The 129,345-nt window shown below is 53.8% G+C and overlaps 3 protein-coding genes and 1 long non-coding RNA gene across 5 annotated transcripts; 3 read left to right on the top strand and 1 right to left on the bottom strand.

The window, feature by feature from the left end:
* Nucleotides 1-14,952: 14,952 nt before the first annotated feature.
* LOC310682032 (uncharacterized protein) lies at nucleotides 14,953-27,706 on the top strand (the record flags this gene model as incomplete). The annotated part of the gene is made up of 8 exons (XM_083450278.1): nucleotides 14,953-15,151; nucleotides 17,089-17,688; nucleotides 18,748-18,819; nucleotides 19,042-19,203; nucleotides 22,609-22,775; nucleotides 26,061-26,220; nucleotides 27,345-27,593; nucleotides 27,701-27,706. Exons 2-8 carry the CDS (start codon nucleotides 17,125-17,127, stop codon nucleotides 27,704-27,706), a joined length of 1,380 nt encoding a protein of 459 aa, XP_083306404.1. The 5' UTR covers nucleotides 14,953-15,151; nucleotides 17,089-17,124.
* A 98-nt stretch (nucleotides 27,707-27,804) lies between these two features.
* On the top strand, nucleotides 27,805-52,243 carry LOC310681833 (microtubule-actin cross-linking factor 1, isoforms 6/7-like). Of its 2 annotated transcripts, XM_083449798.1 has the most exons (33): nucleotides 27,805-28,052; nucleotides 28,448-28,567; nucleotides 29,401-29,508; nucleotides 29,903-30,121; nucleotides 30,223-30,426; nucleotides 31,814-32,033; nucleotides 32,313-32,539; nucleotides 33,174-33,296; nucleotides 34,621-34,722; nucleotides 35,175-35,276; nucleotides 35,973-36,128; nucleotides 36,452-36,607; nucleotides 36,704-36,901; nucleotides 37,274-37,402; nucleotides 38,063-38,233; nucleotides 39,347-39,502; nucleotides 39,637-39,843; nucleotides 40,027-40,146; nucleotides 41,754-41,923; nucleotides 42,595-42,754; nucleotides 42,891-43,094; nucleotides 43,996-44,121; nucleotides 44,773-44,916; nucleotides 45,468-45,656; nucleotides 46,441-46,561; nucleotides 46,862-47,031; nucleotides 47,448-47,610; nucleotides 48,464-48,618; nucleotides 48,958-49,032; nucleotides 49,392-49,509; nucleotides 50,448-50,632; nucleotides 50,894-51,068; nucleotides 51,463-52,243. In XM_083449798.1, exons 1-33 carry the CDS (start codon nucleotides 27,831-27,833, stop codon nucleotides 51,486-51,488), a joined length of 5,121 nt encoding a protein of 1,706 aa, XP_083305924.1. In that variant the 5' UTR covers nucleotides 27,805-27,830; the 3' UTR covers nucleotides 51,489-52,243. The 2 variants fall into 2 exon arrangements, with proteins under 2 accessions (XP_083305924.1, XP_083305925.1); XM_083449799.1 differs by lacking the exons at nucleotides 27,805-28,052; nucleotides 28,448-28,567; nucleotides 29,401-29,508; nucleotides 29,903-30,121; nucleotides 30,223-30,426 and adding an exon at nucleotides 31,228-31,323.
* An 11,711-nt stretch (nucleotides 52,244-63,954) lies between these two features.
* On the top strand, nucleotides 63,955-120,877 carry EPPK1 (epiplakin 1). The gene is made up of 7 exons (XM_083449781.1): nucleotides 63,955-64,060; nucleotides 83,371-99,723; nucleotides 103,792-103,803; nucleotides 104,457-104,651; nucleotides 106,735-107,075; nucleotides 113,131-113,353; nucleotides 118,077-120,877. Exons 2-7 carry the CDS (start codon nucleotides 83,456-83,458, stop codon nucleotides 120,826-120,828), a joined length of 19,791 nt encoding a protein of 6,596 aa, XP_083305907.1. The 5' UTR covers nucleotides 63,955-64,060; nucleotides 83,371-83,455; the 3' UTR covers nucleotides 120,829-120,877.
* Nucleotides 120,878-126,815: 5,938 nt separating this feature from the next.
* On the bottom strand, nucleotides 126,816-128,227 carry LOC310681305. Its single transcript, XR_014513219.1, has 2 exons — nucleotides 127,949-128,227; nucleotides 126,816-127,808 (listed from the first exon to the last, which is right to left on the bottom strand). It is a non-coding gene; the product is annotated as an uncharacterized lncRNA (long non-coding RNA).
* Between the last annotated feature and the right edge of the window lie 1,118 nt (nucleotides 128,228-129,345).

Here is a 129,345-nt window from a genome sequence, read left to right as displayed (position 1 = left end):
CACCCCCCTCCACGGCCACATTTAATGGTTCCCTCAGAGCCCGGCTGCCATTTCTGGAGGTTTGGGAGTGCCAGAGGAGCATGGATGGGCTGCCCCCGCCCTTTTCTCCAGCAGCCATGAGGTCCAGGCGGATGGACCACAAAGAGCCACGTTCTGCCTCAGTTCAGCTGGGGGGGGGGAGGCCCTCAGGGCAGCAGCACCCTGGGGTGGCACCCTCTGAATCACCCACTGCACTGCGAGGACAGGAGAGCGAGAGAAAGGCCAGCCTCTGCCCACTTGTTGACTGTCCTCTGAAGCAAAAGGATGAGCGCCAGGCCTTGTGAGCAGTGGCATGAGGGGCAGACACCCCTTTCTGTGGGGCTGGACTGAGACCCACAGCTGCCTTCCCCCCCCGACCCCTTGCAATGGCGCCTGGGAGTTTGGCTCAGGGAGGGCAGCTCTTGTGCCCAGCAGCTTTGCAAGGAAGCTGCCCCTTTCCTGCAGCCACACAACTGCAGCGTCGTGCCAGCCCCCTTCCCACAATTTCTCCAGGTTTGTGGAAATGGACTTGGCAGGCCTTGGGCACGAATCTGGAGTGGAATGGAAGCCGGGTGGAATGGCAGCTGAGGAGGGAGGCAGCCAGGCACACTTGCTCCGGGCCCTGGAGGATGAAGCTGCCCAGGGGCCCTGCCAGACGTGCCCTGTCCTTTGCAGTGACGCACCGGGACCGCAGGGCCTTGGAGGCAGCCCTTCTTGGGCAGCAGAGTTACCCCACGTGGCCCTGCCCATTTTGCTGAAAGGAGGGGAGAGGCTGGCATGAAGGGCAGTTCAGAGTTGCTCATGTTTTGGGTGGTGGTGGCTTGGGGCTTTTAAAGGGAGCAGCCGTGCAATTATTTAAGGGCTGGGGGAGGAGGGGGAAATGCAAGGTTTCAGCTGTGAATGGATGCCAGTCCCCCCACCCCTGCCCACAAATCTAGACAGGCAGCCGGTCTATCCACTGAGAACCAACCAAAGGGCAGGCCTGGAATGCCAGCTTCTCGGAGGCCAGTCGCCAGATCTGCTAGAAACGGGCAGCCTGCTCTCTGCTGTGAGATCTGTATCTTTATTCCTTGGGAAGGTTTACTTCCAATTCCACTGCCCAAAAAATCCTGCAGGTGCCCATAGCTTAGTCCACCTGCCTTCTGGCCCTCCAAGCCCAGCTGGGATCAAAGTTTCATGCATCCCTCAATCTGAGCTATTAAAAATGCAACTGGAGGCTCCCATGGACTCCCCTGTCCCAACCCCCGCCCCCCAGCCCAGGGCCTTGGATCTCTCCCCATCTCTCTGGCCAGCCTTCCTGCAGGAGAAGGAGAAGGACGCTCCCCCTTTCCCTCAACTGAAACAAATGCCATACTTGGAGGCAGAGCCTCATCCCCAGCCCAGGATGGGTGCAGAGAGCAGCAGCAGCAGCAGATGTGATCTGAGTTGCTTTTGGTGGGACCAGATCACATCCAAAGGACAGGCTTGTGTGAAGCCATTTTGACATTCTGCGGCCCAGGGGACGATGAACCAGCCCTGCTGGGGAGATCAGCCTGCCTTGCCCTGGGCTCCGTCAGGAGGCTGCACCAAGTGGCTCCCAACACCCTCAGCACAGGATCTGCTGTGCTTCTTTCCAGATGCCTCTGAGGGACTTGGTCCATTTCCAGGCACTCCCCATATGTTCATAGAACCCCACTCTTCAGCCAGTAATCCGCAGGTGTTGTAAGATATGCTACCTGACTTCACTGATGACCCTGTACCATTTGGACAGGGCGGCAAGCATTTCCCAGGTGGCCAAACCTGCAGCTTTGGTTAATAGCCTAATCCTCACCCAGAAAAAAGATGGCTCTCTTCACCTTTGTTTTGACTCCAACTCCAAGGACCTAAATAAGGCCATCAAAAGACAACACTTCTCTGCCCTTTCCATGGAATATGTGCGGCACAGATGAGCTGGCCACAAATTATTCCCCATTCTGGACTAGAAAGAGGGCTACTGGCAGGTCAAGGCTGATCAGGAATCAGCTGAACTCCCCTTATGGTTGCCTGCCCCTTGGGCATCAAATCAGGATACGAAGACTTTCAGCCCAAGAGCGTGTGGATGACATGGGCGCAGGCATTGTAGCAGATGACATGATTCCAGCCACAGGTACAAAGGAAAAACCCTAAACAGATTCTAGACAGAGCACATCAGAAGGGTGCTCAGTTCAGCCCAGGGGAAGTCCAGTTGCTGGTTGGCAAGGTCAGGTACTTGGCTCAAAAGACAGCCTTGAACCTGATGCAGACAAAGTCCAAGTTGTGCCTCAGATGCCTCTGCTGGTGGACAAGGACATACAGTATCTTTCTTGGCGTGTCCCGATGTGCCGGCCCTGAGGGTGCTGCAAGAGTCCGCCTATGGAAAGATGCACAAGGGCAAAAGGACTCCAATCCCCAGCAAGCCCTGGTCAGCCTGAAGACAGCTGTCACAACGGCCCCCCTCTTAAGGTTCTTTGATCTCCAAGAGCAACTACAATTTCAAGCAGGTGCATCTACAGGTCATGTCTCTTGTTGAAGAAGCAGCTAATTGCCTTTGCCTCTCGAGCCCTAAGACAGGCTGGAAAAACCTATGCACACACTGACAAAGAACATCTCGCTTTCATTTGCTGTGAAGAAGTTTCACCAATAGTTGTTTGTCATGGCAGTGTTGGTCCAATCAGATCACAAACCCTTGGAAGTGGTTTTTTACCAGGCCCATTGGACAGGCCCCAGCAAGGCTGCAAAGGCTCACAGAATCATAGAACAGTAGAGTTGGTAAGAATCCTGAGGGTCATCTATATAGTCCAACCCCTGCAATGCAGGAATCTTAACTAAAGCACCCATGATGCATGGCTATCCAAAGAAGGAGAGTCCACTACCTTCTGAGGGAACCTGTTGCAATGTCAACTGTTCCTCATAAGACTTGATTCCCAGAACCTTTATCATCTTGGTCACCCTCCTCTGCACACATTCCAGCTTGTCAACATCCTTCTTAAATTGTAGTGCCCAAATACTCCAGGTGTGGTCTGACCAGGGCGGAATAGAGTGACTTCTAGACACTAGACTTCTGCTGATGCAGCCTAGAATACGTTGTCTATTTTTCTGAGTCATGCAGAGTGGTGTAGCAGTTTCACCCTCAAAGCTCTAGTGATGAAGTAAAGGTAAAGGACCCTGGTTCAGTCAAACTTGACTATGGGGTGTGGCACTCAGCTCGCTTTCTGGCCGAGGGAGCCGGCATTTGTCCACCAACGTTTTTTCCCAGGTCATGTGGCCAGCAATGGTGCAATGGGACACCGTGACGGAAGCTGCTTACCTTCCCACCACAGCAGTACCTATTTATCTACTCGACTGGTAGACTCTACACACAAGACTTTGAAGATGAATCTTTACTTGCAGGAAAGCAAGTATTACTATTAATAAGTCGTGTTATTTAGGCATTTCAAGTCCAATACAATGCATTCCTCTCCCTTGAGCCCAAGAGAGGGTCTTCTTGCTTCCCAAAAACTTCTTGCTTCCAAAACTCCTTCATTGCAGTGCATAAGTTATCAGTCCATAGCTTTGTCTGTCCTCACAAACTCCTGGACATAGCGTCTGCTTGAAGTTTCCACACTCAGCAAAACAACAACGAGATGGTGAAACAACCGGCCAACCTCCATCTGCCTCCTCTCCTGTCAGTACCCAAGACACCCACAAGCTCACTCTGAAAGAGAGCTAACAAACCAACAAGGCAATGATTCAGTGTTTCTGTGACCTTAATTGGAGTCACAAGATTTTGCAGCTGTTACATTATTACATTATGTTGGTTTCCTTTTCCCCAGTACAATTTTTTCTTTAGAAAATAAATTTTCTAACAAATACAGCACAGTGGTACCTCTGTTTACAAACATAATTCATTCCGCAGACCCCTGGATCCTTTTCACATGTTCCTGCAACTCCCATGATACGGCCTGCATATTGTCTATCTACACCAAGGCAAGGGGATGTTTATAGCCAGCACATTCTCAAATCAAATGCCATGCTGAAAACTTGGCGAAAGAGTCATTTTTGGCCGTACAGAAAAAGACTCCACGAGTGACCACGCGCTTCACCAGTTGTAGCAGACATTTTTAAACTCAAGACACTGTTGATAATCATAGAATCATAGAATCATAGAATCATAGAATCATAGAGTTGGAAGAGACCACAAGGGCCATCGAGTCCAACCCCCTGCCAAGCAGGAAACACCATCAGAGCACTCCTGACATATGGTTGTCAAGCCTCTGCTTAAAGACCTCCAAAGAAGGAGACTCCACCACACTCCTTGGCAGCAAATTCCACTGTCGAACAGCTCTTACTGTCAGGAAGTTCTTCCTAATGTTTAGGTGGAATCTTCTTTCTTGTAGTTTGGATCCATTGCTCCGTGTCCGCTTCTCTGGAGCAGCAGAAAACAGCCTTTCTCCCTCCTCTAGGTGACATCCTTTTATATATTTGAACATGGCTATCATATCCCCCCTTAACCTCCTCTTCTCCAGGCTAAACATGCCCGGCTCCCTTAGCCGTTCCTCATAAGGCATCGTTTCCAGGCCTTTGACCATTTTGGTTGCCCTCCTCTGGACACGTTCCAGTTTGTCAGTGTCCTTCTTGAACTGTGGTGCCCAGAACTGGACACAGTACTCCCGGTGAGGTCTGACCAGAGCAGAATACAGTGGCACTATTACTTTCCCTGATCTAGGTGCTATACTCCTATTGATGCAGCCCAGAATTGCATTGGCTTTTTTAGCCAATAGATTACTACTCAAAAGTTCTCCATTTTGCTGACAATTTATCTGCCACAATAGTGGCAAATTAGTTTTTGCCCGCCATGGGATTCCCAGAGTGATGGTGTCTGCCTATGTTCCATTTGCCAGAGAATGGGGCATCATTGTGGCACCACTCAAGCCCTGCCTACTCTCAGTCCAACAGTCTAGCTGAACGCGCAGTCCAGACCACACACAAAATACTGGAAGGGGCACAAGAAGATGGTACAGGTCCAAGTGCAAACGAGAGGGATGGGCCCTGCCTCCGTCACTGATTATATGAAGGGGAAAGGACTTACAAGAGACGTCTGAGAGACTCCCAGGCACATCCTGAAATCAGAGGAGCCATCTCAAGATGCATCTAATGGACAGTCCTCTGAAGTGGATGGAGAACTATTTCCCCAGGACTGTTCACCATGACCTGAGCCTCTAGAAGCATCCAGAGACCCTCAGGAGACAGTCACCAACTTGGGGAAGCGTTAAAGACTTCTGTAACTAAGTCATGTGTCAGAACCTCTGACTCCCAACTTCACAAGTGTGTTTCAATCCTAAAGTTTGACTCTTTGTGGCTTTTAGCCAAAGAAGGGGAGATGTAGTGTGTGTGACACACACCTCTTAACATACATTCCTGATGGTTAAAAATACCCTCTTGGGGTGCAGTTCCCTCCATAGTTATGGGGGAACAAGCCAGAGACTTAGTCTGGGCTGTGGAGCAAGTCCTGGATGCTCTGCTGTTCATCCATCATTCAAAAATAAACCCACCCTTTGTGCTCTCCTGACTCCCCCTGCTTCCAGGCATCAGGGCAGACCCCCTGCAAGGTGTCCTCACCTGCTGAGCCCCCTTCCCAAGCCCATAGCATCTGTCCTTCCACCCATGCACCCCAGCCAGATCACAAGCCTTTGCATTGCCTTCATGCAGACTATCTCCCCAGCATATTTTGCAGCCCCACCTGGAGATGCTGCGAGGGGTTGAGGGGGGCTGAGAACATCATGGGGCCCCCTGCAATTCCGTAAATGAGGGGAGCGTGCTCAGGAGCCTCCATTGTCCTCCCTGCTTCAAGGCTCAGGGAGAAACTAGTCTTTCCATTCCGTGGGAAGGAGAAGACTTTGTGCCTTCTCAGCTGAGGTTAGCGTGCCAACCTGCTGCCACACATGTGGACTGATGTGTTTGCCTGTGATGCAGATACGAGCAGGAGATGCTCTGAGGCAGGAAACAAATGCCGGAGCGTGTGGCGAGGTTGCCTTGTCTCTCTGGGAGGCCAGATCCTCCTGTCTCATCATGTGCCGTTTCCCATTATCAAATTCAGAGCGCTTGCAAGGCAAATACAGTCAAGGAAACGGGAAACATACAAGGGCCAATCTAGGAATATAGTAAAGCGAAGAAGCATTTGAAACTCTCATGTTTGCCTCAGACCACTTCCAGACAGTTTTGCAGGTGGGATTCAACCACATACTGGCAATGGCAGGTTGTAGCATGGAGATGGATTAGGTGCTGTTTTGCAACAAACTCGTTCTTTTAAAATGGAAAGCGATGTGTCCTGCAAGCTCCCTGCAAACAGTTCAGAATGAATACTCCACAACAAGGACCGCCTGGAAAACCTCCCAAGGCCCGCCAGAGGAGGAGGGGGCTCAGGCCAAGAAGGGTGCCTGAATCTACATACATAAGTGAAATCAGGAGGGGCAGCTTGGCTGGGGCTGGACAGAGGAGGTTCCCCAAGGGATCCCATAGGCTCCATGGCCTCAGACTGAAGATCTGGGGGAAGAGATTGAGGAACTACGCACTTCCAGAGAGAACAAAATAATCCCAGCAGTTGCTAACCTAGCTGAGAAGATGTTCCTCACCATGTCCACCCCAATGGCTGAGGTGCCAGGGAGGTACCCAAAGTTGCAACCAGAGGCTGCATCTCCCAAAGGACGCCCACTCTGTTCCCTGCTTGACCTCGACCCACACATGTTCACATAATGACCTGTAGAAAACTACTGGGATACTCCAATGAGAGCAAGAAACACCAGCCACAGCAGTCAAAGCTTTCATGAATGGTGCATTAATGGTGAATTTCTTCTGCTTTGCTAGTTGCTCTGTGGTGCAACAGCATCATTGCTGTCCAGAGGAACTATAGAGCAACAAATCAGGTGCATGAAGCAGCAGTGCCATGGAAAGTATGGAAAGTTACTGCTTTTCACCAGGAAGTCCCAAGAGAGAGGCACTGACTGGCAATGAAGAAGACTGGTGCCCCAAAACTTTGGCAGATGCAAACAGCATTCACAGTGGGGTGGCACACAACTGCCCTGGCAGCCTCTTGAGCACAACTTGATGGCTCTGCTCTTCCTTCCTAGTCAGAAGCAGCCAGGCTCCCCAAGACCAGCTGCTGGAAGCCACAGGAGGGGCGAGATTCCCCTTGCTGGTTGGCCCCTGTGAGGACAGGATGCTGGACGGACTAGGTGGCCATTGGCCTGATCCAGCAGACTCTTCTCAAGTTCTCATTGAGAACTACATTGCTGGCTTCCCGTTCTCTCACAGAATTACAGGTCTGTAAGCTGGAAGGGACCCAAAGGGTCATCCAGTCCAACCCTTTGCAATGCAGAAAGCACAGCTAAGTGCAGCTTTGGGATCTTCCACACTTCCTACTCCTAGAAAGCTCAGGCCCAAGTGGTTTTCTCCTTACCCTGCTCCTTTCCCAGGGAAAACCTGCTCTTTAGCTCTAAACCGGAGCAAACGTCAATCCAGAGAAAACCCGAATTGCCATTTGCTCTGAATGAGCACGAAAGAGCGGTTTTCTCCAGGGGAAAGAGGAAATGTGAATGAGCCCTTAATCCCATCACAACTTCGGAGACATTCTCCATGAAGTATCTGGAAGGGAAGTCTGAGGCAGAAATCTGCAGGAGAGCAGGCAAGCCCAGGAACAGGCCCTTGAAGCCCTGGGCTATGCTGTCTCTCTTCCACCATCAAGCAGGATGAGTCCTTCTCTGTAGCTCCAGGTGTCTGCTTGGATTGAGCTGCCCCCAAAGCCTCCTTCCTTCAGATTTGACCACCTGACCATATCCATGTCCATCTCCCTATGGTGTTTTCTCCTCTGCAGACGTTTTTCATGGTGGATCCTGCTGGCCTCCCAGGAAGGAACTCGGACCCCCCAACTCCAGACGCAGAACAGGGACCAGAGAGGTATGAAGGGGTCCATTAGCAGCTCACTGAGATTTGGGGAACTGGAAGTCTTTGGGCCAGGCTTGGGTGTATCTGTGGAGGGTCCCTTCCCTCTAAAATGTGGCCCTGTAGGGCATGGCAGAGGCCGCAGGAGCCAACAGGTGGTGCTTCCATTGTACCTGCTCAAGCTGAGGCCCAGGTGAAGCAAGAGCTTTATGAGTAAGGTGGCTTTCCAGGAAGGGACTCAGGTCAGAGGTGGCATCACACAGGCGTTTTGGGAGCATTGGAGATGGTAGCTGCACAGAAGAACCAGCAGGAAAGGACTTGGACCCGTGCTTTGTAGGCATGGGGCAAGTGCAGGTGTGGCTGAGCCCTGAGTCTGGTCTCTGTAATCCAGCATCATCTGCCCCGATTGGGAGCCGCTCTGCAGGGCTACAAGTGGGGCATTCCCAGCCCTGCCTGGAGATGCCATTGGTGGTGGAGCCTGGAGTCTTCTGCATGCAGAGAGATGCTCCGTCCCTGAGCTGTGGCCCTTCCCCATCAGAAGAGCCAAAGGGGCCCAGACACTCCATCACCCTGCTCTCACAGGGGGCAACCAGGTGCCTAGGGGAGGCAGGCATGTCCAAATCCAGGGCTCCATGGCAGACGTAACCAGGAATCTGGGAGAGACCCCGTGCTGGGCAGGTGGGGCCGTCTTGGGGCTTGTGAGTGTGAAGCTGGTGCTGCTCCAGCGAGCGCTAGGGCTGTGCCATGAGCTGCCTGCTGTGGCATCTGGCGAGGGCACTCCCAGCCTGCTCTGAGAATGCCTTCAATGAAGTGGAAGCTGCCCTTTACATCAGATTAAAGCCCTGCCAGCTTGCCCTTGGCATCCTTCCATGCCAAACAGCCGAGGGGGAAGGAAGGGGCTCCTGGCCGCCTGGTCGGTTTCCAGCCTCAAAGCCAAAGCAGAGCCTTTTCCCCAAAGGGGACAAAGCCACCCTCTGGGCTGAGGCGCTGGGAGCGCTCTGGAAAAAAGGTGCTTTTTAGTCCAGAGAGAAGTCGAGTGAGAGGCAACACCTCAGAAGGGTATAGAATTAGTCCTGGTCTGGAGAAAGTGGAGAGAGGAAAACTGCCCCCCCTCTTTCATCACACTTGTGTGGTCGTCCAAGAAAAGTGGGTGCTGGAGATACAGGACAGAGGGAAAAAGAGCTTCTTTAAGCAGGGCAGAGTTTAACCGCGGAACTCGCTGCCACAGTGATGGCCACCAAGTTGGATAGTTTCTTATGTTCTTCTGCAACTCGTCCTCCTTGTTAACCTGCCTTTCCCACCCACTGCAAAGGCTTTTTCCGGCTGGCCTCTGTGCCGAGTCCACCTCAAAACCCCTTTGCCGGCTGTTAAATGTTTTCCTTTAATCTTCCCTTACGAGCAGAGCTTACAGGTTGACCCTGATTGCTCCAACCTTCAAGCAGCCATTTCATGGAAAGCCACTGAGCCGATTGAGCCAGGTGTCACGTGATGGGAGGGGCGTCCTAACGTGTCCCCAGGACGTCAGAGAGCAAAGCCTGTTCATGTTTCCACTGTCTTGAGCAGGAGGCCGGCTGGGCTCCAGTCCCCGCTCCTCTTTCCCAGGGATAGAACCTGCGGCCCTCCGGGTGTCTTGGATTACAATCCCTATCATCCCTGACCACTGGTCCTGTTAGCTAGGGATCATGGGAGTTGTAGGCCAAAACATCTGGAGGGCCAAAGGTTGGGGGTGCCTGGGATAGAACTTCAGAAGAGCCCGTATGCAGGATCCGGCCAATGGCCCAACTAGGCCAGCCTCCTCTTCTCCCAGTGGCCATGCAGTTGCCCCCAAGGGAAGCTTGCAAGCCCAAGAGCCCCTTCCACCTGCTGGGATTCAGCATTGCTGGCCCCAACTGTGGAAGCCGAGCAGAGCCATCAGGGCTGGGAGGCTAGGAGCCATGACTGCCACCGCCTCCTCCTTCATGAATTTGCTCCTCCTCTTTTAAAGCCATCCAGGTTGGTGGCCCTCCCAGCCTCCTGTGGAAAGGAGTTCCACAGGTTAACTCTGCACTGTGTGAAAAAGTACTTCCTTTTCTCTGTCCTGAATCATCCAGCATTGGATCCCCAGATGCACCACGACCCAGCAAGCAGCACGGCTCCTCCCATCCCTGCAAGATCCACTTGCTTTCCCCGGGATCCCCCTGAGGCTTAGGGGAGGACACAGTCCCTGAGACAGCCACAAACACTTTTATTAAGGGAGACACTCCTGGGTGAGCAGGCTGGCACTTTAGTAGGAGAATAAATGGAAGTGGCGTCATTCTCGCTGCTCGCCTGTGTGGAGGGAGGCTTCAGGGACATGGACTCAGCCAGTGGCCTCCTTGAGGAGGCATGTCAAAGGTGGGGCACATAGGGATAGAAGCACCATATCTATATATATATAATATTTTCAGCCAGGGGCTGCTTGGCACAGCTGGAGTACTGGGTGGCATGTGGGGCACTGCCCGGCCTTTTCCTGCCAGCCAGAATATCCCAAAGCTGAGCTCGGCCCCCTGCTCAGAGGTGGGGGCTATGTGCCTTGCCCGCTATGTCCCATGGAGCATTGAGGAAGAGGTGAAGAGGAAGCCATGGTTGGCCCAGCTGCAAGTGCCCTCTGTGGCCACTGGGCAGAAGGCGAGGCGGCCTCCTTGCCATGGTGGGGTCTGACTCTGCTTCTGCTCCCAGGGCCTGGCTGAGGGGCGACTGGAAAGAGCGCAGCCCAGACATGCGGGAGCAGCTGCTCTCCCTGTGCCACTGGCTGGACGCCCTGGAGAAGAGGCTGCCGGGCCTCCCTGAGCGGGACTCTGCCACAGAGGTAATGGGGATGGGGGGGGGCACGACTAGGCTTCTCAGCCCCACCAGAACGGGCTCCTCCTCATCTTGAGGCAACAGCTTCCAGGTTGCCCCGGTCAGCACCAGGTCCGGCTTTATTGAGGCTTTCTGGTTTGGGTGAGCTGAGTTTCCCAGGAGCTGAGCTTGCTCGATCATATTATTATTATTAGAATTTGTATGCCTCCCTATACCCGGAGGTCTCAGGGCGGTTCACAGAATAAAAATCAAAATATAAAACCGCAAACTATATAATCAAAATAAAAACAACAACCCAATAACCGCCCCCGCAGCCCCCCCCCCATTTTAAAAGTGCATAGGACATCCAATCACAGCTATGTACCTTAAAAGATTCCTTCTCTTCTGCATTCTTGGCAAGATACCAACTTGCATGGAAAGAAGGAAATTTGGAAAACCTAAACCACCAGCACTTAAGTTTCACATACCTAAGAAGTGCCTGCAGGATCCGGCCAGGGGTCCCCCTAGTCCAGCCTCCTGTTCTCACAGGGACCAACCAGATGCTGAATCTCCTTGATGAGCTCTCCCCCCACTGGGTGCCCCCCTGCCTTCGCTTAGGGGCATTTTGCAGCCAGCAATGAGCTGGATCCTGGCTGACTCGCCTCGTCCTGCCCAACATGGTGAAAGTGCCAGCCCTGGAGGGCACAGCCCTGGTGGCCCACATCCCTGTGCAACTCAAGGTGTCTGAGGACGGCAAGCGTAGGATTTTTTGGGCGGGGGGAGAACCTGCCCCTGTGTCACTTTGTGCCCCCAGTGCTTTACTGAGTGGCGGTCATGTTGTTCTGGGGTTTGTGCTGTGACCTGGCCTGTGTTCCCAGTTGGCGTGTGGCACATGATGCCCTCTGGCGCTTGTAGGCCCTTCCTTACACAGCCTGGCTCACCTCAGCCTTGCAAAGAGGCCTCAGCAACACACAGGCAGCTTGGGGGGCGGGCGGGAGGTGCCTCCCTCCTTCCTTTGGCCTCCCCCTTGGTATCCCCGTGTGGGCAGCAGCGCAGCGTACAAGGGGTTAATGGGTGTGTGTGGCGGTTCACTCCTGGCCGCACATGCATGCGCACACCCCCCCCCGCCTAGGCAGGCCCAGGCCCTCCGTCTTGAGCCGCTGCCAGGCTGCTGAAAGGGTTTCCCCCCAGCTGCCTTTTGTTCTGCTCCTGCTGGGCACATGGGCTCCCTCCGCACCCCTGACGGCACAAACTGAAAGGCTCATTCATGCCGGACAAAGGGGGGCTCGGAGAGAGCCCACCGCCCGGCTCCCAGGATCTGAGGCTGCGCCAGGCTGCGGCCAGAGGGGCTGGACTGGGGGCTCCTCTCTGCCAAAGAGGAGGGGTCCGGCTGGCGGGGTGTGTGTGTGTGTGTGTGTGTGTGTGAGACACCAAGCGGGGAGAGCAGGGCCACCCTCAGCTCATCCCACAACACCCCCAGACCCCTCAGCAAGGGAAAAAGAGAATCATAGAACCACATAGAGCTGAGGCTCATCTAGTCCAACACCTGCGGTGCAGGAATATGCAGCTGTCCCTTCCGGGGATCGAACCGGCAACCCTGGCATTCTCAGCACCAGGCTCTCACCAGCTGAACCATGCATGGACACAGAGGCAGGGCCTTGATGATAATAATATCATAGAATTGTAGAGTTGGAAGGTCACTGAGGGTCACCCAGCCCCCCCCCCCCGCAATGCAGGAATCTCAACTGAAGCATCCAGGACAGGTGGCCAGACAACACCTGCTTTAAAACCCCCAATGACGGAGTCTGTGGTTACTCCTCCTCCTACTACTCTATTACTTGTACTCCACCCATCTGACTGGGTTGCCCCAGCCACGACTAGACTGACTCCTCTCTGCTGCTCTGTGGGCACTTTGAGCACCGTTGGGGGTTTTTTTTTGGGGGGGGGGGAGGCTGCTCCTGTCTTGTGGTTTTATCTGAAGGGCTAGCAAGAGGCCCTTTCTTCCCTGGCCAGGTGGGGGGGGGGGAGGTGTCCTTGGAAGATGTTACCTTGATCAGAATCAGTCCTCTGAGCTGCACAGAGTTCCAGCACATCATCATCATCGTCACCATCATCTATAATTTATACCCCTCCCACCTGGCTGGGTTCCCCCAGCACTGAGCTCCTTTGCAGTTGCTGCTGTGGCCCCTCCTGGCGGGTGTCTTTTTGCAAGGGCATTTTGCAGCATTTCATGGAAGCAGCGGCTTAAACGGACCTTCCGCGCTGTGAGTCGCGCTGTGCTGCTTCTCCTCCTTGCCGCCTGGAGGGGGCGCTCTTGCCCTGCCGCGCAGCAGAAGCCAAACCATCCCAGGACACAGAGCTTGGCCTCCTGAGCACAAATCATCCCAGATGCGCCACAAGGTGGCGCCAGGTCAGCTGGGGGGGGGTTGAGCTGGGGGGGGGGCTCTGGGTCACCTTTTAAAAGGTCTGGCGGCCTCTTGAATGAGGCTCCTGTTTGGGGCATTTTACTGGCGTATCTTTCAATATATAGATTGCAGTGGGAGGGGGGATTCCAGACCAAGCATGTGGAGAAGGGGCAGTGTGCAGAGAGACAGAACCAGGCCCCTCAGCCTGGTCGTTGCTTTGCAGGGTGACCCGTTTCCTTGAAAGTGTGCGCTCGTTCTTTACCCTCTGGGCATGATGGGACTTGTGCCATGTGCGCCTGAGAGGCTGTGCAGAGAGACCCCCAAGACCCAACGATGCTCCTTTGGAGCAGCATCCCTGCTCCTCAGCTTCGCCTGGCTCTGGGCACCACACACAACCCCTTCCATGGGTGGCCAAGGGGCATCGTGCCCGCTGCTGGGCCTCCCTGCTGCAATGGCCCTGGCAGACTCTGGTGGAGGTGGGCAGCAGCAGCAGCAGCCATGGCACAGCCCTTGGAGAAGCTGGCCGAGTGGGCAGCGGTCCTGCCATCTCAATTTCCCCCACAGAAGTAGTGGCACTCAAGAGCCTTGTGGGGAATGAGAAGGGCAGTGAGAGCCAGCTGCCCCTGTGCCACAGAGAACACTGAAAGCTGGCCCAGGGCAGGTGCCAGCTGTGGGCACCATGAGAGCGCTAGGAGCCTGGCAGGTGCCCACCCATGCATGACAGTTTATGATGCCAGCCCCGGTTGCACCCGCCCTCCCTCCCTGTGGCTCTGGGGGGGCAACGAGGAAGGGGAAAGTGGAGCTTCCCTCCACCCCAAAGTGAGTTCCAGGCTGGGGGGGGGGAGGGCATTGGCATCCAGGGCAGAAGCCGAGCTTTGTGCCACCTGCACTGTGGGGGAGGTCAGAACCACACCCCCCCAGCTCAGAAGCAACCTCTCCCTTTCCTCCTGCTCTCCAGAGGGTTTGCCCCCCCCCCAAGAGTTTCTCTTTCACTTGTGGGCTCCAGAGTCAGCCCAGTGATGGCCTCTGAGGTGAAGGGGGTTCCTTCTTTCTCTTCCCCCAACTTTGCCCAACTTGCCCTTGAGTTAAGCATCAAGCCTCAGGCCCACAACCCTGGAGGGGTCCCAGGCTGGCCCCCCGGAGGACCAGCTGTCCAAATCCTTGAGCACCCCCCCCAGGCTCTTGGGGCTGCGGTTGCAGCAGTGGCTGGACCCGAGTGAGGGGGGAGGGGGTCCTGCTGGTGGGGGGGCTGTTCCTCTGGGAAAAGCTCCTCTCCTCCTCCTCCTCGGTGGCAAAGGCGCCTGCCCCCTCCCCCACCAGCTCCCGGGATGGTTGGGAGCCCTGTTGCGTTTCCCCAGTAACGGCGGCGATTGTCTTGCAGCGAGCAAAGAGTTAATGCGAGAGGGCTTATTGTATTAGCCTGAGTGTGCTGAGGGGGTCAGCGGGGCAGAGGGTGGGGGGCAGCGAGGGAGGGTCTCTGCGGCAGCCAGGCAGCCAGAGGGGCTCGCCTCCATTTCCCCAGGGCAGTCTGCCTCTGCTGGTGGGGCTCTTCTGGGCCCAGATCCACGGGGCTTCCTGGGAGGTGCCGCCTTCTCCCTCCCCGTGTGCCAGTTCTTCTTGGGAGGGCCTCCCCCCACATCCATCCCGCAACCCCTCCATCCATCCTTCTTCTCCGGCCTGGACTGACAGCTACCAGGAGAGCCCTGGGAGAGGGGGCAAAGGGGGCTCCACGCCGGGCGCCCGCCACCAAGCTGGCCTCCAGCAGCTGCTCCAGAGAAGGCCTCCTCCCTGCACGACACGCCGGACCCTGGGCTCTCCTCTCCCGATGGAACTTCAGCCAAAGTCCCCCCACCGCCGGGGGCTTCCGACGGCTCCTCTCCGTCCGTCCTGGGGGCAGCGGCCAAGGAGCCCCTGAAGGCAGAAGCGGAGGCAGCCGCCGTGCCCTTGGCCCACCACCGACCGCGTGGCAGACCTGCCGCCAGCCTTGTGGGGAGCTTCCGTGCCACGCCATGAAGGTAACCACGCCAGCCCTGCGGGGCAGCCTGAGGGCCTGTCACTCATCCCTTCTTGCCCCTCCCCACGACGAAAGTTGGGGCCCAGACCAGAAAGAGGCTAAATGGAAGCAGGGTTTTTGAGGTGGGGGGCAGAGGACATGAGGAGCCAGTGGCACCTGGCAGGTGGGCTCAGCAGAAGAGCAGCTTGGGGGTGCGGAGCTGTGGGCTCCCCCTGCTGCCTCCTGTCCCTCCCAGCACCCACAACTCTGCTCCCCTTTACTCCAGTGGAGCAAGCAGGTGGAGGGGGTCCCGTCAGTGGCATGGCCGGGGGGGGGGGCTGCTCTGCCATCATTCTGAGACTCCTCAAGCGGCAGGTGGCTGGGTTGTGTGTGTGCGCCTCTGCCAAGGACGCTGTCTCCCAGGTGGCCCCAGGTGGCGCCTCTGCCAAGGACGCTGTCTCCTCCTGGCCCAGCATGGCCTTGTCAGGCGGGGGCTGATGGGTGGGCTGTGGGCAGCCACCTGTCTGGGGCCGCTTGATGGATGGCTCCCTGGACGCCCTGCTTGGCCCTGGACCACCCCCCTCCAGAGGCTTTTGTCAGGGGGCTCTGCGGACAGATGGCTTCTCCTTCCGCTGGGCTCCAGCTTGCCCAGGTTTAAGCGCAGGGACCCGGCAAGGAGGCATCCGTTAGCAGCAGCTGCTGGTCCATCTGGCTTCCCCCTCATTTGCATTGGGACGCTGGGATGGAGCCCTGGCTCTGGTGAGGTCTGTGCCACAGAGGAGATGCTGAGTGGCCCCCCAAGGGCTCGGCTGCCTGGAGCAGCTCCCCCATCGCCAGCTTCCTTCCCTGCCCCCCAGGCCATATTAGGGACTGAGTTTCAGCCCCAGTCACCCTTGGGTGCTTTGGGCAAACACCCTTTGGGCTCTGCCTCCCGGCCTGTGGCTTTATTCTCTTTGGCACCCCGGAGGCCAAGCCTCCCCTGAGCCAGAGGGCAGGGGGCAGGCAGGATGGGTGCAGCCCCCCTGGGTGGGAGCCTGCTTCCGTGAGACCCCCACCAGGGTGCAGGAGGGCTCCCTGCCAGCAAGGACCCCGTTCCTGTTCCCCAGCAAGCCCAGGAGTGGCTGACGCCTTCTGGGCTCCTCCTAAACGCTGGGCTTCATTTCTGGCTGGGCTCATCCAAACACATAAGCGCTTAATCCCCTCAAGTGTTTCCTGGTTCCCAGAGATTAGGGAGGCGATTTCTGCTTGTGGTATTGCAGCATTTGCACGTTTGACGCCCTGGGCTTCTTTGGAGGAAAGCCCAGGTGTAAATGTAGTGGAATCACAGAACTGAAGAGGGTCCTCTAGTCCAACCCCGGCAATGTTTTTCCAAAATCCTCTGGTGGGATTTGATCCTACGGGAGAGGTCTGGCTATGGTCCCCACTTCCGTTCGGTTTCAGAGGTCCTGCTGGGCTTGGATTTCTGGCCTGGGTTTTGAGGGGGTCCGAAAATAGACTTGAAATGATGCTTGCCTACCTTTGCCCATAGCAACAACTTTCCCCCCTAGCAACAGAGTTTCCTTAGCAACGGACTACTTTATTAGACAGGCTGTGAAAGAGATAATGTGTGTGGCCATTACTCTGCCCAGATGGGTGGAGAACAGAGAGGAGGAATGAGCCTCATAGTTTTTCTTTAATTTCCTTAGACCTGTAGTTGCATAAGTTGCAATGTTAATTCTTGAATAAATACTTGGAGGAGAACTGGAATGGGTGAGGGGCTTATTGCCACATGGGAATTCACCAACAGATTGAGCAGAACTGAGAAAGAAGATTCTGGAAGACTTTCTGGGTGGCTTTGTGGACTGAAAGAGGAACCCCCAATGATGGGCACGGTGCCTGCTCTGGGTGCCCACTTGCTCGCGGGCAGGCAAGGTGGCTTCTCCTGCTCCTCCTGCTCCTCCTCCTCCTCCTCTGTTTCAGGCAAGGCTCTGAGAACTGTCTCCTCAGCCACCAGCTATGGGCAACGCGGGGGGCAGACCCAGCTGCCTGGGGGAGAAAAGCCAGAAGCCGGACGACTTCCTGAAGGACTCCTACCTCAAGGACCTGGGCCTGGCGTCCGGGCGCCCCTCCAGGAGGAACAACGCAGGGGGCCACGGGGGCCCCCCGGAGAAGCCTCCACTCAGCCCCCGGGTGATCGAGAATGGCTGGAGCGTGGTGACGCTGGGGGGCCCCAGCAAGAGCCAGCAGGGCAGCCCCCTCCCCAAGCAGAACAACATGGACGTCAAGGTGCAGAACGGGGGGGCCCTCAGCTGCAGCAACCCCCTCAAGGCCCAGCTGGAGGCGGCAGCGGCGGTGGCGGGGGCTGCCTGGAGTCCCCCCCGGGGGCTGGCGCACGGGAGCGGCTGGGTCTGGAAGCCCCTCACCACCACCGAGGTGACGGAGGTGACGGAGGTGACCGAGACCGTTGTGACTGAGATCGTGGAGGTGACCGAGTACCCCGGGGGCGACCGGAGCAAAGAGCCCACCGTCACCAGGAGGGTCAAGGTGCTCACGGAGTGCGCAGGAGCCGCCCTGCCAGAGGTTAATAGACGGGGCGGGGGGAGCCCAGGACGCCCCCATTCCTCCCCACGGACACATGCATTGCTTCCACTCCCTTGCTGCACTGCGGGGGGGGGGGGCTGGGAAAGCGGGCTGGAAACTGGGAGGCCCCTAGTCTGGATCCCACTTTGGCCCTGGGAGGAATTGGGGGGGGGAGCATCTGTGACACACAGAGAGGCACCAGTGCTACCGAATCCCTGTTGCTGGAGACTGCCGGAGGGGCAAGGTCTCTCGCACTCAGATCCCACTTGCTGGCTTCCCATCAGGGCATCTGGTTGGCCACTGCAAGAACAGGATGCTGGGCTAGATGGGGCCTGATCCTGCAGACTCCACTTAGGTTCTTATGTTCATAGAATGAGGCTGGTCCGCCTTACAAGGTGGTTGTGTGGATAACGGAGAGAAGATCATCTATGTACAGCTTTTTTTTTTACCAGTGTGGAAAATGAGCAGCTCCACGTGGGGTGAGTCACTCTGGAGCCGGTCGCTCTGCTGCCCACAATGTTGGTGCCTGCAGTGAGGCCAGCTGATGGCGGCATGGGTGCTGCCACTCTGTTCTTCTGCTCCACACCCCTCCCAGGCGCATGCAATTTGGGGCCATTTCCCAATCTCTTGGTGAGGAGGCTCAGGTTGTCAGCAGCTGCCTGGGGTGCCTGGCCTGGGGGCAGCATTGGGTGGGTGGGGGCTCTGGGATACAACAATCAGCAGGAAGGTGGCTGGATCCATCTCTGCAGGCAGGGCCCCAGCAGAGCCACCCAGGCGCCACGCACTTCTCCTTCCCTGCGCATCCAGAAGGCCACCCTCTGAGCCAGGCAACCAAGGTAGTTCCTGTGGAGGGAGACCCCCCTCCCCATGCAAGGCTGGTGGTGCTGGTTCCCCTGAAGCTGGGCTCTCCTGGAAGTGCTGGCCTGAGCCCCCTGCTCCCGTGTGTGTGTGTGTGTGTGTGTGTGTGTGTGTGTGTGGGCAGGCTGCTGCAGGCCCCCTCCCTCCATCCTGAGTCTGAGGGTGCAAAGCCTCTGCCCTGTGCCTGCTTTTCTCCCACAGCTCCAGAACAGCCAGAGCTGGCCTGCTGGCCAGGGGGACCCTCTGGAGCCGTGGAGCAGCCCCAGCAGCAAGGTAAGGGCCGGGCAGGGAGGCAGAGCCTGCTCAGTCACGCTCTAGGGCAGGGTAGGGGGCTGGAGGAGGAGGAGGAGGTGGGGCTGGGGTCATGCAAGTCTGCCTCGCCACCTCCATGCTCCCACCAGGTGCCAGGAGGCTTTTGCTGTGGGACTGGGGCTCCCCCAAACAGAGCTGCTGCTGCTGGCCTCACTCTGATCTCACCCTCCTTCCCTCCCCCAGGCAGCTGCTGCCTTCCTAGGCGAGGTGTGGGGCGCAGAGCAGGCCCAGGTGACTCTGAGGAAGCTTCTCTCTTGGGTCGGCGACATGGAGGAGCTCGTGGCCAACCAGAAGCCCCCTTCCTCCGAAGCCAAAGTGGTGAAGGCGCAGCTGCAGGAGCAGAAGGTGAGCTCTGGCGCAGGCGGCGTGCGGGTGTCGTCACACCTTGGGGTGCCAGGCCTTGGGGAGCAGAGGAGGGTTCCCAAGATGAGAAAGGGCCTGGAAACTAATAAACGGAAATCTGCCCTTATTCCCTTATGGGGGACACAAGACCCCTTATAGAGTCCTTTGTAGGTTCCCCATCCGCCAGAGAAAATATCAGAGGCCAACCAGAGAATATTGAGAGGCAAAGCAGCTTGTAAGCCTGATCTTTATTGAACTGTTGCAACAGGGTCCTCACCACACGCAGGAGGGAGAAGAACCCTGAGCAATGGTGAGCAAGCCCTTATGGAGACATTTTAAATTCTCTGCCCTGGAGCTCCAGACCACCCCTCCATAACATCATACCTACATCACAGAAAGGGGCGGTCTACAACAGAAATCTGAGTGCGTTGTTTATCTCCTGTCTGGCAGGTTACCTGTTTAATGGTCACTTGGTTGGATACCCTGGGGAGCCTGGCCAGTCTTTTGTAATGATAAATACTTAGTTCCTGAGCCAGGTCACAGGCTCACCCTATTCATACACAGACATACCCCTAAGACAGGATTTGTGAAGGAAAAGACAATTGGGGAGGCTTTTCCATTTGACTTTGCAGAGAAAACACCTGGTCAGTTTGGGAGTCAAAATGGCTTCATGGCTGCTCCTCTGCACTGACCCAGACATGTGGTTTATATATTTATGTACGTTTTTGCTTGGTACATTTATGAACCTTTATTATATACGTAAGACCTTAATTTTTTAATTTCAAAATGAAGAATCATGAGGGAGGAGGGAGGGAGGGAGGGAGGAAGTTGGGCACAATTCAGCCTGAAGGGGAGAAGACAGAAGGCTCATCCACACTTGCCTCGATTCCACACTGTCTAGGCTTAGATCTGAGCTTTCCACTTCCGGGTCTAAGGGTTGTTGGGGTTTTGTTGTTGTTGTTGTTTGGTCCTGCCGTTTCCCCCAGGAAAATTCACGTTTAACCCCTAAATCGGAGCAAACAGCAACATGCAGAAAACCTGCTTGCCACTTGCTCTGATTCTGTTGTGAAACCCCAGGGAAACCCAGGGCTTTGCTGGCTGCTCGGTTCCCCTGTCAGTGCACGAAAAGGAGAGAGAAGAGAAGCAGGCAAAAAGCAAAAGCAAAGCAGGTCTTGTGCCTTTGATAGGTTATTTGTCGGGACAGAGAGTCAACACACAGGAAAGGAGGAACCCCCCCCCCCAGGGTGTTCTGTAATTTCCCACCCTGCAGTGAGAAACCCACCCCTAAGATGCCAGTGGATCATGGACAAAACATCAAAGGTGCATCACAAAATTAGGAGGAGTTACAACTGGTCAAACAGGTCAAAATTACACCGTGTCCACTGAGGCGTTTTGTGAATTGCTGGTCTCACACATTCTGCATGAGAATTTACATTTGGCCTTGATATTTCAGTTTCGGCAAGTTCCAATCCGGTGGCAGTTTGGGAGACTGGCAGAAGGGGCACCTTCTATTCACCAGGCAGCCTGGCAAACATCACAAGGGAGCTTATCAGTTTCTGTGACTGAGACAGTTATTGTCTTGGAGAAACCCCATTTGACACTTCCTGGGTGGAGTCCCTGCCTAAATCATCTCACTCTCCGGGGATTATGGCAGCAGCGTGCGATTTAGCAAGTTTATTTAACAGAATGAATCACTTACAAATCTTTTTACAATGCATTTCATTTTCTTAGCGAAACAGGGTCCGTTGATGCTGCTGCGCAAGTTGTTACATCTGCCAGCCGACAGTCCCACTCACAAAACAATTGATATTGCCTGCTCTTTCCCAATCCTGGCCAGGAGGGGGCGCTGTGGTGCACCGATTTTGACATTGGGGGCTATGGCAGTTTGACCCCTTAAATCTGACATTTCTGCAAGGTGTGATGTTTATTAGGGGGTTCCCTGCATTGTTTTTGGGGTGGTGTATGTGATGTGGTGCTTTGTGGATTAGATGCCTCTAGATGTCTTTATGGATGTGAATCTGTGGCAAGCGAAGGTGGGGATCGTGGCTATGATGGCCTTGGTGTAACCACTTTAGCCAAGATCCCGGCATTGCTGGGGGTTGGCATACAGGACCTTTGTGGGGGTGGGGCTTCCTACATCACATTTCTTCTATGACTCTGTGAAAAGCAGGACACTTTTGTAAGTTGGCCTCAGAGTTTCCTCTGGGTCTGTGGAAGGAGAATAGAAAGTCAACCCCACCCCGGAGGAGCCTTTGGCTCTCTGTTTTAAATGAACAGTGCAAGTAGAAGCTCGTTCTCCTGCGTTTGGGGAGGAGGGGGGCGTGGCTGGCTTGGCCTGGCCTGGGAGTCTCTCTCCACCCCCTGGGCACTTCCAGAGAAATAGGCATCATCTTCCCACATCTGACTTGGCCCTCTTGGGAGCAGCCACACTTGGCAGCATGGGATTACCAGCCTCTGAGCTGCCCAGTCCCTGTGCCCATTTGGGGTCTGCAGCTGCCTGCTTGTAAGGAGGAGGAGGGGGTCCCACGGTCAAAGTCTTCTGGGGGGCTCTGCACCCCTCTTGCCCTCTGCATTCTCACTGCAAGAAGCAATGCTCAGAGAGAGGGGTCTACTTTTCTTATGTGATAAAACTGGAGAGGTTAGAATGTACAATTTAATAATTAGTTATTACTTTAAAGTGTTGGAAGAGCTAACTGTAAAGCACAAGGGCTGTACCACAAAATAATTGACAGAATTAAATAAGTGTTAGGGGGAAACCTGCTCTCTGAAGAGGGATGCCAGAAGGGACACAGGGTCAGCCGCTGAGGCCCCCTCATGCCCTCCGGAGCTGCTGGCCATCACTGGACCTTGAAGGAACAGATTCGGTCATTTGACTGTGCGGAGGGTGAAGGAGGACTTTCTTTTGTCTGTCCTGAATTCCCCGCTATTCAGCTTCACTGGGTGACCCCCTTGAGGTCAAGTATTACACAAGAGGGAGAGAAACGTCTCTCCGTCCACTTCCCGCTTGCTGCCTTTTATCCCTCGCTGCTCCTGACGCCAAGAACCTCTTCCCCAAATAGACCACCCTGGTGCCTCCGAATCGCTTCTCAAAACAGCCTTTCCCATGGAAGCCGGGTGGAAACTTCCTGTTCAGAGGAAGTCTGCCCCTAAATACCAGGCCATGGAGAAGGGCTGGTGGAAACAAAGCGAAATTGGCTTGATGGGTCTTCTTTGGACTGATCCGGGTTCTTATTAAATGGAAAAGTTCCTCCCAACCCTTGGGGTGGAGCAGGCCAGCTTCTTTTGCCAGGGAACTGCGCTGGGTGTTGTTGCACCCAAGGCGGTGCCAGACTCGGTTGTCCTCCCCCCTTGGAGCGTGTCCATGAAGGGAGCTTGGCATCACCCTCTACCTTCTCTGACCCCAAACAGCTTCTAAGGCGCCTTCTGGACGAGCGCAGGTCCCATGTGGAGGGCCTTCTGCAGGAGAGACGGGCACCCTCTGAGCCCCCTGGCACCACAGACGGGCACGGAAAGGACGGAGGCATTGCCAACCTCCAGGAGAAGTGGCAGACGCTAATCCAGGGGGCAGAAGCCAGGTGAGTCCCTAGAGGAGGAGAGGCCCTTGGTGGGGCTCAGGGGTTGTGCCAAAGGCACCATAGAAAATGTGGGTTTGGAGAAGAGATTTGAAGGCAGGGAGAGAGGCGTTCAGGAAAGCAGATCTGGGTCTGATGGGGAGGGCAGTGTGAAAGGGCAAAGCAGGCAATCCAAGGGCATTGGTGCAATTCTCCCCTCACTCACAACATCACCTTGTCAGTCAGAGAAATGAACAAAAACAGAGGCAAGACCACATAGTAGAAATCAAGGCTGGCTTTTCTTTTTTGCATTAAGGTTTTTATTAAAGCTTTTCATAATACAGAAAGATATAGAAAACTAATGCAAATTTTTAAAACCAGGAAAAAAACCAGCTATGGGGGGGGGGGGGAGAGAAAGAGAAGGAAGCAGGAAGAAGGAAAGGGAAAGGGGAAAAGAGAAAGCAAGAGAGAAAGATAAAAAGGAGTTCCAATTTTCCATCTGCTGGTTACATAAAATTAAATAACATTACAACATTCTGTTAAACAATATTTCTTTGAGGACCACGTTTTTTAAAAATGATTCATTTCCTTTTCCCAAAAAAAGAGGGAATCCCAAATTATTATTGTTAGTACTAGTAAATATCCACTTATGTTTTTTCTTTAAATATCAACTTTACCTCCAATAATTCCCACCAACATGCCTCCATATTAATAGTCAATTATTCTATCCTTGCCCATGATAAATCCTTTCCACTGGCAACACATATTGAAATAATATTCCATAATTCTTTTCTTGTTACATATCCTTAAATTCATGCCCGGTTCAATAAACTCAATTTCCATTTCCTGTTGTGTTTACCATAGCATTCTCCTCCTCTAGGATTTTCCATTTACCTTTCTTCCTATCCTTTTTCCAGAGAGAGAACTATTAATTTAGTAGCATCATTCTCTGAATTCGCTCCAAGTTGTATTCAGAATGCTTTCTCTCTGCTAGAACTGAGGAAGAGCTAGGACTGAAGGCTTTTCCCCTTCTGAACTCCATCAATGCCAAATTCAGATCATTTTACCTTCCCCTTCTCCCCCCAAGTCCTTGTATCAAAGGCATTTCCATTTCACCATCTGCTTTCTCCAATTTTGTTTCAACATCATCCAGTCCTGCCAGCTTTTCATAGGTATTCTCCGTTTTTCACTTCATATCTCTCGGATTCATTTCTTTCCCCCCCCAGATCAAATGCTGATCTGATCATTTTTAGTTGTTTGGCCATCAACTATTGAACAATACCAACAGTCACTGGGATATCCAAAGGTATCTTTGCCACACTGGATGTGTTTGATGTTATTAACAACTCAGCCTCTTTATAAGTCCCGACTCTACCTTAAAATTTTTGCCTTAAGATCACAATCACAACAATAATATTTTCCCACAGAGGAAATAATGGCTGAATTACTTTCAGTTTCCCAGCAAAATTCATTTTCGAAAGAAGAAGAAAAAGACTTGTTCGTTTAATCTTTATTGCCAACCATAAATCATGCTTTTCACTCTGCTTTAGACACTTTAATGACCCATTTTCTTTCCCTTCTTAAAGACAGAAAGCAGCTCTTGCAAATTTTAGAATCAGCAGACAGAGAAATTTCTCTAAATTAACAGATGATCCCAAATTTTTTTTACAAAGAGAGGCTGCAGGTCTTATACCCATAAAGGGTTCTTACATGGCGTTTGGACACAATGTCGGTTCCTCAACTCACCTTGACTCATTGTAGCCCCCATCTCAGTCCCCAAACACCAACATCAGAGAACAGCCTTGACCAGAGCATTTGCGGTTACTCCCTCAATCCCTCTTTATCCCAGAGTGATCTGATAGCCAGAACTTCAATCTGATTACCATCCATCACCACGTAATTATCTTCTGTCAGCAGAGAGCCAACAGAAAGACGGCCAACCTGCCATTTCCCCTCCTGGAAATCCACAAGGCTGGCTTTTCTTTATTGGTCCATTTGCAAACAGAGTCTGTCCCCCCAACCAAATGTAAGGGAGTTGAGAAGCAAAGGTGTGTAGCATCTTTTAAAACCTCATAAAGTATTCGTCTCCCCTTTAAAGAAAGACCACCCCAAAAAACACCACAGAATCATAGAATCATAGAATCCTAGAGTTGGAAGAGACCACAAGGGCCATCGAGTCCAACCCCCTGCCAAGCAGGAAACACCATCAGAGCACTCCTGACATATGGTTGTCAAGCCTCTGCTTAAAGACCTCCAAAGAAGGAGACTCCACCACACTCCTTGGCAGCAAATTCCACTGTCGAACAGCTCTTACTGTCAGGAAGTTCTTCCTAATGTTTAGGTGGAATCTTCTTTCTTGTAGTTTGGATCCATTGCTCCGTGTCCGCTTCTCTGGAGCAGCAGAAAACAACCTTTCTCCCTCCTCCATGTGACATCCTTTTATATATACACAAAATGGGTTGCAGATGTAAATCAGATCCTGCTCAGAGTTCATGTTTTCCAACATTGACTCCAGAATCCGTTGACACAGACCTGCTTCACTCATGCAAAGATATCTGCTCCTCTGCTTGGAAACTTATCAATACTTGTTAAACCAGTTTCACAGAGGGGAGGCTCAGAAAGGATGTCCTACTTTGGGAGAGGAGGGGTTTCTGAGGGGTTTCTTGTGAGAGTCTTGTGAGCCTGGTGTGGGGCACATGCACCCCATATGGGTGATGGTGGGTGTGAAATTGCACGACAAAGGGATAAGGCAGCTCTGGGGACCATTTGCTGCAAGTCAAAGCCTAGTGCCCCTTCCTTGTGCAAAGAGGTGGATGTGAGGGAGGGAGGGCTCTCCCCTGGTGCTCAGCCCCCCCCCCCCCCGCTTTGTCTGGGAAGCGGACTGGAGTTAAACTTCTTATCCAAAGCAGCTTCACCTCTGAGCTCTTCCTTCCTGTCCTCAGCCAAGTCTCAGAAGTCCTTGGCACCTTCTGCCTCCCCACCTGGAGCCTTCCTGGAACACCACTGTTCCATCCTGCCCTGGCATTTGGCTCCCTTCTTGGGGGGGGGGCGCTTTGTGTGCCAGAAGCACAAGGAAGAGGCAGCTCAACCCGTCAGACCAGCCAGGCCACAAGGGCAGGGGGAGGCCTGCTTGCCACGTGCCCTGGACCTGCCTTTGCATGGCGCTGGTCCTCATGGCTCCTTGCTGCCTGCTGTGGCCCAAAGGCAGCCTTTGCGCAGGGCTGTGTGTCTTCCTGGGTCCGGTGAGCCTGGTGCTGGAGGTTGTTCCCATCAACATCTTCCCACCCTGCCTCTTCTCTCTTCCAACAGGCACAGCTCCCTGGAGCGGATCCTTCCTGCAGCCCACACCTTCCAGGAGTCTGCCGACCTTTTCCAGGACTGGCTGGCCTCCACAGAGAGGAAGCTGGCTGAGCTGTGGAGAGCCAATGGGAGCCTCAGCCAGGCGCAGGGAGCCCTTCAGCAAGTCCAGGTAGGGTGGCCTGGGAGGGGGAAGTGGCCTTGGGAGCCTCAAGAGGGAAGGAGACCCAAGTCAGGGTCTTTTCTTGATTGGTTTTTTGTTGATTTTCCATAGAGCTATGGACAGACAAACCCACAATAAATAAAAATAATAAAAATAAAAATAAAAATAAAAATAATTTATTTATACCCTGCCCATCTGGCTGGGTTTCCCCAGCCACTCTCGGCAGCTCACAACAGAATAATAATAATAATAATGATAATAATAATAATAATGTGATAAAACATCAATCCTTAAAAACTTCCCTAAACAGGGCTGCCTTCAGGTGTCTTCTAAAAGTCAGTTGTTTATTTCCTTGACATCTGATGGGAGGGCGTTCCACAGGGCGGGCACCACCACCAAGAAGGCCCTCTGCCTGGTTACCTGTAACCTCACTTCTCGCAATGAGGGAACCGCCAGAAGGCCCTCGGAGGTGGACCTCAGTGTCCGGGCTGGATGATGGGGGTGGAGACGCTCCTTCAGGTATACTGGGCCGAGGCTGTTTACACAAACCATACACAGAGCATATTCAATATAAAAAACAAATTACAGAGAAGCCATTGCATGTGACCAAGGTTTTAAGGTGAGTCTCTACAGCCCAGCCACAATGAGGAGTCTGGAGAGGAGATTTATATCATCCCAAAAGGAGGCCAGTCTGCGTCAGAGCAGTGGGGTTTGGCTTTCCCCCAGGCTGCACGTCTGTGACCAGGTCCCAAGGAGACCCACAGACTCCCCTTTTGCAAACAGGCACAGAAGCATTTCTGCAAGGATCCGGCAGCAGCAAGATGTAAACTGGAGGTGGGTGGGGGAAGGCGTGGTGAGGACAGAAGCCCCCCACCCCTTGGCCCCTGGAAGAGTGGCTTCCTCACCCCCTTCATGCCCACCCTGTTCCTGAGCCCTCTCCTTCCAAGTGCCCCCCTGCAGTGGGCATGGGGCAGGCAGGAGGGCCTTGTGCTCCAGGAAGCTGAGGCTCTCCAGACCTCACAGGACCAGCAGAGCCGCTTCAGTCGCCTCTTGGCCTCAGCTGGAGGGGGGAGTTTCCATGTGAAGGAGGGGGTCTCTTTGCACCAATTCTGCCTGCTCCTGTCTCCCTCCAGGACCTCTGTGAGGAAATCCGGTCCAAGACGGCTGACCTGGAACGAGCTCTGGAGCACGGGCAGCGGCTTCTGGAGATGGTGGCAGGCAAGTGGGGGGCGGCAGTGACTTTGGGGCTTCCCAGAAACACCCACTCTCAAGAGATGACCCTGTGGGGGAGCAGGGCTGGCAGGGCAGCTGGGGGGGGGGGCTGGCAGCATCAGAAGGAAAGCCCCCCAGAAACAGTGCTCCTTCCAGCATGGGTCACACCAGTCTGGCTGCACCGAACGGCAGATATCAGATTAGACCAGCGGAGCTTCTTGGGCCGCTCTGCTGTGGGGCAGGAAACGCTTTTCCTCTGGCGTCTCGGCTCCTCCAGGATTAGGTTCCTGGAAATGGGCCCTGGGTTCTCCGGGGGGTCTTGGGGCTGGGGGGGGGTGCAGCTCCTGGGAATGAGCTTGTGCTGCTGTCCTCCCCCAGGAGAGGAAGCACATCTGGCCCAGGAGAAGATGGACTCCCTGCGGATGAGGTTCCTCCTCGTGGGCCAGAGCAGCGCTGCCATCCTGCACCGCCTGGAGCAGACCCTGGAGGCCTCCTGTCGGCTGGGCCCCACCGAGGAGGATCTGGCCCTGTGGCTGGAGCGCTTGGAGAAGGAGCTGGCGCCGCAGGGGGGCCAGCCAGGGGGTGACGATGACGGGGCCCGCCAGCTCAGTGCTGCAGACAGAGAGAAGGTAATGGGCACTTCAGGGAAGGAGTCATAGAACTGCAGAGTTGACCCCAAGGCTCATCCTGTCCAGCTCCCTGCAATGCCATGTGAGGAGGTCATGGACACAGAGGGCCTGTTGCCCTAAGGCAAGATATTTGGGTTGGGCCAGGAGCGCTTCCCCAGGGGACACCTGACTTGCCTCCTCACTCTCTGCTGCTGAGCTGCCAGATCTTCCTTGGAGGAGGAGGAGAACTTCTGGAAGAGGAGAAGGACATGTCTCACCGGGCGACTTCTAGGCTGTAACACCCCCCCCCCCACTGCGGGCAGAGAAGGGAACCACCTTGAGTCTTCTTGCCCTCTGTCCCTGCCCAGAGTGGTCTGTCTGCGCCCTCATCCCGAGGGCCCTCTCTTCTGTCTCAGTTTGAGCAGGTGCTGGGCTCCGAGATGGACAAGGTGTCCCACCTGAGCACACACCTGGAGGAGCTGGGCCAGGTGCACCTGGAAGCGGAGGCCATCCAGCAGCAGCTGGCTGATCTGAAGGTGGGTGTTTGGGAAGAGGGAGGGAGGGTTGGCTGGGAGCAGCAGGTGGATCCCTGCCCGGGGGCAGCCCAGTCCTGCAGGGGCACCCTTAGGTGCCTCTCCACGAGGCCAGCACCTAGGGTGTTGCCACAATGCCTCTGGTCTTGGGAGCTGAGCAGGCCAGTGGGGCACTGGAGGGACTGGGCTCCTCCTCCTTCTCCCCATTGACTCTCCCTTCCTCCCTGTGGCCCCCAGCTGACTAGAGGGGGTGGGGAGGGGTCTGACAGCTAAGCCCTCCGCCCCCGTGCGGCAGCCACTCAGGGCTTGGTGTCTCAACAAAAGAGGTTTAAAGACTCTCTCAAGGCAAATATAAAAAAATGTAGTACAAACACCGACAACTGGGAAACACTGGCCTGCGAGGGCTCCAGTTGGAGAACAGCCTTTACCAAAGGTTTCATGGACTTTGAAGGCACTCGAACTCAGGACGCAAGGGAGAAACGTGCTAAGAGGAAGGCACACTTGGCAAATCCACACCGTGATCAGCTCCCACTGTGGAAGGATGTGTGGATCCAGAATTGCCTCCACAGTCTCTTGCAGACTCACTGTTAAAACCATGTTAATGGAAGACAATCTTACTCAGTTACGAGGGATCACCAAAGAAGAAGACGGTGTCTCACCAGCAGTGGCCAGGGAGGGCACCTCCGATGGGGATGGCGTCCAGGGGGAGGGAGAGGCCTGCCCTGCACACAGGAGCTCCGCCAGGGGCCAAGGACTCCCCAGGGCTACTCTGGGGGCAACCCTGCCCTGGCAAAACGCGAGGCCCAGTCTTGATGATGACTCTCCCCACCTCCCAGCTCCTGTCGGCAGAGATCTTGCACCACCATGGCCTCGTGGAACGGCTGGTGGCCATCGCTGACCCCCTGCTCAGCCTCTGCCCCCCAGAAGTGCAACAGCAGCTCCAGGTGAGGCCGGTGGGGTGGGGAGGGGGAGGCTCTCTTGACTTGCCATACGCCTTTCAGCCACTGGGTGTCAGTGGAGGGGCTCTAACCCTTTTGCTTGCCTTCCAATGCCACTCCATTAAGGGAGGCAAGTGGGGAGCCGGTTCCAGTTTGTCTGCAGAGCACCTTTTTAGAGCGCCTAAAATCCAAAGATTTTTGATACTTGCCCTTTGGCTTAAAAACAGAGGGCTGGCTAAGAGGCCTGGGTCAGGGGTGGTTGGAGACAATGGGGGGGGGGCTTTTTTCCTTCCCCCTCCCATCAACAGAACTGCAGAGCCTGATCTGAGAAAGACTGGCCATGCCTCAGGTGGGGGTGCCCTCCCTGTCCTCCAATCTGACCCCCCTTGATGCCCCACAGCCCTCAGTCCGGCCCCTGCAGGAGCGCTCGGAGCACCTCCTGCGCCAGAGCCTGGCCTGCACCCTGCGCCTGGAGCGTGCCCAGTCTCTGCTGGCACAGTTTGCTGAAGCCCGTGAGGAGCTGTGCCCGTGGCTGGAGGAGACGCAGCGGGCAGTGGGGCAGTTCTCCCCCCACGGCATCAGCTGCGAGGCCTTCCGGGAGCACCAGGAGCTGCTGCAGGTGAGGGGGGGGGTCGAGGGAGACTGGAAGGGGGGCTGAGGGTGCCAGGGGAGGCTGAGGGTCCTCTGTCCTCACCGCTTCTCTCTCCCGGCCTGGCACAGGGTCTCCGAGAGGCCATTGCAGAGCACAAGCCCCTGATGTCCAAGCTGCAACGGCTGTTGGGGCAGCTGGCTGAGCTCAGTCCACAGGAGGCTGCCCCCTTCCAGCAGGCCTGGCAGGCAGCCGAGGAGCAGTACGGAAGCATCCGGGAAAGGGTTCGCCAGGCGGCGGCTGTGCTGGAGGAGGCTATCCCGCGATACAGCCAGGTGAGCAGCCGGATGGTCTCTGGGGCAGCAGGCTGTTAGGATGTGTCCTGGGAGACGGGGGCAATTGGCAGGCCCCCAGCTGGCTCCAGTTCGCCGGCTGGCAGCCGGGCAAACTCTGGTTCTTGGAACAGCATCAAAACTGCGACTCAAGCCTCAGAGACCTTTAGATACTGAGCATACAAGCCAGCAGAGATAAGAACTCTTTGCAACAGAAGTAGCGGACAGAGGCATATCTAAGCATATTTACAAGCGCTTATTCAGCATTAGAACAAAGGGAAAACATGTCTGCTTCCCTTCGTGTCCAAGCAAACAGCGGAGGGAAAAGCATATATAGATACAACGGAAGTGCCCGGCAAACTATGCTGGAAGTAAACAGACATGTGACATACAACAACTCCACATGCCTGTTCTAAAGGTGGAACGGAGCTGTATCCTAACACAGGCATGGCAGCGGTGGGGGGTGGGAACAGACCTGGGCCAGCCACTTCCCTGCTGCCCCGACAGGCGGGCACCTCTGGCCTCACACAGCAGCAACGTCCGGCTTCGGCCAAGTGAGCACCCAAACCCAGGAAGCTGAGTTGTGAAAGCTTTTCGTTTGCTTGTTGCCTTTCCATCCCAAGGGGTCCACCGTGGGGCACATGGTTCTCCTCTTCATTTTAACCCCACAAGCTGAAACCAAACTAGACTCAACCAAGGCCACCCAGTCAGCTTCGTGGCCAGGTGGGAGATTCGAACCCTGCTCTGTCCCAGTCTGACACCCTCCCCTCTCCTCCCCCTGGCTGGCTTAGGTCACATTATACTTCTGAAGCAATGCAGATACAAATGTTTCCCCCTAAGCTAACAAATCCACGGGGCGAGATGTACTAGGCACAATCTCAGTCCAGTGTAAATGGACAGGTGTGTTATTTGGGCAGCAAACCGTGAGATGACTTGGATGGCTTCACCTGCTTCCTCTGCCTGCATGGTGTGCTTGGAGGGGGATCCAGGCCTGGCATCTCTTCATGGCAAGGAGATGCCATCAACCAGCGTCTGGGCTGGATGAGACCCGGAGAGGCTGGCTGGGTCTGCTGCAGCCAGGCCAATGCTATGGCTCCCGTTGGGACATTAGGGCGGACCCATTTTCAGCCATAAGGGCCACAGGCCTTCTCTTGACCCCCATGGAGACCCACAGGCGCTCTGGGGCTGAAGGTGCTGCCAGGCTCCAACTCCTGCAGGGCTCTTCCACTCATGTGCCTCGGTTTCCCCAGAGCCTCGGATGCTGTCGGCTCCCTTCCAGCTGTGCGCGGCCCAGACTTGGGGGCCCAGCACCCACTCTGGGTGGGTCAGTGGGAGGCCAGCCGGCTGCCTGTGGGGCTGGCCCAACCCTCTGCTGTGCCCCCGCTTGCAGCTGTCGGAGCGCATGGAGCTGATGGTGGAGAGCTTGGAGAGGCTGCAGAGCCGCGCGAGGGACCCCCCTGCGGTGCGGGGAGACTCCGCCTGGCTCCGGGAGCAGATCCGGGAGAACGGCCTCCGGCTGGCGGAGCTGGAGAAGCTGGGAGTGGCTCTGGAGACCCTCCGCGGGCAGGGGGCTGAGCTGCTGGCCACCATGCAGGCGAGCGGAGACAGAGGTAGGCAGGGCCTCTTCCCCAGTGCCAGACACAGAACCCCTCTTCCAAGCAGCTGGCCCTGCTGTGGGGCTGGCCAGAGCCTCGGGGTCTCCTCCTTCCTGCTCCCCAGAAACCCACTGCTCCGATTTAGAGGCCATTGCCCTGAGCACAGCAGGATCCCTGTGGGTCACAAACCTGGGTGGTCTAGAGGGCATGAGTCCCTCTCCTGTTTGGGGTGGGGGAGGCCGGTTTCCTGCTGAGGACCCATCTCTTTTGGCCTTCCCCCCTTCCTGCGGACAGGGATCCAGGAGCGTGTGGAGCAGCTGCTGAGCCAGTGGAAGGCGCTTTGGGAGCAGAGCGAAGAGCGGGAGAACTGGCTGCAGGGCCTGCTGGTGCTGGCCGACCGCTTCTGGCAGGGCCTCTCGGACCTGGCCGCCACCCTGGGAGACATCCAGCAGGTGGTGCTGGAGCCGGAGGAGGCTGCCTCGGACCCCAAGGCCATCCAGGCCAGGCTTGGGGCCATGCAGGTACTGTTGGCTTTTCGCAGTATAGTAGCGCAGAGAGCTTGCTGGGGAGAGCTTGCATTAAAAAGAAAAGGGACTCAAAAATAACTTAAACAAGGTTTTAATAAGAAAAACAAAAACTCCTTAAACACTAAATACATCTACAAACAAACACGACCGAACCACCAACCCATCCCCAGGGTGAATGGCAGAGCTAGGTGCTGCTCCTTATATACTACAGCTTAATCAATGCAACTCAGCAGCACCTGCTATGCCTCACAGCTGCAAGGCTGGATCTCGTTAGTTTACTCTGGCCCTTGCTCTGGCCCCTTAAAGGTATACACATTGGGTGAAACAATGATGAACCTTTAGATTTAAAGAAACAGTTCAACAGGTACCAGGACATTGCTCAGCAACCATCTCCTGCCTCAGCCCCCACCAGGCTCCTTCTCCCAGAGGGATCCTGGGAACTGCAGGCAGGGGAGGTGTTCCCATGGCCCCCGCCCACCTGCCCCGTTGGCTTTGCCCTGTGTCCGGCTCCCAGCTCCCGCCGGCAGTGATTCAGCGTTTGCCGTGCTGCAGCTTCTGTGTGTGAGGAGGCCTCCTGGGGCTGGTTTCAGAGGCGGGACCTTGACCCCATCACCCCTTCTCCCTCCAGGCCCTGCGAGAAGAAATTGACTCCCTGCAGAGCGAGCTGGACTCCCTGGGCGTCCTGGGCATGGAGCTGATGTCGTCCTGTGGAGATCTGGACAAACCGGACGTCACCAAGAGCCTAGATGATGTGAGCTGGGGAGGGACCCATCTAAGGCAGGGAAACCCCACAGGGTACGGGCAGTGTGGGCCATTTGCCAAGGCGGCAGCTCCATTGCCCCATTGTTGGCCTAGGCACATAGGAAGCTTCCTCCTCCTGAGCCTGCCCACCCTCTGTGTGGCGTGCACTGACTGGCAGCTTCCCCCCAGCAAGAACTGACTCTGTGCACCCTAGAAGGGCTGCCAAGAGCAGCCTGGATGGATGAGAGAAGAAAGCTGAGCTGGACATGTGGTGGCCACTGTAAGAGATGGATTGAGGATTAAATCTGTAGATTAGAATTTAAATCTCCTATCCCACATGTGTGGGAGAAATACGAAAGGTTAGTGGGCTATGAAGCTTTTTTAGCAAAGTAAAAACAGTTATATATTTTACAGCTTACTAAAACTTAGGAATTAGGAATCCCCTTTTATTGGTGGTCTGCAGTCCTTCCCCCCTCAACCCCATTGCACATTATGAACCACACCTTTTTAGTAAGCTAAACTGAATTATTATTTTTTACTTACATTTCAATGCAGGCAGCAAATACAGCAAAGTAGTATGCAAAAAAAATCCTTTTTAAGTTACAATCCAGGCAACTCCCCATTTACACAAATATGGACATGACCACACATACGTGCATTGTGCTGAACCCAAAAGCGATCCTCAAACATCACAAAAAATGTCACAAAAAGGGGCAGAATGGGGTGGAATGGGGTGTTTTCAGGCTTTTTCAATGGGTGTTCCGACGGGTGTTCCATTTATATGCAATTACACATGGTGCCTTGGAACGCAGCCCCCATGTAAATGAGGAACTGCCTTTAAAAGAAAGTTGATAGTCTCACAGTAGGGTGTCTGGAGCCCCCAGACACAGGTCTGCTTAGCAGAGAGAGAGAGAGAGAGTCTCCTCAAAGGTGGAAGGAAGTGCAAGGAATTAACTCCTTTGTTACAGAATTCCCACCCAAAGGAGGCAAAAGAACCCGTCACACACAGAGGGTCCTCTCTAGGAAGTTTAAGAACTCTCTGTGTACCCGCCCTGTGCTTGTCTACCAAAACATGCATTTGTCATTTGGCTGTAAAATCTACAGCTGCCTCTGTACCAAATCCCAGGGGATAAGGGGGGGGGGTGCAAATACAGAGGACACAAGCACAAATGGGTGCACTTTATGGGATGCATTTGGGCACAGGGTGCCAGCCTGGCACGGGGTCCCTGTGTGATGTTGGCCCACCAAATATGAAAGACCCTACGGGGGCTGGCCTCCCGAAACCCTGCAGCTTAACCCCCCCCCCCATATTTCTCTCACTCCTCTCTCTGCAGCTCTACTCTTCTTGGAACAGCCTGAGCAAGGTGTGGGGCGAACGCCAGACCCGCCTGGAGGAGCAGCTGCAGGCCTCACTCAACTACCAGCAGACCATGGAGGTGAGGAGGGTCTCTTGCTTGGGCACAGGCCATGCGGTGGACCCCCGGGACAAAAATACCCACAGCCTTAATGAGGTGGATGGGGAGCAACCTGCGGCTGTTGGTCCTTATAGGGTGAGCTGGAGAGTATTCCTGGCCCCCTTCCTTTGCCCCCCTCCCTGCTGGTCTTTGAAATAACTCCTTTTCACCCCATAAGCTTCTCCCCTGGCCAAGAGTCAGCTCAACAGGCTCCCTGGCTGGGCTGTTCCCACAGACTGAGCCAGAGTCCATCTCTGGCAGGCAGCAGCTCACACCCCTCCTGGCCCAGGCAGGTGACTCAGTCGTTGCGCTGCCACCCACAGAGGGGCTTCTGCTTGGCCCAGGGGCACTTTCACACACACACTGCTGCTTCTGCTGTGGCTGCCGGACCTTATTCCTCTTTGGGACCCCCCCCCCTTTCCGCACTTCCCTAGAGGCTCCTGAGATGGCTGGAGGCGGCTGAGTTGAAGATTGCAGAGGAGTTTCTGGTCGGGGGGGACCTGGACCTTGTCAAGCAGCAGCTTTCAGAGCTCAAGGTAAGGGAGGATGCTCAGAAGTGGAGGGGTGGGCTGTGGGCTCTGGGCTCCTTGGTTGTAGCTATGGGGCAGGGTGTACAGTGGGGCAGGCAGTGGACCCCTCCCTGCACTCCATGAGCACCCCCTTTTAACCAGAGAGTGATTTAGGACTAGAAGGGGAATGCATCCCTGGCCACTGTGGAGACCTGGACCCATCATCTCTGCAAAAGGTGTGCTGGGCAGGTGCCGAGGGACCACCTGGGATGGCTCTCCTGAATGGATGTAGTTGAGTAGGAGAGGATATATTATGTATTCATTAACCTTCCTCTTCTTGCGTGAAAATGCAAATACCTATTTCAGCTGCATTCTTAATCACCTTCCATGTGCAACTTATCTCTAGAAGCTGTTAGGACAAGGCTGCCTCACCTTCTAGAACAATTACGATATCCAAGGATGCTTTAGGCAGACTTGGATTATCATCTCCCTGTTTTACACTCCCCTCTTAACAGAGAAACCAGTCTCAGACTGTTAAGTAAACAGGAAAATACAATGTTTACTCACATCAACGTCTTGCCAGGGCTCATCAGTTTCCGTGATGGAAATCAGGCATGCCATAACCCTTAAGTGCTACAAATATCCATAGTCCAGTTCAAAATGGAGATTGATCTCTGGAGGAGAGCAAAAATAAATAAATTGCTCTGTCCCCCCCCCCCCCAGGATTTCAAGCGAGAGCTATACCAGGTCAAGGTGGATGTAGAAAGCCTGCGGCACCCAGGGAGCCCCAGGGGGGCCAACATCAAGGGGGCCCCCAGCGCTCTGTGCAGCTTCCGCAACCGCTGGAACTGGCTGGAGGAGGAAATTGTGAAGCGGCAGGTGAGGATGACAGGTGGCCAGTGTGAAGGCTGGACTAGGCTGCCCCGACCTTTGGGTGTTTCGCCAGGGGCCGAGAGAGCGTTTCAGGAGAGAACCCTCCTGTGGCTGGTGGGTGGAGTTGCCCCTTTGCTTGCTCAGGTCTGGGTCTGGGTCTGAGAAATGGAATTGTGGCCCAGTTGGGGGCGGCTGGCAGCTTGGCTGTCTTCCTCAACCACCTGGCGATCTTTCCCCTCTGCTCCTGAGCAAGGGCAACCTGTGCCAAGCCCAGGCCAGCCTCTGCCCCTGATGGAGGCTGCCCTGCCCCTCTCTCATCTCCTCCTCAGCATCGCCTGGAAGCCGCCCTCCTGGGTCTGGGTCAGTTCCAGAACCAGCTGGAGGAGCTCCTGCAGTGGCTCCTTCGCACCACAGAGCAGCTGGAGGCCCCCACCGCCCTCAGCCTGGACCTGCAGAGCTGTGAGATTGAGCTGGCAAAGCACAAGGTCAGGAGGGGGGCAGAGGAAGCGAGGGAGGGGCCGGGGGTCCCTGGCACCTTCCTGGGCAAAGCCCACTGAGCCGGCCTTCTTCACCCGGGGCAGGTGCTACGGAACGATGTCGTCTCTCGCACCCGGACCGTCCAGTCTGTGAGGGAGGCCGGGGAGGCCCTGGTGCTCTCTGGGGCAGGGGACTCGGTGGAGGGGCTCCAGGGCAGCCTCCAGCAGCTGGGCCAGCGCTGGGACTTCCTCCTGGGCGAGACGGAGAGTCGGCAGCTGGAGCTGGAGAACAACCTCAGCCAGGTAGTTCCACGGGGCAGGGGGCAGGATGCGGCCCCTCTGGTCAGGCCCAGGGCTCTCTTTGCACCCGCCCTCCAGGAATGGGGCTTTGGGGGAGAAATGTGGTGATGGTGGTCTATCTCTGCGTTTGCGTTGCCCTACCCTCTGCAGATTTTTTGGGGGGTGTCATCCCAAATCCACTAAGGGAGACGCAGGGGAAAGGAACCCCTCCCCCCCCGTCTCCCCATCACTGGCCTGTGGGGACTCTGCCTTTCCAAAGGGCCACCTAGTGGGGCTTGGAGTCTTCTGCCAGGAAGGAAGACTCAGGCTCTGTGGAGGGAGAGCCACCCTCTGAGGGGCTCAGCTTGGCTTGCTCAGGGCTTCTTCCGCCTGCAGGTGCAGGATCTGACCTTGGAGATCACAGAGCTGCTCCGGTGGCTGGAACACGTGGAGCTCCAGCTCTTTTTCTCCAAGCCAGGCTGGGATCACCCAGAGACCACCAAGGACAAGCTGGCAGCACATCTGGTGAGTCCCTTCTGTAAGACTACCACTACTATCTATGTATATTCCGCCTATCTGACTGGGTTTCCTCAGCCATATATAAAAACACAACCCAACATCAAACATTATGTAGGAGATGGATTGAGAGTTAAATCTGTATATTACAATCTAAACCTCCTATTACAGGTGTGTGGGAGAACTACAAAGAGTAAGTGGCCTGCAAAGCCTATTTAGCAGAGTAAAACACATATATTTCACAGGAACAAGGCAGTTGCACCTTTTTACCCCTTTTCCTTGTGGCCTCCTGCCCTGTCCTTCCTCCTAACCCCTGTTGCAGAGAATGAATTACATGTTTTAGTAAGATAGACAAAAAAGGTTTACTTACATTTCAATGCAGGCAGCATAAGAAAACTTATTAGGTTCAAAATACAAAAGTTGGCTTCTACATGGGCTGTGTGTGTTAGGGGACCCTCATACCTCTTGCAAAGTCAGATTGCTGATCCATCCAGCTCTTTGCAAGGCCTTTTATTCCCCGCCCAGACTTGACAGCTCCTTCTGTTTCTTTATTCTTGCTTCACCTGAATCACCGAGACAGAAGGAAGGCAAAGGAGCCACCGCAGATTCTCACCCCCCCCCCACGCCCCACATGCCCAGCCCCTCACATGTGCCCTTCCCTTCTGGCAGGAGTTGTGCCGAGAGATGGAGTCCAAGCAGCAGACGTACCACAGCGTCCGGGAGCAGCTCCAGCGCCTGCTGGCCACCAGCCACCCCCCGCGGGCTTCCAGCATGGAGCACAGCCTCAGCATCCTAGAGCAGAAGTGGGCCAGCGTTGCCGGCCTGGTGCAGGAGCGGAAGGTGAGTGGCGCTGGGATGAGGCCCAGGGCTGGTCGGCTCCTGGATTGCGTTGCAATCCTCTTTTAATTTGTACGTTGCCTTTCAAATTGGACCAAATTCAGTTTGCTGATTTTGACCTCTAAAGCTTTAAGTGGCTGAAGACCGCAGTTCCTCAAGGACCACCTCTTCCCACATGAACCAATCCTGATCCTGCAGTCATCATTGGAGGCCCTTCTTTGTGTGTTCCTCTGCTTGAGGTCTGGAGGGTGGCAACACGAGAAGGGGCCTTTTCGGCAGTGGCCCCCCACTTGTGGGATGCTCTCCCAGGGGGCTCCCCTGGCACCTTCATTGCCTGTCTTTAGGTGCCAGGCAAAAACATTCCTCTTTGCCCAGGCCTTTCTCTAATTCAGCCTTTCTCAACCTGTGGGTCCCCAGATCTTGTTGAACTACAACTCCCATCACCCCTAGCTAGCAAGGCCAGAGCTCAGGGATGATGGGAGTTGTAGTCCAACAACATCTGGGGACCCACCGGTTGAGAACTGCTGCGTCTAATTGAACAGTCTATGGCCTTTTGAACTGCGGGAGGGGTATTTTTTTTTGTTTGTGGTCTGCATTTTTGTGTTTTTGTATTGCAAACTGCCTTGTGATCCTCAGTTGAGGGGGGGGGTATAGAAATTTAATAAATAATACATTGCTACACCCGAGGCAGTTTACCAGCAGGAAAAAAACAACAAAATATGCAACAAAGATCACATGTCCTGTAACAATCTGATCCAGTGAAAGAAAGTCATAATAAAAAATATGGCTCTAAACTAAACAGCGTGCATCAAATAAAGCAACATTCAGCGATCCATTAGAACACAATTACATTCACTCTCAAAATAGCAGCAAATAAGCTTTGTGCAGTGGCAGTATCGTAGCCAATGAGGTTAATCCGAGGCACAATTATTGCTAATAATAATAATTAAAAAATAGCAGCAAATAATAATGAAACAGAAACTCTCAACAATTATGATAAACCATTCCTAAGGTAGATCAATAACGGCAAGCCACAATACATAAAAAGCCATGTAAAGTATAGAGTCGAGCAGAACTTGCAGAATGTTTTTTTGAGCAACCAGTCCTTGCCCCCAGGAGCAGCTCAGCGAAGGGCTGACGGTCAGCACCGAGTTCCACTCCACAGCCCAGGAGCTGCTGCAGTGGGTGGGGAGGACGGAAGAGGCCCTGGCAGGGCTGCCCCCACCCAGCTACGTCCTGGAAACGGTCACCAGCCAGATCCAGGAGCAGAAGGTGAGCTGCCCACCTGCCGTGGCCTGAGACCCTGTGGTGGGCACTCCGGGGGGGAGGCGCCTGCACCCTCTCCTGTGGGTGAAGGGCCAGGGGTGCTCAGCTGCCCCACTTCCCCCCTCCCCCCCCCCCCGCAGGCCCTGGCCAAGGAGACCCAGGCGCAGAGCGAGAAGCTGGCCGGCCTGGAGGCGGTCGCCATGCGCATGAAGGGCTTCAGCCGGAAGCAGGACTGCGGCCTCATCCACAGCCTGGTGCTGACCGCCAAGGAGCGGCTGGCCAAGGTGGCGCAGCATGTGGGCGAGAGGGGGGGCCAGCTGGAGGAGGCACGCAAGCGCACCAAGCAGGTATGGCGCTGGCGGGGGGAATGGCCCTTTGGGGAGCCTCCTGTCTCGTGGGGGGGCGGTTGTGGGCACATGGGGAAAAGCCCCAGCCCTGGCGCTGCTGAGAGGCAGGCGGGTGGGAGGGTGGGCTTCTGGGGGGTGCAAGAGGGGGACTTGACCGCAGCCCCCTCCCCCCCCGGCCTGCAGTTCAGTGAGTCTTGGCAGCTGCTCCTGGACTGGCTGGATGAGGTGGAGCCGGACCTTGAGGGGACCAGCAATGCTGCTGCGAGCCAGGAAGAGATCAAGAGCCTCCTGGAGGAACACAAGGTGAGCGCGGCGTGTGTGGGTGTGAGGCCTCTCTGGATCCTCCTGACCACAGAGCTGGGAGGGACCCCTAAGGGTCATCTAGTCCAACTCCCTGCAATGCAGGAATCACAACTACTGGCAGCTCCCCGTCTGTGCAGGGGTTGCATTGCGGGTCATGGTGAACTTGCATGAAATCTCATATCTTTGGAACGCCCATTTTTCAAAATGATTGGAAAAGCCTGCAAACACCCTGTTCTGCCCCCTTCTGCCCCCTTTTGTGACTTTTTGGCTCACTTTAGAGTTGCACACATATCGCTGCTTGTAAAGCCTCCCTGACAGGTAGCGCCCCCCCCACCTCTGCTTGATTCCCCGGGTGTTGGGCTGCCCTCTCCTTCGCTGCCCAGCCAGACGCTCATTGCCTCTCCCTTATTGGCTACAAAATTTAGGCCAGGGTGGCCGTTGTGCATCATGGCTGCCCCACACCAAGGGCACAATAGTTGCCTGCTGGGTCAGGCAGGTGGTTCACCTTGCCCGGCATCCTGGGCTCATGTCGGGAGGAGGGCTGGGCGATGTCAGGTCTTCAAACATTGTGACCTGGCGATACATTGCGTTGTTCAAAACTCTGCTTCCTACCACAGCACTGTGAGGCATTGGGGTCCTCGCCACACCAGGGAGGAAGCAGCTCTGCACTCCCCAGCTAAGGGGGCCCCAATGCTTCTTTGGCTTGCACACGAGCAGCAGACGGATCGGGGCTGCTCAGCTGGGGAGCATGAAGCTTCCCTCCTGCCAGCTAAGGGAGCTCCGATGCTTCTCTGGTTTGCAAGTGAGCTGGAAAAGCATTGGGGCTCCCTCAGCTGAGGGGCAGGAGGACTTTTATGGAGGCCCCCCCCCACCGCTGGCTCACACAATACAGTGATGGGCTGGGGACTCAGTTAACTGCTCAGCTGATAGGAGGAGCAACCATGCGCCTCTCAGCAGAGCAGTATTATGGAGCCCCCACCCGGCCGCCAGCTAATGCAAGCCATTGGCAGTTTGGAGGCTCCTTAAAACTGCCTGGCTGAGACATGGGCAGCCATGTGCTCCTCCGCCAAGCTGCTTAAAGAAGCAGAGGGAGGAACAAGCTATATTGGCGCCTCCCGGGTGCAGCCTGTTTCTCCTTCTGCCAGGATGAGGGCAGAGTGGAATGGCGGCTTCACTCAGCACTATAATCGCTGGTGAAACTGCTGCCACTCCTGAGTCCCTCTGCCACCAGCAGCCACCGGAAGGAATCAAGAGCGGTGGCGCTTTCATCCAAGATATACCACTGAGTGAAGCCACCATCACGGTCTGCCCCTCAGACCTGTCCTGGGCGATATAGTGATACATTGCCCAGGCCTAGTCAGGAGCGGGAAGGGAGCCCGGCCGGACTCATGCCAAAACCCACCTTGGCCCCAGCTGTCCTTGGGAGCCGTTGTGGCCCACCTGGCAGGAGTGCACTCGTGAAGCCATATCTACTCTCCTGGTCAAGGAGTTACCTTCCCATTGGCATTTCAAGGAGCAACAAGGGCTCTTTTTTGAGGAGGGGTGTGCTCTGTGTCCCTCCCTGCTCTCCTGACTGGGCCCTTTGCCCTCTCTCCCCCCCCCTGCAGGAGTTCCAGAAGGGGCTGCGTGCCAAGTGCCCGGTCTATGAGGCCACCTTGCGGAGTGGGCGCCTTCTCCGGGAGAAGGCCCTGCTGCCTGACGACACCCAAACCCTGGAGGAGATGCTGCGGGAGCTGAGAGGCCAGTGGGAGGCCATCTGTGGCCGGGCGGCTGAGAGGTGGGTATGCATTTGGGGCTTTGGGCCTGGCAATTATGATGGCCAAGGATGCTTTAGGCAGACTTGGATTATCTTCTCCTTGTTTTATGTTTCCCTCTAAACAAAGAAATCACTTTCACACGGTTTAATAAACAAGAAAACACAAGCTTTGCTCACATCAAAAGTCTTGCCAGGGTTCAACGCTTACAGTGATGAAAATCAGGCAGGCAATAATCCTTAACAGTCCAATTCAAAATGGTGTTCTTTGTCTGGTGGAGAGCTTACTGATAGCTGCCCCATCGCAGGTAAGAAGAGGAGTGAGCTGTGACAGGAAGGTTACATTTTCTGTTGTTCCCTCTCCCACCACAAACTTTAGAGGCTATGACATCATGCAGTCCTCTTTTTGTGAATCTCCAGCAATCATGCATTAGTGATTTGGCTGCTGATCAAACCTCCCATGTTAGATTACTCGTTCATCTTGCTCAGTATCGCTGGCGCTGGCAGGCAGCCATAGCACTCCCGGTTTTGAGGGTGGGGTCTCTCCAAGCCCCACATGGAGCTGCTCCCATTGGAAATGGAACCTGAGGCCTTCTGCATGGAAAGCGGGGGGGGGGGCTCCCCCTCATCCACCCCCTTCCCGCTGGCCAGAATCTGCTGGCCCCTTGACCTTGGGCCGCCTTTCTCTTTTCCAGGCAGCGCAAGCTGGAGGAAGGCCTGCTCTTCTCAGGCCGCTTCACAGACGCCCTGCAGACCCTCATGGACTGGCTGTACCGGGCTGAGCCCCAGCTGGCCGAGGAGACCCCCGTGGGTGGGGACAGGGACCTGGTCAGTGCCCTCATGGACAAGCACAAGGTCTGTGGGGGTCTGCAGCGGAGTCGCTCCACTTTGGGCTGGGGGCACAGGCGTGCCTGGACCCCTTGGTGGGGTGGTGGGCCTGCAGTGTCCAGGAGCAGCCGCTGGAAGTGCCTGCCCCACCCTCCCTTCGCAGGTCTTCCAGAAGGAGCTGGGCCAGAGAGCCAGTTGCATCAAGGCGCTGCGGCGCTCCCTGCGGGATCTGATGCGCGGCGGCAGCGGTGGCGCCGGAGACTCCCAGTGGCTCCAGAGCCAAGTGGAAGAGCTCAGCCACCGCTGGGAGATCGTCTGCCAACTCTCCGTCTCCAAGCAGGACCGGCTGGAGGCTGCCCTGCGGCAGGCAAGTGGGGCGAGCTGAGGAGGAGGAGGAGGGCGGCTCTGGTGAGCCAGGAAGACAAGGCAGGTGGGCAGAAGATGAGCAAAGTGGGTCCTGGGTTGCTGTCTCTCCTCTCAGGCCCAGGCTGCTTGGCGTGGGCTGGGTTGTTCCCCAAGGTCAGGAGCAGGCTACCTGGGCCCACACCAAGCCCCCTTACTGTGGAGGGTGTGAGCTGTTGGCTCTGAGCTGCTCTCGCTTAGCCACCTTTCCGGAGCAGGGCGGGAAGGAGCGCTTGGCGTTGTGGGACCTGGCAAAGGATTCTGGGCAAGGCGATGTCTCTGCCTCCCTGGGGCTCCGTCTTGCTCAAGCAGCCCAATCGCTCTCTGGCCGGCCTCAGGTTCAGACCAGCCATGATCGAAGGCTCAGGGAGGACCAGGATCCTCAGAGTCTCAGAGGCTGGTAGGCACTTGCATGGTGGTGAAACTTTTTCGTTGACAAAGCAAAGCAGAAACACATACATTTGAGAAAAACAAAGCTACAGTTGAGAATGAACTGGGTGTTGGTTTTGTGGGAGAATTGGTGCTCAGGACCCTCAGGATGGAAAGCGCTTGGAAGGGGCCACTGAGGGAGGGGTACTGGAGAAACCACAGCATCAGGGGCCTCCCTCTGGTCAGGCCTGGGAAGCCACCCCAGGATCTTTGGGGGAAGGGGGGGGAGGAAAGCGACCTGAACCAGTCACCCTTCTGGCTGCTGCCAATGGCTCCCCCGTTGCGTCTCTACCTGCCCCCATGCACCCCTGCCTTTGCTGGGACACCCACTCCTCTATGCAGGCGTGGGGGCTGGAGGACCCTTTCCTTGGGGAGGGGGCACCAGCCCTGCCCAGATGGGTCTCCCCGCTGTGATGCCAACCTCTTCTTCCTTCCAGGCCGAGGAGTTCCATGCCCTGGTGAACTCCTTCCTGGGGCGCCTGACTGAGCTGGAGAAGTCCATCACGTTTGGTGCCCTTCCGTCCGAGGAGGCCGCTGTGCAGGAGTGCCAGAGCCAGCTGCAGGTGGGGGGCAGCCCTGGGGGGGGGGGGAGGCAGCCCCTTCCCCACCCCCTTTTCCTGGGATGGAATTAGATGAATAGGAGGGAATATTTATTAGCAACAATCCTTCCTCTTGAGAAAGCAAACATCGGTTTCAGCACTATCTGTGCACAGTTTATCTCTAGAGGCTGTTGGGACAAGGCTGCATAACCTTCTAGAACAATTATGTTCCCCAAGGTTGCTTTAGGCAGATTTGGATTATTTTCTCCTCATTTTATGTTTCCCTCTTAACGAAGAAATCACTCTCAAACTGTTTAATAAATAAGAAAATACATTTACTCACATCCAAGTCTTGCCAGAATTCTACGAATACAGTGATGAAAATCAGGCAGGCAATAATCCTTAAATGCTACAAAAAACCGTAGTCTGGTTCAGAATGGAGAGAGCAAAGAAATGTCTTCCCCCATTGCAGGTAGAAAAAAAGAATGTGTAGCGGAGATTAAGTTTCCATTGTTCTCCTTCCCACCACAAAGGTTTAGAGGCTTTGACATCACAGAGTCCCCCTCCCACAGAAACAGGCCCCATCCCGCCATGCCCAGAGGTGGGAGGAGCCTGTGCCAGGTTGCACCCACCTGCTGGCTGGATGGCGCTGAGCGCCCCTCCCTCTGCTTGCAGGATCTGAGGCAGAGCCTCCAGTGCCAGCAGCTGCAGCTGGAGTGCATCAGCTCCCTGGGGGAGGAGATCCTCAGCACCTCCCACCCGGACTCTGTCATCACCATCCGGTCGTGGGTCACTGTCGCCAGGAGTCGCTTCGAGGAGGTGAGGGCGGCGCCCGCAGGGCGAGGGCAGAGGGGGTGTGGCTGGAGTGTCAAACCTGGCAGAGACCAGGGTTCAAATTCTCCCACTCGGTCATTAAGCTGTTACCGGGTGTGACCTTGGGGGACAATTCATACCTCTCTCACCCTTGCCTACATCACAGGGCCGTTGTGAGAATTAAATGTTGGCGGGGGGCTGGAACCATGTATCTCACCTTCCGCTCCTGGGAGAAAAAGGTGCGAGTCAAAAGCAACGAATGAATGAGATATGGATAGAACAGGGATGGCAGGCTCCAGCCGCGGCATTGAATCAGGGCAGAAACACACAACCTTGTTGCTACGGACATGCAACCAGTTCCAGCCGCTGGAGGGGCAGGGGGTGTCTCTTCGAAACCTCCCTAAAAGGGGGCCTGGCTTGAGCTGTGCCACCTCCCACTCTTTCGGGACCAGCAGGGGAGGAGAGGGGAGGCTAAGGGAGGCAGGCCCAGGCTGAGTGCCAGTCCCCCTCCGGCCTGCCCCGGGACCCCCTGGCGCCAGCCCCTCTGTGTCCCGCAGGTGCTAAGCTGGGCCCAGCAGCAGGAGGAGAGGCTGCAGGTGCGGGCGGCCTCTCTGGCCACGGAGCGGGAGGAAGTGGCGCGGCTCATGGACTGGATCAGGGCCGCTGAGGAAGCCCTGAGCCTCCGGGACGAGGAGCCCCTCCCAGAGGACGCGGAGCAGCTGGAGGAGCTCAGCGCCCAGCACGGGGTAAGTGGCCCACCCTGATTTTGTAGCCTTGGATGCCTGTGGGCATCTCTGGCTGGGAATCCCTGAGGGAGATGGACTGAGGATGAACCCAGCAAAGTGAAATTTAAACCTCCTGTCCCATGTGTGGGTGAGAAATATGAGAGTAAACAGGCTGTGAAGCCCTTTTTTGGCAGAGTAAAAACTCTTTTGCCACTTACTGGAAGCTAGGAATCAGTCGATTATACCTTTTATCCCAATATATTTGTGGTCTGCCTACCTTTCCCCACTGTCTCCGTTGCGAAGAATGACCCACACATTTTAGTACAAACAAAAAGGTTTACTTACATCTCAATGCAGGCAGCAAAAAGTAGGACACAGGTAAAATATGTCTTTGTTACAAAATGCAAAATCAGTTTCCGAAATGAGCCCGGGCTTGTGCGGCTGCTCACATCGCTGGCTTGAAGGAAGAGGGAGACTGAGGCAAAGAGGAAGTGGAAAAGATGGAAATCCTTTGTCCCATTTCCTGCCGCAGGGTGTAGGGTGTGTGACGTCACACAGACCTGTCTTCTCTAGGAATACCAGAACTCTGTGAATCTTAAGCCCTTTACAGGCACATTTAACAAATGTAATTGTCATTTGGACTGTAGATTTCCCCACCACATAGGAGGAGGGGGCTAACTCCACCCCCACTCCTGCAGGAGCAAGACACAAAGAACAGCTGGATGTGGAGCCAGCCTCCCTGTGGCCCCACCTTGCAGGGAGGAGCAGCTGCCCTTTCCCTCCCCCCTTTCGTTCTCCCCCCCAGGTGTTCATGGAGGAGCTGACCCACAAGCAGCCAGATGTGGAGAGGGTCACCAAGAGCTGCAAGCGCAAGACAGCCCCTGAGGCAGGGGGGATGGCCCCGGGCTCCCGCAAGCTGCCTTCTCGTAAGTGCCCCTCCCTCAAGGCCAATGTGTGTCCCTGGAAAAAGGCCTGCATGCTGCCTCCCCCACAAATTTGCCCAATGCTCTTTTCAAGGCATCCAAGTTAGTGGCCATTGCTTCTTCCTGCAGGGAGTTCCACAGATTAACGCTGATCAGTGTGAATAAGTCCTTCCTTTTATCTTCGCTGAGTCTTCCAACACTCAGCTCCACTGGATGGAAGAGAGGGAGGAAGAGAATTTGGGGGCTGGGTTGAGGGCTGGGGGGGGGCACTGCTCCACAGCCAGGCACGCTCCTCTCTTGCAGGGCGGCGCAGCACCAGGAAGCTCTCCCCCAGGGCTCGGCCTGTGCCCCTCGAAGACCTGGCGCCCCAGAGCCCCCTCCTGGCCCAGCTGGTGCAGCGCTGGCAGCAGCTCTGGCTCTTGGCCCTTGACCGCCAGTACCGGCTCCAGAACGCCCAGCAGCGCCAGCGAGAGGTAAGGGGTGGGGGCACCGGAACGAGGGGCAGCGGGGAGCCCACGGTCCTGGCTCTGCGTGGCTGGGAGAGAAAGAGGCAGCTGAGGGTGGGGCTTGAGTAGGGCGGATGTCTGGGGGGTGCCCTCCAATGAACCCCTTGATGTGGGTCCCTCTGGCACCTTGAACCTTAAGCCCCAGCCTGAACCCCCTTGCAGGGTAAGAGGCCTCCCCCTCCCTCCCTCCTGACCCCACCTGGGTTGGGCAGCTGCTTATGGGGGGGGGGAAGCTTGGTGAGATGGGCCCCTTTGGACAGGATCCAGCTGCACCCGGGCCAATCCTCTGCTGCTGCCCCCCCTCCTTCCCATGGGTGCGTGACATGGATGGGGAGCGGGGGAGCCTGGCCCCGTCCCAGCAGCCCCATCTTTCTCTCTCTCAGCTGGAGGAGTTTGCCCACTTTGACTTCTCGGTCTGGCGAAAGCGGTACATGCAGTGGATCAGCCAGATGAAATCTCGCATCCTGGACGTCTTCCGGGGCATTGACCGGGACCAGGACGGGCGCATCACCCAGCAGGAGTTCATCGAGAGCGTCCTCTCTTCCAGTGAGTGCAGCAGGGCCAAGTGCCGGGGATGGGGCAGGGGAGGGGCAACACCTCCCCAGTGTCATGGACCAGCTGAGTGCAGAGGAGTGGTGCGAGGCGCCAGCCGGGGAACCCCCAGGGGAAGAAGGCTCTGAGCCCGGGAATTGGTGGTGGGACAAGGATGCCTGGTCAGAGGGAGCAGGAGGCGTTGGAAGCTGAAGAGGCAACAGGGCTTAGTGAGCAGGAAGAGGCTGTGGCAGAGAGCAGTCCAGACTCAGAGGCAGGAGAGGAGGGGAGACCGGCTGCTGAAGAGTCCAGGGGGTCCCTCCCTCCTGCTGCAACCGCTGGTCTCCCAGAACATGCAGAGAAACGGAAAGGACAGAGGAAGAGGAGAGCTGCCACAAACCCTGCAGAGGAGGGGACTTCGGCAGCTGTGGGAAGGCGGGTGTCCTCAGTCCTTGCAACTGCCTTATTAAGGCAAGACCTACTGGGGAAAGTTGCTGGGATCACTGGGCCTGAGCTGTTTTGGTTCCTTTGAATAAAGAGTTAACTGCACTGGTACCTGACCCCCAGCTGCTTTGGGACCATTCACTTTGCCGGACCCCCAACTCAGCACACTTGGGGACATGGCAGGACTAGTAGTGGGATGTGGAGAGGAGACCCCTCCCCTCTGGCAGCAGCTGCTCTTTCTGACCCCTCTCCTTCCTTAGCCCCCAGTGGAGCACCCACCCAGATGTGCCCTGTGGGCTGTCCTCCACATTCTAGGCTCGCCATGCCTTGTTGGTGGCAGTTCCCTGGCTTGTGGGGCTCGCCGTGTGGCAGGTGGGGCCCAAGTGCCCGGCCAGCCCCCAGCCCCCCCTCTTTCCCTCCCCAGAATTCCCCACCAACCCGCTGGAGATGAGTGCTGTGGCCAGCATCTTTGACCTGAACAGGGATGGCTTCATTGACTACTATGAGTTTGTGAGTGCTCTGCACCCCAGTCGGGACATCCTGCGCAAGGCGGCTGATGCGGACCAGATCCAGGACGAGGTACGGCCCGGAGAGATACTGGCCTCGGAAGCATCATCCGCCACTCGGTTGCAAAAAAGCATTAAGATGCAACTGTCAGAGGACGTTGCAAAGCATCATAATTAAAGCAAAAATAATATTATATGATTAACAGATTAGGGACAGATGGGGCTCATCCGCCTGGGAAGAGAGCCCATCTAGGAGAAGGAAAACTCTGATCCCAAGGCTACAAAATCAGGGTGGGCCACTTACCCCCCACTCGGCCTGCCCTTAGGCCTGTCCCCCCAGCCAGCCCTTGACCCTCACCTCCTCCTGCTCTGAGAAGACCCCTCCCCACCACCACTTCCATTTGTTTTCCAGGTGAACAGGCAGGTGGCTCAGTGCAACTGTGAGAAGCGTTTCCAGGTGGAACAGATCAGTGCCAACCGGTACAGAGTAAGTGCTTGGCCAGGAGCCCCCTCGCCCCCCCCCCCCGGAAAGGGGCCTGCTGGGCTTCTGGAGAGGAGGGGCCACTGTGCACTGCATTGCGGGGGCTGGACTAGAAGGCCCCTGGGGTTCTAGGGCTCTGGGATTCTCCATCCAGCGGTTAGAGGAGTTGGCGCCCACCAGGTAGCCCTCCTGCAAAGTCCCGCCAGGCCTGGGAGCAGCCAGGCAGAGGGACTCGGATGGTTGGGGCAGAAAGCTGGACCGCTTGTCAGAAGGAAACCCCGCAAGGGGGTCTCTTGTGTCCCTGGCAGGCGGCTTTCTCTCCTCTGGCTCCTCTAACTCACTGCGTCCCCCCCCCCCCATTGCAGTTTGGGGAGTCACAGCAGCTGCGCATGGTCCGCATCCTGCGGAGCACCCTAATGGTGCGTGTGGGCGGAGGCTGGATTGCCCTGGATGAGTTCCTGGTGAAGAACGACCCTTGCAGAGGTGAGGGGCTGGGGGTGGCAGTGGGAGGGGGCATTTCTTCCATGGACACCTCCTGGGCCTTCTTGGCAGGCTCAGTTGGGGGGGGGGCAATAGGGGGCTCTGCTTCTCCCTCTGTGGGCCAGCAGGAGGCAGAGGAGGCAAGTGGGAAACGGATTGTTGATTAAAATGTAGATCCATTTGTGTGGACGACATACAAAAAGTATTTGTATGTCGTCCACACAAATGGATCTACATACCTTTTTAGCAACATAAAACTCTTATACATTCTGCAGCTTACTAAGGAATGAGGCAGTTGCACTTTTTTATCCCTTTTATTTGTGGTCTCCTGGCCTCCCGCTCTTCACCTCCATTGCAGAGAATGAGCCACATGTTTTTAGTAAGATAAACAAAGAAAGGTTTACTTACATTTCAGTGCAGGCAGCATATACAATACAGGAAAGAAAACTTCTCAGGTACAGAATACAAAAGTTGCCTTCAATATAGGCTGTGGGTGTCCAGAGCCCCCAGACACACATCTGGTCATTTGGGAAGCATGATGGAGAGAGAGTCTCCTCAAAGGCAGTAGAAAGTATAAAAGATTATCTCCTTTGTTACGGAATTTCTGCCCAGAGGAGACAAGAAGTGACCACACAGAGGGTCCTCTCTATGAAGTCTAAGAACCCTCTTTGTGCTCACCTTGTCTGCCAAAACATGTATTTGTGATTTGGCTGCGAACCCAACAGCTTTCAGGGACGATGTGGGCACCATGCCTTGTTGAGGGTCCTGGGCCCTGAGGGTGGAGGAGCCCCTCTCACTGCGGTGTCATGTGGGAGCCCCTGGACGCTGTGCTCCTCATCCTGCTGGGCCTGGGGACCAGCTGAGCACCCAGCGGGCCTCTCTTTGTGCTCATTGGCCTGGAAGCGGCAGCCTCCCCGCGCTCACCTCTTCTCCTCTCCCAGTGAAGGGAAGGACGAACCTCAAGATCAACGAGAAATACCTGACGTCAGACCCTGCGGGGGGCAAAGGGGGCGGCTCTCAGTCCGCAGCCCCCGCCTCCAAGGCGCTGTCTCCCCCCAGCCGCTCCAATTCCAGTCTCAGCCTCTACAGCAGTGCTTCAGCCCCCAGCAGCCCCCTCACCAGGAAGGTAAGGGGGGGAATCTGGGGGTGGGATGGAAGAGGGGGGGAATATTGCACCAAATCCTCTAGCCTGTCCCCACAAACACCTGGCTGGGGGGCATCCTTCCTCCCTCCCTTGTCCGGCTGGAGGCGCTTTGCTCTGGGGAGTCAGAGTGGCACCCCCGTCCCCGCCCTGCTCTCCTGGAAAGGCTCCCTTGTCTGGGGCTGCCACCCCCAGAGGGCAGAGGGGCTGCCCCAGCGCCTGCCCTCATGGTATCCCCCCTTGCAGTCTGTCCTGCGCAGGACACGCTCCGGGGATCGGTGCCTCCACTCCCGCAGCTCTCTGGTGACGGACGGGGCGGAGCTGACCTTTGCCGGAGGAGGAGGAGCCTCTGAGGATGGAGGAGGAGCCTCTGGGGATGGAGGAGGAGCCGGGGCGGAGCCTGAGGCTGAGCCCCCTCCAGGTGAGGAAGGCGGGTGAGGGGGGCAGGGTCTTCTCTCTAGACTAGAGGAAGCTGTTGGGCAACCCAGTCGCCCCCATCGCCTGGGGTGGCTCAGAGGAGGCCCACTCCCCATGGGGCAGGTTGACCCACCAGCTTGCTCCTCACCCAGCTGCTTCCTCTCCAGAAACTGAATTTTGCCCCATACCTGGACGTCCTGCCCCCTACTCCCCCCCCCCAGTCTCCCATTCCAAGGGCTGGGTGGGAAGGGGCCTTTGCTCTGGACAGCTGGGTGCAGCTGCCCTGGGGGATTTCTGAGAAGGGGTCTCCAAAGGCCATCTAGTCTAGCCCTTTGTGATGGAGGAGTCACCACTGAAGCGTCCCTGACAGAGCTTTCCTCTTTGCCTCTCCTCCCCAGAGCCCCCCGGAGGCCCCCCGCCCTGAAGGACGCAGCCTCTGCGGAAAAGACGGGCCGTCCATCCTGACCACTGTGGCGCCCGGAGCCAGTCGGGGCAGGGCCCCCTCACGGGAGACGGGCTCAGAGGCCTCCACCAAGCAGCTCTGCCGCCCCCACCCCCAGAGGGCGCAAACTGTGGCCAGCAGGAACCCGCTTGGCCAGGCTGGAGGCTGAGCAGGTGGCAGAGCCCACCGCACCCCATGCCCACCCCCCTCCTTCCGTGCCCGGCTGCTTTACCCCCATCCACCCTCCAGAGCAGGCACCCAGATCCCCCCCCCAATTATATGCAAATGCCTTTGTGGGAGGGGGCCTCCCCTAGTCCTTCCCCACCCCTTAACCTGTCCCCTGCAGCCCCTCCAGACAGCCTCATCCTTGGCCCTCCCTGCTCCTCACCCGGTTCCTCAGCACCCACCTCAGTCCCTGGGGGGGGCAGCCCTGCCCCAGGTGGGATGTTTGGCATCTGCTCTGCCCACCAGCAGTGCCCAGGTGGGCACCCCCTGGATGGTCCCACAGCAGGTTCTTGGGGTGAGGAAGGCCACCTCCCTGTGGTGCTAAGCCCGTCTCCTGCTAGCCCTGGGGGGGGGGGTGCTTGCCTGGAGTGCCCCCCTTCCCTCCCTCCCTCCCTCCCTCTTCCCCTGGAGCATGCCTGCCTGCCAGCTGCTCTCTAGCCAGGCTGAATATTCGCCTGTCATGGTTGTGGATGTGCTCAGCGAGGGACAATAAAGACCAGGGTTTCTCTAGACTCCTCTCGCTTGGGTGCTGGCTCTGCCTGCCTGCCAAAAGAGGCTCCGCTTGCCTTTGGGGTGGTGGGGGTGGCCGGGGGCTCCTTGGGATTGAAGACAGGAGGCGGGGGAAGGGAAAGCTCCCCGCTTTTGAAAACAGAAAAATGGACTGGTCCAGATGGGGCCCAGCTGAGAGTCTGCGGAGAACACAGACCACAGAAATGTAGAGTTGCATGGGACCCCCAAGGGCCATCCAGTCCACCCCTGCAATTTAGGAATGGCTGACAGATGATCATCCAGCCTCTGTTGAAAAGCCTCCCATGAAGGCGATTCTGCCACCTTCCTCCAAGGTCACTCGTTCCACCGCTGAGCAGCGCTGCCCTCAGGAAGTTCTTCCTAATGTTTAATCAGAATCTTGGACTAAATTCCAGGTGTGGAATTGATCGATCAGCTGAACCTATTTCTCTGTCACTTTTCATTCAAATGAGCCCCCAAAAGACTTACGAACAACAAATAGCAATAGCAGGATAGAACATCACAAATACAGCATAAATCATATAGGATAATTAATAAATCATCAGGGAAACAATTGCAATCTATAAAACGCTGTTATAACAGCAACTTCTGACGAAAGCATCATCATTAAAGCAATATTATATGATTAACAAATTAGGGACAGATGGGGCTCATCCGCCTGGGAAGAGAGCCCATCTCGGAGAAGGAAAACTCTGATCCCAAACCTCTGCTGCTTTGTGGGATTTCTTTGGGAGAAGAAAAGACTCGGGAGTAGACCCTGCGCAAATGCGGAGCGGATCTCACCTCGTGCTCCTGCTCCCAGCAACTCCTGCAGCCCAGCTGGTGCCAGACGCCTTGCTCTGCTTTCCTCTGGGCCCCCCAGAGAGGCCCCCCTTGTGCTCTGAGGATCCCACCACCACCAGGCGCCCTGACCAGGCTTGCACCCAGGCAGCTCGCTTGGGTGCTGCTAACACAGCGGTTTGTCTTTGTCCCCAGAGGCACGCTCCGCTGTCTCTCAAGACAGGGATGCCACATAAAATAAATATTAAGAACATTAACAGAATAGCAGTCAAAAGATAAAAGCAAGCACCGTTAAGTTCATGCGCACACTGTCCAAACCCCATGACTCTTCATATTCCACTTTGCTCAGCTCATGAAAAGGCCCATCAAGGCCCATGGCAGCAACTCCCTTCTGAAGGTTCCTTGGGCTGGAGGTTGGGTGGCCACAGGTGAAACCCCCCCCCCCCCCGCCGGCTACCGGAGTCTCTCTCCTCTCACAACTCCCTCATGGAGGCTCCTAGGGCTGGAGGGAGGGCAGGCAGGAGGAAAAACCATTGCCTGGTGACCAGCACAACATCTCTCTCATCTGCTGATGAGCCAATAAAAACACAGCTTGTCCTTAAGATCGGCCTCAGTACCTGAGAACTGGAAACTGGCTAAAAGAAAAACCATTTTTGGACTAGGGATCTGTGCAGTTGCAGCCCTGTTTGCTTCATGTCTGTTCCAAGGCAGAATCGACAGGTATGTGGAAGAACAAGTCCTGCTGAGGCGCAGTCAGCCTGGCTTCTGCAGAGCTAAGTCCTCTCTCAGGCTGTGTGCACATTGCAGTCTTTGAAGTGCTGTGGTTTTCCGTTTTCAAGACGTCCTGTTGCAGACATCACTCTGCGGGTGCCTGTACCTGCACGCTGGGCAGACAGCAGGTGCCATAGTTAAACCATTAACCTTCCACACGTGGAGGGTGTCCCCTGCTGCTGGCACACACTAGTTTCTTGACTCCCTCTCCATTCAAGGCTCATATTATTTTCAAAAAAATTCCTGTGAGTTTATTAATATTCTAAAAGTCTTAGTAGCACAGGTGCAGTTGGTGTCATTGCACTCAGTGTATGCCCAGAGATTTCCTTCCTTTGTATCATGCAGACAATTTCATGGCAGCATTTCTCCGTCTGTGTTCTGTGGGCACTCCAGATTGTATCTAACAAACATCTACTCAGAGTATATCTAGTCTCTTCTTTTGACAAAGCACTCTGAGTATGCTCAGAGCCTCCTTGCCCTGGCACAAGGCACCCAGGGAACATCCTGCAGCCTGAATTATTGAATGAAGTGTGCAGAAAAAGGCACTTCTGATAGCTCTTCTCCTGTTAGCCAATTAACACCAGTGGAGTCAATGTGGTTTCTTAAAGGGCAAAGCACAGCTGGGTTTTGCTAAAGGGTGATGGGCAAAACAGTTGTTTCTCAGTTCTATCAAAGTCCCACCATAATCCCTCAGGTGATGTGGTGCTTGGTTGTGGTGCAGCGTGAGTGGGCCTGCCAGGACAGCTGCCCTGGGCACAAAATTATTTGTTAGGGGTGCAAGATTTCGACACCTGGTGCTGCCTCAATACAGCTAGGCGCTTTTGTCTCTGCTGAAAACTGCTGCTCCATGCGAACCAGGAAGTGATCTCACCAGACAATGGAACGGATCTGCTTTTCATATCTCTGTGGCTGCAATCTCCTGGGTAACACACACGCCTTAGGCCAGAGGTTTTCAACCTGTATGAGTTCCCGGCTCCTGGCCAGCCCCACAGGCACCATTCGCCTGGGGAGCTTGTAGCCAGGGCTGCTGCAACAAACAGTTGTGCAAGCCTTGGGGAGGCAGAGACAAGAGAGGGCATGGGGGGTGGGAAGGGATGGAGGCCAGTGTTGCCCACAGCACTCCTGCCCATCGTTCAAGGCACCCAGGGGGCCACAGCACACTGGTGGAAAACCACTGGACTCGGCAGTTGCATGTGCATGTGTACTCAGTGTGTATACATGTGTACTTTGTCCATTTCCCTTTAGGCCTCAGACCAAAACCACACTGGGATGCCCTGGGGACCTGGAAGAACTGGCCTGTTCATGGGGGGGGGGGGCTGTTCCCTAATGGAGGCCACTGTCTCATTCTGCCCCCTCCCAAGACGAGGCAGGCTTGGCTCTCTGGTCTTAAACAAACAGGAAGCGGTTGTGAGGCAGAATCAAAGGGAGCTATTTGCCTGCACACCTTGGCTGCCGGCGCTGCCCAAACCTGTCCCTCGCCTGCTCATCTGTAGGATCTTTGGCGCATTGTCTGTTTTGCCAGGCCAAGGGAGTCCCTGGACCTTGAGAAACCTCCTCCTCTGTTTCTTGGGTCCCCACAGGCCACCTCCGCAAGGCTCCCCTGGAGAGGGCTGGGCAGCCGGTTCTTCCTCCTTGGTGGCCCAGGCAGCCTCCGCTGGGAGCTTGCATCTGGCTCTTCTGGGGTTCTCAGTCTGCCTGTACAGGTTGGACGACTTTTTGGGCAAGAGCGCGTGTGCCTCCCTCCCGCTGCATTAACACCCTTTGACTGGTCTGGGGTGGCTGAGCCAGATCAGGCCCCATCCCTCCTCCTGGCCTGGAGCAAAAGTCCCACCCCCTCAGCCCACCCACCAACTCTCCCACCTACAGCAGGTGGCATGAGGGCTCTGTGACCCAGAGGTGCCCTCTGCCCTCTGGCCTTGCTAGACTTCCAGTGGGCCTCTCACACCAAGATCCAAAGGCGCCTGAAGGCTCCAGGGTCCTGCCGCCCCACGGAAGCCAAACTCTGCCCCGTGGCCCCTGCAACGTTTCCCAGCATAGGGATGCCTATGGGAGCCAGGCTGGGGCTGATTGCAGGGCGAGAGGCTCTGCAGCATGGATGCCCACAAGTGTGCCAGCACTGCAAGGCAATGTTTACAGAAAGCTCAGAGCCTGGCAAAGTGACAGGGAGACTGGCTCAGAAATCAGTACACACACACACCCCTCCTGTTCACACAAACACATCTGCTTTGTGCCAGCAGAGGCTTAAGCTCAGCCTGGCAGCTGCTACTGTGCTACACAGCCGGCCTCTCCTGGGACACGGGACTCCCAATCCCCTGTTGGTTTTGCTGCCAGTCTTGCCATCTGCCCTTGGGGAAGCAGGCGAGGCTCTAACCACTTAACCTGCTGGTTTGGTTTCAACTTAATTCCTCCTCTAGCATTGCCTGGGATCACTGCCACCCTGCGCACACTCATGGCTCTGCTTGTCCTCGCTCCAAATGACCCTCTTCCCCATTTTTGGGGTGGAGGAAATCTCCCTTGACTTTTTAGAAAAGTGAGAAATACTCCTCCGTCCCTCCTGCCCCTTTCCAGCCCTATAGTAATGGGGTGCTGCTGCGTTCCTTGTCTGCCCTGCATGGGGGCTTCCCTTTGGGAAGTGGGGGGCGGGACGAGATAGACCCATTCAGCTGGGCAGCTTTAGTCTGGCGCCCCCAAGGGGTGGGGCTGGGAAGCACCATCCACCCAGCCTGCCCAGCCCCTCTTGCCTGGGGCGTGGGGGGGGGGGCGACGGCGACGCGCAGACGGCAAGGCGGGAGCTTTGCCCTTTTTGTTCGTTTCGGCTTTTCTCAAGGAAGTTCGCTGCGCTTTCCAGGCGCCTTCCGTGCAAGGCGTGCGAAGGAACAAGCTCTCGCCTGGTGTGTCATTTGCTGCTGCAAATACCTAGGCAGTGGATCATCCTTTGACGCCGGCAGGCCTCTCGGTCCCAAGGAGCCCACAGCACCCTTCATCCCCCTGGGAAGGCATTCAGACGTTGGCGGGGAGGCGTCCAGTCCAGGCAACCTCCCCAAAGTCGGGGGAGAGCAGCGCGGCCCTTTCTGCAGCCCCACACCCGCTGAGAGAGAAGAGCCACGCTTGATTCACTCCCTTTTCACGGGGCATCTGCACAAAGTCGAAATCAAGGCCGCCTCCTCTCATGTCTTCCCCCCGCAGAAAATGTTGCTTTTTTTGTACAGAACGGCCCTGCCATTTTTCCCTCTGGAGGAACCTTCATCTCGTCTCCCTACGAGTCGGCCCCAGCCCTTTAACCATTTCCTTTCCAAGAGCCATTGCAGCGTGATGGGAGTGCAGCGAGAAGGGAGGGGGGGGTAACCGTTTCCCCACCCACCATGGTCCCAATGAAAATTGCACCCACCCACCATTTGGGACGGGAGAAGCAGGGGCCGATCGCTCGGCCAGAGAATGTCATTTGGATTTCAGAGTCTGGTTTGCTGGACCAGCTTCAAGCAGAGCGGCAGCCCGAGGGGGCAGCTGCTTCGTCCATGTCTGGCGGGGCTGGGGGTGGTCCCCGGAATCCTCAGGGTGGAGGATGGTGGGCAAGGCTGGCCCCAGCCACCCTGCGCGCTGCCAAACAAGACGCCTCATGCCGCTGAGGAAGCGGGTGATGCCCTTCCCAAGTTCTGCCCCACTCCTGGCGTTTTGCCCCCGTCCCCACGTCATTGGCTTTGACGCCTCTGCAGAAACTGCCAAATAATTTTTTCCGCCTGTCCCACCCGCATTTGCTCCGGGATGGAATCTGAGGCATCCTCCGGGTGCTCTTGGGCTGCGCCTCCTGCAGCGGCGGGCCAAGTTGCCCAGGTGATTCACCCTTTCCGGATACGAGCATCCTTGGGATGAAGGCAGGTCACAGCCTCCTCCTCCTCCTCCTCCTCCTCTTGAAGTCTGATGTCCCGGGAGAAGACCATTCTGGGGCTCACAGAGAGCTCTTTCCCCACACTCCCACCCCACAACTGAGGCTTTTCCGCCTCCGCTAGGAGAGGAACACTGTTCCCTTTTCACAGCATTCCCACGCAGCGCAGAGATGTTTTAAAGCTGTGGGGAGCAGACATGAGGTCATTCATCGACGCCTATGTTGGGGAGCAGGGGGCGGGCGGGTGCTGCTTACGCCGGCTTGGGGGGCGCGTCTTAAGGAGAGGAAGCTCAGACGGGCCCTTTCCTGCCCCATCATATTTTGGTTTCTCCCCCAGCAGCTGCAAAGGTGTCTCCCGTATCGGCCTCTACAGCCACAGCAGGCGCTGTAACTCTCCAGCGGTTTGACTTCAGCCCCAAAGGTGCTCTCCTCCATTGTCTCCCGAGACAGACGGATACCAGCAATTCTTAGAGCCCCCTTTCAGCCCTCCTCCCACAGGGCCCAGGACGGGCTTGAACAGCCCCCCTGGAGCAGAGACAGGTGCCTCATTCTGGGCAGGAGCCCCAATCCTGCCCTCGTGCTCTCGCGACTTCCCTCAAGGCTTGGCTCTGCAAACGAGCAGCTCCCTCCTCCCTTGTAGCAACTCAGTCCGTGTCAAGGATCTGTCCCGTTGGGTGGGAGCACGTGCTCAGTTGGCCCCCTCCTTGCTCCCCCCACCGGCCTCTGAAGCCCTCTGCTGGTTAGTTTAGCTGCGGGTTGCTCCGTGGGTGCGCCCGTGGTGCTCAGCCCTGGGGTGATGGAGGCAGTTCGGCCCCTTAGTGCGGATCTGGGAGCCCCACGCGGGACCCTTTTGCTTCCTGGTTCCTCTGCAGCCGGAGCGGAGGGCGGCGTGGCTGCCTGGCTGCCAAGGGAGGGGCGAGGCGGATTCCTCGGAGGCCTTTCATGTCTAGCGGTGCTGAAGCCGCTGCCTGCCCTGCCACTGCCCTGCCGAGCCTGAGGCGCTGAGGGAGTGCTGAGCCTAATCCTGAACCCAGCAGCCTCCACTGGGCCCTCCATGCCCATGGCCAGGCCCCTTCTCAGGAGCGCAAGGGGCAGAGCCACCCCTCAACATTTGAAACACGAGGCTCCCCCCCCCCAAGGATCCTGGGAACCGTAGTTCCTTAAGGGTGCTGGGAACGGAAAAGTCATGGGTGCTGAGTCCCGTAGATCTGCCCTTAGCGACTGGCCTTCTGATCCAGGAGACAGACTCAGCAGCCAACATGACTAGTAGTAGCCGCGGCCGCCTTATCTTTTTCCGTGGAACTGACAAGTCGTCCTTTGACCCCCCCCCCCGCCAGCTGGCAGCCCTCCCGGCAGTTGCCCCCAGCGAGCGCATCAGGACATGCCTGGATCGGAGGAGGGCAGCGAGCGGACTCTGCCAAGGCTCTGCCTGCTTTGCGAATGCCAAGATCAATAGGCACACCCCAGGTTGACAAGGCGGCCAAGAACGGGGGGGGGGGGGAGCCCTCTGCCATCCACCTGGGTGCTGAGAAAGCCCTCCCTCTGCTGGTGCCCAAGGCTGGGCTGGCGCCTCCCCACTTTCCTTCCTGATCTGGGGGCTACGGGACCCCTCCCTGTTCACATGCAGGGGCTCATCTGTGCATCTTCATTTGCAGACATTTGCAAATATTTTCATATGCAAATTCGGTGCGCAAGTCTTTATGACAGCCTTGTTTGTGGAGCTGCCCCGTTATCTCAAACAAAGCAGCCGGGAAGATAAACCGCATGCAAATGCCGCTGCCACGGCCTTCCTGAGAAAGGGATCCGCCGCTGCCCAGCCTTCGCGCTACACCTTCCTCGCAGGACGGACTCGCGAGCCGGGTCAGCTGCGCGCCGGAGTCCTTGAGCTGGGGCCGGGGCTATTTATTCATTTATCTCATGGTGTTTATATACCATCTGATTGTTGTTGTTGTTTTTTAAAAGAAAAAATGTCTCAAAGCGGTTTACAGAACAGATAAAACAATAAAATCATTGCTAATAAAAATTTACAGCATTATTTTAAAACATCCAAAAGTTAAATGCTAAAGCAGATTAAAATTGCTTCGCTTAACTAAGCATTTGGGTAAACAAGATGTCTAAACAAGAATGTTTTAAGCAGGCACCGAAAAGAGTACAGCGAAGGCACCTGCTCAGCATCAAGTGGCAGGGAGTTCCAAAGAGCCACACTAAGTTCTTACAGACGTGCAAACAGGTTTTGCCCCGGCAGCTGCAGCTGCCATTCCACGTGTTGGGAAGTTGCTGCGCCGGCTGCCAGGCTAGGAAATTTGCACAAGATGGTTTTACAGGAGTGGTTCCCACAGTGGATGGTCGTGTCCCCTTGGGGTGGATTACCTGGGGGTGCTAAGAGGCAAGGGGGTGGCAACAGGGAGGCGCTGGAGGTGTAAAGGAGTCTCAGACTTTGAAAAGCTGGAATCATTGGATCCGAGGGCCTTCTGGCGGTTCCCTCGCTGCGAGAAGTGAGGTTACAGGGAACCAGGCAGAGGGCCTTATCGGTAGTGGCACCCGCCCTGTGGAACGCCCTCCCAGCAGATGTCAAGGCAATAAGCAACTATTTTACTTTTAAAAGAAAACTGAAGGCGGCCCTGTTTAGGGAAGTTTTTAATGTCTGATGCTGTATTGTGTTTAATATTCGTTTGGAAGCCGCCCAGAGTGGCTGGGGAAACCCAGCCAGATGGGCAGGGTATAAATAATAAATTATTATTATTATTATTATTATTATTATTATTATTATTATTATTATTATTATTTTATTATTATTTTATTATTATTATTATTATTATTATCAAGCTCATCAGTTTTGTTCAATTATTTAAACTACATCGTTTCAACTGCACTTCGAATGAATGCGCAATTAATTGGTCCTGTTTTGGGTTTTATTGTGTTATTATCTTCCCCGGTGGGTCATGGGGCACTGGGGATGAGTTTGGGAACCGCCACCCAGAGCCGTATTTTGCCTGCAACCCTGGCCTTCCATCCCTAGACTCTGTGGCCCCTGCGGAGAGAGGAGGGCCTGGCCCTCTTGCACGGGGCCCACGAGGGACAGCCAACCGGCCCGACGACTTCCCCGCGTTCCAGTTTCGAGACGGGTCTGGCTCCTTCGCTTCCTGGAAGCCTGCCTGTCTGCCTCGCCCCAGGCCCCAGGCCGCCTCTGCCTCCGAGGTTTTTGTCCTCTCCTTGGCAAGGCTGGAGCTCAAGACAAACACAAAATACACCCCGATTACCGGAGGGCCAAACACGACAGGAAGACAATGCGCACATCCAGGTGGCAGGTGATGGCAATCAGCTCTGGGTGCAGGAGCCGCCCCGCGACTCCCTCGAGCCGTGAGAAGCTATGGCGGAGACCTGGCCGTGGCGCATTCCTTCCTTCTCAGGGCGACGGGGGGTGGCTTTGACCGGCTCCTTCCGAGGAGGTGGCTGGCGCTTCCGTGTCTTTGAACTGGGTCATCGGCTCCTGGCCAAGGACGCTCCCCAGCTCAAGGAATGCGCGTGGCAGAAACTTAACTCTGTATTGTCAAAGCTGACACGTGGTAACATGCTAGAAGTGTATAAAGTCACGCCTGACCTGGAGAAAGAGGAGAGAGAAAAGTTTTCTCCCTCGCTCAGAAGAGGAGAACTCGCAGGCATCCAAGGAACCTGAAGGCTGGGACATCTGGAACCAAAGAACATACGTTTTTTATTTAACCAGCAATTGGAGATACATGCATGGCATCATAGACCCACGCACAACTAGAAGCACAACTGGAGCATCTCTGGCAGAAGGAGCTCCTGGCATGAAGGAGAGCCCCCCACCTTCTGACACGGAACTGCTTGTGCACACAGTGAGTGCAACGTGGAACGAGGGCATTTGCTACAAGAAGCAGAGGTGGCCACCGGTTTGGATGGCGTTGAAAGGAGATTGTAGGCATGAATGGACAGGGCTGTCAATGCTCCTGGCCATGATGGCGATATTCCAGCTCCGCTGCGGGAGGCAGTCTGCCTCTGAATGCCCAATGCTGGGAACTGCAGGAGGGGACAATGGCTGCTGCTTGTGGGCTTCTTCCCTTTGGGGCATCTGGTTGGCCACCGTGAGAACAAGGAGCTGGACTGGGTGGGCCCCTTGGGCCTGATCCAGCTCCTACAGGGCTTTTCTGATAGACTTATACGGGTTGAGCACTGGTGGAGACGCAGCTGACTTCCAACATGTGCAGTGCCAGATTTACACATAAGCTAGACAAGCTATAGCTTAGGGTCCCACTCTCTTGGGAGCCCCCCCAAAAATTAAAGGAAAAAAACCTGGATGTACATTTCCAAAATATAAGATAAAAAGATAAAAAACACATTAAAAAAAAACCTACACCCAGCAACAGTGTTTTGTGTTGTGTAGGCTCCTGTGATGTAAGTCATGGGCCCCGCCTGCTAACCTGCTCCCTAAAATATCACATATAAAGGGCCCCATTACCTTCAGTAGCCTAAACCTAAATCCGGCCCTGAACTTGTGTCCCAGGTGTCTAGGGCTGGGACCACAGTGTTTCTCAAACTTGGGTCTCCCACTGTTGTTTGACCACAATTCCCATCATCCCTGACCACTGGTCCTGCTTACTAAGGATAATGGGAGTTGCAGTCCAACAGCAGAGGGAGATCCAAGTTTGAGAAGCCCCGGCACTATGGAGTTCTTGCAGAGAGCATCTCAGCACTCTGTGTACTTGTCCTAGTCTCAACTCCGCTCTCCCCCAAGTTGATGCCATTCAAATGGTGTGTGTGCACTGAATCTCGTGATCAATTATGTGGGGTGGGGCTTACCTGCCCCCCCATATTTTATTCAAGTTGGCGCCTCTTCCTGCATCTTCTCCTTCTCTGTACCAAGCCAGGTCCACAGGGGCCAAAAGCCACAGTGAGAAAGGAGACGTGGCTGGCTGAGCTGCCTTGCACAAAATTCTGAGCAGGTTGAGCTGCCTCCTCCTCCTCCTCTTCCTCTGGCAAGGATGGTTCTGGAAGAATAAACAGCCCCACACAGCAAGCTGCTCTCCTTGCTCTCCCAGCCTGGCTACTCTTCCCACTGGGCCGCCCAGTCCAGCTCTGCAGACAAGACGGAGGCTGAGGCTGTGTCAGTTCTCCCTGGGACTGGGGGGGGGGGGATGCAACTCATCCTGATGGGCTGGATCCATGTCATGTAGCAGAGCAGCGGGGTAGGCGAGGGCAGGGTGGGCTGGAGGGTCTTCTCCTGCCCTGTCCAGAGGGGGCTGGCATTTAAACCAGGAGAAGCTTTGCCTTGTGATCAACGCTGATGAAAAAAATGGACCCTCACCCCCCAGTTTGGCTGGAGGAGTCCTGGCGTTGGGTAGTTGCTGCTCGTCTGGATTGTTCTGCCTGCTGGGTGCAGCCTGCCTCTTCTGGCAAGCCCCCCCCCCCCCCAGCAGAGCCCAAGCAAAATGCTGGGCTCTCCCCACTGGTGATGCTTTGCAACCAGCCTTCAGAGGTGGAACACGAAGAAAGGAGGTGGAACACAACTATCTTGGCTAGTAGGCACAGAAAACCTTGTCCTTCACGAATTTGCCCCGCCCTCTTTCAAAGCCACCCAGGCTGATGCCCATTACTGGCTCCTCCGGCGGTGAGTTCCACAGATTAACATTTCCTCAATCTGCCCCGACCCTTCCAACATTCAGCTTTGCAGATGGCCCCTCTGCTTCAGGGGAAGGGAGAAATGCTTTCCTCTCTCTGCTCTCTCCACCCACGCTGCTCCCACCCCGACTTGCACAACGCGGCCCGGCCCGTTCCCAGGAAGCCGCGCTCGCGAATCTCGCTTTCTCTGCTGCGGCAGCAGGACGGGGAAAGCCCCGAAGGGCAGATCAGGCGGCAGGAATTCCGTTGCAGACACACCTGGGCGAGGATTAGGATTGACAAGCTGGAGAGGAACCAAAACCGCCTCCAAGCTGCTCCTGCCACTTGAGAGCCCGGACCCCGCCAAAGGGTCTTCTCGTGCTCCGTGAGCCCCCTGGTCCCTCCCTCTGCCCCAGCGACACTCTTCTTGCCCATCCCAGCCAGCTCCTGACAAACCACCAGGAGCCTTGCACAAAATCCCTGTGTGCGCGCGTGTGAACACCATCCCCTCCCTCCGGTTTGGGCAAAATCAGTGCCTGTGCGAAGTGAAGAGGCAGGTGTATGGCAGGAGCGCTCCCTCCCTCCCTCCCTCCCCGTGTTTGCACCACTTGGGTTGGGCCAGTGTGTCATCCCAGGGCGGGGACATAAAAGCAAGGTTGCGCTCAGGCCGTCCCACCTTGGCACTGTTGGAAAGAGCAGCGGGAGGCGGCGGCGGCAACAGCAGAGGACCTGCCTGGCAGAGGACCCACAGGTAGGACTGAGGAATGCCTGGTTAGGGGCCATCAGCTGGGGAACAACGGGGGCGAGTGGGGGGCTCTGCTCCCCTTGGCAAGGCCACTGGGAGTGCTGGGCGCTGGTGCCCTTGGCAGGGGCAGGCATATGAGAGTGAGAAGCAGCGCTATGGGGCTGGGCTGCCTGTGGCAGGCAGGTGCCTCACGTGTTGCTGGAAGCCTGTGCAGGCCTTCTTGCCGTCTGGGGGGGAAGCAGCCTCAAAGGCAGACCCCCCCCCCCTGCATTCCCTCAGGCTTCTCTGCCCAGGCGGCTCCTCTTGCCTGCAGTGCTTGCGAGCCCACCACTAAGGGCTCCCCTTTGGGTTTCCTGTTCCAGGGCGTACCTAGGGATTGGTTAGGTATGGGGGCGAAAAATCACACCTCCCCATGCTGAAACGTGTCCTTGCCAAGGGTTCAAGGGAGCTTAGGTCCGCCTCTGCTCCTGTTTGCTCCCTGCCACCTTGCCACCAGCCGCTCTGCCTGCCCTTGGTGCCCACGCTGCTCCCTGGGCATCTCTGGTGAAGGCTGGCAGGACCAGGAGCAGGGCAGCAGCAGTGGCAGCAGGATGCCCTCTAGGTCCATACCCGCTCTCTCTGTGCCAGTCAGAGGTGAGGCATCAGGGGGGAGAGAAAATGCCTCAGGAGGGCTCAAGGTGCTTCCCAGGTGCCGCAAGGAGGAGGAGGAGGTCTTTGCTCCAGGTTCCTCCAGCGGCTCGTGGGCCTTTCCAGTGGTGGCCCCTTCCAAGCGACACACCCTTTGCACCTTCATGGTCTTTTTTCAGGCACCGGGTGAAGCCAGACCCGCTGGCCTCCTCATCGCAAGGGACACCTTTGCAGGCACCACTGGCTAGTCAGGCATTTAATTTTATCCATGTGGAGTTTTCATCTTCATTTGTTAGGGGCATTTTCACTTTTCTAATAGGAAAGGCAAAGTCTTCTGAAGAAATGCAACTTCTTGGCAAGTAGCTGATATGAAGAAAGGCTTTAAACTGAGGTTGGGTGTCCATTTGTTCAGCTGTGATTCCTGCTTTGCAGGGGGTTGGACCTTTGGGGTCCCTTCCATGAAAGTGTCCCCCACATTTGTGTGCCTGTGGCTTATCCAGAGCCTCATGAGGCCGGGGGTGGGTGAGCGGGGAGCATCCAGAGCCCAGCTATGGGGCTGCCAAGGCTCTTGGCTTTGTGGGCCCCCTAGTGTTTCCTGAAGGGGTCTTTGGGCAAGCCCCCAGCCTGCACCGCGGGGTCTGGAAAATCTTGTGCTAACTCCCCATTCCTTCATAGGAGCAGGATAAGCTCTGGAAGGCAGGCTTAGAAGTGAGATGCGCGGTCTAGAAAGGCAGCTGGCAGTGACTGGAAAGGGCAGGATCAGGTCCAGATGCAGGACAGAAAGGGGGCTTCCTTACTTACCTCTTAGGTGGGGTGGGCAGGGGGCACAAGCCCTTGGGTCGTCTCTGCTAGAGCTCCCCCCCCCCTCCATTTCTGGCCTCTTTTCTCCTTTACATCTGAAGCCCATTTAACTCACATGGCATTCCCCCCCCCCCAAGGAATCCTTGGTTGTTCTTGGTGCTCTGTGGGGGGTAAACTACACTCCCAGGCTTATTTGGGGGAAGCTCTGTGGTGCTTTAATCTCATGCTGTGGGTGTGTTTTTAATCATCATCATCATTATTTATTACATATATACGGTATACCGCTCCTCATCCGAATATCACAGAGCAGTTCACAACGCAAAAATACAAAATGTGAGCTTCACTTACAGAAGGTGCTGCAAATCACAATCCCGATGAGACCCCTGGGACCACCCAGCATCCCCATTTGTCCAGAGGCAAATTCAGGCCTGACAGCAAGAGCCCAAATTCAGGTTCTCCCCAGCTGCTCTGCAAGTCAGCCTAAATTTGCCTATGAATTAGCAGGTGCAGGTTTGTGCTATGGGTCTGTGCCCCTTGCCCTGCCCCTGTCTGCAGCCCTGAGAGTGCCCTCCCCGTCACATGGGGGCAGCAGGGGGAACTACTTTTCCAGACGGGGCACAGAGCACCCCCCCTGGAGAACAGTGCCAACTGAGTGACTGGCATGCTTTTTGTTTCTTTAGAAAAAAGGATGTTAAGGGGACAGTGAACAAGGGGAGACCAAAAAAATCAAGAAAACAGTTTATGCTGTAACTAGAAAGTTGCAAACCAGTTTTATCCAAAATTTTGTTTTAATCTTGTATCACACGAGCAATACAAAAAACACACAATCTGGGTTTAGAAGCAGCGAAAGCGCCCTTCCGTGCAGCCCTGGTCAAGCAGTTGGGGGGCTGAGTACCGCAGGCACACCTTTTTTTTAAAAAAAAAATATTTTATTAAGATTTTCACATAGAAAAAAGAAAAAGAAAAATACAAAAATAAAAAGAAAACAAGTAAAAACAATTCCATTTCCATAATATTACTTACGTTCACTTGTTTCCCAGACTTCCCCACACCTCCCCTCTCTGTATTCCAATTCAAATATTTAATCAGCAAATCCCTTCCCTCTGTCTTATCCTTGTCTTTATCTTAGTGTATTATATCTTAAATTCTTCATCTTTTTAACCTTCAAATTTTCCATACTCCTTCACCACATTATTACTAATAACCCTTTAACCTCCATCCAACATCATTCTAACATTCATTAATTTTATGATATTTCTGTAAATAGTCTTTAAATTTCTTCCAATCTTCCTCCACCGTCTCTTCTCCCTGGTCTCTGATTCTGCCAGTCATTTTTGCCAATTCCATATAGTCCATCACCTTCATCTGCCATTCTTCCAGAGTGGGTAGTTGCAGGCACACCTTTTTGGATAAAGCCAGTGAGATGGAGCTTCAGACTTAGAATAATGCTTTCCTTTACAAATTCTTTAGAAAACCAAAGACCAGTTCCAAATGATGTCTGCTGATATAAGTTGTGGCACATGTATGTGAATGTAGGCTTTCAGAATGTATTTTTTTTGGGGGGGTCTCTGGGGAAATACTTAAAAGGGGGGATGCTTTCAGAGGGATACATTCACAGTGCAAAAAGCTGCCCATCCTGCTCAACCCAGGTGGGGTGGGGGGACAGGGGAGTTTGACTCCATCTCCGCAAACAGAGGTCCAGCGTTTAAATCTGCAAAGGTTCTCTGGTTACCAGGCAGGCTGCCTTAAGCAATTCTTGAGTGACAGGAGCGGTCCTGCAAAACCCACCTTCAGTCAGGGAAGGTGAGCAGACTTGGCGGGGTGGGGGGGGGTGTCTTCCAGAAGAGACTTTCGCTGTGCCTTTGCTCTCTAGAAGAATAGAAGTGTAGAGTTGGAAGGGACCCCAAGGATCAAGAAGTCCATTGCTCCTGTTATAAAAGCAAGGTGGCATCCTTTACACGGAAGCTGTCACTGTCTGTCATGGCAAAAATTAAAAAGACAATTTTCCACACACGCAAAATTCTGGAGGAGGGAGCAAAGCACAGCTCCTGGGCAATGCACCCATTTGCCGCCCCCTGGCTGGGACCCCAGAGAGCTGCTCTGAAGCATCTTCCCATCTCCATGTCTGGAGTGCCTCTTGGGTTCAGGAACTTCAGCTCCCTTCCTGCAGGCATGGGCCATCCCTGAAGTGAGCCACAGGGCTGCCCAGCTGCCCATTGCCCCCCCCCCCAGCAGCTTCCCTCCCTGGCTGTGTGGTGCACCAGGAAAAGGGCTTGTTATTGGTCTTGCAAAACAAGCAGGTATTTAGACTTTCCCCCTCCTACCTGATCCCTGAATGCTTAGGAAGGCGGATGGCAAACATCTGAAAATGACAAGACTGCAGTTTCAGGGGGAAAATGTGTTTTGAAAGTGAATATACTAGTAAAAGAAGAACCTGTCCCTAACTCCTGGCCAGCTCTAAACTGTTTCTGGGGCTCCCGGAGGATGCTGTGGGAGGCAGGTAGGACACAGCAGCCCTTGAAATTATGCTCTGGCAATGATCTGGGCACCCGCCAGGATGGGCCTTGGGCTGAGCCTCTGGCAGACGGAGAGGTCCCAGGGTGCTTTGCAGGTCAGCGGGGGCTCTCCCTTGCGTGAAAGGGGCCCTGCTGCCTGCAGCAGGTGGGGGTCGTGTCCTGGGTGCTGCAGGTGCCACTCAGGCCTTCAGCCAAGGCGTCTTTCGTCTCCCTGCCCTTGGAAGCACTGCGGCTCCCGGCTCCCTCCCAGCCCCAATGCGGTCCCCTCCTTCCTCCCTCGCATCTCCTGAGCTGCCTGGGTGGCCAGACTGGGTCATCATCTCCTGGTACCTCATGTCCCCAACCAACTACCTTGTGCCAGAGGCTCCTTTGCGCCAATCCACTCTTCATAAACAGCAATTCTCCACATAATTACATTTGGATTAGGCTGAAACCACATAATTGCAGAATAATTGCCTGCTGAAAGGTGTGACTTGCCAGCCTGTCGTGGCGCAATGTTAAAGGCAGTTTTTATCACTCCTCCTTCCGTGGGTCTCTATGGATGCTATAAAGGCACCTGGGGAATTAGAGACACCCCCCCCCCAGCAAGCAGAGTGTCTGGAGTGCCACTGCTGCAAAGGTGGGATATCGAGTGTGTTCATCAGGCTCCTTCCTTGTGACCATGTGCATAGGGTCTACTCCTGAGGCTGCAGCTGTGCAGGACGCAGTGACTGGGCTGCTTGCGGGGCAAATGACTTCCAGCATTGCTGACCTTGTTTGTGGCTCTGGCTGCCATTCTGCCTCTGGGCAAAGTTCAAGGCTTTGGAATTAACAGCTCAGGACCAGGGAACTTGAAAGAGACCCTGATCCCTGACATGCCCCCTAGCCGGTCACTCTGACCTGCAGGAGAGCTCCTCCTCCAAATCCCCCCAGATCTCAACGGCCCCCTCCACAGTAACCCGGGGCAGACCTTTTTTTGGGGGGGGTCACCTGTCTTCCATGCACGGCATCCCTCTTGGTCACAGCAGGGCGTCCATGATTGTCACTTCCCATAAACAACTGGGGACAGATTTGACTTGAAAAACTTTTCTAGCTGAGTGAAAAGGTCTCTCTGCCTTTGGTGCTGATTCTGTGTTGTTTTGAAATACATCTTTAATTGTTGCTTTTTTGTACTATTTTCATTTTCAGTGTTTTTTATGGTGTGCCTGTAAAAAGGCCTTGAGACGCATAGATTAATAAATGAATAACCACACATGAACTTGTGGAGCCTGAGGCAGAGCTGGCCCAGGAACTGAGGGCACCTGGAGCGGAGCAAGCCCTCCTCTGCCCAAGGTGAGGGGCAAGAGGCTCTGGTCCCTGGAGAACTCCACCAAGGCCGTGGGGTTCAATGAAATAGCTCACCATTTTCTTCCCTTTCAGGCTATTCCAGGTCAGCTGCTTGAGACAGTCTGAGCTGCTCTCCCTTCCCTTTAGAGCAGGAGTCAGCAACCTTTTTCAGCAGAGGGCTGGTCCACTGTCCCTCAGACCTTGTGGGGGGGCTGGACTATATTTTTTGGGGGGGAATGAACGAATTCCTATGCCCCACAAATAACCCTGAGATGTATTTTAAATAAAAGGGCACATTCTACTCATGTAAAAACACGCTGATCCTGGACCGTCCACGGGCCGGATTCAGAAGGCAATTGGGCCGGATCTGGCCCCCGGGGCCTTAGTTTGCCTACCCATGCTTTAGAGCTAAATTAGAGAATTTACAAGTGCACACATTTTGTTTTTGTTACTAAATCATGTATATTATGCAATAAGAATTACAGTGCTATCTAGTATGCTGGTCTGCATGTTGCTTGTATTGTTTGTTGTGTTAAGTTTGCAACACAGGTTTGTTTGTTGTTCTGTATTAGAGCTTACTCCATCAGAATGCAATTAGCCTCCAATGCCCAAGATTTCCTTCTCTGCCTTCAGCCTGCATCCAGGGGGGGGAAGTGGGTGGGTGCAAACGGTGACAAGAGCAACTTCCGGGCCGTGTTCCCATGAAATAGCTCCAAGTGTGCTGGACTTTGAAGTGGCCAGACACGGATCTGCTCGCGAGTCCAGGCCCACAGCAGCCCAGGGACAGAGCTGCTGCTGCGGGTCCAGTTCCCATGTCAGCCCCTCCAGGTGGGGCTGGGAACGTCCCTTGTCCGAAAGCCTTCGAGAGCCACAGCTGTCGTTGGGAGCAGGCAGCACTGACAGGGGTGGGCCAAGGGTCTGGTTGGGCGTGACTCCCTAAGAAGGGACCAGGGCAGGGGATGGGAGTCTCTATAAAGGAGGGTCAGATTGGGCAGTGCTGGGTTTGCCCCCCTCCCTGCCAAGTCCTGCCGTGTGTGCAGGCTCTGCTGGGTGTGGTGGGGACCAGTTTCTGTGTGTGTGTTGCCATGAGACGCTGCAGCTGTGCAAACAAGGCGGTGTTGGTGTTGCACGTGGGATGTGGGACTGTGGTTGCTGCCATGTGTGTGGACAAGCCCAGGGAGCTGTGCCAAGTCTGGCACTGCCCCAGCCCACGTCTAAGGCCAGACCCGGGTCCAAACAGGCAACAGCCAATTCAGGAGGAGGAGGAGGAGTGTCCCCCTGGTTGGCCGACCAGGAAATCTCTCCCTTCTTCAGAAAGGCAGGTGATGCAATTTCCAGGCAAGACAACGCCCTTTAATTTGCAGGGAGCAGAACCTTCTCCCAACCGGCCCAGTAGCTTTTATCACTGGGAATCTGGGGTGTCAACGCTACGCAGATCCCGAGCAGGTGCTTCCCAGGGAAGAGGCTTCTTCCAGGCCCAGCAGGAGCCTCCGCCTGCCTCCTTCCCCTGCCAGGGCTGGGGGCAGAAGGCTCTCATCCCCCCCCCCACCCCCTGCAAAGGGTCCTGTGCATCGAATAGCTGCAGAAGCACCTGTCATTGGCCCGAGGATGAACCTTTTCCTGGCATGTGGATGCTGTGTGGGGGAAGCTTCACCTGGGACCTTCTGCATGCAAAGCAGCTGCACTGGGAATTAGCTACGACGGCCTCTTCCCATTTGTTACATTAGAGTCCTGCCAGATTGCTGCTTGCTGGCTGTGACGGTGGGTTCACCTTGAAGCTGGGCAGGATCACTTTGGGAAAAGGAAAAGGAAAAGCTCCAAATGGTAGAAACATAGAATTGTAGACCTGGAAGGAACCCCAAAGGTCATCTAGCCCAAAACAGGAAGGAGAAACTGACCTTTCGGTGTTATTGGCCCAGTCCTGTGGAACTCCCTGCCACTAGATATTCAGCAGGCACCTTCTGTGCCCATTTTTAAATGCCTGCTGAATACTTTCATATCCTGCCAGGCCTATACAGGCAGTTAAGAATACATCCTCCACAATCGTTTTCTGATGCCTGATTTTAATTTATTTTTGTTTTTAACTTTTTAAAACCTTGATTGTCTGATTTTATGTTTTTATATTGTTGTAAACCACCATGGTATTTATTTATGATACAGTGGTATATACGTATTTTTTAAAATAAAAAAATGACCAGGCTAAATAATCTCTGGCTATCCAACCTCTGCTTCAAAACCTCCATTGCAGGAGAGTCCACCGCCTCCCAAGGTGGCCTGTTCTACTGTCAAACAGAAAGTTCTTCCTAATGTTTAGTCAAAATCTCCTTCCTTGTTATTTGAATCCATTGGTTCGGGTCCTCCCCTCTGGAGCAGCATAAAATAAGCTTGCTCTGTCTTCCATGGGGCAGCCCTTGAGATATTTGAAAATGGCTGTCCTATCACCTCTCAGTCACCTCTTCTCCAGGCTAAATATATGCAACTCCATTAGCCATTTTTCATGAATAAGGCTTTCTTTCTTCAGCATCTTGCATGTCCTCCTCTGCACTTGTTCCAGCTTGTCAATATCCTCCTTAAACTGAGGTGCCCAGTTAAACTGGACACAGCATTCTGGGTGGGGTCTGACCAAGGCAGAATATAACTTTTGATCAGGACACTCAACTTAGGTTGATACAGTCTAGTTAGTATAACATTAGCTTTTTTTGCTGTTTTGAAAAAACAACAACTGCTTCATGACTCCTTAATGGCTCAGAATGACTCCTTAATGGGAGCTAATTGTTAGAAGATGCTTACTTGATAAAGAAATCTCTCTGGAATGTTCTGGGTAGAGAAACCCATCTATTTAGGGAAGGGGATCCCCTAAATAGGGCAGGGGGGGGAGCTTCTAGATGCAGTTGGGCTCCATCTCCAATGGCCAGGGATGGTGGGTAGTCATAGTCCACCAGCTTCTCAAGGGCTGCAGAGTCTCTATCCCAGTGTTAACGGGGCGGGGGAGGGAAGCCATTAAATCAGCTGGCGCTGTTGAAATGCTTGGCAGCCCCTCCCTCATCTCCAAATCCTGGAGGCTTCCAAATAAGTTGACTGGAGTTCTTCTTCTTCTTCTTCTTCTTCTTCTTCTTCTTCTTCTTCTTCTTCTTCTTCTTCTTCTTCTTCTTCTTCTTTGGCAATCCCTTGAAGCCGAATAAGATAGTCTTCCCTAAACATGGTTTGAACAATGAGTCCCTAAGTGACTGTGGAGGCCAATTCTGGATCCACACGTCCTTCCACAGTGGGGACATAGGTCTCCGGGCAGGAGATGTCAGTTTTACAAATGGGCTCAGGCAGTGTCAGTAGAGGAACTTGAGTTTTGGAGTACTGCTTCTGTGTTTGGCGATTCTACCTTCTCAAGAACAAGAGCAAGTTGTTGGCTTCTGCAAAGTAGATCACATTTGATTCCTTGCACAGGGACTGGGTTCTGCCGTGTCTGTTCTCCAACAGGACTGAGGGCTCATCCACTCTTAGCTTTGCTCCACATTGTAGGCACCAGTCCAGGCTTTCCAGGTTTGTGTCTCAGCAGTTTCCCCCTTCTGTTTTTTTGCCCTGGCACTTTCTCCGCAAAACCCCACTCTTGACCACTGAATCTGGGCAGCCACCTGCCGAAAACCCAAATTGCCCTTGGTTTCAATTCAGCTTTAAAGAGTGTGTTTTCCTGGGCGAAGCACCTGGTGGTAGGTTAGGGGTGGAAGTGCCTGGACACAAGCTGGGAAACAGCGGGGCAAAAAATAAGTGTGGAGGACGAGCCCTGATGCTAAAAGCTCTCTCTTTGCTCTTCTGGATCTAAATGGCAGTTTTCACACTGAATTGCACTGATTCTTTAAAAAATGCTTTTAACCTCTCTTAGCTTGTAAATATGAAGTGGCAATTTCCCCCAGGAATTAAATTCTGACCAAGGGTTGGGAAAGGGTGTTCTGTCTTCCCATTAGTGGTTCTGCTGGACCATATCTAGTTACTATCAACGGAGTTGACCTGTAGCTTACAAGAGCAAATGGGTGGGACGGCCTGTCTCAGTACTTTCCTGGCAGTCTGAGTGGTGCCTCGGCCCCATTTTGCAGTGGAGTTACAGCTGGACAGGAAACCTTCAGTTCTGCATTTCCTTTAAGTTCTGCCTTTGTGCCTTTGCTCTGGTCTGAGGGGGCTGGCTGCAATCCTGCCTTGCCCAGGGCAGCTCAGGCCATCCTCAGCCCCTTGGGGCAATCCCAGCAAAGCCCACTGCTGGCCACACTGGGTGAACTTTTTTCGTATTAGAAGGATTTGTGACCATGATTTCTGTGCTGCCTTTCAGGGTCAAAACCCTCCCAAAGTGGCTTACATGCAAAATGCAAATAAAGCCAATCAATAAAGGTTAATGATTGGAGGGTTCTGAACTTGCTTAACACCCCGGAGGGGGGGGGGAGTGAGCCGTGCCCCCACCTGGCTGGGAGGAAGCAAGGGGTCTGGCTCTCTTGCTCTTCCTGTGATGCCTCTTGCCAGAGGTGCAGGAAGGAGCTGCTTAGAAGTCAAATCATCTGCCTGCACACCAGATCCCTTTGAAGCCCTTTCGGAGCACATTTCCCCCTCAAAGGATCCTGGGCTCTGCAGTTTGGCCCTCACAGATTTACGATTCACAGCCACTCTTTGAAGGCCACAGCCCATCCACAGCCAAGGCTGCTATTTGTGGGGAGGAACTGTGGGCACAACATCTGTTTCATGCATTTTTAAAATGAGGCTGCATTTTAAATTGCATTTTAACCTCTATTTAAAATTGGGTTTTTTCTTTTCTTTTCCCTATTATGTTTTTACTGTGATTTTATTGGTGTTAGCTGCCCTGAGCCCGGCTCTGGCCGGGGAGGGTGAGGTATAAATAAAATTATTATTATTATTATTATAGTGCTTTGGTCCATGGGGTCACGAAGAGTTGGACACGACTAAATGACTAAACAACAAAATTATTATTATTATTTCATTTATAGTTGCTAATGTTATTTATATAGAGGCTTTATTGCACTTGTATCTGATTCTCATTTGCAGCGTTTGAAATTTCACAAATTATTTAAGGTAGGTTGTAGACCACTTTGAGGTACCTTTTGAGATTGTGAAGTGGCATGGAAATCAGAGATTCATAGAATCATAAAACTGTAGAGTTTAAGGCACCCCAGTGGTCATCTAGTCCAACCTCCTGCAATGCAGGAAGCGCAGCTCAAGAATCTGCTGCTGGAGATGTCTGGAGCCCAGAAGTGCTCCGGGGTCCCACTGTGGAATAGGTAAAGTTAAAGGTACCCCTGCCCGTATGGGCCAGTCTTGCCAGACTCTAGGGTTGTGCGCTCATCTCACTCTATAGGCGGGAGCCAGCGCTGTCCGCAGACACTTCCGGGTCATGTGGCCAGTGTGACAAGCTGCATCTGGTGAGCCAGCACAGCACACGGAACGCCGTTTGCCTTCCTGCTGGTAAGCGGTCCCTATTTATCTACTTGCACCCGGGGTGCTTTCGAACTGCTAGGTTGGCAGGCGCTGGGACCGAACGACGGGAGCGCACCCCGCCGCGGGGATTCGAACCGCCGATCATGCGATCGGCAAGTCCTAGGCACTGAGGTTTTACCCACAGCGCCACCCGCTATGGGTGGAATAGTGAGCTGGAATAGTGAGCTGCAAGTGGCTGTTGACAGGGTGGCTCCCAAGTCCCTGTAGAGCCCAGGCAGCTCTCTGGTGCACTCGGGGGGGGGGGGGGGGCAAGGAAGCAAGCAGGAGGGGGGCCAAGCCGTGGCAAACAGTCACATTCTCAAGGCCATTTGCACACCTGAGAAGGAGTGCATCTCAAGGCATTCTTCCCTTTCCTTTAAGACCAAAACCGTTTCATTCTGAAAAGCCCACCATGGAGCCAGACAGCAGCTGGCTGCAGCTGCCCCCCTGCCATGCTCAGTCCCTGAGAGGGAGGGGCACTCCTGGAGAAACCAAGATGGCAGCAGGCCTGTGGGGTGGGGGGGGAGCTGGCTTCTTAAGGAAAGAAAAAGGGATGCTGTGACAACGGGCATCAGCCCTAACGTGCCCACGCTGGGCACTGATGCTCTGCCAGGCGGCCTCTGTCACCTACTGCCTGCCCCTAGTGGGTGTTTCCTCCCCACCCCTAGGTTATGGGGCCCCAGGCTTGGACTATGAAGTCTAGCCCTGAGGGCACCACATCCTAAATACCCCCCCCCCATTTACAGGGGCCTTCCCCCGCCATGCCTTCCACTGCAGCTGCTCCCCCAAGAGCATTTTGCTGTGGAGGCAGGGAGGGGGAGGGCCTCCCTTGCACCTCTCTAACCACTAGGCTTCAGGACCTCTAAAGCCACCAGCTTCAGCAGCAATTGCTTAAGTTTTACACATTATTTCTACTTTTTGTAAAGCGCACAGGCAAGCTGGCCCTGCGCAGGAGTCCTGAGATCAAGACCGGTGAGCCTCTCGCTTGGCTAGGCTCTGGCTGCCCTCAAGGCCTGGCCTGCCACGTTTCTCTCTTTTTTCCATGACGTTGGGCTGCTCCCTGGGCTAGTGTGGGTCGCACCCGTGGCGGCCGGCAGTCTCAGAGGCAGCAGCCGGGGGCTGGGTCCCCCCTTCTCTGGGTGCCCCCCTCCCTGACCCCTCCTGCATTCCAGGCTCCGTGCAAGCAAGCGCAGATGGGGATTATCTGCCACCAAGAGGAACAGGGCTGGGCTGGGGAGGGGAGAGGCAAGTGGGTCGCCTGGGCTTGTCTCCCTCCTTTGTTGCTCAACCTTGGCAAATGCTCAGAATGTAAGAGGAGCAGGGAAGTTGAAAGAGGCTGGGGCTGGGCTCAGGAGGATGCCAAACCTGTCTGAGCTTCCTTCACCACTCTGCTCCTTCTCACCCCAGCGCAGGCTGAGAGGGGACAGAGATCTCATGAAGCAACAGGGGGTGAGATAATACGCTGTGGCTGATCATTATTCCGCTTGGCCTTGACAAGGCTCAGTTCCTGCTTCATTTGAGGGCAGGTTTCTAGTGCAGCGACTCCGTGTACCCAATGAAGATCTCACCTGCCAAATCCTCCAGAGGGGCTGGCCCAGCCCAAAGCGCAGAGAGCCTCCCCAGGCCAGCTTCCTATTACCGGACGGTGTGGGTTCTGCACACACCACATGGGCCCCTCCTGCAATTTCTTCCTTTTTATTCCTGCCTTCTCTTTTATTACCAGGGTTTTGGTTTTCATGCCAAGCTTTTGCTTGTGGTGTGTTGTAACATTGCTCCATTATCGCTCGTAATTGCTGGGAGTGTCCTTACAACCGGAAAAGCAGACATGCACAGTTGTGAGGAACCACTTTTAAAATCTGTTTCTTTCTCTCCTCCATTATCAGGGAGTATTTTGGAAGTTTCCCCTTGCGTCTCCCCCGTGGGAATGTGCGTGGAGGTAGAAGGTGCATTCCAAGGACACCTTGCAGGTGCCATTCAGGTTTCAGGTGGAATTCCATGCCAGCAATCCTTAGGAAAGGAATTGAAAATAAAACTGCCAGGCTCATAATGCCATTATACAAGTCTATGAGGCAACCACATTTGGAGTACTGTGTGCAGGTCTGGTCACTGCATCATGAAAAGGATATTGTAGAGTTGGATAAGGTTCTGAAAAGGGTTCCTCTGTGAAGAAGGTTTGCAGCATTGAGGACTTACTAGTTTAGAGAAAAGAAGTTTAGAGCAAGAAGTGGCACAGCAGAAGTTTATAAGAGGATGCCTAGCAGGGGGAAAGTGAAAGAGAAAAGGTTTCTGCTCCTTTCTGCTCTTCTTTTTTTTTTTTTTATATAATATTTTATTTTCCACATTCAATAAACAAAAAAAAGAACAAATCGACAAACACATCAAAAGGAAAAAAGCAAAGGAAAAACAATACATACATTATACAAAAAGATAAAGAAAAATAAAAACGGTAAGAATAAAAGAGTTAAAAACAAATATTGTATCATTATATTCTTCAGCATTAACTTAGGTCTGCGACTTCCCCATGCCTTCCCACTCTGTATTCTAGGTCTTATATTCTGGTAGTAAACTCTTTCCCTCTGGCGTATCTTTGGTTCAGATTAATATTATTATCTTATTTATCCTTACATTTCCCTATGTCATATTAAATATACTTTCTTTAACATTGTCATTTTTATAATAACATTCTTTTACATTCAATCTGATAACCTCAAACGTTCGTAATTTTATAATGCTTCTGTAAATAGTCTTTAAATTTCCTCCAGTCTTCCTTCACCATCTCTTCTCCCTGGTCTCTGATTCTGCCGGTCATTTCTGCAAGTTCCATATAGTCGATGAGCTTCATTTGCCATTCTTCCAGCGTGGGTAGATCTTGCGTCTTCCAATATTGCGCGATGAGTATTCTTGCTGCTGTTGTAGCGTACATAAAAAAAGTTCTATCCTTCACTTGAACCTGTTGGTTTACCATACCCAGGAGAAAGGCTTCTGGGGTCTTTCTAAATGTGTATTTAAATATTTTTTTCAATTCATTATAAATCATTTCCCAGAAAACCTTAATCCTTGGGCACGTCCACCAAAGGTGAAAAAAGGTACCTTCTGCTTCTTTACATTTCCAGCATTTGTTATCAGGCATATGATACATTTTTGCAAGCTTGACTGGTGTCATGTACCACCTATATATCATTTTCATTATGTTCTCTCTTAAGGCATTACATGCCGTAAACTTTATTCCAGTGGTCCACAACCTTTCCCAGTCAGCAAACATTATGTTATGGCCAACGTCTTGAGCCCATTTAATCATAGCCGATTTCACTTCCTCATCCTGTGTGTTCCATTTCAGCAGCAAATTATACATTCTAGACAATATTTTTGTTTTAGGTTCTAATAGTTCTGTTTCCAATTTTGATTTTTCCACCTGGAAGCCAATTTTTCTGTCCATTTTAAATACCTCCATTATTTGATAATAATGAAGCCAATCTCGGACTTTACTTTTTAGTTTATCAAAACTCTGCAGTTTCAGTTTGTCACCATCCTGTTCTAAAATCTCCCAATACTTCGGCCAATTTGCCTCCATATTGAGTCTCTTTACTGCCTTAGCTTCCATTGAAGACAACCACCTTGGAGTTTTGTTTTCCAAAAGATCTTTATATCTAGTCCAAACATTGAACAGTGCTTTTCTGACAATGTGAATTTTGAACATTCTATGCACTTTAACTTTGTCATACCATAGATATGCATGCCAGCCAAATGCATTATTGAACCCTTCTAAATCCAATATATCTGTGTTTTCAAGAAGTAGCCATTCCTTCAACCAGCAGAAAGCTGCTGCTTCATAATAGAGTTTTAGGTCTGGCAGGGCAAAGCCCCCTCTTTCTTTAACGTCTGTTAATATTTTAAATTTTATCCTTGGCTTTTTGCCCTGCCAGACAAATTTAGATAGATCTTTTTGCCACTTCTTGAAACAGTCAGTTTTATCAATAATCTGCAGTGTCTGAAACAAAAACAGCATTCTTGGCAATACATTCATCTTAATTACAGCAATGCGCCCCAGTAGTGAGAGTTTCAAGCTAGACCACGTATCTAGATCCTTTTTTATCTCCGTCCAGCACTTCTCATAGTTGTCTTTAAATAAGTTCCCATTTTTTGCTGTCATATTTATTCCCAAATATTTAACTTTCTTCACTACTGTTAAACCTGTTTCTTTCTGAAACCTTTCATTTTCAATTTCTGTCAGATTTTTTGTCAAAACCTTAGTTTTTGTTTTGTTTAATTTAAAGCCTGCCAATTGGCCAAATTCTTGAATCAGTTCTAAAACTTTTTTTCCACTGGATTCTGGCTCCTGCAACGTCAAAACCAGGTCATCTGCAAAAGCTCTTAATTTATATTGTTTAGCTCCGACCTGTATCCCTTTGACCAATTGGTCCTTTCTGATCGTATTCAGCAACACCTCCAGGACTGATATAAAAAGTAGTGGGGAAATTGGGCACCCTTGTCGTGTTCCTTTTTCTATTCTGAACTCTTCTGTCAAAACATTATTTACTATTAATTTAGCTTTTTGTTCAGAATAGATTGCCCCTATACCATTTTCAAATTCTTGGCCTACCCCCATGCCTTGGAGATTCTTCTTCATAAAACTCCAAGAGATATTGTCAAAGGCTTTCTCCGCATCCACAAATATCAGCGCCGCTTTTGTATTTATATTTTCCTGTAAAAGTTCCAAAATATCAATTATATTTCTTACGTTCTCTGATAGATGTCTTCCTGGGAGAAAGCCTGCTTGATCTTTATGAATCTCCTCTGTTAGTACCTTCTTCAATCTTCTCGCCAGGATATCCGCAAATATTTTGTAATCCACATTTAACAATGATATAGGCCGGTAATTCCTAAGTTGATGTTTTTCAACGTCTGTCTTTGGTATAAGAGTCACAAAAGCTTCTTTCCACGATTCTGGAGCCTTTTTCCCCTGAAGTATTTCATTACATATTTCCTTTAGGGGTTGAGTTAGCCAGTCTTTCAATGATTTGTAATATCTTGCAGTCAGCCCATCAGGTCCCGGAGCTTTGCCTAGTTGCATATTTTGGATGGCACTCTCTATCTCTTGTTCTGTTATCCTACTGCTCAGTTTAAGTTTGTTTTCTTGCGATATTTTTGGTAGCCCATTCACTTTCAAAAATTCTTCTATCTCTGTTTCTTTCTGTGGTTGTTGAGAGTAGAGCTTTTTAAAATATTTTTGAAAAGCACTCCTGATCTCGTTGGGATATTGCAACATTCTTCCTTCAACCTCCACACTTGTAATAGTGTTCATTTTTTGTCTCTTCTTTATTTGCCATGCCAATAACTTTCCACACTTATTTGCCGAATCAAATGTTCTTTGTCTCATCTGTTTAATTTTCCATTCAATCTCTTGGTTTATTAGTTGCATGTATTGTGCTTGATACAACTTTATCTCTCTTAATATTTCCTGTGATTTTGGGTTTGTTCTCAATCTCTTTTCACCTTCCTTGATCTTATCCAAAATCTTTTCTCTTTTTTCCTGTTGTAATCTTCTCTTGAGTGCATTTTGTTGGATCAAAAAACCTCTCATAACAGCCTTACTTGCGTCCCATATAATTCTTTTCTCCACCGTAGTGTTCAGATTTATTTCAAAATAATCTTTCAGAGTTTTCTGGGCTTTCTTCACAAATTCCGCATCTCTAAAAAGAGAGTCATTCATCCTCCATCTGAAGGATCCAGTTGGTTGTAAGTTCATTACCATCTTAATAGCGTTATGGTCGGAGCAAGTCTTTGGGCAGATTTCCACCTTATTTATCTTTGGGGCCAGTTCTCTAGTGGTCCAGATTTGGTCAATTCTAGTCCAAGTCTTTTGGGCTTCAGAAAAGAAGGTTCCCTCTCTTTCCAGGGGATGTTTCGTTCTCCAAATGTCAATCAAATCCAAGTTATCAGTCATTTCAAAAAAGGTTTTCGGTAGTCTCCCATCTTTGGTAACTACCTGTCTTTGTGCCTTATCCATATTCGTTGAGACTACTCCGTTCATATCTCCCATTAGAATCACATTGTACTCCATATAATCCAACAATGTCTCATGCAGTCTTTTAAAAAATTCTGATTTTCCTTCATTGGGCGCGTATACGCCCACCATCAAATATTTCTGTCCATGATACTGTATTTCAATAGCCAAGTATCTTCCTTGCTCATCTTTAAAGACAAATTTTGGCGCCAGGCCTTCTTTAGCATAAATTACAACTCCTCTTTTTTTAACTTTGTCCGATGAGATAAATTCTTGTCCCAACTTTTTGTTAACTAAAATTTTTCTGTGAAGCCTGGTCACATGTGTTTCTTGCAAGCAAATCAAATCCACATGTTCTTTTTTTAATATGTGAAAAATGGATTTCCTCCTCCGAGAAATGTTCAAACCATTACAATTCCAACTCAAAAGCTGCAGAGACATGTTGTATTATTGTTATTCTGTTCCTCCCGTTGCTTCTGATAACTTGTCTTCTTCTGCTCCTGGTGGAGTCTTTCCATCCAAATTTAGATTTAGATTCAATATTGCCTCTGCTGTCTTCTTCCTTCTTTCCTCTAGTAGGTCTGCTGTCCCTTTCTGTAGGTCCTCCCCGCAGGCCTCCAAAAAACTGTCTCTGTCTTCCACTGACTTTATTTTAATCTTTCGTCCTTTGAAACTAAAGGAGAGTCCTTCTGGGAATTCCCACCTGAAGATGATATTATTTCTTCTCAGCAAGGTCACCAAGTCTTTATATCTGGCTCTGAGATCGAGCAAAAGTTTGGGGATGTCTTTAAAAATTTCAGCTCTCGATTGAGAAATTTCCAAAGGTTTGTGAAAATGCAGACCTAGGATCTTATCCCTCTCCTCCTTGGATCTTAATGTGATCAGACAATCTCTGGTTTTAATCTTTTTACTTGCTCTTCCCAGTCGGAAGGCACTCAAAATTTTTATTTCTTCCTTTTCTGGATCTAATTCCCAAAATTTCACAAACTCTTGTGACAGGTAGTCCCGCAGGCTCTCCTTCTCAATTTCAGGCAGACCTCTAATTCTGAGATTTGCCTCTCGTTCTTTCAAGTCCAATAAAGAAAACTTAACCTTGTAGTCCTCCAGCTGTCTGGTCATCGATGGTAATTTCTCCTCCGTGGCAGCTGCGACCTGTCGAGCTTCTTCTGCAATCTTTCGCGTTTTATCGGAGTCGCCCAATAATTTCTCTATTGCAGCTGTATTTTGCCGGATGCTCAGCGTATTTTGATCTATTTTTGAAGATGCATCTGCAATCCCTCTGTTCGTTTCTAACACCTGATTTTTGATTTCTGCAATCTCCTTCTTCGTCCCTGACACCTCAGCTGTAAGTTTATCAATGGCCCCTTGTAGTTTTGAAAAGCCAGAATTTATCAGTTCATCTGTACTAGACATTCCTTTCCCTTTCTGCTGTAAGGCAATGCCTCCTGTAGGGTCTAGAGAGCCTCTTCTTCCTGGAAGAAAGGATTTGCCCGATCTTGTTGTCTTTTCCTGATAACTCTGGTAACTCTCTTTCTCAGCCATAAGCCAAGCTTTCCCACGGTCAGACTGCAGCTGCAGCTAGGCTTGTGGCACAGACAGTCCGATAAGAAATTGCAGTAAGATATTACAGTGGAAAATTACCAATAGACTTGTAACGATGTCAGTGCCCACTAGGGGGACTCTAAGATTCCACAATCAGAAGAAACAAAATGTCCTTTGGTTTACAGTCAAGACCGAATTGTATCATCAATCCTTTTGGCGACAGTTTTATGGTTCTAACACCTTTATAACAGTTTTATAGCACCTTTAACTCTCATTAGTCAAGCGCCGTCCACTATCCCCTTTATGAGGCTAGTATCTTCAAATTCGACAGCTCAGGACCTGGGAGTCAGAGCGATGTTTTTGTTACCGCAGCCTCTTTCTCCGGGGGATTTAGTCTTTCCCAAAATACTCCCCCTCCTTCCAGTTCTTGGGAGGGGGGTTGCAATCCTTTCTATGGCTTCAGAATAGCTTTTTCAATCTCTTATTTTAGAATGTTAAAAGCATAGTCTTTACTTTCTACTATATACAAAGCGGAAGGCTGACTTCCTGTTTAGACCTTCCCGCCTCTGTTCCGATCATTCTTAAAGAAATTTAAAGTCCCGATTCTTTTCCAATTCAGGTTTTCCAAATTAAAGTCCTTCAAATTTACTGTAGTTTACTCACGATTATTCTGTTTTGTAATCCAAATTGTAACAAGAAGAGGTCGAACGCTTTTCTGATTGGCAGTGCGACGTCGCTCTGAGAAGGTAGCGATAGCCTCACAGCACCACGCCGGCCCCCCCTCCGTTCCCCGGGGCTATTTACGACCCGGAGACGATCTGGAGCTGCGCTTTCGGTGCCCGCTGAGTCCCACGGCCGTAGGCTTTCCCCGCCTGCGGTTTTATGGAGTTTCTGCGTCGTCGAAGCAGTAAAACCCCGTCCTTCTCAGAGCTTTTCCTCTGAGACATCAGAGGAAAGCAGCCATCTTCAGATCGCGTTCAGACCCGGAAGTCTGCTCCTTTCTGCTCTTCATGACAACTGACTGTTTCCTTTCTTTCCTCTCCTTGCAGAGACCCACTTGCCACCCGCAAAGGGAGCAGAAGAGTCGCCTGCTTGCGCCAGGAGCGGGAGACTCGGAACAACTGCACAAAGAGCATGGAGGCAAGGGGTCCAGGGACCCGGGGGCAAGCAGGGTCAGCAGCCATGCCAGGGGGCTACATCTCCCCCAGCAGCACCTCAGCAGCACCCAAGGCAGACACACACATCCAGAGCATTGCCGGAGTCTATGTGGAGGCTGCTTCTGGCAAGACGATGAGCCTTAATGAAGCTGTCCAGCATCATTTGCTGCAGCCCGACGTTGCATCAGCTCTCTTGGAGGCCCAGGCAGCCACCGGCGGCATCGTTGACCTTGCGGGAAAGCGGCTGGTCTCTGTGGCGGAGGCCCTGGAGATGGGACTGGCAGGGCTGGAGATGAAGGAGAAGCTGCTCTGCGCAGAGCGAGCAGCAAAGGGCTTCACAGACCCTTACACAGAGGAGAAGATCTCCCTCTACCAAGCCTTGCAGAAAGAGCTCCTTGGAAAGGAACAGGCCCTGTATCTGCTGGATGCCCAGTTAGCCACTGGGGGCACCATTGAGCCAGCCACTGGTCACCGCATCCCTCCGCAAGAGGCTTATGAGAAGGGCTACCTTGATGAGAAACTAAGCAACTTCCTCTCTGACCCCGAGAACGAGGAGGCCAAGGGCTTCTTGGACCCAAACAACAACCAGAAGGTCACCTACTCAGAGCTGATGAGAAGGTGCATTTGTGACCACACCAGAGGCCTGCTCTTGCTGCCACTGAAAATCTCCTTTCCTGGGCTGAGAGGGTCTGTGTGCAGCCATGAGCTCCTGGATTCTGGAATCATTGACTCAGCCATGTTCAAAGCCCTCCATGACGGGGAGCTCACGGCGCAGGAAGTGGCGGAGATGGACTCTGTTCAGGGGTACCTCTCTGGGACAAAGAGCATTGCCGGTGTGGCGCTGCTGCACACCAATGAATGCAAGAGTCTGTACCAGGCTTTAGGGGAGCACCTCCTAGTGCCAGGCACAGCTGTGATTCTCCTGCAGGCTCAGGCTGCCACAGGATGCTTGATAGACCCTGTAAGGAACGAGAAGTTCACGGCCGACGCTGCCATCCGCGCAGGAGTTGTTGGGCCAGAGCTCCATGAGAAACTGTCTTCAGCAGAGAAAGCAGTCACAGGGTACAAAGACCCCTTCACTGGCGAGACGGTCTCTCTGTTTCAAGCCATGAAGAAGGGCCTTGTGCCCAGGGACCCTGGCATTTTCCTGCTGGATGCCCAGTTTGCCACTGGAGGCATCGTCGACCCCCACACGCATCACCGGCTTCCTGTGGAGATGGCCTGTCAGCGGGGCCACTTAGACAAGGACACAGAGAGCCTCCTCTGCAATCCCACAGATGAGATCCGTGGGTTTTTTGAGCCCAACTCCAAGGAGAAATTGTCCTATGCAGAACTGCTCTTGAGATGCGTCACAGATCCAGACACGGGTCTCTGCCTCTTGCCTCTCACAGGAGGCCATGGAAGGGAGCACTCCTTCATTAACCACAACACAAAGTCTGCTCTGGAGAACATGGCTGTGTCTGTGTCCTGTGGGAAATTCAAGGGGAAGCAGGTTTCACTCTGGAAGCTCCTCTTCTCAGACTACTTTACAGGAGAGCAGAGGACCGACCTCATCCAGCAGTACCGCTCTAGGCGTCTTTCCGCTCGGCAACTGGCTGACAAAGTCTCTCACACCATCCAGCAAGCCGTTGCCAACTCCAGAGTCACCTTTGAGGGCTTGAGGGACAAGGTGACGCCCGCCCAGCTTCTGAGCTCAGACATCATCAACAAGAATTTGTTTGAGAAGCTGACCCAAGGGGAGACCTTGGCCAAAGATGTTGTCAGCATGGGCACGGTGAAGAAGTATCTGGAAGGGACGGGCAGCATCAGTGGGCTGCTCCTGCCCGACTCCCAGGAGAAGATCAGCATCTACCAAGCAAAGAGGAAAGGCTTCCTGCGGCCAGGGACCTCCCTCATCCTCCTGGAGGCTCAGGCTGCCACAGGCTACATCATTGACCCTGCAGCCAACAAGAAATACTCTGTGGACGAGGCCCTGAAGGCCAACGTGATTGGCCCAGATGTTTACGACAAGCTCCTGACTGCCGAGAAAGCTGTCACTGGCTACAGGGATCCTTACACAGGAGAAAAGATCTCCCTCTTCCAGGCTATGATGAAGGATCTGATCATCAGGGACCATGCCATCCGCCTGCTGGAAGCACAGATAGCCACGGGGGGCATCATCGACCCCATCAACAGCCATCGCCTGCCTGTGGAAGTTGCCTACAAACGGGGCTACTTTGACAAAAAGATGAACATGATTCTCTCGGACCCCAGTGATGACACCAAGGGCTTCTTTGACCCGAACACCCATGAGAACCTGACCTACCTGCAGCTGAAGGAGAAGTGCATCATAGAGCCCTCAACCTCCCTCTGCCTCCTGCCGCTCAACAGCAAGAAGCCGCGGTTCATTGACGACACCACCAAGCAGGCGTTCAGAGGCTCCTCGGTCTTTGTGAAATACGGGCGCTTCCAAGGGCAAAGGGTCTCCCTGTGGGATTTGCTGAACTCCGAGTACTTCAGCGAGGGCAAGAGGAGGGAAATATTCAACCATTATTCCCTGCAGAAGGTCACCCTGGAGAAAATTCGGCTCATGTTGGAGGAGGAGATGAAGAAATGGGCCTGCATCCAGTTCCCAGCCATAAGGGGCCGCGTCACTGCCTACCACCTGATGGAGATGGGCATAATCGACAGGAGCCTCTTTGAAAGGTTGCTGGAGGGAGCTGTGAGCCCAGAGGAGGTTCTGCGCATGGGCTCTGTCCGGAAATACCTCTATGGCACTGGAAGCATCGGAGGCATCGTGCTGCAGCCCTCCAACGAACGAGTGAGTCTCTACGAAGCCATGAAGAGGAACATTGTGGTGCCAGGGGTAGCCGTGCCCTTACTTGAGGCACAGGCAGCCACTGGCTTCATCGTTGACCCAGTGAAGAATAAAAAACTCGGCCTGGATGAGGCTGTGAAGGAAGGCCTTGTTGGCCCCGAGCTCTATGAGAAACTCCAACGGGCAGAAGAGGCTGTCACTGGCTACAAGGATCCTTTCACAGGCAAGAAGATCTCCCTCTTCCAAGCCATGAAGAAGGGCCTTGTGGCTGACAAACAAGCCAGGCAGCTGATGGATGCCCAGCTGTCAACGGGGGGTGTCATTGATCCGCACTGCGGACATTATGTCCCAGTAGAATTTGCCCAGAAAAAAGGTTACTTGGATGAGGACTTCAGCAAAACACTTTCTAACCCAAGCAGTGGTGCCAAAACTTTCAGCACTCTGGACAGAAAGGAGATGGTGACCTACAGCCAGCTGATAGATCAGTGTCAGAAGGATGAAGCCTCTGGCGTCCACCTGCTACCTCTGCCGCAAGCAGCTTCTCCTGCCACCACAGATGAGCAGATCAAGCAGCTCTTCAGGGAGACCTATGTGCAGGGCAAAAGGGTCTCCCTCTGGGAGCTCCTGAACTCTGGCTACTTCACGGAGGAGCAGAGAAGAGACTTCCTGGAGAAGTATAGGTCTGAGGCAATATCCCTACAGCAGCTGGTCACCCTTGTCCAGGAACTCATCAAGGAAATGGAACTGAAGGCTCAAAGCCAGGTCACTTTCCAAGGCCTGAGAGGTGCAGTTCCCGCAGTCTGGCTTCTGGATACGGGCATCATTTCGGAACAGATATTCAGAGAGCTGGCTCAGGGCAGGAGGACAGCCAGAGAAGTGTCTGAGATGGACAGCGTGAAGAAATACTTGCAGGGCACGGGGAGCATCGCTGGGGTCTTCATTCAGGCCTCCAACGAGAAAATGAGCATTTACCAAGCTATGCAGAAGAGCCTCCTTCTTCCAGGCACAGGGGCAAGGCTTCTGGAAGCCCAGGCAGCGACAGGATTCATCATGGACCCCGTGACCAACCAGAGGCTTGGAGCAGAAGAGGCCATCAAAGCTGGCATTGTGGGTGAAGAACTTGTGGAGCAGCTACTGCAGGCTGAGAGGGCCCTGACAGGCTATCCCGACCCCTACTCAGGGAAGCCCATCTCGGTGTATCAGGCAATCCGGAAGGAGCTGATCTCCACCACGGCTGGCATCCCCTTGCTTGAGGCACAGCTGGCCACTGGAGGGGTCATCGATCCCATCCACCACCTCCACCTTCCTCTCCAAGCAGCCTACAAGCACAACTTCTACGATGAGGAAATGCACAAGACCCTTTCTCAGCAGAGCGACGACACCTGCGTCTTCTTTGACCCCAACACACAGGAAAGCCTGAGCTACCAGCAGCTGAAGGAGAGGTGCGTCCGGGATGCCGAGACAGGACACTTGCTGCTTCCTCTCTCGGAAGAGGCCATTTTCTATGCGGATCAGCAGACCATGGAAGTGCTGAAATCTGTCACTGTCGGTGTCAACATTGGGCGGTTTAAAGGCCAAGAGGCTTCGCTCTGGGACTTACTCCACTCTGAGTACATCACCCACAGCAAGCGGAGAGAGCTGGTGGCAGCCTACAAAGAGGGGAATGCTGAGATCCTTGATGAGATTGCAGTGGCTGCCTCCAAGATCATCGAAGACACCGAGCAGCAGAGCAAGAGGTTCACTTTCAAGGGCCTGCGCAAACAGGTGTCAGCCAGCGACCTCTTCCAGTCGGAGCTCATAGACAAGGAAACTCTGGACGAACTGAGAGAGGGGAAGAAAACTGTCCAGGAAGTCACCAAGATGGATTCAGTCAGCCGATACCTTGAGGGCGGCAACTTCATCGCTGGAGTCCTTCTACAGCCAAGCCAGGAGAGGCTGAGCATCTACCAGGCCATGAGGCAGAGTCTCCTCCGGCCAGGGGCGGCTCTGGTGCTGCTGGAAGCCCAGGCTGCCACTGGCTTCCTCCTTGACCCAGTGAGAAACAAGAAGTTGTCAGTAGATGAAGCGCTGGCAGGCGGGCTGATTGGAAGAGAGATTTACGAGAAGCTGCTGAGCGCAGAAAAAGCTGTGACAGGATACACACACCCCTACACAAAAGAACAGATCTCCCTCTTTGAGGCCATGAACGAAGGGCTCATTGTGAAAAGCCATGGCATTCGTCTCCTTGAGGCCCAGATAGCCACGGGGGGCATCATTGACCCTGTTCACAGCCACCGCATCCCCGTAGAAGTAGCTTACAAACGAGGTTACTTTGATGAAAATCTGAACCAGGTCCTTTTGGACCCCACAGACGATACCAAAGGCTTTTTTGACCCCAACACCCACGAGAATCTCACCTACTTGCAGCTTCTAGAACGATGCACCCAAGATCCAGAGACTGGACTGTACATGCTGCAAATAGTCAAAAGGGGTGGAAGGTACTTTTACATCAACGAGGCAACCAAAAAGTTCCTGCAAGCACAACCGATGCAGATGCACATTGGCAGGTACAAAGGCCAAACCGTCTCCATGTGGGACCTCCTTTGTTCCCCATACATCCAAGAGCAGAGAAGGAAAGAGCTGGTGCGCCAGTACAAGTTTGAGGGCCTGACCCTGGAACAACTCAGCAAAGCCATCACTGCTATCATCGAGGAAACGGAGCAGAAGATGCAGGCCCTCAAGGTGAAGGGACCAAGGGGGGACGTGTCAGCGGCAGAGCTGTTCAACTCCGAGATCATTGATAAGAAGACCCTGGATGGGCTTCACCAGGGGCCGGGTGCCCTTCAGCAACTTGCCCAGAGGGACTCAGTGAAGCGATACCTGGAGGGAACAGGCTGCATCGCCGGAGTCTTAGTAGCCAAAGGGCAGAAGATGACCATCTATGAAGCCATGAAGAAAGGGGTCCTGTCCCCAGAGCATGGTCTGATGTTGCTGGAAGCACAGGCTGCCACCGGATTCATCATCGACCCATTGAAGAAGAAAACATTCTCCGTTGACCAAGCGATCTCTGTGAGGCTTGTGGGTGAAGACCTTCGAGAGAAACTTCTTTCTGCAGAGAAAGCCGTTACTGGCTACACTGACCCTTCCACAGGGAACAAAATATCTCTCTTCCAAGCCATGGAAAAAAGCATCGTAGAGAAAGGACTTGCTCTCAGGCTTCTGGAGGCCCAGATTGCCACTGGTGGCATCATTGACCCTGTGCATGGCCACCGCATCCCTGTGGAGGTGGCTTACAAACGGGAGTGTTTGGATGAGGGCACTTACCTCCGGCTTTCTGATCCAAAATATGCTACCAAAGGATTTGTGGATCCGAACACCCAGGAAAGGATTACCTACGCCCAATTATTGCACAGGTGCACCAAAGAGACAGGGATGTACTTCCTACAGCTGCTCAGCAAGAGGGACTATTTCTATGTAGATGAAGTAACAAAAAATATATTTGCATCCACCAAAGTAAATGTAACACTTGGGAAATTCAGGGGCCAGATTGTGTCTCTGTGGGACCTTCTTACTTCAAGCTACTTCACTGAAGAGAAGAGGAACGAGCTGATTAAAAAATACAAACTGGAATCTTCTGCTGTTCTGCAGCACATCACGGATGAAATTCTGAACATAATAAAAGAAAAAGAAGAAAATAGAAGAGACATATGGTTCCAAGGGCTACGGAAACAAGTCACAGCTTCGGAACTACTGAAAGCAGAAATAATAGGCAAAGAGACGCTGAAGAGCCTGGAGGAAGGAAAGCAGACAGCAAAAGACGTGGCAAAGATTGACTCGGTGAAACGCTACCTGGAAGGCACCAGCTGCATTGCCGGAGTGCTTGTGCCGTCCAAGAAGGATCCTTCCAAGACCGAGAAGATGAGCATCTACCAGGCCATGTGGAAGAACGTCTTGAGGCCAGGAACTGCTCTGGTGCTGCTGGAAGCACAAGCTGCCACTGGGTTCATCATTGACCCCCTGAAGAATGAGAGACTGTCTGTCGATGAGGCCATCTCTGCCAGGCTGGTGGGTGGAGAAATTCACAACAAGCTCCTTTGTGCTGAGAAAGCTGTCACTGGATATACTGATCCAAACACAGGGAAAAAGATATCTCTTTTCCAGGCCATGAAGAAAGATCTGATCATCAAAGAGCACGGCATCCGCCTGCTAGAAGCCCAGATTGCTACAGGGGGCATAATTGACCCAGTCAATAGCCATCGTGTCCCTGTTGAGGTGGCCTACAAACGGGGCTATTTTGATGAGAAAATGAACCAAATTCTCTCAGACCCCACGGATGACACCAAGGGCTTCTTCGACCCCAACACCCACGAGAACCTCACGTATATGCAGTTGCTTAAGAGATGTGTTCGTGACACAGAAACTGGACTAATGATGCTTCAAATACAGGATCAGACCTCAATTGCCTTCAGTTTGGATGAAAATATAAAGAAGACTTTGAGGTCTACGACAACAAGAGTAAATGCGGGCGATTTCCAAGGACAAGTGGTTTCCCTTTGGGATCTCCTCTTCTCTAAATACATTACAGAAAATAAAAGCCAAGAGCTCATAAGACTATACAAATCTGGAAAAACAACAATTGAGGAAATGATTGCTACGTTGATATCAACAATCAAAGAGAAAGAGGAGCAGAGCATCAACCAACGGAGAAAACTAGAACATGAAACCGTCCACCTGTCCTTTGAAGAGAACTGGCAGAAGACCTTGAAGTCCACGACCCTCCAAATGCCTGCTGGGCCACAAAGAGGCCAGACGGTCACTGTGTGGGACCTGCTCTTCTCCAACTATATCACAGAAGAAAAGAGGGCAGAGTTCTTGGACTTGTACAAGAGAGGGATGATATCAGTGGACCGGTTGATCCATGTCCTCACCACCCTGGTCACCAAAAAGGAAGCCACAAGTAGGAAATTGGACATTAAAGTCAGAAGCCCCAGCAACGATAGCCCTAAATGGGAGGAGGAGGAGAAGGATGATGATGATGATGATGATGATGATGATGATGAAGAGGAGATGGGTGCGCCAGTACTGGGAGAAAAGGAAGTGGCTCTGAAATCCCGGAAGGTTAAAGTCACCACAAGCGCGTTCCATGGAAGGGAGGTTTCCGTGTGGGACGTGCTCCACTCCAAATACATCCCTGTGAAGAAGCGGAAGGAGCTGCTTAAACTCTACAAATCTGGAGTCCTCACCATTGACCAAATGGAAACTGTAGTCACCGCCATCGTCAACAAAACAGAGGAGGAGAAAACGAAGGAAGCATCCCACTCGCCCTCGGGAAGCTGGGAAGAGCCCTTGCGGAATCACACTGTGGTCCTGCATGTGGGTGAGTTCCAGGGGCAAGAAGTCTCCCTGTGGGACCTCCTCTTCTCTCAGTACATCTCAGAAGCCCAGAGAGAGGAGCTCTTCACAAAGTACCGGTCGGGAATCCTCAGCATTCAGGAAATGATCGTCACGCTGGCCCCTCTTTTCACAGAGACAGGAGGAAGCCACGGCGGAGATGGAGAAGCTCCCCACAGTCCCAGCAGGGAAACATCATCGCGCGAGGAAGAACTGGAAAGTGCCTTGCGGCGGGTGACCGTGGAGGTGCCCTTGGGCGAGTTCCAAGGCCACAGGCAGTCCGCATGGGAGCTCCTCTTCTCCAAATACGTGACCGCAGACAAACGGCAGGAACTCCTGGAGAAGTACCGAGCAGGATCCTTGACCAGCGAGGAGCTCGTCCGAAGAATCACCATCCTCATTGAGGAGATGGAGGAAAAGAGCAACAAGCTGAAATTCTCCGGGCTCAGGAGGCAGGTGACGGCCTCGGAGCTCTTCAACTCGGAAATCATTGACAAGGAGACACTCTCTGAACTCACGCACGGAACCAAAACTGTGGAAGAGGTCATGGAAAGAGATTCGGTGAAGCGATACCTGGAGGGCACCAGCTGCATTGCCGGAGTTCTCGTGCCGTCCCGCTCAGACCCTTCCAAGACAGAGAAGATGACCATCTACCAGGCCATGTGGAAAGGCTTCTTGAGGCCGGGCACCGCCCTGGTGCTGCTGGAGGCCCAGGCCGCCACGGGGTTCATCACGGACCCTCTGAGGAACGAGAAGCTCTCTGTGGACGAAGCTGTCTCTGCCGAGCTGGTGGGTGCCGAGCTGAAGGAGAAGCTTCTCTCTGCAGAGAGAGCCGTGACCGGATACAACGACCCCTACACGGGGAACAAGATCTCCCTTTTCCAGGCCATGAAGAAAGGCCTCATTGTCAAAGACCACGGCATCCGCCTGCTGGAGGCTCAGATCGCCACTGGCGGCATCATCGACCCAGTGCAAAGTCACCGCCTGCCCGTCAACGTAGCATACAAGCGGGGCTTCTTTGACGAGGAAATGAACCGCGTCCTCTCAGATCCCTCCGATGACACCAAGGGCTTCTTTGACCCCAACACCCACGAGAACCTCACCTACTTGCAGCTCCGGCACAGGTGTCTCCCCGATCCTGAGACCGGTCTGTTGATGCTGCAAGTGTTGGACAAGGGCTCCTTTTCCTTCTATCTGAACGACAGCACGAGGAAGGCCCTGCAGTCTGCCAAGGCCAGGGTTGGCGTGGGCCTCTTCGAGGGCCAAGACGTCTCCGCCTGGGACCTCCTCTTCTCCAGATACATCTCTCCGCATAAGAGGATGGAGCTGCTGAAGCAGTACAAAGCTGGCACTCTAACCCTTGAGGACATCACCCACATCCTCGTTACCACCGTCACCGAGACAGAGGAAAGGAACGCCAAGCCGACGGGCCATGAACACGCTCCACGTATCCCTCAAGCAACGTCACCAAAGCAAGACACTGCTCAGCCATCCTTCGAAGAGAACTGGCAGAAGACCTTGAAGTCCACAACCCTCCAAATGCCTGCTGGGCCACAAAGAGGCCAGACGGTCACTGTGTGGGACCTGCTCTTCTCCAACTATATCACAGAAGAAAAGAGGGCAGAGTTCTTGGACTTGTACAAGAGAGGGATGATATCAGTGGACCGGTTGATCCATGTCCTCACCACCCTGGTCACCAAAAAGGAAGCCACAAGTAGGAAATTGGACATTAAAGTCAGAAGCCCCAGCAACGATGACCCTGAGCTGGAGGAGGAGGAGGAAGAAGACGACGACGATGATGAAGAGGAGATGGATGCGCCAGTACTGGGAGAAAAAGAAGCGGCTCTGAAATCCCGGAAGGTTAAAGTCACCGCAAGCGCGTTCCATGGAAGGGAGGTTTCCGTGTGGGACGTGCTCCACTCCAAATACATCCCTGTGAAGAAGCGGAAGGAGCTGCTTAAACTCTACAAATCTGGAGTCCTCACCATTGACCAAATGGAAACTGTAGTCACCGCCATTGTCAACAAAACAGAGGAGGAGAAAACGAAGGAAGCATCCCACTCGCCCTCAGGAAGCTGGGAAGAGCCCTTGCGGAATCACACTGTGGTCCTGCATGTGGGTGAGTTCCAGGGGCAAGAAGTCTCCCTGTGGGACCTCCTCTTCTCTCAATACGTTCCAGAAGCCCAGAGAGAGGAGCTCTTCACAAAGTACCGGTCGGGAATCCTCAGCATTCAGGAAATGATCGTCACGCTGGCCCCTCTTCTCACAGAGACAGGAGGAAGCCACGGCGGAGATGGAGAATCTGCCCGCAGTCCCAGCAGGGAAACATCATCGCGCGAGGAAGAACTGGAAAGTGCCTTGCGGCGGGTGACCGTGGAGGTGCCCTCGGGCGAGTTCCAAGGCCACAGGCAGTCCGCATGGGAGCTTCTCATCTCCAAATACGTGACCGCAGACAAACGGCAGGAACTCCTGGAGAAGTACCGAGCAGGATCCTTGACCAGCGAGGAGCTCGTCCGAAGAATCACCATCCTCATTGAGGAGATGGAGGAAAAGAGCAACAAGCTGAAATTCTCCGGGCTCAGGAGGCAGGTGACAGCCTCGGAGCTCTTCAACTCGGAGATCATTGACAAGGAGACACTCTCTGAACTCACGCACGGAACCAAAACTGTGGAAGAGGTCACGGAAAGAGATTCGGTGAAGCGATACCTGGAGGGCACCAGCTGCATTGCCGGAGTTCTCGTGCCGTCCCGCTCAGACCCTTCCAAGACAGAGAAGATGACCATCTACCAGGCCATGTGGAAAGGCTTCTTGAGGCCGGGCACCGCCCTGGTGCTGCTGGAGGCCCAGGCCGCCACGGGGTTCATCACGGACCCTCTGAGGAACGAGAAGCTCTCTGTGGACGAAGCTGTCTCTGCCGAGCTGGTGGGTGCCGAGCTGAAGGAGAAGCTTCTCTCTGCAGAGAGAGCCGTGACCGGATACAACGACCCCTACACGGGGAACAAGATCTCCCTTTTCCAGGCCATGAAGAAAGGCCTCATTGTCAAAGACCACGGCATCCGCCTGCTGGAGGCTCAGATCGCCACTGGCGGCATCATCGACCCAGTGCAAAGTCACCGCCTGCCCGTCAACGTAGCATACAAGCGGGGCTTCTTTGACGAGGAAATGAACCGCGTCCTCTCAGATCCCTCCGATGACACCAAGGGCTTCTTTGACCCCAACACCCACGAGAACCTCACCTACTTGCAGCTCCGGCACAGGTGTCTCCCCGATCCTGAGACCGGTCTGTTGATGCTGCAAGTGTTGGACAAGGGCTCCTTTTCCTTCTATCTGAACGACAGCACGAGGAAGGCCCTGCAGTCTGCCAAGGCCAGGGTTGGCGTGGGCCTCTTCGAGGGCCAAGACGCCTCCGCCTGGGACCTCCTCTTCTCCAGATACATCTCTCCGCATAAGAGGATGGAGCTGCTGAAGCAGTACAAAGCTGGCACTCTAACCCTTGAGGACATCACCCACATCCTCGTTACCACCGTTACCGAGACAGAGGAAAGGAACGCCAAGCCGACGGGCCATGAACACGCTCCACGTACACCTCAAGCAACATCAACTGCTCAGCCATCCTTCGAAGATAACTGGCAGAAGACCTTGAAGTCCACGACCCTCCAAATGCCTGCTGGGCCACAGAGAGGCCAGATGGTCACTGTGTGGGACCTGCTCTTCTCCAACTATATCACAGAAGAAAAGAGGGCAGAGTTCTTGGACTTGTACAAGAGAGGGATGATATCAGTGGACCGGTTGATCCATGTCCTCACCACCCTGGTCACCAAAAAGGAAGCCACAAGTAGGAAATTGGACATTAAAGTCAGAAGCCCCAGCAACGATGGCCCTGAACGGGAGGAGGAGGAGAAGGATGATGATGATGATGATGATGATGATGATGATGAAGAGGAGATGGACGCGCCAGTACTGGGAGAAAAGGAAGCGGCTCTGAAATCCCGGAAGGTTAAAGTCACCGCAAGCGCGTTCCATGGAAGGGAGGTTTCCGTGTGGGACGTGCTCCACTCCAAATACATCCCTGTGAAGAAGCGGAAGGAGCTGCTTAAACTCTACAAATCTGGAGTCCTCACCATTGACCAAATGGAAACTGTAGTCACCGCCATCGTCAACAAAACAGAGGAGGAGAAAACGAAGGAAGCATCCCACTCGCCCTCAGGAAGCTGGGAAGAGCCCTTGCGGAATCACACTGTGGTCCTGCATGTGGGTGAGTTCCAGGGGCAAGAAGTCTCCCTGTGGGACCTCCTCTTCTCTCAATACGTTCCAGAAGCCCAGAGAGAGGAGCTCTTCACAAAGTACCGGTCGGGAATCCTCAGCATTCAGGAAATGATCGTCACGCTGGCCCCTCTTCTCACAGAGACAGGAGGAAGCCACGGCGGAGATGGAGAAGCTCCCCACAGTCCCAGCAGGGAAACATCATCGCGCGAGGAAGAACTGGAAAGTGCCTTGCGGCGGGTGACCGTGGAGGTGCCCTTGGGCGAGTTCCAAGGCCACAGGCAGTCCGCATGGGAGCTCCTCTTCTCCAAATACGTGACCGCAGACAAACGGCAGGAACTCCTGGAGAAGTACCAAGCAGGATCCTTGACCAGCGAGGAGCTCGTCCGAAGAATCACCATCCTCATTGAGGAGATGGAGGAAAAGAGCAACAAGCTGAAATTCTCCGGGCTCAGGAGGCAGGTGACAGCCTCGGAGCTCTTCAACTCGGAGATCATTGACAAGGAGACACTCTCTGAACTCACGCACGGAACCAAAACTGTGGAAGAGGTCACGGAAAGAGATTCGGTGAAGCGATACCTGGAGGGCACCAGCTGCATTGCCGGAGTTCTCGTGCCGTCCCGCTCAGACCCTTCCAAGACAGAGAAGATGACCATCTACCAGGCCATGTGGAAAGGCTTCTTGAGGCCGGGCACCGCCCTGGTGCTGCTGGAGGCCCAGGCCGCCACGGGGTTCATCACGGACCCTCTGAGGAACGAGAAGCTCTCTGTGGACGAAGCTGTCTCTGCCGAGCTGGTGGGTGCCGAGCTGAAGGAGAAGCTTCTCTCTGCAGAGAGAGCCGTGACCGGATACAACGACCCCTACACGGGGAACAAGATCTCCCTTTTCCAGGCCATGAAGAAAGGCCTCATCGTCAAAGACCACGGCATCCGCCTGCTGGAGGCTCAGATCGCCACTGGCGGCATCATCGACCCAGTGCAAAGTCACCGCCTGCCCGTCAACGTAGCATACAAGCGGGGCTTCTTTGACGAGGAAATGAACCGCGTCCTCTCAGATCCCTCCGATGACACCAAGGGCTTCTTTGACCCCAACACCCACGAGAACCTCACCTACTTGCAGCTCCGGCACAGGTGTCTCCCCGATCCTGAGACCGGTCTGTTGATGCTGCAAGTGTTGGACAAGGGCTCCTTTTCCTTCTATCTGAACGACAGCACGAGGAAGGCCCTGCAGTCTGCCAAGGCCAGGGTTGGCGTGGGCCTCTTCGAGGGCCAAGACGTCTCCGCCTGGGACCTCCTCTTCTCCAGATACATCTCTCCGCATAAGAGGATGGAGCTGCTGAAGCAGTACAAAGCTGGCACTCTAACCCTTGAGGACATCACCCACATCCTCGTTACCACCGTTACCGAGACAGAGGAAAGGAACGCCAAGCTGACGGGCCATGAACACGCTCCACGTACACCTCAAGCAACGTCAACTGCTCAGCCATCCTTCGAAGAGAACTGGCAGAAGACCTTGAAGTCCACCACCCTCCAAATGCCTGCTGGGCCACTAAGAGGCCAGACAGTCACTGTGTGGGACCTGCTCTTCTCCAACTATATCACAGAAGAAAAGAGGGCAGAGTTCTTGGACTTGTACAAGAGAGGGATGATATCAGTGGACCGGTTGATCCATGTCCTCACCACCCTGGTCACCAAAAAGGAAGCCACAAGTAGGAAATTGGACATTAAAGTCAGAAGCCCCAGCAACGATGACCCTGAGCTGGAGGAGGAGGAGGAAGAAGACGACGACGATGATGAAGAGGAGATGGATGCGCCAGTACTGGGAGAAAAAGAAGCGGCTCTGAAATCCCGGAAGGTTAAAGTCACCGCAAGCGCGTTCCATGGAAGGGAGGTTTCCGTGTGGGACGTGCTCCACTCCAAATACATCCCTGAGGAGAAGCGGAAGGAGCTGCTTAAACTCTACAAATCTGGAGTCCTCACCATTGACCAAATGGAAACTGTAGTCACCGCCATCGTCAACAAAACAGAGGAGGAGAAAACAAAGGAAGCATCCCACTCACCGTCGGGAAGCTGGGAAGAGCCCTTGCGGAATCACACTGTGGTCCTGCATGTGGGTGAGTTCCAGGGGCAAGAAGTCTCCCTGTGGGACCTCCTCTTCTCTCAGTACATCTCAGAGGACAAAAGAGAAGAGCTTCTAAGCATTTATAGAAATTGTCAACTTACTCCTGAGGAATTGGCAGCTGTTCTTTCTACTCTTATTACTGAAATGTCAGAGAAAGGTAATAAAGTTTCAGCAGATAATCTATCAGCTGCTGACATGTCTTCATCTGGAACAGAAGAAGCATCACTTCTGGAATGGGAAGAAAAGGAAAAAGCTCTGAAATCCCGAATGGTGGAAGTCACCACAGGTGAGTTCCGTGGACAGAATCTTTCTGTGTGGGACATCCTTCACTCCAAGTACATCCCTGAGGAGAAGGAGAAGGAGTTGCTGAAGCTGTACAAATCTGGTATCCTCACCATTGACCAAGTAGCAACTGTTGCCACCTCCATTGTCACTAAAACTGAGGAGCATCCGGAGAGGACTTCACATCTTAGCAGTGATACAACTGAGCAAAAGGATACTGAAGCTCCAGAGTCATCATACTATGACCTTCTCCAGCACACCTTGCGCCTTAAAAATATTGATGTCACCATACGAGAAGTCCATGGTCAAAAGGCTTCCGTCTGGGATCCTTTCTTTTCACGGTTTGTCTCTAATATCAGGAAAGAGGAGATTGTACACAGACATGGAGCACCAACAGTAAGCGTTAAAGAAAGTATTCAAAGCATCACTACACTTATTACAGAACCCGCAATGGGTAGTGGCACACCATGCAGAAGTGAGGAAACGCCCACTGAAGACATTAAACCACCCAGAACACTTGACGCTTCTCAGGCAGAAGACCAAGAGAAAACACAGGATTCTTTGAAATCCAGACTGGTCAACGTATCCATTGGTCAATTCCATGAGCCCCATATATCACTGTGGGATCTACTCCATTCTCATTATATCCCTGAGGAGAAACGGAAGGAGCTGCTGCAACTGTACCAATCTGGCATCCTCACCATTGACCAAATGGAAACCGTTGTGACTTCAATCATCAAAAGAACAGAGGAGGAGAAAGTCACTGACCCTGGATGTGTTGCAAGTCCAAACCAAGAGACACGGTTGCCGGAAAGAGATGAGAACGTTTGCCTCTCCCCTTCCTCTTCTTTGGAAAACATGCTACGCTCTGAGAGTTTTGTGGTGCCAGTTGGAGAGTTCAAAGGGCAGATGGTGTCTTGCTGGAATCTTCTCTCCTCCAAATACATCTCAGAGGAGAAGAAGCAGGAACTTCTAAACAAATGTGAAGCCAAAGCGCTCTCTGTGCAGGAACTGATGGGCATTCTCACCAACATCATCACCAAAATGGAAAAGTGTGACAGAGATCAGTCAGCAAGTGCGGAGGGCAGCCTCACAGAGGAACACGTCGATTCACATGCACGGCAGCAGCAGCTGAGGAAATCCTTGAGGACAACTATGGTCCACGTGACTGCCGGAGAGTACAAGGGGCAAAAGGTGTGTGTGCTGGATCTTCTGTTTTCTAAGTATGTCCCTCAAGATAAAAGGCAAGAGCTCCTTGAACTGTACAGAGCAGGGACATTGCCCATTCAAGAAATGATAACCACAATCACTGCCATGATTGATGAGGTTGAAAGCAAGCATGGGAAGCACAACAGAAAAACGTCCTGCAGAAAAGGGAAAGTATGTTGGAAGGACCAGGGTGCCCACTCATAGCCAACTGAGCCACCAAAGCCCGGTGGCTCATTCGACTCTCTCTGACCAAAGGCTGCCTGCCCCCCTCCTCCAGCCTCCATCCTTAACCAGCATTCTCCTTCACAAGGACGGGCCCTGTCAGCAGGAAGCCCTTCATCCGCTGTGACCTTTTGAGAGAGTTCTTCATGCTCTCGTTTCTCTCCGTTCTCTACTGCTGCATTTGCACACTGGTGGGGGGCCTGGGGCAATTCTTGTCTTGAGCATCTGGACTTCTTCCCTGGATTGCCAGTCACAACTGAAAGAAGTTCTGCTCATACAGCACTCTCCCCAATGTGGCAAGTACCTCAGGGACTTTCTAGGAAATTCTACTCCGGGTTTCTATTTGGGAACATTTGTGTGCCCTGAAAGGCATGGGGGGTGTGTGAAAATAGTGTCTGTGACTTCAAGCAATCTCTGCATGAAACAGAGGGGTCTCCATCATCACTGGTGGCTACTCAAGGATGGTGCAACCTGGGTGCAACCAAGGACAAGAGTGAATTATTCGTGACTTGAGGGTGCATTGAGAGTGCTCAAAAGCAGAATGTTACTCCCCCCACCCCCTTCAGAATCTCTTAAGCTGGTCTGTGGAGTTCACAGTGGGAAATGACTTGGGCTGAATACTTGATTTCCACATCCATCCATTTTTTGGTCAAGCGCAGCTTTTCCCCTGTAGATTGTGGGGACCACAGGAAACTTGGCTTCCATTTTCACTGATCTTTGTTTCTTCCACTCCTGGGGTTGCAACACCAGCCCTGGAAACATTGCAAGTGGGCTGAAGCTGTGAGCCCAGGTCCAAAGGCCCTTCCATTCTGTGACGGGTTCCAGAGCGGGTCCTTCCTGAGAAAGGACACTGGAAGGATGTCACAGAGCAACTACTCAGCTTGACTGTTTCTGCTAACAATAAAGGACAACTTTAAAACTCTCTGTAGGGCTATGTGGCTGCATTGACATTTCTTCTGAAAATCCATTGTTTCTCAGTCTCCTAAAGATGGACAGTTTCATTCATTCATTCATTCCAGAATTTAGTATTTACAGGCAGAGTCCTCCTCCCAATCTAGCTTACGTAAAACATGAAAAACTTGAAATAAGTCTTAAATATACATAGAAACAACCCAATTAAAACCAGCAGCAGTTAAAACAATATCTAGCCCAGCTCACAGTGTGCTTAACGAAAAGCTGGCTGAAACCTTTTAAGGCCTGTTTGAAAGCTCATGGGCCCTTCCTTGTACATTGCCTGTCTCTGTTGCCCCCTGGGCCAATGGGTCTGTGAGCAGAGGCCCTCTGAGGTCAAGTTCAAGTCCCAAAGCTAAAAGTCAACAGTGCTTAAAGCTGAGTTGGAATAAAGCAGGCAGTCAACGTAACCAGTGCAGTATAAGGTCATGAGAGTGGTTAGGGCAGGGGTAGCCAACGTGGTGCCCTCCAGATGTTGTTGGACTACAACTCCCATCAGCCCATGAGCATGGCCATTGGTCAAGGAAGGTGGGAATTGTATTCCAACAACATCTGGAGGGCACCACAATGGCTACCCCTATGTTAGGCAACTTCTTGAAGGACTATAATTCCCAGCACCCTGGGGGAAGCCATGACTGTCCAAGTGGTATAATGGGGCTTGAGATGCCTGGTGGGGCTGTGACCTCAGTGTTCTAGGATCCAAATGTCATATGACCCCCAGCCATTTTTATAGAGGAGACCGTGGGGGTGGCAGCCATGTTAGGCTGTCCAGCAAAAACAACGAAGGCCCTTGGGGGCTCATTAATACTAACCTGGGCTCCTTTAGGAAGATGGGCAGGACAGACATTGAATAATAAATAAACAAAAGGAAGAAGGAGAGCGCAGCAGCTGCATCAGACCAAAGACTCAGCTAATCTAGAAGGCTCCTCTCATGGGGGCCAGCCAAACACCCTGTGGGAAAAGCCCCTTTTAAAGGGGGAACCAGAAAATTGCAGACCAGTTAGCTTATCTTCCCTTCCACAAAAATTGGCTTGAAGCATTATTAAAGATAGAATTGCCAAGCATACAGAAGAACAAGTCTTGCTCAAGCAAAGTCGGCATGGCTTCTGCCAGGGCAAACTGTGTCTCACTGATCTTTTAAAGTTCTCCAAGAGTGCCATTCAGCATACCGACCGAAGTGATTCAGATGTCACTGTGTACTTGGACTTCCACACAACTTTTGACTAACTACCGTACTTTTCTCTCTATAACACACAGATTTTTTCTCCTAAAAAGTAAGGGGAAATGTCTGTGCGTGTTATTGAGCAAATGTGTGGTCCCTGGAGCCGACTGGCCTGAGCGCAGGGGCAAAAATCAGGCAAAAATCCAATCGCGCGTGAGAGAGGAAGCTGTTGCTTTCCTGCATTCTGCCTCAGGGTCTTACTGCCCACCCTCTTCTGTTTCGGTTCCTGTTTGCTCAAAGAGCAGGCAAATCCCCTCCCCTCCAGGCAAGCAGAGGGGAAAGGAAAGGATCGCGTCCTTCCTTCTAATTCCTCTCCGTGCTCCGGTGCTGCTGCGTCCAGGGAAGCATTTTAGGGACTCACAGGCAGCCGGAAAACATGCAGGTGGGGGGGGGGAGAGAGAGAGAGAGAGAGAGAGAGAGAGAAGGCTGGCTTGGGTGGGTGGGTGGGGGGAAACTTTTGCCTTCCTTTCCTCCCTCCCGCTAAACCCCTCTCCTGCATTCTTAGCCAGCTGCTTCTTTGCGCACCCCTCTTGTGCTCCTTGTCCCTTCTGTGTTTTTCCTTCCCTCCCCACTTAAAACGTGGTTACAAAGCACGGATCCACATGGATCCTCAGGATCTTTGCATTGGGCCACCCCAAATTCACCATCAGATCACATTACATGTCCATGGCTACAGCCTGCATCAAACAAATCACGCACGCACTGTTGCGTGGGGCTGCAGTGGTGCAAAAACGTGGTTACAAAGCATGGATCCACATGGATCCTCAGGATCTTTGCATTGGGTCACCCCAAATTCACCATCAGATCACATGTCTGTGGCCACAGCATGAGGCACAAAAATGATACATCCACTGTTTCTTCAGAATTCCCCCCCCCCTTGTTTTCCTCCTCTAAAAACGATGTTATGGTCAGGTGCATGTTATAGAGCGAAAAATACGGTACTTCACCAGCCACAGACTCCTCAGTAAGCTTAGCAGGCATGGAATAAGAGGAGAGATCCTCTTGGGCGTGAATAATTGGTTAAGAACCAAGAAGCAAAGAATAGGAATAAATGGACAGGTCTCCAAGTGGATATAGAAAGTGGAGTCCCCCAAGGATCTGTATTGGGGCCTGTGCTTATTAACTTGCTCATAAAATATCTAGAGACAGGGCTAGGCGATGAGGTGCCCACGTTTGCTGATGACACTAAATTGTTCAGGGTCATTAAAACAAAGAGAGACTGAGAAGAGTGCCAAAAGGACCTCTCCAACACTTCTGGGCATACGTCTGTGCTTTAAAGCTCTGTGTCTGAGCACCATTTTTGCTTTCTCTGTGAAAATACCCTCTTGACCACCGAATCAGAGCAAACAGCAAGTCACAGAAATGTGTGGATGAGCCCTGAGCTCATGGGAGGTAAAATGACAAGTGTAAAGTGATGCATGTTGGGGCAAAAAATCTTAATTGCACCTATACGCTCCTGAGGTCTGAACTGGTGGCAGCCAACTCAGTGTGTGGGTTCCGTAAAGGTAAAGGGACCCCTGACCATTAGGTCCAGTAGTGACCAACTCTGGGGTTGCGGCGCTCATCTCACTTCATTGGCCGAGGGAGCCGGTGTACAGCTTCCGGGTCATGTGGCCAGCATGACTAAGCCTCTTCTGGTGAACCAGAGCAGTGCACGGAAACGCTGTTTACCTTCCCGCCGGAGCGGTACCTAAATGGATTATTAGGAAAAGAACTGAAACTCATTATGCCAATATCATAATGCAAATCTATGGTGCAACTGCATTGGGACTATCATGTATGGTTCTGATCAGCTTGCATGATCAGGGAATGGCAACCAAAATGATTTAAGGGATGGAGCAACTGAGCAAAGTCTACATCATCTGGGGCTTTTCAGTTCAGAGGAAAGGTAAGTAAAATGGGACATGCTATAAATGTTTAAATGACACATGACCTGGGGAACTTGGACAAAGAGAAGAGTTCCCCAGTCGCTCTCAGTCTGGGGCTGGCAGACGAAGAAGAAAGTTAGAACTGTCTGTCAGCCATGTACTGATGACACTTTAGCAGCTAAATTTTAAGCTAAACCTCTGGAGGACTTTTCCCTGTAGCCTCACACAGGTGCCAAAAGTCATGTGGGACAGGATAGAGCCCCAAAGGCCTAAAACCATGGTGTGGAGCAGGCTTCTCCCAACACCACCTTCTGGTCCAGCCTGCAGAAATGGCCAGGGCCAACATGACAGTGGACCTCCCATGGGCCGGTGATTCATCTCCCGGGAAGAGTTGGGCATCATCCAAGAGGGACTGAGCCGGGAGCTGCTGTCTCTTCCATCCCTCACCCAACCACAGCCCTGATAGAGAAGAGAAGCTTCCTGCCCAGGCTGGGGGGGGGTCCCTCTGCGCACCCCATCCCAGAAAGGCAGCGGCAGCAGCAACCAGCCAGGAAGCCCACAGCCAGTGTCTGCAATGGGGAAGCCAAGCTCCCATTGACCCACGGCTGCCACAGGGCAGTGCCTGGGTCCCACCAGCTCCTGACGTGTTGTTGGCCTCTCACCCCCACCTTAGGGCCGAGAGCTACCATTTCAGACTGTGGGATGACTCTGTCAGAACCGGGACCCTGGAGGCAGAGGAAATCCAGACATCGGGCAAGGATCAGCCCTGGCAAGCAGCCTGGCAGGGGCCACAGAGACTGCAGACTTCCACGAAGGCCTTAAGTGCCTTCCTCCTGAGGGTTATACCTGGTGGAGTCCACAGTGCAAGGTGCCTAGATGGAGAAAGAGGCAGCAGAAATCCACCACCTGTATCCCAAACCATCTTCCTCTCCTGGGCTCATGAGGGAGGCCTTCCCTTCCTGATTCAGCTCCATGGGCTTCTCAAGCCTCAGACTGGCACCTGAGCAGTGAGTGTCGGGGAAAAAGGGGAGTGAACTGGGGAGGGCCGGGCAATGGCTGGGTTTCAACATTGTGATCTATCACCATCTATCAACATTGCAATATGCCAATACATCACAGTGTCTGAAATAAGGATGGAACCGTGTAGAGGCAAACTGAGAAACCAGGGGTAGCAGATGGAGGAAATATGGAGGGAGGCAAGAGGAAGAAAGTGGGGGGCCACAAGAGTCGGGGGACAGACACACCGGATCTCATGGAATGATGAAACTATTTGAACACACAACCACCGTCAAATGCTATTGGCTGAACCTTAAAGATCCACTGCACAGATGATGGCAATTTTTAAATAATTGTATTTCAGGTGCTCTCTGTCCCTCTCCACCCTGAGGCATTGAAAAATGGGCAAAGATTGATTTCAAGTTTTGCATAGGGGGGGGGGGACATTGGTTGTCACTAAAAAGAGCTTTCCAGCACTGGCATGAGGGAAAACATGGCTCTGAGGCATGGAGAGTTACAGAACCTCATAATCTGCTTCACTGAATCACAGGTTGCCTCTTTGTCCACACAGCTCTTCTGTGGTTTCTTGATGGTTTTCCTGTCATTCTGTGCAAAATTCACAAAGCTCCTTGATAATCCGTGCCTTGAAACAATGTTGTTGTGCAAGGTTCAGTCCCCAAAGGCATATCCAAGTACGAGAGGCAATGGGGAAACCCAGCCAGGTGGGCAGGGTATAAATAAGAAATTAATAAGAATAATAAGAATGAATATTGTTACTATTATTATGACTCCACCTGAAATCCTGGAGAGCTGCTGCCAGGCCATGTGGGCAACACTGAGCTGGAGGAACCAAGGGTCTGACTCGCTGCCAGAGCAAGCCCTGAAGGGTCTCTACCTGCAGGCTGTGAACCCAGAAACTGCTGTGCAGAGGCACCTACTGCCTCCTGCTGTGGAGAGAAATCATAAAGTTGGAAGGGACCCCCAAGAGTCAGGAATTGTGGCCTCAGGAGCTGGGAGCCCTCAGTGGCCTGATCCTCTGTGAATTTGTCTGATTGCCTTTAACGCCATCCAAGTTGGTGACCATCATCGCTACCTCTGGGAGAGAAGGCCTTTGCTTCACCCTTCTGCCCTGTGGCAAGAAGGGCTTTCTTTCCTCTGCCCTGAATCTCCCAACATTCAGCGTCACTGGATGATCCTGCAGGGCTCCAGTCTTACACAAGAGGTGGAAAGCCCTGCTGACATGCCCCACCCCAAGCCGAGACGCCAATGGGGGGCACTTTCTGGGTTGGGCTGTGGCAGCTGAGGCCACATTGAACCCAAGAACCTCTGAGGTGGCCTGACCCCTTTCCCCTCTTGGCACTGGCTCTCCTTTGCCACGCCACGTCCCAATGTCGCCGTGCTGGAGGCAGGGCCAGTTCCCGGAATCTGGCTGCAGGTTTGGGGGTCCATGGACAATGTGTCCTCTCTTGGGCCAGCTCCAGATCTAGCCACCCTTTAAAATTCCCATGATGCCCCAGCGTGATGTTAGGTCAGGGGCATTGTGGGAAATTAAATGGGGTCTAGGTGCAGCTGCCCTGAGCTGGGCCATGGAAGGAAACTTTTAAGGTGGGGTGGGGAGAATTGGGCCAGGTGTCAGCAGGACACCCTCAGCTCTGGCCCCAGTGCTGGGCCCTGGCAGGATGTAAAGAAGAAGAAGACAGAGAAAGTTTCTCAAAGATGCTGGGGTGGGGTGGGGGTGGTTTATTTTTATATTTTGGCTTCAAGGGCTTATCTCACTTGTTCCTCTATCAGCAGCTCAAAAACCACCCGGTTTGAAGACTTTATGGGGTAAATCTCCTTCAAGCTGAACTGCAGTGGGCTAATATAACAATAAACCACCACTCTTTCCGGCATCTCTGAAAACATTTCTCTCTCTTTTTGGTTTACATTATTGGACACCTCCTGCTTCCCACCAGCAACCCAAGGATGCTAGAAGCTGACACCAGCCCTGCCAGTTTCCCCGTCCCAAACTGGGCCGTGATGTGGGCAGTAGGCCGGGGGTGTCCCAAACTCCATCAATGCAACAGAAGATGGAAAGAAGCCCAGCCGGCCCAGAGGGAAGAAGGCAGCTGCCAGGTGTGGGCAGGGTGCCCCCCAGCGGCCATGTGGCAGACTCAGGCTCAGCCTCCTCCGCCTGGCCTGGACCCCTCAGTGCAGGATTCAACCGTGAAGAAGCCCCCTTCTCACCTGCTCTCCCTTCACCTGAGCACCAGCCGCCTCAGCACCCAAAGAGGGGTGTCTTCATGCCCAGCTCTTGGTGGGCACCAGAGACAGAGGAGTTTCAGTGGTGCCACCCTCTTTTGGCTTTTCAAAGAGCTTTGAGGACCCATCTGTCTCAATCTGCTTTTAGCTGAGATGGCAATTTGTCTGCTGGTTTGAAACTGTATTTCAGCATGAAATTAAGGGGTTTTGTTGAAATTGTAAACTGCTTAGAGGTTTTACTACAGTTAAGTGGTATATATGATTTTGTTAATTGAATAAATCAAAACCGATAGTGTGTTTTTACTGAGTTTTAGCCTCCTTGGGAGATTTCTTTCCCTTGTAAGGAAGCCTGCTCCTTACTCCTAAGTGTCTGGGCACAGTGGTTGCTCAGTGAGCAGGAAAAACGTCTCTCTGCCCATGCTCAGAGGTGCTGCCCCCTATGGTGTCCAAGTGCTTGCTGGCTTCAGTAAGCCAGGGGACCCAGCAGGGGGTGCTAGCTGACCAGGATCTGGCCCTGAAAGAGGGCGAGGAGGAACTCTGCGCCAGGCCCTCCTTCTCTGCCACCACTGCACCCAGGTCACGTCACCCACGTTTTAGAATCGAGTGCCTACTGTATGTATGTGCAAATGTGCATCTATCTCTGCAGATATGTGTCAGCTGGAGCAGCCACAACTGGCTGAATCATTCAGGTGTTTTCCAAGAGGGCAGGTGGGGTTAGGGGCTTCCACTCCAGGCCTTTGGGAGATGCAGAGAGGGCTCTGATGATCAGAGGGGGGCACCAAAGAGGGGACCTTTCAGCCCCCCCCACGTCCTCCTACATTTCTTTGATGGAAATAGGGACATTCTGTTCTGCATCAATGTGCGGCATCTGTGTGTGCTGGAGATGAAACGTGGGAGCAGCTTCCTGATGTCGAATGGTCACCTGGAGCAAATGACCACCTCTCTGCCGAACAAACCTCATAGGGTTCTTGTAAAGAAAACATGAGTGAGCGAAGGGATCCTGTAGAACAGCTTCCGCAGATAAGGAGAATGAAATAAAATAATAAAATTTTAGCTGGAAGCTGCCTTGAGTCCCTGACAGGGGAAAAGGTGGGTAATAATAATAATAATAATAATAATAATAATAATAATAATAATACAGAAGCTGTTGAAAATGATCAGGAAGTTACCAGAGAGTAAATTCTATTGAATTCTGGAACTTAGTTCTGAGTAAAAATGCTTCGGATTGGAGTGTAAGGCTGCCCAGTCTGGACCCAGTTACTTGGGAGTAATACAGTGAGACTTACTTCTGAGTAGACAGCATAAGGTTCCATTTACAATAAAGGAATCAATGCTCCATGCATTTCCTCTGATCTCTCCACCACTTTCAATTGTTCTCCAGGATGTGGAAAAGCAGGACCTTCTGGATCAAATCAGACCCTGGAACGGCTTCTGTCATTCTGGGACCGTCTCTGGAAAATCAGGACACTTGGAGAGTATGATGCTAACAAAGCAAACCCCCCCCCCCCCGTTGCTTGGGGGGCGAGGGGCTTTCCTTCGGCCTGGTGGGGGGGAGGTGGACGGCAAGGGCTTCCCAGGAACCCCCACCCCTCCTGGGCCATTAAACTGGAACAGGAGCATGGAGGGTTTCAAGCCAGTGCTGGAACACAGCAGAAATGTGGGTCAGCCCCACGGAGAGCGGCTGAGTCCACTTCCCTCCTCCTTCCGCTGCCTGGCCTGGCCCTGCTCCGTGGGCTCTGCTTGGCGGGAGACCCCTGTTCTGCTGCAGCCCCTCATGGCAGGCCCAGCAAGGCCACGGGGGGGGGCAGGGCTGGGCCTGGGGGGCAGACCTGGGGGGCTGGGTGACCCTCGGGGGTCCCTTCGATTCAGCCGCCCTGTGATCACTGTGATCATGGGGGTTTCTGTGCCATGGCCTGCCCAGCGGCCTCCGCACTTGCCTGACACGGCCCCTGAGGCCACTTAGGCTGGGGCCAGAGACCCCCGGCAGGCCGAGCAAAGGAAGGAAGGAAGGAAGGAAGGAAGGAAGGAAGGAAGGAAGGAAGGAAGAGTGGAGGGACCCCTCTCCACTTGCAGCCTCTGCCTAAAGCAGAGCCAGCGGAGCCACCAGCAGCTCCAGAGCCTGAGGGAAGTGGAGCAATGGGCCTCCTCGCCAGGAGGGAAAACGTGGTGGCAAATAACCAAGGGGTTTCCAGAGGCAGAACAGGCAGGAATCAGCCAAGCGCCAGAACGGCTGGCTCTGCCTCCGCCGGCTGCTTGTCGGGGCTGCTTCAGGGAGGTCCGGCTGAAGAAGAGGAGTTTGGATTTGATATCCCGCTTTATCACTACCCGAAGGAGTCTCAAAGCAACTAACAATCTCCTTTTTCCCTTCCTCCCCACAACAAACACCCTTTGGGGTGAGTGGGGCTGAGAGACTTCAGAGAAGTGTGCCTGGCCGAAGGTCACCCAGCAGCTGCGTGTGGAGGAGCGGAGACGCGAACCCGGCTCACCAGATTACGAGTCTGTTGCTCTTAACCACTACACCACACTGGCTCTCCTTTTCCCCTGGGCAACTGAGGGGCTTCTGCTGGTCTTGGAAGCAGCCGGCAAACATTCCAGGTGAAGAAATGGCCACCTGTCCCTGGGCAGGCGGAGGAGAAAAGAGCCGACTGCTGGTCTTGTTCTTATTACATCTATGTGGAGCCCACGTTTTCTTGCAGGTACAAAATGCAAAAAGACAGATAAAATAGAAAAAGCTAAAAACATAGGAATGCTAATAATCAACAAGGTACCTCAGGTTACAAACACCTCAGGTTACAGACTCCGCTAACCCGGAAGTAGTACCTCGGGTTAAGAAGTTTACCTTAGGATGAGAACAGAAATCGTGCAGCGGCAGCAGCAGGAGACCCCATTAGCTAAAGTGGTACCTCAGGTTAAGAACGGACCTCTGGAACAAATTAAGTTCGTAACCAGAGGTACCACTGTAATTAAACGCCAAGGGTACAAACACACACAATTGCATTGAGGTAGGAATCTGGACTGGCCAGCCAAAAAGGCAGCAGTGGGAGATGCGCAGACTTGCAGGAAGGAGAGCGCGCATCCCTGCGCCAGGAAGGCCTCAGATGTTGGCGTGACTCAAAAGTGCCCAGCGCTTTAATTAATCCACCCCACCCCGGCTCAGGGCTCAGCACCAGCAGCACCAAGGCATATTTTAAGCTGCCATTCATTTTGTGGAGAGGCAGGGAGGGGGAGGGGAGGAGAAGCTCCTGAAGGGGCCAAAGGGGGCTGGAAAGGGAGAGTCCATGGGGGGGGAGGGGGAGAGGCAACCTGGGTGGCGCCCAGTCCCTAGAGTGGGAGCGGGCACCGTTCTTGGCATTGGCAGCAGGTGGGCCCTGGATGGGGGGGGAAGGCAAGTGGGCATGGGGGGCAGTGGAGGCGGTCAGGGTCTTCACACACACACCTTAGAGACACACTTTCTCCCAGTTAGGGACACACACTCATTAACGCATACATTCAGATTCACCCTGACACCCAGTGCCCCCCCATTCCCCACACCCAGAACCTCCCTCCCTCCTTGTCTCTATCACTTTCTTCTCCCTCTTTTCCTCACATCCCGCCCCCATTCCCACTTCCCCCCACCTATCTAACATCAGCCATGAGCTAGAATAGGGCTGTGATAGGTTTGGGGGCTCAGGCTGGATGGTGGCTGTCCGTCAGGGATTCTTCAGCTGCAACTCTTGCCCTGCAGGGCTCGGACTAGATGGTCTTGGGGAACCCCTCCCTGCGCTGCCATTCTGCGAATGCCCTGGCTCCCTCCCAAACCGTGCGTAGAATCTATCAGAGGAAACCAGCCAGACCAGTTCCTTTGCTCAGGTAATGGCCTTAGCCGGCCAGTTAAGGACTAGCATTTGCATGAGGGGGAGGCTGCCCTTTGCCCTAGAGACAAAGGGGGGCAAATCCCACCCCCAGTTGGAAGCAGGACCACCTTGTAAGGGAGGCAAACAATCGCCAGAGTGTTTTGTGTTGAGTTTTTGGCTGATGCTGGAAGCTGGAGAGACAGAGGTCAGCCTTGCTCAGTGCTGGATCCCTAACAGGGAGGCAGATCTGCTGTGAGACCCTCTGCTCAGGTTGCAGATATGCGTAAATAAGCTGTATATCCAAAAAGGTTTTCAAACGGAGGTTGGAAGGCCATTTCTCAAGAATTATTTAGCTAGGGGGCTGGCCGAGATGACCCGTGGGGTCCCTTCCAACTCTACAATTCCATGAAGACGCCCCACTCTTCAGTGACCCCCATTCCAAGGAAACTGAGCCCTGGGGAGCCCCCAGAGTCTCTCCCTGCTCAGAGATTGGGGTGCAGGCAACCGGGGGGAGAAGCTGGTTGTCCTCGTGTGGCTGGGCTGTGGGGCTGAAGCCTCCCCATGAACAAAGGACAGCAATCTTAACGCCAATCTGGGGGGGCAAGTCCTCCCTGCCCAGCTCCTCTCCCTGTGCAAAGGACCACGGCCCCCTCCCCCACCTCTGGCTGCCATCAGCCTCCGTCCCAGAGGTCCAGGGACAGGCCCAGAGCCAAGGGATGGAAAGACCCGCCTGCCTGCTCCCAGCCCTGAACAGGGACCCCCATGGGGTGTCCTGGGGGGGGAGTGCCGTATGAGAAATTGATGCCTGGGGGGGGGGGAACAGCTTGGAGCTACCGACCTCTTTGGGCTAGATTTTGCAAGGGGAAGGACCTGGCATTGGTGACCAAACTACTTGCCTTGTCGCCTCCTGCGTAGCCCAGCTCTGGCTGTCAGCTCTCAGCTTTTGTAAGGCTGGTTCCACAGAGGCAGTTATTTTGCATTTATTTACAGTGGTGCCTCGCAAGACGAAAAGAATCCGTTCCGCGGGTCTTTTCGTCTTGCAGTTTTTTCGTCTTGCGAAGCAAGCCCATTGACGGAGTAGCGCTATTGGCTAAAAAAGGGCTAAAAACGGCTTTTTAACATTTGGGAGATTAGCGGTTTTGCTGCTAAAATGCTTTTAGCAGCTTAGCGATCCAAAATAAGGGGTTTTGGAGCGAAAAAAAATTCAAATTTTTTCGTAATTTTTCGTCTTGCGAAGCAAGCCCATAGGGAAATTCATCTTGCGAAGCGCCTCTGCAAACGGAAAACCCTTTCGTCTTGCGGGTTTTCCGTCTTGCGGGGCACCACTGTATTTTTTGCAAGTCAAGTGCTTGACTTCATTTAGGGAGAAGCTGTCAGGAGTTGAACCCAGGACGCCTCCATCCGTCCAGGCTCTTCCAGATGCAGCCGCAAGAGGGGAGGACCTGGAGGGGAGAGCAGCTGGAGGAAGAAGAGAGGCTGGCTGGCTGGCTGTGCCCCCTCTGTTGCACTCCAGAGCAGGCTCAACTGGGAGCAGGGAGGGCATGGGAACCCCCACTGGCATTCTCCTCCTCTGGTGGGCCCTCAGCCATGTCCCCTGCAGTGGCCCAGTGCAATGGGGCGACAACCCCTCGGCAGTCTTCCCTGGGCCAGATCTTGCCTGCCTACTGTTCCCTCGCAAAGAGGAGGCGGCCTTCCTTGGCCCAGCTTGGCTATGGTGGGGGTACCCTGGGCCTTCATTTCCGGGGGCTCTGAAAAGTTTCTCTGTGTGAGGCAGGATGGGCTCTGAGGGCAGAGGCTCCTCTCCAGGGTCTTCCCCCTTGGCAGAAGGGGCTCCCTCCTCAGCCGCCTGCCTCCTGGGGGTGTCAGAGGGGTGGTTCAAGCAACTGTTTCGGTGGGGGGGGGGCTTATTGTGAGGAGCTTCTGGCCTGGTCTTGGGGTCTCCTTGGCTTGGCCTGGGGGGCTGCTGGGCGGTTCTCCCTGCCCCCCCCCATCTTCTCCTCCCCTCGAGCCCTGTGAGGTCAGCTAAGCTGAGAGAGGCTGAGCTGCAAGGCTGCGGTGGGATTGGGACCCAGCTCTCCCTGGCCCTCCTCTGACCCCCCCCCCAACCACTCCAGCATGATGCCTCCTGCTCCTTGCACTGCAGGTTTTATGCTTGTTTCTGTTTGTGCTTCCACATTAAAATGCCCTTTCCCTCTTTGGCTCTGCCTTGCCAACCCCCCCCCCCCGGTGTAAAGACCCCTCCCCTTGTTTGGGCCTGCTGGTTCCTTGGTGGCAAAGGAGGACCTGGGGAGGCGGGAAGAGGCTTCTTTCTGCCCTGTTGTTGTGGCAGCAGCGTGTGCCTGCCCCACACCTTGGCCTGGCAGGCAGGGCTGGGCCGTGTGTCATCGCGGGGCGGGGTGGCCAGCTTTAAAGCCGAGGCAGCAGCACCTGTGGGACAGTCAGAAGAGGCAGCCGGACGAGACAGAAGAGATCAGAGCAGCGCTTCACCAGGAGCCTTCAGGTAGGGGCTGGGGGCACCTTCTGCGGGCACCTGGGAGGTGCCAAGGCGGGAGAGACGGAAGCAGCAGTGCCTTCCTGCTCAGATCCCTCAAGAGGAAAGTAGGCAAGGGGGTGCTGAGGCCCCTGCCAGAACCCCAGGATGGGGCCGCCCCGTCAGGGTCTGGCAAGAAGCCGAAGGATGAGGGTGGAGGCACCATCCTCCCCAGCCCCCTCTCTCCAGCGAGACAGACCCCTCACCCCCTTGAATTCAAGACCTCCCTATCCTCACTCAGTTTAAAAAGCTGTTGGTGGAGAGGACAGCAGGAGTGCCTTTCCGACCCACTTAAGTAGGGAAATGAGGGAGGGATGGAGGAAGGGATGGAGGAAGGGGGCTCGTGTCAGGTGCTGCAGCAGCCAAGTGGAGGCTGGAGACCAGACCAGCCCCACACGCAGCTCAGTCACCCACTGAGCAACATTGAGAAGAGGCTGCAAGAGCGCTCCCACCCAGACATGGCTGTAGCCTCCACTCTGCACCCCACTTCAAATGGGGGCCTGGGCCACAGTGATGCTTAGAGGGCAAAGCTGCAGGTTCCAGCCCCATGGGGAGCCCACAGGAGTGAAATCAGAGACTGGCCAAACTCCCTCATTCAGACGTGCCCCAAGTGTGGCCAAGATACCTGCCTGTTTGGCCCCCCGACTCTTCCCCAGCCCCAGGGGCTGCAGGATGCAGAACAGGAGCAGGAGGAGGCACCCAGTGCCTTGTTTGCAGGAGCTCAGCACCAGGGAGCTGGCCAGGACCTGGAAGCAGCAGCAGTGGGGTGAGAGGCACTCAGGAAGGGTCTGGAATGGGGGCTTGTCAGGAGAGGAGAAAATGAGGGGCAGTCCAGGGGTGTGAAGGGGATAAGGGGCAGATCCTGCTGGCCTTAGTGGAAGGCCAGCGGCCCCACCAAGCAGTGCAGGGGGCACCCCTCTCTGCACCTGGCTGCCGTGGCCTCAGGGGGTGGCTGATCCCACTACCCCGTGTTTTGGTGCCAAGTCCCTCAGGCCCACCCAGGCCAAGCCAGAGCGCAGCCTCTCCCCGCTTCCCTGTGCTGGGCTCGTGCCAGCCCCACAGGTCCCAGAGAGGCTCAGGGGCCAGCTGACCATTAGGCAAATTGGCCCCAGAGGCAGGAGACCATTTGGTCAGTTGTGCTCCCGGCTCCTCCTCCTCCTCCCCTGTTGTTGTTGTGATGTTGTGTCATTTCCTCTGCTTGGCTGGCCCTGGCAGAGCAGGTGGCCTCTGCCTCCAGGACTCCAGCACCGGGCCAGCCTCCTCGGGTGGCAATTAGGCGGGCATGGAATGTGGTTGGCTGCCTCCTGGCACTCCAGATGCATCCGGCTCCCGCACATTGGCCTGTCACTCACCTGCAGGAGCCCAGGCAGCTCCGTCTGCCTCTGAGAAGCCGCAGAGGGAGGGAGGGAGGGAAGCAGGAGGGAGCAGGCAGCCCTTCTGACCCCCCCTGGGATCCATTCAGCCCTTTCTCTGCTGGAGAAGGAATGGACACCAGGCCTTGAAGAATGCAAGAGGGGTGGAAAAAGTTTTCTCCCTCTCGCGATCGTAGATTCAGTGAAGTTGGAGGTTGGGCGTCCTTCCACGTGAAGCACACGGTTAAAACTATGCAAGAGGCAGTCATGGCTGCCAACCTAGATGGTCTTCATCATCATCATCATCATCATTAGCCCACCTTTTCCCCTGATGGGGCTCAAGGCAGCTTTGAAAGGGAACCAGACAGACGCAGGGAGAATGAGCCTACTAGCCAGGATGGCTGCCGGAGGTGACGTGCCTCTGACTGCTGCTTGCTGGGAAGGGTGGTGGGGAGAGCTCTGCTGCTGCGGCGGCTGCTCTTGGGGGCTTCTTCCCTCTGGGACCCCCTTTGCCCACTGAGAATGCTGGATGAGGGGCCCCCCTCTGGGGGGCCTGATCCAGCTGCTGACATTCTTCTGAGGGGCTCTTGGCTGCATTTGCCACAAGAGCCCTGGAAGCACTTTTGTGTTTTCACTGCAGTCTGGTGTGTCATTTATTCCACATTTCAAGGACAGCCCTGCAGGATCAGGCCCAGGTGGGCCCCTCTAGCCTGGTGCTAGTTTCCCGCATGGCTACCCAGATGCCCCACTGGGAAGACCGCAAGCGGGACATGGAGGGGGGGTACAACCCCCCTCACTGCTTTTTGCACTACAGCACCTGGCACAGTGGGATAGACCGCCTTTGCAGACCGAGGTTCCACTTAGCTCTCACTGAAGCCGTAACAAGAGTCTCCTGGCCAAGCAGATGCCCCACAGGGAAGCCGGCAAGCGGGCCAGGGGGCACCCACAGCCCTTGCCCCCCTTGCCTGCTGTCTTTGGTCCCCAGTGACTTTGGCACTTTCTGAGGACTCCCCTGTGCCTGTATTCTGTGGGAGGGGTTCAGGTACAGGCTGCAGATGGAGGCTTGCCAAGCTAAAGTGGATTAAATCCCTCTGTTACCTGAGTGCCACAAATCCACTTTTAAAAAGCAGCAGTGGTTAGGAAAGTGAAGCAGAAAAGAGTGTGGGATGGAGGATACCCAAAGCGCTGCAAGGAAATTGGGAGAGGGGAGCAGGCATCAACGCACAACTTCCCTGCAAACAGGTAAAGGTAAAGGGACCCCTGACCATTAGGTCCAGTCGTGGCCGACTCTGGGGTTGTGGTGCTCATCTCGCTTTATTGTCTGAGGGAGCCGGCGTACAGCTTCTGGGTCATGTGGCCAGCAGGACTAAGCCACTTCTGGTGAACCAGAGCAGCACACAGAAACACCATTTACCTTCCCGCCGGAGCGGTACCTATTGATCTACTTGCACTTTGACTTTGCTTTCGAACTGCTAGGTTGGCAGGAGCAGGGACCGAGCAACGGGAGCTGCCCTAGGCTCTGTGGGTTAACCCACAGTGCCACCCTGTTGAGTAAAGACTGAGTTTAATCTACCCTCCGTGTAAGCTTTGTGTGAGCAAATTGGGAAGGATGCAAATTCATGGCAGAGGGGGCTACTAGCGATTCCTGCCTTGCAGAAGGGAGGAGTAGATTCTCCTTGAGGTGCCTCCTGACTGCACTCCTCTTGTTCAATGATTCTGTCTCCACAGTCACAGGAGGGGAGAGTGTTGCTCTTGTGCCTGAGTCCTGCTTGCTGGTTTCCCCCAAGAGGCATCTGGGGGGGGGGCCACAGGGAGAAGAGAATGCTGGACTTAGAAAGGCCCCTTTCCAGCAGCGTTCTTCCCACCTTCTTATGCTCACGAAATAGGTGGTTGGGGAATGGGGCTTACCCCCCCCCCCGCCCAGCTGCCCCTCCGCACTGGCCATTGCAGGGGGGGGGGTGAGTGGGAGCCAGGGGCCAGTGGGTCTTCTCTGCCCTTTCAGCTCAGGCTGAAGGCTGAGGGTGTTTGCATCCCAACCTGTCTTTGTGACTCTGTGACTGAGCAGGGAGGGCAAGTGCTTGCCCCAGGCACGTTCACACAAACACACAGAGGAAGAAGGGTGTGTGCAGTTCCTGTGTACACGCGCCCATCCCCCGAACCCTGCCTCCTGTGTGGTTTCCCCAAATTGCTCCAAAGGAGCCCTTTCCTCCACTTCCTCCCCAGCAAAGTGGCTTTGCTCCACCACAGCCCCAATTAGGTGCATGTGGGGCATTACCTCACCAGGCAGGCAGCCCCGCTTCCAATTTGAGCACCAGGTGAGCCAAAGCGAACAGCCACCAAGCCCCAAAACACGGCAATTAACATAATGACGCAGGTGAGTCGACAGCCTGTGGACGGACGGATGGAGGGCCTGCAAACAGGTTTCCTGGCTGGGGGCAAAGACAGGGTCACATGCCTGGCCGGACCAGTCTGGCTGAGCCCCGTGGCACAAGCAGGGTGCCCTCTTTGTCTTCTTCTTCCTCCGCCCGCGGCCCCAGCAACTTAGCGTCAGGTCCCACTTGTCCTGAGCAGGTGGAATCCTGGGAAGCAATTCCTGGCACAGGAGGTCTCAGCAGAGTCCCTCCTCCAAGGCAGCCTGGCCAGGATTTCTGCCCCCCCCAGCACCAGGCATCATCACCAGCAGGTACTGAACTGGCACAGTTACCCCACCTGGTGCCTGAATAGCCACAAAGGAGGGGCAGGGCTGGCACAGGAGTGGTGAGACTTGCGGGGAGGGGACGTGTGCAGGAGAATCACCCTAGAGAAGTGTCTGGGAAGGGGCTTGGTCTGCATTCTCACGTTTACCCTGGGAAGTGGCTGTGAGCCAGCCTTCTCTAAGCCAATGCCCTCCTGGCGTCCTGGACCTTCGCTCCCACTGTCCCACCTGCTGGCGATGCCGCAAGGGCTGGTGGGAGCTGCAGTTCCGGCAGGGCCCAGTTGGCAGACGGCTGTTGGCGAAGCCTCAGCTGAATGACATTGCCGAATGCTTGGCCTGTGCTGCTTATCCCAGAGATGGCTGGAGCACACCTCACGGGGCAGCTGTGCATCTCCCGGCAGCCGGCAAGGGAGCAACCTCTGCCCAGGCCAGCATCCAGACGTGCCAGCCAGGGCCAACTTGCATACAGGTCTGCATTTGGCACAGACAGCAGGTGTTGGAAGGCCTAGCACTGTGTGGAAATGCTCCCCTGCCTGCCTGCCTGGCACTGGCTGCTCTCTCTTCTTTGCAAAACAGCCTCCCTTGTGCCCCCCAAATGGGAGCACCGTTGTCTCACAAAGCCTTTTCTGCCTCTCTCTTCCTCCAGAGACTTCCTTGCTTCCCCCTGCACGATCACCCAGCCAGAAGACACGCCTGGACCCCCTTGCACCCGAGCCATGCCACAGGACAAGCACCTTCCCAAGGGGGGCACGGACGCAGCCCCAATAGTCCAAGTCCGCGAAGAGCCACGCTGGCCCTTTCCGTGTGCGACCGACCTGAGCGAGGACCATGTCATTGCGGGCATCCTCAAGGAGCCGGGCAAGGAGAGGCTGAGCATCCGGCAAGCCATGCACCGAGGCCTCCTGACCCACGGGACGGGCCTGGCTCTGCTGGAGCACCAGGCCGTCTCAGGCTACATTGTGGACTTTACAAACAACCGGCTGCTGTCTGTGAGGGATGCCAAGAACGCTGGCCTGGTCGACCGAGAGCATTTCAACACTCTCCTCATTGCAGAGAAGGCGGTGACAGGCTACACTGACCCCTTCTCCGGGAGCAAAATCTCCCTCTTCCAGGCCATGAAGAAAGGGCTGCTCATCAAGGACCACGGCATCCGCCTGCTGGAGGCTCAGGTTGCTACGGGGGGCCTCATCCACCCCATGCACAGCCACCGCCTCCCTGTCGAGGTGGCCTACAAGTGGGGCTACTTGGATGCGGAGATCTTCCACCTGGTCTCCAACCCCGCCAACCACACGAGAAGGTGCTTTGACCCCAACGCCCGCGACAACCTCACATACCTGCAGCTCCTGCCCAGGTGCTTTCCTGACCCTGTCACTGGGCTGCTGATGTTTCAGGTGATGGATAAAGGGTCTGTCCATGTGGACGAGAATCTGCGGAGGTGCCTGAAGTCTGCCACGGCCCAAGTCCACGTGGGGCTTTTCCAGGGCGAAGAGGTCTCCATCTGGGACCTCCTCTTCTCCAGGTACATCCCCCGGCACAAGAGGCAGGAGCTGCTGAGGCAGTACAAAGCAGGCACCATCACCCTTGAGGAGATCACCCAGATCCTCACGACCATCGTCACCGAGGTGGAGGCCAGAAGCAACCCTGGCTGTGTGAAGAAGCAAAGAGCCACCCAAACAACAGCGTTTCCGGAGGCAGAGAAGAGCAAGCGGACTTCCGAGCGGGACGAGATGGTGAAGGCGCTCAAGTCCAGGGTGGTCAAGGTGCCTGCTGGGGAGCTCTGTGGGAGGAAGGTCTCTGTGTGGGACTTGCTCCACTCCAAGTACATCCCCAAGGGGAAGAGGAAAGAGATCCTGAAGCTGTACAGGATGGGCATCCTCAACATGGAGCAAATTGAGACGGTGGTCACTGCCATTGTGGCCAAAATAGAGGAGGAGAAAGCCAAAGGGCTGGGTCAGGTGACTGGCATGGCGAAGGGCGAAGGGGACAGAGCCGACCACAAGGAGAGGCAACTGAAGCAATCTTTACAGTTGGTGCGTATCCCTGTGACCTTTGGAGAGTTTAAAGGGCAAAGTGTCCCTGTGCTGGACCTTCTCTATTCTAAATATTTCTCCCAGGAGAAAAGACAGGAGCTGTTGGAGCTGTACAGGACAGGGGTGCTCAGCCCTGGACAAATGACACTGGCTGTTAGTGAGACCTTGGAAAGAGCAGAAGCCAGCAAGAAGAAGTTCTCCATCAGAGTGAAAAGTCGGAGCCGAGAGTCATCAGGAACCAAGGAGGCCAAGGAAGCCAAGGAGGTCAAGGCTGCGGACCCCTCGCCCAACAAGCAATCGGATGATGTGCTGAAGGCCAAAATGGTCACTTTGCCCGCCGGAGAGTTCCGGGGCCAGCAGGTCTCCGTGTGGGACCTCCTTTTCTCTCACTACCTCACAAGAGACAAGCAGGAAGAGCTCCTGAGGAAGTACAGAGATGGCCAGTTCAGTGCTGAGGATCTCGCCTCCATGCTCACCATCCTGGCTTCGCTGCACGACCTCTTCTACACTCTGGAACAAACGGCAGCAAAGGCCCCGGCCCGGGAGGCAGCCTCTTCCCCAGCAACATCACTTGAGGAAGACGCCGAGGAGGAGGATGACGATGATGATGCTGATGATGACGACGATGACGACGACGAAGGGCAGGATGAGAAGGACAAGGTCTTGAAGTCCAGGATGGTCGAGGTGCCTGTCGGCGAGTTCCGTGGGCGCAAAGTGTCCGTGTGGGACCTTCTCCACTCCAAGTACTTCCCAGAGAAGAAAAGGAAAGAGGTCCTGAAGCTGTACCGGATCGGGATCCTCTCGGCTGACCAAGTGGAAAAGGTGGTCACGGGTCTCGTCACCAGAGTAGAGGAGGAGAGGTCGGGTGAGGGTCGGCGTGCCAGCATCTCCAGCCAAGGGGCAGGAGCCCCCAGCGAGGGTAGGAGCGCCGGCGTCCCCCAGGACAGCCCCTCAGACAGGACGGTGGAGGTGCTCACCTTCGAGTTCCCCCTCGGGGAGTTCCAGGGCCGGAGAATCTCCATGTGGGACCTGCTCTTCTCCACGTACATCTCGGAGGCCAAAAGACAGGACCTTCTGGTGAGATACATCACAGGAGCCCTGAGCAGCCAGGAGATGGTCAGCATCCTCTCTGCCCTCGTCGTCGAGGCGCACAGGCAGAGAAGCTCCTCCAGCATCCCACACCTCTTTGGCCTCCTGCACCCTGAGGCCTCCTACATGATGTTTGGGCCGTCCCAGGCCCAGTCGGGGTCTGTGCACGACCTGCTGCAGTCGCACGAACAAGAAGCGCCCAAAGCCGGGAGGGTGACCTACAGTGAGATCACCATGACCACCACCGTTGTGCATGGGCCGGAGCAGAAGCAGGAGTAGCTCTGGAGCAAGGCAGCCGCCAGCAAGCGGCAGCTTCCAGAGCAGAGAGCTGCTGGCGGCTGCAGTGGGGGGGTCAGCAGGGCACCCCCTTCTGGGTGGGGGGGGGAAAGGGGAGGCCAAGAAGGGAGGGGGAGGGCAGGTGATACTAGTGTAAGTAGGCCACTATAAGAGGGAGGCTGGGGGAGGGCGAGGGGGGTTAATTGGGGAAACAGAGCTGGGGCTCCATCCAGGCAGGCAGTTCAGCGCTGGCCTCATCTACAGGACAGACCGGCCAGTCCTGATGCAAAGAACAGTGCAATCTTCAGCCCTCCCAGGGAATTGGAGGGAGTAGCTGTGGGGGGGGGTGTGTGGAGGGGGGAGGGTACCCAAAGGAGACCCCTTAGCTGGCCAGGAAAGGACTACTGGGGAAAGGACTGCCATGATGGCTAAACCTCAGAAAGAACTTTCTGCTAGTAAGAGCCGTTTGACCATAGACCATAGAACTGTCTCCCTTGGGAGGTGGGGAGCTCTCCTTCTTTGGGGATTTTAAATAATAATAATAATAATAATTTTTATTTATATCCCGCCCTCCGCAGCCAAAGCCGGGCTCAGAGCGGCTAACAACAGTAAAAGTAACACAGCATTCTAAAATCAATTCATTTTAAAATCAATTCAAAATCAAATTAATACCAAACCATTGGGCTAGAGTTCTGTGAGGAATTACCGAAGGAGGGGGTCAGACTGTGCCCTGGCCAAAGGCCTGGTGGAACAGCTCTGTCTTGCAGGCCCTGCGGAAAGATGTCAAGTCCCGCAGGGCCCTAGTTTCTTGTGACAGAGCGTTCCACCAGATCGGGGCCACGGCCAAAAAAGCCCTGGCTCTGGTTGAGGCCAGCCTAACCTCCCTGTGGCCCAGGACCTCCAAGATGTCCCGGATCAGGATCCTCTCGGCTGACCAAATGGAAAGGTGGTCATGGGCATTGTCACCAAAGTAGGGGAGGAGAGGTCAGGTGAGGGTCAGCGTGCCGGCATCTGCAGCCAAGGGGCAGGAGATTGGACGGCCATCTGTCATGGATGCATTAGAATCATAGAATCATAGAATCATAGAGTTGGAAGAGACCACAAGGGTCATCGAGTCCAACCCCCTGCCAAGCAGGAAACACCATCAGAGCACTCCTGACATATGGTTGTCAAGCCTCTGCTTAAAGACCTCCAAAGAAGGAGACTCCACCACACTCCTTGGCAGCAAATTCCACTGTCGAACAGCTCTTACTGTCAGGAAGTTCTTCCTAATGTTTAGGTGGAATCTTCTTTCTTGTAGTTTGTATCCATTGCTCCGTGTCCGCTTCTCTGGAGCAGCAGAAAACAACCTTTCTCCCTCCTCTATGTGACATCCTTTTATATATTTGAACATGGCTATCATATCACCCCTTAACCTCCTCTTCTCCAGGCTAAACATGCCCAGCTCCCTTAGCCGATCCTCATAAGGCATTGTTTCCAGGCCTTTGACCATTTTGGTTGCCCTCCTCTGTACACGTTCTAGTTTGTCAGTGTCCTTCTTGAACTGTGGTGCCCAGAACTGGACACAGTACTCCAGGTGAGGTCTGACCAGAGCAGAATACAGTGGCACGATTACTTCCCTTGATCTAGATGCTATACTCCTATTGATGCAGCCCAGAATTGCATTGGCTTTTTTAGCTGCCGCGTCACACTGTTGGCTCATGTTAAGTTTGTGGTCAACCAAGACTCCTAGATCCTTTTCACATGTACTGCTCTCAAGCCAGGTGTCACCCATCTTGTATTTGTGCCTCTCATTTTTTTTGCCCAAGTGCAATACTTTACATTTCTCCCTGTTAAAATTCATCTTGTTTGTTTTGGCCCAGTTCTCTAATCTGTCAAGGTCGTTTTGAAGTGTGATCCTGTCTTCTGGGGTGTTAGCCACCCCTCCCAGTTTGGTGTCATCTGCAAATTTGATCAGGATGCCCTTGAGTCCATCATCCAAGTCGTTGATAAAGATGTTGAATAAGACCGGGCCCAAGACAGAACCCTGTGGCACCCCACTAGTCACTCTTCTCCAGGATGAAGAGGAACCATTGATGAGCACCCTTTGGGTCCGGTCAGTCAGCCAGTTACAAATCCACTGAGTGGTAGCATAAAGACCGCATTTTACCAGCTTCTTTACAAGAATATCATGGGGCACCTTGTCAAATGCCTTGCTGAAATCAAGGTAGGCTACATCCACTGCGTTCCCTTCATCTACCAGGCTTGTAATTCTGTCAAAAAATGAGATCAGGTTCGTCTGACATGACTTATTTTTCAGAAATCCATGCTGACTATTGGTGATCATTCCTTTCTAGGTGCTCACAGATTGTTTGCTTAATGATCTGCTCCAGAATCTTCCCTGGTATTGATGTCAGACTGACTGGGCGGTAATTATTTGGGTCCTCTCTTTTCCCCTTTTTGAAAATAGGGACAACATTTGCCCTCCTCCAGTCTGCTGGGACTTCGCCTGTTCTCCAGGAATTCTCAAAGATTATTGCCAGTGGTTCTGAGATCACATCTGCCAGTTCTTTTAATACTCTTGGATGCAGTTCATCTGGCCCTGGAGACTTGAATACATCTAAACTAGCCAAGTATTCTTGTACTATCTCCTTAGTTATTCTGGGCTGTGTTTCCTCTGCTGAATCATTTGCTCCAAATTCTTCAGGTCGGGCATTGTTTTCTTTATCGGAGAAGACTGAGGCAAAGAAGGCATTGAGGAGTTCAGCCCTTTCTGTGTCCCCTGTTTGCATTTCACCATCTTCTCCTCTGAGTGACCCCACTGTTTCTTTGTTCTTCCTTTTGCTACGAACATACCCATAGAAGCCTTTTTTGTTGCTTTTAACCTCTCTAGCAAGCCTGAGTTCATTCTGTGCTTTAGCTTTTCTGACTTTGTGTCTACACGTGCTGGCTATTTGTTTGAATTCCTCTTTGGTGGTTTCCCCCCTTTTCCATTTTTTGTACACATCCTTTTTTAATCTTAACTCAGTTAAAAGTTCTTTAGATAGCCACCCTGGCTTCTTTAGGCACCTTCCATGTTTCCGTCTCATTGGTATTGCCTGAAGTTGTGCTTTTACTATCTCCCTCTTAACAAACTCCCAGCCATCATGAACTCCCTTTCCTTTTAGTATTACTGTCCATGGGATCTCACCCAGCACTTCCCTAAGTTTTATGAAGTCGGCTTTCTTAAAGTCAAGAAATTGAGTCCTAGTATGCTTGGCTGCTCCTTTCCGTTGTATAGTAAACTTCAGAAGAGCATGATCACTTGCGCCTAATGATCCTTCCACTTCTACCCCATTAACCAGGTCATCGACATTGGTTAGGACCAGATCTAAAATGGCTGTTCCTCTTGTTGCTTCTCCCACTTTCTGGACAATGAAGTTGTCTGCAAGGCCAGTGAGGAATCTGTTTGACCTTATGCTCTTGGCTGAGTTTGACCTCCAACAAATATCTGGGTAATTGAAGTCCCCCATTACTACTATCTCCCTTCCTTTTGCATGCTTGGCCATCTGTTCCAGGAAGGCATCATCTATGTCCTCCGTTTGGCTTGGGGATCTATAGTAAACTCCCACAATGAGGTCACTATTATTCTTCTCTCCCTTAATTTTGACCCAAATGCTCTCACTTTGGCTTTGAGGTTCTAAATCTTGGATCTCTTCACAGGTATACACATCCCTGACATATAACGCCACTCCTCCTCCTTTCTTGTCTGGTCTGTTTCTCTGAAATAGATTGTATCCCTCCATTTTTACATTACAAACGTGGGACTTATCCCACCAGGTTTCAGTGATGCCTATTATGTCATATTTAGTTTGCTGTACCAAGAGCTCAAGCTCATCTTGTTTATTTCCCATGCTTTGTGCATTAGTGTACAGACATTGAAGTCCATTAGTCATTCCCCCGTGTCTCTTATTTAAGGATTTTTTCCTCGCACCACTAGGTCTGCTTGCTGTTTGCTCCATTTGGTCTATGACATTTGGATGATCATCTTCATCAATTAATAGACTCCTACCTTCAGGAGCACTGTCTCCCTCCCCCACATTAGTCAGTTTAAAGCCCTCCTGATGAGGTTTCTTAGTTTTTTGGCAAAAACATTCCTCCCAACCGTTGTGAGGTGCAGCCCATCGCTTGCCAGAAGTCCATCCTCAAGAAACTGCAGTCCGTGATCTAAGAATCCAAACCGTTCCTGTTTACACCATTTGCGAAGCCAGCTGTTTACTTCCAGTATTTTCCTCTCTCTCCCTGGGCCACGTCGTTCAACTGGGAGGACAGATGAGATGACGATTTGTGCATTTAATTGCTTCAATTTCCTGCCCAGAGCCTCGTAGTCTCTTTTGATCTTCTGGAGGCTATTGCTTGCAGTGTCATTGGTTCCCACATGAACCAAGAGGAAGGGGTATTTGTCAGTGGGTTTTATGATTCCTTGCAGTCGTTCAGTTACATCTTGGATCTTAGCCCCGGGGAGACAGCACACTTCCCGAGACATCTTGTCAGGCCCACAGATCACTGCTTCTGTTCCCCTCAGTAGGGAATCCCCTATCACCACTACACGCCTTTTCTTAGGTTTGGTCAGGGTTCTTCCGTGAGCGGTCCGTTCCAAGGTCGCCTGCACATTCCCTGAGGACTGACTTTGCTGCTCATCTTCATATACGTAGGTGAGGTTCGTACATTAGGTGAGGTTCCTGCATTTCAGGGGGTTGGACTAGATGACCCTTGGATCCCTTCCAACTCTACGATTCTATGATGATGAGGTTGGTGCGTGTGAGAGAGGAAGAGACTGTGATGGGGCTTCTTCAGATGTGGTCCTGAGTCTGCTTGCCCTTGGCAGGGCGGGGGAGGGGAACTGACCTCAGGGGCATCGCCCCAAACCAAACCAGGATCCGCATGCAAGCAGGTGGCCAAGAGCAGGAGGAAGTCGCCTGGGACTCAGCACCAACCCACAGCTCCAAAACATGCTCAGGGCACCATGTCCCAGGAAGCCCCCAATCCCAGTGGCCCCGCCAGTTGGGGAAAGGGGCTGGCTCTGCTAACAGGGCTCTTGGACCATTGGGTTGCCAGGCCCTTCCGTAGGGAGATGTAGTCAGACCTCCCTCAAAGCTACAACCAGCCACGGAGGGAGAGTGCTTGGAAAGTCCGGGGGGGCGGGCAGGGAGTGTCCCCAAATGGTCCTAATAAGATCTTCAGTCAAAGTTAGGAAAGATTAAAGTTGACAACATTAGTGATGAATAAAGTGGGGGTGGAATGCAGGAAGGCCTCGCCCCCCTCCCATTGGAGCAGTCATCTAGTCCAACCCCCTGCAATGCAGGAATCTCCACCAAAGCAGCCATGACAGGTGGCTCCCCCCCCCCAAACTCTGCTTTAAAATGGAAGGAGAGTCCACCACCTCCCTCTGGAGACAGGAGGAAAGCATGGATGTCCCTGATGTGAAATCCAGATACAGAGAGGGAAATATGGGGATCAGAAAGCAAGAGAGACTAAGGGACGGATCCTGGCAGCAGTTGCTCACTGGATCAAGTTGTGGGAGACCAGCATGGACAAGCTGCCCCTTTCTATTGGTGGCAGTAACCAACTGGGGGGGGTCATGGGTGCTCCCCTTTTGCTGACGCCACATTTGCTTACAGCTGAGAAAGAGGAAGAATGCCTGTCGCTGCTGACCAGTTCCCAGCATGCAGCGCTGCAGAACCGATGATGGGAGAAGCCATGAAAGGATGAGCAGCAGCACAGCCAGGCGGAGCCTCCCAGGGCGTTTCATGTGGGTCGTTCGCTGATGGCCCCACAGAGTTCCTTCTTCCATTTTAGTCCCTGCCAATAAAGCTATTTCTGGACCTTCTGCTGGTAGCCTGATTCTGTGCCCCTGCCTGGGTCCCAGAGGTGCTTGGAGCCAGGCCCAGGGCCAAAGGGCTTCCTTTCACCCCACAGATTTCCATTTCTCTTGAGGCCAGTTATGCAAATGTTTCATTTTTGTAAAGGAGGTTTCTGGGATTTCTACCAGCTGTCCCTGTTGAGCAAGGACTCAGCTACACAGCTGCAAATAAAATGTTTAAAATGTGCTATATACAAATGTGACACTAGATGACGACAATAAGATATGAAAATTCAATGTATTTTCTAAAAACGGATTTTTTTAAAAAAGCATTTCACGGCGTTTTTTATATGTGTGTAGATCCCACCCAAGAGTGATTCTTATTCTGAGTCCCCTGCCCTTCTGTCCAGCACCTGTCCCTTTGCCTTCTGCAAAAGCATTAGGCCTTGTTAAGATGTTGCTGACGTGCGACTCCCCAGAGTGTGAAGTGTGGAATCATCCCGCCTCTCTTGGCTATGCACATAAATTCTTGCGCATAAACCACACAGTGCTGACTCTTTCAGACAGCAGCTGCAGACTAGAGTATAAATGTGGGGCAAATGACACCGTGCTATATGGAGCAATGCCCCAGTTCTCTGAGTGGCGAGATCTCCAGGGCTTCTGTTTCCTTGGAAGGAGGAAACTAGAGGCAGAATGGGTGTTTTGTGACGTGGGTAATTTCCATGTATATGCAGGCTGAGCACAGGTGCCCTAAATTCCCTGCTGCTCATCAGGTACCAAGGGGCACCCATAGATCCTCCAGAGAGCGGCTCAGCCCCCGGCCTCCTCCCCTCGGCCTCACCACCCTTTCTGGTTGCCATTCCTCAGGCAGCTTCCTTCCTCCACAGCTTCACTTTCACAGGCGAGAGTCAGCACCTGACCCAGCTGAGAGAAGAGGTGGGCAGGTGGGCTTGCTCCTTCCAGGCTTGGAAAGAGCCATCATCATTAGAGGGCAAAGTACTTGATCATCTCTGGCCTTCCTGCTAGCTCCAAAAGCCCCCTCCTCAACCAACCCCAGTTCTAGAAGCATGGGCAGGAGGTCCATGGGAGACTGCTCAGAACTATCTTCCCATCTCGTGACAATTGCACAGGAAGTTGCTTCCTATCAACTCAGACCGTTTACCTGTAGAAGCAGAGATGAGTAGAGTTGGAAGGGACCCGAGGGAACTGCAGAATCCCTGATAAATGGCCTCCCAACCTCTACTTAACAACCACCAAGGAAGGGGAATCCACCAACTCCAAGGGAGTCCGAACAGCTCTTACCTTCAGAAAGGTCTTCCTGGAGTTCAGTTGGAATCTCTCTTTTTGCCACTTGAATCCATTGGTTCAGGATCTTCCCTCTGGAGCAGCAGAAGACAAGCTTGCCCCACCTTCCATTGAGAGGCCTTCCGATGTTTGGAGATGGCTCTCAGGTCATTTCTGGGTCTCCTCTTCTCCAGTCCACTCTGCCTGGGAGGTCTTTCCATCCCTGCCTTCCCACCCTCCCCTTCTCCCCCCCCCCAGGGGCCTGGGGACTGAACAGGGACCCTCTGCCTGCCAAAGAAGGGCCCCCGCCGCAGGCACTGAGCCAGATTCAGAAACGTCTGGCGATGCGGGTGCTCAGGGCCTGAGCCTTCCTGTGAGAAGAGGGGGTGTCCTGAGTGGGATTTGTGAGACGCTGGGGCGCACGGGCGCAACGGAGCCCGGCTGCGCAGGCGCCCCCTACTTCCGTCGGGGCAGGCGGCGCAACTCCTCGAGGGGACCCACACCTCCAAGCCGACCCTTCCCTCGCTCTTGCCGGGCGGGGGCTCCTGGGCGGGGCTCGGGGTCCCCGCGGCTCCGTCAGGGTTGCTTCACTCGAGGGCTTCCCAGAAGGATCGGCGCCGGGACGCCTCGCCTTGGGGAAACCAGGAGCGCTGCCCTGTGGGGGGAAGGAGTCCGGGCCAGGCGCTGCGCCACGCCGCGCTGCCTCGCTGGCCCGGGACGGCCTCGCCCCGGCAGGGAGCCCGAGGGGCCCGCCGACCCTCCCCGCGGGGTCGCCCTTCCTGCGCCCGATGCGCTGCAAAGCGCGCCTGGCCGGAGAAGACGCGGCGCCTGCTGTGCGCCAGACTCAGTCCGCCTTCCCAAACCCTAAACGTCTGGGGCGGCTCCGGAGCGAAGAGGGCGCCGCAGCCGTTGTGCCTCGGCTGAGCCCCCCAGAATACCAGCGGCCGCAGCGGATTGACTCTGCACAGGATGCAAGTTAAAAACCCGGCAGTCCTGCCTGCAAGTTTACCATCTGAAAGACAACACAAAATGAGAGTTAAAAAAATCCTTCCAGTAGCACCTTAGAGACCAACTGATTTCGTTATTGGTATGAGCTTTCGTCTGCATGCACGAAACTTAGTTGGTCTCTAAGGTGCTACTGGAAGGAATTTTTTATATTTTTTTTGTTAACGGAGAAATATGAGGACTCCCTTGGACAAAAAACAAGGACTCCAGCCAGGAATACCAGAGCAAAACAGCAGCCAGTAGGCTTGGTCTTGATTGAAGACTGTCGCGACAGGACTCCCACCTGCCACCAGGTGGAACAAGATGGGAGCCCCAAACAAAAGAGAACCCCAACTTTTATTAGCTGCTAATCCCCATGTTGTTGTTGTTTAGTCGTTTAGTCGTGTCCGACTCTTCGTGACCCCCTGGAC

Source organism: Podarcis tiliguerta (genome assembly GCF_965153285.1).
Source record: "Podarcis tiliguerta genome assembly, chromosome: 7".
Lineage (NCBI taxonomy): Eukaryota > Metazoa > Chordata > Lepidosauria > Squamata > Lacertidae > Podarcis > Podarcis tiliguerta.
Note: the sequence above shows the minus strand (reverse complement) of the source record. Positions and strands in the feature narration are given on the sequence as shown.

What these genes read in the sequence shown, in the direction of transcription:
- LOC310681833 (XM_083449798.1), top strand. Translation starts at nt 27,831, where the DNA reads ATGGACTCCCTGCGGATGAGGTTCCTCCTCGTGGGCCAGAGCAGCGCT. An exon ending in TTGAGCTGGCAAAGCACAAG is followed by an intron (nt 36,608 to 36,703) that starts GTCAGGAGGGGG and finishes CACCCGGGGCAG; the next exon opens with GTGCTACGGAACGATGTCGT. An exon ending in GCCTCCTGGAGGAACACAAG is followed by an intron (nt 40,147 to 41,753) that starts GTGAGCGCGGCG and finishes CCCCCCCTGCAG; the next exon opens with GAGTTCCAGAAGGGGCTGCG.
- EPPK1 (XM_083449781.1), top strand. Translation starts at nt 83,456, where the DNA reads ATGGAGGCAAGGGGTCCAGGGACCCGGGGGCAAGCAGGGTCAGCAGCC. An exon ending in GGTGGAGTCCACAGTGCAAG is followed by an intron (nt 104,652 to 106,734) that starts GTGCCTAGATGG and finishes GCTTCCCACCAG; the next exon opens with CAACCCAAGGATGCTAGAAG. An exon ending in GCTTCACCAGGAGCCTTCAG is followed by an intron (nt 113,354 to 118,076) that starts GTAGGGGCTGGG and finishes CTCTTCCTCCAG; the next exon opens with AGACTTCCTTGCTTCCCCCT.